The sequence below is a fragment of the Eptatretus burgeri genome, chromosome 5, assembly GCF_056783735.1.
Source record: "Eptatretus burgeri isolate ZD-2024b chromosome 5, Ebu_testis_v1, whole genome shotgun sequence".
Classification (NCBI taxonomy): Eukaryota; Metazoa; Chordata; class Myxini; order Myxiniformes; family Myxinidae; genus Eptatretus; species Eptatretus burgeri.
In genome coordinates, this window is record NC_140965.1 from 8,174,365 (window position 1) to 8,312,190 (window position 137,826).

General features: G+C 43.8%; 2 protein-coding genes across 14 annotated transcripts; both read right to left on the bottom strand.

The window, feature by feature from the left end:
- Positions 1 to 10,499: 10,499 nt before the first annotated feature.
- Positions 10,500 to 23,766, bottom strand: LOC147025802 (uncharacterized). The gene is made up of 4 exons (XM_085880344.1): positions 22,470 to 23,766; positions 22,179 to 22,373; positions 21,486 to 22,082; positions 10,500 to 10,562 (listed from the first exon to the last, which is right to left on the bottom strand). The coding sequence occupies exons 1-4, from the start codon at positions 22,560 to 22,562 to the stop codon at positions 10,500 to 10,502; spliced, it is 948 nt and encodes a 315-aa protein (XP_085736470.1). The 5' UTR covers positions 22,563 to 23,766.
- A 212-nt stretch (positions 23,767 to 23,978) lies between these two features.
- GAS2 (growth arrest specific 2) lies at positions 23,979 to 121,090 on the bottom strand. 13 transcript variants are annotated; one of them, XM_085880629.1, is made up of 11 exons: positions 120,938 to 121,090; positions 118,494 to 118,643; positions 80,314 to 80,391; positions 77,997 to 78,084; positions 76,530 to 76,711; positions 57,349 to 57,470; positions 52,340 to 52,481; positions 49,771 to 49,834; positions 35,595 to 35,823; positions 32,660 to 32,767; positions 23,979 to 27,339 (listed from the first exon to the last, which is right to left on the bottom strand). In XM_085880629.1, the coding sequence occupies exons 5-11, from the start codon at positions 76,681 to 76,683 to the stop codon at positions 27,070 to 27,072; spliced, it is 1,089 nt and encodes a 362-aa protein (XP_085736755.1). In that variant the 5' UTR covers positions 76,684 to 76,711; positions 77,997 to 78,084; positions 80,314 to 80,391; positions 118,494 to 118,643; positions 120,938 to 121,090; the 3' UTR covers positions 23,979 to 27,069. The 13 variants fall into 13 exon arrangements, with proteins under 13 accessions (XP_085736755.1, XP_085736754.1, XP_085736753.1 ...); XM_085880628.1 differs by lacking the exon at positions 77,997 to 78,084 and adding an exon at positions 109,620 to 109,649; XM_085880627.1 differs by lacking the exon at positions 77,997 to 78,084.
- Between the last annotated feature and the right edge of the window lie 16,736 nt (positions 121,091 to 137,826).

The window sequence follows — 137,826 nt, forward strand, 5'->3', positions numbered from 1 at the left end:
CTCCCGGTGCGATCGTGCTGCGGTGCCCCTCGTCCCGCACCGCCAGGCGCGCGTGCGACCTGCGGCACTTGAGCCACCGCTCGGACTGGCTGCGTGACTCGCGGCACTTGTGCGATTACCGCATTGACTTCGGGATTAGCTGCCATACTCCAGCTGGAGCTACTCATTGCGTCCTGGCCAGCAATGGCACGGACATCCGTGAGCGTCTGTTCGACAGACGAAGCAGTCACGACCGCCGAGTCGAATGTGATGTCGGTCAATCGCAGGATAGCCGCTACCATCTTTGCGTCTCGCAGACCAGAAATAAAACGATCTCTGAGCCTTGTTGGACGCTCCTCTGCCGTGAATTTGCAAGGCACAGCCGAATGCTTCACTCGTGCCACGAAGTCCGCAACGCGCTCCTCGCCACCCTTAGCGAGATGATCGAACTGGAACCGCGCGAGATGTAACGACTTCTCCGGCGCCAAGTGGGTCTTCATTTTCGTCACGATGTCCTGAAAGGATAGCATATCATCACTGGGTCTATTTGGAGCCACCAAATCACTCAGCAGGCGGTAGTGCTCCGTTGATAGCGAGGCGAGCAAGATCGCCTTGCGTTTCTCTTCATCCTCTACATCATTTGCCCGAAAGTAGCAACCCAACTGTTCAGAAAACAACTCGAACTCACTCCCGAACACGGGTACACGTCCGTGTGCCGTGCCGCGACCTTCCGCCATGTTCCGTGAGACACTTGGTTCCGTAGCTTGGAACCGCCCTTACACACGCCGATCCGCCGATCCTCGTCGCCACTGTACTGTACTGGGATGGGAGATGCTTAGCAGGCAGACACGAAGCGGAGAAACAGTCGAGCCGGGCTGTGTTGCACGAGTGCGAGCCAGAGCGTACTGTGCCCGCGGCTCTCCTTTATTCCGTATGCGGTACACTCACGAGCCGGCCGACTCCAGTATTACTACGACACCTCAGACGGCGTGCACACCTCATATCCCTCGCCGAACCCCACGGCCACACCTCCACCATCACGCCCATCATGCATCATCATCATGCCCCTCCCCGTGGGCCTGACTACACCACAGAAACATCTTTCATTTTTTCTTGGGAAGTTTTTAAAAGTGGTTTAAAAAATTTCTCTTGTTTTCTTTCAAATACTTCTTCGCCCGTTAGTTTCTGTCTGCGTTTCTTCTTTATGTCTTCCTGTTGTTTTACAACTTTTGAAACCAACTCTTGATGTTCCTTAAATCTTCTTGCTCTTTCTTTTGCATCCATTTATTTATTGTAAAATATAATTTAATGAATTGTAAAGATCAACAGGGAAATTTTCCTTTTCTTCATCATTCAAGTAGATGTGTTCAAATAAATCCTTTTCTTTAAATATTTCATCAAATTCTTTATTAACATTAATGCGAGTTGTAATTTCTTCTTCACTAATCCTTGCATCTCTGCTTTTCATATGTTTGCGTTGAGTTTCTTCATCAACATCAAAACCGAATGATAAAATCTTCACTCCGCTCAGATATTTAATAATTTGTCTCGTTCCTTCTGGATTAGTTTCTAACATCCCAACACCACCAGATTTTAGTTTCCTTAACTCACTCTTACAATGTGAATATTTTGTTGTACCAAGAGAAACCTCCTCAAATATTTGTCCTTCATTCCTCAATCGCATATGTTCCTCCACTGAAATATAGTGATAATCTTCACCTTTTACTTCTCCAGGTCTTATTGCTCTAGTTGTTGTTGATACAATGCGTATCACAGGGTGTTTTTTAAGTAAATTTACAATATTCTCATTTGTACTACACAAGAACCTTGATTTATGAAAGTTTTTTTCCAGAAGCAGATTTACCCACAAGATTTATAATAATAGTTGTCATTTATATATGTAATTGTTTATAAAACAAAAAATATATCCCTGAATATCTCATCTTGTTTCACAACAATATATTTATATTTTTCAGTCGTGTGCTTCATGTAATCCTCAAATTTCTTTTTACTACATAATGTAGAACAATTATCTCTCCAAAAATTATTGATATCTATTGAATTTAACTTGAATAAAATAAAAGTATTAGCATTGTTTCTGATGGAACGACGAGGAAGTTGAAAGTACGATTGACTAAGATAAATACAATTACAAGAAGAATGTCTCCCTCTTGTGTAGTAGCTGTCCATTACCGTTTGGTTTCTCTCATGAACACAATCATCAAAGATAACGAGGTTCTTTTTTGATTTATCCAAATCTTGGGGAGACGGTATATCATCCGTATTATCACTAAAAATACAAGCTATAGGATTTGATTTCTTTTTACATCTCTGTGTATCACAAAATAGTTGAATTATATCTTCAATGTTATAATCATTTAGGTTTTTTTGACGTTTAAATAAACCGATTATATCTTCTTTTTGAAGACCAGCATTAAAACCTTGTGAGAGTAGTTGATACTCTGGTTGAAAACTCGACTTTGTGAAAATTAATAAATTATCAAAATCTAAAAAGTTGGGAGTGAGGAGCATTTTAAAAAGTAAGCAGGTTTTTCCACATCCACTTGAACCAACTATGAGACATCTTAATGAATTTGGGAGATTTTTATGGTTGTTAAATTTTATCTTATTTTCCCAAATAGGTAAAAAATCATTCATTTATATATTTGGAAAAGAGGTTATTTAATTTATTATTAGCTTTTTTAGAAACTCTATATTTTATCCTAAGTTCAGGTTTAATTTCAAGATAATCCATTATTTTATTTATACAATATCTTGTGTTGATATTTCCCTGAAAATTACATCCATGAATAATATATAACAACAATCCTTTGAACATTTCTCTAATACGTTCAGTTTCTTCCCTTGTAAGGAAAGGTGTGTTATCACCCTCATACTTTACATTCATTTCTCTAATCAATCTTGTAAAGTAATTCATTTTTGGTGGAAATCTAAAATAATTATTTTCCTTTTTATATTTTTTATCATTAATTAGAAGATAATCACAGAATATACATTGTTTATAGGCTTTTGACTCTGTGTTTAATCCCCGTCTTTCACACGCAGGACAATTCTCAAATTTGTCATATGGAGAATCAGGAAAGTCTAGCATATTTATAAAGTAAAACTTTACTTAAACTGAAATTCATCTATACTTTCAGTTGTATATTGACTCATATTTAATAATATTACCATCGATATCGATATACTTTTTTTCATTATCAGATTCAACGACAACATTTTTTTATATTAAAGGTAATTTTAAAATGATCGTTAATTACTATTGAACGAAATGTCATTTCACCTGATATATTAACATCCTTTATTTCATCAGGATTTACATCTTTTGGGTTGTTGAAAAAAATACAAATTTCTCCTTGCATATTACAGATGGTCTTATCTTTTCTTTCTAAAGCTTCATCCATAAGGTTTTTGTTTTTTGATACTTTTTCTTGTTTCATTGCTTTTTCTAGTTTTGAATATATTACTAGAAGGAGAGGAGAAACTTTTGTTAGAGATACTTTAATTGATGTTCTACCAGGTATACTAAAAGCCCTTCCACTGAAGGAAATTGAAGAACTCATATTATTTACCATAATAGTTTTTATCCAATAGTTGTTATATTTATCTTTGTTCAATTTTGCATCCTTGACATATTTCTCAGTATCTTTAACAAATGAAGAGATTGATTGAAACTTGTCTTTTGTGTCTTGAAACATTGTATTTATTAAGTGAAAAAGTTGGAGAATAAAATGGTTTTAAGCACAGATTCACCTGTAAAATAAACGAAATTTTCATCAAGAAAATTTTAGTTTAAGCAAAGATTTATTATATAAATATGGTGAATACAACATACTGCGATGTTTGTAATCACAAATATAAACATTATAGAAAACACCTCCGAACCAACAAACACATTTAATCTGTTTCATAAAATATCTCCTCTTGAGTTGGAAAGAAAACATTGTGATATCTGCTCAAAGGATGTTTTGAAGAGTAGTTATAATAGACATCTTCAATCACAAAAACACAAGAAAAATGAGTTTAAAGTAAAGGGAGACTATTATATTGAAAACACTGATGGGGCATTTAAAGGGCATATAAAAATAAGGATTTTTCAATTTGGAGAACCCGGTCCATCATCAATAGCTGAATCAATTGAAATAGTGAAACCCGATGTTGAAAAATTTATTAAAAAGACATTAAAAGAAATGAAAACTTTAAAGTTTTATATGGGAGTGAAAATGAATATGAAAAGACAAGATGAAGAACATACTCCTTATACGAGAACAGATTTTCATTTTATAACATCATTTCAAGATTTTTTGAATAGTGGGGTTTATGAAGAACTATCAAGACAAGAGGAGGATGTTGATAATACAGTGGTAGGAAGTGGATTCAATATTTAAAAAAATCATCTTTTTAGATATACACATTCTAAAATCAAACCCTCTTAAAGCTTCTTCTTATATTGAATTACCAAAGAAATAAAACTAAAGATGGCAGTTGTTAATATTAAGAACAATGATAATAAATGTTTTCTCTGGTCTGTTCTTGCTCACTTTCATCCACCAAAATGTAATTCAGAAAGAGTAAAACAATATATGAAATATGAGAATACCTTGGACATTAAAGATTTTAAATTCCCAATGCCACTAACAGATATTCCTAAATTTGAGAAAAAGAATAATCTTTCCATTAATGTATATGGATTAACGGATACAAACAAAGTTCAAATATTAAAAATTTCAACCAACTATAAAAATGAAGAAACACACATTGATCTTTTATATTTTAGTGTTGGAAAGAATTCACATTACACATTCACATAAATAATTTATCAAGATTAATCTCTTCTCAGGTATTCAGATCAGCAAACAAAATATATCCTTGAAAGCGATGTCTTAATTCATTTCATACAAAAGAACGATTAGAACAACATTCAAAATATTGTAGTAATCATAAATCAGCTGTAATTACAATGCCTAAACCTGGTGAAAAGATTTCTTTTGAAGATTATAATAAATCTATCATGCACCCATTTGTGATATACGCTGATTTTGAGTGTATCCTTAAAAAGATTAATACTGCTTCTCCTAATCCAAAAGAATCATATACAAATAAATATCAAAAACATATTCCTTGTGGTTTCTGTTATTATATCAAATCATCTGTTGGAGAAAAGTATAACAAACTTGAACATTATCGTGGAAAAAAAGCTTCACAAGAGTTTGTAAAACGATTAGAAAAGGATTGTATAAGACTCACTAAATTAATGAAAGAAACAAATGAACCGATGAAATTAACCAAAGAAGAAAAATTAGAATTTAGAAAGAACAATATCTGTCATATTTGTGAGGGCCAAATTAAGGAGTCTAAAGTTAGGGATCATTGTCATGTTACTGGTAAATATAGAGGTCCCGCTCATTCCTGTTGTAATCTTAATTATAAATTACCTTCTTTTATTCCAGTCTTTCTTCACAACAGCGCCAATTATGATACACATCTATTTATAAATGAACTTTCAAAAACACCAGGGAATATTTCTGCCATAACAAACACAAGTCAAAAGTATATTTCATTTACAAAAATGATATTCACAAAACCTTTAACTCGTATTAGGTTTCTAGATTCTTTCAAGTTTATGGGAACACCACTAGCCTACCTCGCATCAAATCTAAGCTCCACGGACTCTTTTCCAAATCTTAATTCATTCTTTCCAAAAGAGGAAATTCTCACTAAAGAGGAAATTCAGATTAAAGAGAGAATTCAAAGTAAAGAGGAAATTCTAATTAATGAGGAAATTAATGAAGAAATTCTAACTGAAGATGAAATTCTAATTATAAAGAAAATTCGAACAATGAATGAAATTCTAACTAAAGAGGAAATTCTGATTAAAGATGAAATTCTGATTAAAGAAGGAATTCTTACGAGAGAGGAAATTCAAACAAGGAATGAAATTCAAAGTAAAGAGAAAATTCTTACAAGTAAGGGAATTTATCCTTATGATTATATGGATTCATTTCTGAGATTTAAAGAAACACAACTTCCATCAAAAGAAAGTTTCTATAATAACCTTTATGAAGAAGAGATAAGTGATAAGGAATATAAACACGCGCAAGAAATATGGAAAATATTTAAGATAAAGAACCTTGGAGAATATCATGATTTATATCTAAAAACAGATGTTTTATTGTTAGCTGATGTGTTTGAAGCTTTTAGATCACTCTGTCATAATAAAAATTGTTATGGATTAGATCCTGCCCACTATTTCACAGCTCCTGGTTTAGCTTGGAGTGCAATGTTGAAAATGACAAAACAAGATATAGATTTAATCAGTGAGGTTGATATGCTTTTGATGATTGAGAAGTCCAAGAGAGGTGGAATATCACAAGTATGTTCAAAAAGATATGCTGAAGCAAATAATAAATATCTTCCAAATTATGATAGTGAAAAAGATAGTAATTATTTGATGTATTTTGATGCTAATAATTTGTATGGATGGGCAATGTCTCAATCTCTGCCTTATGGTAAATTAGAGTGGGTGGAAGAAAAGGATTATGAAAAGGCTTTGATGAATATTGTTATTTCTTCTCAAGAGGAATTGAATGACGAAGAAGAAGGTTATTATTTTGAAGTTGATTTGAGGTACCCGAGTGATCTTCATAATAAGCATAAAGATCTTCCTTTTGCATGTGAGAAAGAAACCCCAAAGAAAGAATGGTTAAGTGATTATCATAAAAGTTTTAATATTAAAGGTAAATCAACAGAAAAGTTATTAACAACATTCTATGATAAAGAGGGATATGTTTTGCATCAGAGAAGCTTAAAACAGTTTTTGAGAGAAGGATTGAGAGTAGCTAAAATTCATAGAGTTTTAAAATTTAAACAAAGTCCTTGGGTGAAAAAGTATATTCAATTCAATACAGATATGAGAGCAAATACAAAAGTAAAATTTGAAGGGGACTTTTATAAATTAATGAATAATGCTGTATTTGGAAAGACTATGGAAAATGTTAGAAACAGGCAAAACATTAGATTCGCAACATCTTGGAAAGAAGCTTCGAGATTGATAAATAAACCAAATTTTGAGAGAGAAGAGGTTTTTTCAGAGAACTTTTCTGCAATTCATATGAAAAAGGAAAGTATTGTAATGGATAAACCAATTTATATTGGAACAGCAGTTCTTGATTTATCAAAGATATTGATGTATGATTATTTGTATAATGACTTAAAGAAAGAGTATGGTGAAAATGTTTCATTGTTGTATATGGACACTGATAGTTTTATCCCAGATATAAAAACTGATGATGTTTATGAAGATATGAAGAAAAATATTGGAGTATATGATACAAGTAATTTCAGCAAGAAGAGTGAGTTATTTTCCAAAAAGAATGAAAAGGTTTTTGGTAAGTTTAAGGATGAGTTGGGTGGAAAAGTAATGAGTGAGTTTATTGGATTGAGAGCAAAGGCTTATGCTTATAAGTATGGTGATCAGATTGATAAGAGGTTAAAGGGAATAAAGAAATATGTAATAAAGAAATCAATAACTTTTAGAAATTATTATAATTGTTTGATGACTAAGAAAGAAGAATATAGGAAAATGAATACAATAAGAAGTTATAAACATAAGATATATAGTGAAGAAGTAAATAAAAAGGCATTAGGAGCCTTTGATGACAAGAGATTTATTTTAGATAATGGAATAGATTGTGTTCCATATGGATATTGTATGATAGAATGTATCAAATAGATTGTGTTTTAACGATGGGAAGATGGGTTAGGGTTTTTTAAGGCTACCGCCGCGTTTTTTCGCAATATATAAATGGTCAAACCAAGTATTAATCAAACTAAAGAGTGGAGAAAATCTCAGTCTTGGTATATAAATGGAAAACATAATGAATGTGAAAAATATCAAATAAGTCTTATTGAAAAAATAACAAAAACAAAGGTAAATAAAACAAATAAGCGAATCAATTTAAAAACTAGTAAGTTAGAGGATGTAAAGAAAAAAATGAATATCCTTGAATGGACTGAAAACTTTGATGGTTATCAATTGAACAATGAAAAAACAATTTACTATAATCTCAAAATGATATGTGGCTCAAGAAGTGGTCAAACAAGAGCATTAAGAGAAGTTTATCATTTCGTAATAGCACAAAAGGGGTATCTTAAAAAAATATAAAGATTCAAATGTTTTGTTTTTCAATATTTTAGATGGGGATTATTGTACAAAGAAAATTAAACTATTGAAGGAATTTGAGAATGAACAAATCTTTGTAGGTTCAATGAGTGAGCTGTTCAACCCCCAGGTGTTCAATTCAATGAGGTTCAACCTCCAGGTTAAAAGGGGAGACAAATAAATATACCTTGGGATAAAAAGGGGGTTTATTTTTAGGGAAAAAAAATATGAATCGCTGAAAATCCCCCATTCATTTACATGGGGAAAAGTGAGCCAGAACCAGTATATTCACCCTACTCATACTTCGCAAGTTTCTGAGAGCAGAACGTACCGGAAACTGGGCACTGCACCTTGAGGCAATCTCAGAAATGCTTCCTTTTATGGCATCATCTGGGCACAATCTCAACACGAAATCGGCTCGGATCTATGTGCAGCGGATGTGCAAGCTCCAGGAGGAACATCCAGATGTCTACCAGAGATTTGAAGAGGGATTCCATGTGGTCAGAAGAAGTAATCGCCTATTGGCTGGCCTGTCCGTAGATCTCATCATTGAACAAGTGCTAATGAGAAGCATGAAGACCAGTGGTGGCCTCACAAAAGGGCGAGGGATGACAGAACAGCAGCATGTAACATGCCAGCTTGCGCTGAAGTCAACAATGCCATGCAAGAGCTAACAGGAGTCAATTACAACACTGGTGAGCAAACAAGGACATGACAGATACAAGGAAAGCACGTGACCTGAAGGACACACTCAGTTCTGAACTATCTCCATGAAAGAAACCCCTTCTGCCCTGATCCAAGCTTGCGCAGTGTCTTGACTGGGGTCCATGCACACACTACTGTGAATGTTGACAAGGCAAAGACCATTGGGAACACCATCTTGGTCAGCATGGATGGACACACCAATGCTGAGTCACATATTCATGAAAAGGGATCAGGCAATCACCTTGAGCACGCAATCATCAGTGAAGACTGGTGGCGAAGCAGTGCAGGTGGATCCTCAACTACTTTTCCAGCGACTCACAGTTGCTGCAAAAGCATCACGAGATTTGACGTCAGTATTCAAGTATGAGCTGTGCAGTCATCCACCAACACTGTTTGACACCTCCCTAATGTGTCAACATCCACAGAAGCCAGTGCTAGCAGATGCCATCTGGGCCCTCCTCACACCTGACTTTCCAGGGATCACAGGCCAGGTTCAGTACGTGCTGGATGGTGGAGCACTTGTTCAGCACATCCCATGGACACGAGAATCCACATACAATAACATCTGCAGGTTGTACACCGAGTATGTCACAAGAAAGTATAGGGAGGCAATTGTCCTTTTCGATGGTTATGAGGGTACATCCACCAAGGACATGACACACCAGAGACGAGCAGGTCGGAGGACTGGAGCAACCGTGACTTTTGATGAGGGCATGCCAGTTACAATGAAAAAAGACGAGTTCCTCGCAAACAACACAAACAAGCAACAGTTCATCTTCATGCTCAGTGGCCAACTGCAGAAGAAGAACTGTCAGACCCATCATGCTTCAGGTGATGCTGATCTCCTCATAGTGCAGAAAGCAGTGGAGTCTTCAACCACAACAAACACTGCGCTCATCGGCGATTATACAGATCTGCTCATGCTCCTTATCTACCATACCAAGCTCGAGTCACATGACCTCTTCTTCTAACCTGAGCCAAAGAGCACAAAGAACCCACATGTCTGGAACATCAAGGCTCTCAAGCAGCAACTGGGTCCTAGTGTGTGCAGTCACATTCTCTTCATGCACGCGATCCTCAGGTGTGATACTACATCCCGTCTCTATGGCATTGGTAAAGGAGCCACCCTCAAGAAATTCACAACCAGTGATGACTTCCGTGAGCAAGCTACAGTGTTTGACACACCGTCAGCTTCCACAGCAGATGTTGTGGCAGCAGGAGAGAATGCTTTGGTCTTCCTGTACAATGGTAAGCCTGGGGAGGGATTCAACTCACTACGACACAAGCACTTTTGTGAGAAGGTGGCTACTAGAACTTCTTATGTACAGACACAGAGCCTACCACCTACCTCTGCAGCAGCAAAGTACCACAGTCTCCACGTGTACTACCAGGTGCGGCAGTGGAAGGGAACCGTGGATGAACTCCTGCCGCCAGACTGGGGAGGGAAAGAAAGTGATGGGGGGCTCATCTCTGTCCAAACTGACTTACCACCAGCTCCCCAGGAACTCCTGCAGGTCATCAGATGCAGCTGCAAGACAGATTGCAGCAGCCTAAGGTGCACATGCAAGAAGCACGACATTGAGTGCTCTGTTGCATGAAGCAACTGCAAAGGATCAGGGTGTGCAAATTCATTTTAGACTGAACGTGATGACGATGACGATGATGATGATGATGATGAAACCAGTGGTTGAGTAACCTGACAACCAAAAATATTATGTTGCCTTATATAGTATAATAGTGCTGTTACTTTAAAATAATGTCTTCAGAAGCACATGACTTTTTATCGTTACACATCATTAGTTGCGTTGAACATCAGTGCATGCACTATTAAAGTATATATGTCAGGCCATAATAAATGGATTTAAATCATTTCAAGGTCTTATCTGAAGGCACGGGTCATCTCAATATTAAAACCAGACCATCTTCCTATGGAAATATGTGTTTAGTATTACATATATAGTTAGAGCGTTGCTTAATATCCCATTATAAAGTAGCAAAAAGTGGTACCAGAGTACGGTTAAGAAACATTTTGGAAAAATAAAATAAAATAAAAAATAATTTTAATAATTTTAATTTATTAAAAAAAAATTCCACCACTTGGATTCATTAGGACTTTTTTATATGTTATAGAGGACACATTTATGAGTAATGAACAGTTATCAGATTTTCTGTTGCAATTTGTGTGAGGTTCAGTCCTTATTTGTCATATAATGCCTGGACGAGTAATAGGAATCCCAACTTATCAAAATGAACGTTTTTAAATGCTGTTCTCATTTGGTGTAAAAGATGTGAAAGATAAAACACTCTTGTTATTCATCGACCTGAGGTCACGTGGATTCCAACCGAATAGATTATTCAGAACAAAAGAGATACAATTATACATGCGTTGACATATCAATATAAACGAGGGAAAGGGGGCGGGGCCACAGATCATTGTGACATCACAATGAGAATTCCAACAATTGGGAACACTTAGACAGAGTGGTGTCGTTAGATCTTTAAGTTCGTGGATTGCCGTGCATCGGCCATGTTGTTCCCCATCGCGGTATTCGTGCTCACCGTCCTCGGAAGTGGAGCGTCCCGACCATCACAGCAGGTAAGTGGGGATCGTGAGAAGTAACAACGTCCTGTACTCGGGGAAGGTAAACAACACGATCGACCGGTCTCTTTCTTTGTAGTTTTGGAAATCAGGCCTGAATGTGGGATTTACAATTGAAGCTGGGTTAGGGTGGGTTAGTGAGGAGTGGGTTAGTGAGGGGTGGGTTAGTGAGCAGTGCACAGCTTTAACAAGTTGGACCGTTGAGAGCATCATGGCACCGTACCATCAAATACCGATGGAAGTTCGAGTTTATGTTCAATTCTCCAAGGCAGGTGTAAACTTCCACTGGTATCTCATCAGGTCCCACTCATTTCCGATTTTTATTCCCTCTTAAATCGGCTATCTTGCCTAACGGTACTTTTCTTTCAAAGAAATCAAAGATTCGAGGAGTAGCCTTGAGAAAGGAGTTAGCCAGTGAGTGTTGGTGCACAGTTTAAATCCCATATTTAATCTTCCTTGTCGATCCTTTAAATCGTCGGTGATTCCTCTTTACCATGAGGAGGTGATGAGGAATATAAAGAGTTTATCTTTGGTTGGAAACTGCAGGTTAACTTTCCCCACCAAGCAAACTTGGAATTTCTCCCTTCAAGGCAAAATCTCCTTCATAGTCGCATCGATGGAGGAATCTTCACGGAATTACTTCCCAAATTCACAAATTACTTCCCAATCCCTCTTCCAAACCTGCACTCGGCCGGCGTCGTCCAAACGATAAACTCTCGATGAGTCATAGTGTTTGAACTCTAAAAAAATTTCAAGAACATGTTGTTCTTATTTTGACATGAACTTTTGGGGAAAAATAAATTTGAAAACATTGTTTCGTTTAATTGTAAATGAAATAAACATTCCTCCAACCCCTGCCATTGTTTGTTTCCATAGCTTTTCCAGAATGATGCTGTTCAGGATGGAGGGACGTCCTTGGTTCGCGACGTCGCGTTTTCCTTCCTTTTGTTTTTTGTTGCGATTACATTTGATCCATCACGTTGATTCAACAACAAGAGGCCCAAAAGAAAGCTCAGCGTTCACTGGTGAAGAACACAAGTGACTTTTCATCAACATTTATCATGTCTTCATCCACAAGGGAACAAGATATCTCAGAGATTTGAAACGAGTTTATCGTGTACGATGTTATGTCGGATAATAAGGAGTAGAATTTTACTAAATGTGGAATTTGTTGTTTTCCTGTTGGATTAATGTCTAAAATCCATTGGAAACATTAATTTTTCATCAAATTATTTTGGCGCCATCTTGTATTTCCAAATGGCCACCGTGTTACACCAAGTTTGCAAAAATCTCGGGCTGTCAATGTCATATATGCCTGGTGTTGGCTTCATGGCTCGAGTGGTGGGCTTGGGATCTGAGAGTCCTGAGTTCAAATCCCACTTAGCTGTTGAATTAATACCAGGTGGGGTTGACTCGGCCTGTCATCCTTCCGAGATCGGCAAAATGAGTGCCAGCATGCTGGTATACTGTGTCGGAGTGGCGACCCGTCCAGGATTGTGCCCAATAACCAAGGAGACCGTTTAAGCAGCACCAATGCTCTGGCCCATTGGCAATCTCCTCTCCTCATCTGCTGTGGTTGGTTGATAAAATACACATTTTGATTTGTCAAACACTGCACTGCTCAAACTGGTATGCTTAATAGATTCTGAAACATGACCAGAAGAAGCACTGGGTCATCCTCTGTCAGTAAAGCTGTGTCTTGTGAAGCAAAAATAAGTTTGCTTCTTCTTTCAACTCCATCCAGGTGATTCGGTTTTTTAATGTCGATCTTTGTGCCAAGCAGCTTTGTTGGCTTTAAGCTCATTTGCTGTAATTACGAGCAGCCTTTGTCCAACTGACACAAATTCTGTATTGTAATAATCTGTCTTTTTTTTTGTGGACACACTTTAGAAAAGTTTCAAATGTTGATTCCTTGAAGATTCTGCATTGAGTATCAACGAGCTTTTCACCGGTATCTATCTGGCAACACAAGCAGAGCTTGAAACCTGTTGTTGGTTTGTTCAACAGGGCCTCTTTGGGAGATGCCGTCATGTATCCCATAACACAATGTGAATCATGAGATGATAATTATTCAAGTGAAAGAACAACGAGCTTTTTGTTTTTGTAATAACAATCTTGCTGAAATAACGAAGGATGATCAGACATGGATATATTCCATATGATGATTTCCTTTCTATTCAGATTGATTTTATTCTTGAATGTCGATACATAACATTTTCCAATTCACCAAATTCTTGTTCCTTGTTGATCTCTATATTTGTTTTTAAATTTTGATTCACAATTTCCTCGTATCTCTTTCTATTGACTGAGTGACAGTTTTTCTTACATCTCTTTCTTTGATAATTTGATCCATGGTGAATATTCTAAAAAGTCCACATACCATTATCTTCATCCATGATGTATGAGTGAAGTAATTTAATTATTTATATATGCGATATGAATAACGTCCCACCCATGTGACACAAGTTGAAACCACTGACTAGATTATATATTCACACAAAGTGGCAACGATGTCTTCAGGAAGATTATTAAAGGTTACTTATTGAACATTTCTTGTGAAAATGAACGAAAACTCACCTCCCAAAGTGATGATTTCCAATGAATAGTTTTTTGCTCAACGTCAAAGTCATGAGCTAAAACAGTTCTGAAGATTTAAATCCAAGATTGGTGCCAAATGATGTAACAAAATATGTTGCCAGTGGAATTCCTGCTAAGTCAGACATCATTTGCAATAAAAGTCATAATTTCCTTCTTCAACCGAAACAAATAATCAAAAGTTCATAACATCCTCCATGATTACATTAAATTCTTCAAATAATCAAGTGTGATTCATCATTCCACGCCGACCCTTTGGACCGTGTTTAAGTTACATCTGCGTGCTCGGTATTCCGTATCTTCCAGAATTGTAAGACTCGTGGAACATGTTTGTTTATGTTTTACAAAACCATCTATTCAACACTTTCCATGTAATATAATGCTTCATTTTCACTTGAAATGAGAATGTTTGTTTGTTCGTTTTCTTGCAGTTTACGATGTCGATGCAAATAGAACGAGACAAATTATTAAATATCTGAGCGGGGTGAAGATTTTATCATTCGGTTTTGATGTTGATGAAGAAACTCAACGCAAACGTATGAAAAGCAGAGATGCAAGGATTAGTGAAGAAGAAATTACAACTCGCATTAATGTTAATAAAGAATTTGATGAAATATTTAAAGAAAAGGATTTATTTGAACACATCTACTTGAATGATGAAGAAAAGGAAAATTTCCCTGTTAATCTTTACAATTCATTAAATGATATTTTACAATAAATAAATGGATACAAAAGAAAGAAGAAGAAGATTTAAGGAACATCAAGAGTTGGTTTCAAAAGTTGTAAAACAGCAGGAAGACATAAAGAAGAAACGCAGACAGAAACTAACGGGCGAAGAAGTATTTGAAAGAAAACAAGAGAAATTTTTTAAACCACTTTTAAAAACTTCCCAAGAAAAAATGAAAGATGTTTCCACAGTTCCCACAGTAGAATATACTCCCAGAAAGCTCCAAATGTTAAAAGATTTCAGTCAAATGACGGAGGAAGAATTAGAGCATATTGGAGAATTAGAATATGATGAAGGTTTATTTCAACAACTGGAAGAGATTAATCAACCCCCTGATTATATTGTGAATGCTGTTCAAAACAATGAATATTCAGCGGATTCAAAAACCAAAGCAGGACTCATTCCAACAGAACAACCAGCAATATTTCATCTTGTTCAAGAAAAGGTATTGATATTTAATGATGAATTAAGGTTCTTAAGTTCTGCTCAACCCCCTGTTAAACTAACTCCGAGATTAATGTTTCTTCTCACAAAAGATGGAAGACAAGGTTCAACTGTGAGGGATGAATCAAAGTATATTGATAAACCATTGGATATGGAAAATAATGATGATAGAGTATATATTGATTTGCTGAACACTCTAAATTATAAGGTTATTCTTTCTGGTAAAAGTAGGAAGAATGAGAAGGAGAAACACATTATTCAGGCTTTAAGTATCCTTGGTTCAGGTATTAGTTTTCTTCCAAATGACCCATCGCAATTAGTTAATAGACTGTTATTGTTGTTAGGCAGTAAGAAGGCTGGAAATAACAATTGTTTTAATGAAGCATCAGCCATTTTAGACCAGTTGATAAACATGAAAATAATTAATAAATCTCAATATAAAGACATTTTATCTCATATTAAATAAGATGAGAAGCACAATCCTGAGTTTTAATTTCACAACAAGCGACCACACATCTTCATTCCCATACCCACTACAACTTGACACAACAAAAGAATATGAGGCATCTTTATTGTCCATGGAAACTTATAATACCTTATTTAATATAACCGAGAAAAATGACAAGTTTAGTTATAATCCGGGAAGTGGATACAAACCGATAACAGTCTCACCCGGAGCATACGAGATTTCTCAAATATCTTCCGAAATTGCTCGTCTTATGAAAGAACAGGGTGATGAACCAAAAAATATTGTTATAAACATTCAAAAACATACTTCAAAATCAACGATTAAAGTTAAAAATAACTACAAGGTTGATTTCACAATTGATAATTCATTTAGAGAGTTATTGGGTTTCTCCTCAAAAAAGATTGAAACTAATGGGACGTTTTACAGTGATAATGTCATTCAAATATCCTCAGGAATAAATTCGGTGTTAATTCACTGTGATTTGATTGATGGTGCTTATAATGATGGAAAAAAAACAAATACAATATTTTCATTCAGCGCATACTCAACCCCAATTGGTTATAAATTCAATATGGAACCTAAAATTTTGGTTTATCTACCTGTGTCAGGAAAAACCATACACAGAGTAAATTTTAGGAGAACCGACCAAGATAATCGTGTGATTTCTTTTAATGGAGAAGTTATATCCATCAGAATTCACCTACGTGAAGTTTTCCAATAAATAAATACGATGGTTATTGTGAGGAAACACGAGTTGGGAAAATATAAAATAATTACAGGGGATGGGATGTTCCTTTCCCCGTACTACAAGGGTGAAGGTATGTATCTTGGTAGAGGATACTATAAACCTAAGAGACAAAGGGGTGTCGGACATCAATTTAGAGGAGATGGGATAATTGATACTCTCATGGGTATTGGTTCAACTATTCTTAAACATAAAGACCTAATTGGTTCAACTGCTTCTGCTGTGGGAAATGTAGCAGGTGCTGTAAAGAGTATAAAAGATGCTCAGAAGGAATCTCATAAATTACAAGCAATAAAAGAAATTAAGAAAGGTAAAACTCAGTTGTCCCCCAAGAACGACAGAAAATAATTCAAATACTTGGATCAGGGTTTCAAAAGTTTTAACATCTTTTTTCCTAAATAAATACAAGTATGGAAGCAATTGATAGTATCTACGATTTGGATGATACTATTATTATCTCAAACTCCACCTAATAAGAAGATTACTTCAAGGTAAATGCAATAACTGGAACAGACTGGAATACAAATGGTACAAAAAGTTTTGAAATAAATAATCAACAAACCTATTTGAATCTCTCCGAAAGTTTCTTGTTGTGTAAATTTAAATTCACTAAGGCTGGGAATAACACAAACGCTACACTTGTAAATGATTTCTTCTGGAAAATGTTTGATAGTGTGCGATTGTATATTGGAACACAAGAAGTTGAAGCGGTTGATTATGTCTCTGCTGTATCTGAAATGATGAAATTTACACTCTATACATTCAGTGATAGAATGGGAAAGGGGTCTGTCGAAGGTTTTATTCCTGATATGTCAACGGGAACAAACACAGACCCTGGATATATTCAAAGGAAAGGAATGTATAATGATGATACAAAAGCAGGAAATAGTTTTACTGTGGCAGTTCCTCTTAAAGGTATATTTGGATTTTGTGATTATGATAAAGTTCTGTATGGTCTTAAAATTAGATTTCAACTACAAAGGAATGATAATGAAAATAGATTGCTTTTTGGTGTTGGTAGTGCTTTTGGTGAACAGAATAAATTTGTAATTGAGGAGATGAGTTGGTATATCAGTGAATATACTCCTAATCTTAAAACAGAAGAGATGTTGAATCGAAGACTTAACTCAAAGAAACCACTCAGTGTATCATACCTCAAAAGAAGATGTCAACAAGTTAAACTCAACCAAACTACTTACACGTGGAATTTGGGTGTTCTGGAAGGAAAGCCACGATATCTGTGGATGATTTTTAAAAAGCCAGATGGTGACACTGCGACTGATAAGAATAATGCATTGAGTGATAATGCTAAGGTGAAACAACTTCGCGTTTCTCCAGATGGAACATTTTATCCACGAGATAGATTGGAAATTAATTGGGAAAAAAATGATTTTGCTGAAGCATACAAGTCTTACCAAAAGGTGTGTGAAAGTAATGGAAATAAAGAACCTATTTTGGATATGACAGCATTTAAAAGTTTGTATACAATCTATGCGTTTGACCTGAGCGCTCAAAAGGAAACTATAAAGTCTAATCGAGTGGATACTTCCCTATACATTGAAAGAGGAGAGAGTGAAGAAGTTGATACATATTGTTTGCTTTTGGAAGAAACAGAATTGCAGATTAATACAGATAATGGTGTGATGATTAGTCTCACATAATTTTTTGTTAAATAAATGAGTGGCAAAGTACCAACTGGGGTATATGTTAATCAAATCAATCTTCATAAACTATCATCTTGTGTTCAAAATCAAAAGCCTTGTACGATTAACGTTAATACAATTCAGAGAAAAGGAGCAGTAAGAATTGATGTTTTGCTCACAAGAGAACAGGTTAAAATATTGAATGACACTGGCTCACTTAAAATTAAAATGACAAAACCAATGTTGAAAAAATATTCAATAAGAGAGACGAGTGGAGGATTTAAATTAACGAGTGGAGGTGGAGAGAGGTTAAAATTAACCTCGAAGACCTGGAACAATTAAATCAGTCTCGTAAGGAAGAATATTATGCACTTGGTATCGAGAATGAGTTTTGTGGAGCCACGATTAGTAAACAACAAATAAAAGAATTTAATAAGGGTAAATATAATAATGGTTTTGCCCTTGTTTATCTCATGAAAACAGAAAAAACAGGATTATATATAATAAGTAAGGAAATACAAAATGATTTAACTATGGGAAGATGGGGAGGTGTTTCGTGCCATAATATTATTCTAACATATATTTCTAATACATAAATGACAGCAAGAAGGCTTCAAGAAAATTATAATTTCTGTGTCCAAGCATACCTTCAAGAAAAGGGTATTCGTTATTTTAATAAATATGTTCTACAACATAAGAATGAGGTATTTTCAATAAAAGATTGGCATTATGCTGATGTTGATAAACCGACAACTTTAGATTTAATTAGAATGTTAAATAATGAAAAAATTATAAGGTTAAGAAAAGGTAAGGCTCTTTTAGATATTCAAAAGAAATTTTATTGGTTTCCTGTTGTAAAAAAAATTATTTTGGATACAGGAATAACAAGAAATCCTGATGAATATATGTATAATATTCTATGGGGTGTAAGCGATTCAAGGATAGTAAGGGATGAGGAAGGAGTTGAAGAAGAGAGGGAAGAGGAGGAAAAGGAGAAGGAGGAGAGGGAGAAGAAAGAGAAGGAGGAAAAGGAGAAGAGAGAGAAGGAGGAAAGAGAGAATAGAGAGAGGGAGGAAAGAGAGAAGAGAGAGAGAGAGGGAGAAGAAAGAGAAGGAGGAAAGAGAGAAGAGAGAGAGGGAGGAAAGAGAGAGAATGAATAAATATCAAAATATGGAAACCAGTGAGATTCAAAAAAGATTGGTGGTATTACAGAAAATAACTCAACCCACCGAGGAGGAAAACAAAGAATTGACAAGTCTATTTGCAATACTTTCGACAAGATTATTAGCATCGACAAGATATGGATTTTAATTCAAGTTTTTCATTTTTTTTTTCTTAAATAAATGGAGGAGAGAGTGAAGGCATTTCTAAGGATTCTTTATGTTTTAAAAATTAAGATTCAAATGTGCATGTTGGAAACTAAAAAGGTTTTTGCACTCTGCAGGAATTTTTCTCATAAATAAATGAGTTATTGTCTCAAATGTAAAAAGAAAACTAATACTAAAAATATTTCATATATTAAAAGTAAAAATAACAGGGTTATACAAAAAGGTATATGTTTGGTGTGTGGTTCAAAAAAAAAATCAATTTATCTCCAAACACAAACTCGGAGGAGATATACAAAAGTTTTTATCAGGAAGTAAATTTACAACTACTGGAATACCAGGGGAATTACATCTTCCAGGGTATTCTTTCTGTGGTCCAGGCACAAACTTGGATAAAAGATTAGATGAGGCAGACAATCCTAAATCCTGGAGTAAACCAATCAATAGAGTTGATGAAGTGTGCATGAGACACGATATTGATTATGGGAATACCACAACGTTGGAAGAAAAGCATGAAGCCGATAGAGAAATGTTGAATAATTTGTCTCTGATACAAAATCCAACCTTGAGAGAAAAAGTTGATAGGTTCATCGTGAAGAAGATGATTAGCGCTAAATTGAAACTTGGACTTGGAAATTCAAAAAACTTATAGGCTCTAATGATGCCATTAAGACTGAAGAGCAATTAGCTGATGAATTACATAAACCAATATTCACAAAGTTTCAGAGAAGGAAAGTTTATTCCAAGGAAGTTGATTATATCTGGTCTGCTGATTTGATTGAACTCAATAATGATAAGGGGTACAAGTATGCTTTAACCGTTATTGATTTGAGGAGTAGATATGCGTGGGTTGTCCCTTTAAAAAACAAAACAGGTAATACTCTTATGTTAGCTTTTCAACAGATATTTAATAAAAGTAAGAGAAAACCTAAAAAATTGTGGACTGATGAGGGTAGAGAGTTTTATAACAAGACATTTATGAATTTTCTAAAAAATAACAGTATTACATTATACAGTACCTTTAATGAAGGGAAGGCAGTTGTTGAACGTTTTAATCGTACCTTAAAAGAGACTATATAAAAAATTCACACAACTCGGTTCACAACAATGGTCATCTTTTATTCAGGATATTGTGGATAAGTATAATGACACAATTCACACGTCAACAAATATGAAACCATCAGAAACATTTACAAAATTAAAATATGAAAAAGAGATTAATGTCAGAAAACCTAAGTTCAAAGTTGGTGATATCGTAAGAATATATAGGTGGAAATCTCATTTTGAAAAGGGTTTTACTGAACGATGGACGAAAGAACTTTTTTAAATTGTTGATGTCATAGATACGGTTCCTTGGACTTATAAAATATATGATTTGGAAGGGGAAGAGATTTTAGGTTCATTTTATTCACAGGAATTACAAAAGACAAAACTAAGCAGATAATACACCTTTGTGGACACTAGAGGGACAAGTCCGAGGTGTATAACAGTATATAATGTGTGTCAAGGGGGACGTTCTTAGATCTGTGAACCCCAAACACAGAATCCTCAACTGAATAGTCAAGGTTTAACTTTTGTTTGTGTGTGTGTGTGTGTGTGTGTGTGTGTGTGTGTGTGTGCAATGGGAGCAATAGGTTGGCGCTTCACTCCCTCCTACTATACACCGTTGTGGACACTCGAGGGCCAAGTCCGAGGTGTATAACAGTATATAATGTGTGTCAAGGGGTGGACGTTCTTAGATCTGTGAACCCCAAACACAGAATCCTCAACTGAATAGTCAAGGCTTAACTTTTGTTTGTTGATGTGTATGTGTGTGTGTGTGTGTGTGTCCCAACCCTCACATTCAAAATCTCAACCCCAACCCTCACATTCAAAATCTCAACCCCAACTCAATCCTCACCCAACACAATGTCTTTTTCAAAATGAGATTTCCACATATATATATATATATATATATATATATATATATATATATATATATATATATATATATATATATATATATATATATATATATATATATATATATATATATATATATATATATATATATATATATATATATATTTTACATTTTTTTTTCTCTTCTTCCAATTCTGTCTTTTAAGGCTTTCAGGTTTGATGACATAGAAAGAGGGAGTAAGAACTTTCTTGATAGGTTTAAATCCCAAAGAGTGGTAGCATTTCAAGTCTTCAAAATAAACCCAACTTTCCAAGTCTCCAAGGTAGTTATTTAAACCATCAAGGCAGAACTCATTTACTGATTTTTTCAAAATTTGTGAGTCTCCAAGGTAGTTCCCATATTTAGAACCATCTTGGCAGAACCCTTTTCCTGAGTCTCCAAGGTAGTTATTTAAACCATCAAGGCAGAACTCATTTACTGATTTTTTCAAAATTTGTGAGTCTCCAAGGTAAAACTTGTATTCTGGCTCATCAACGTATAACTTGTTCAGTGGGTATTGTCTTGATAACTCACAATGAGTACTATTGCTGTAAAACTCTTTTTCAGGATTTTGCTGGTCTCCAAGGTATAACTCTTTGGTTGGGTCATCAAGGACGAACTCGTTCTGTGGGTCTTGGTCGCTCAAAAGGTCTTCAACCAAGCCAACAATTCCGCCCCAAGTTGTAGCAAAAGCAGTATTTTCATTTCGTATTTCAGACACAATTTCCTGTGAGAGAAAATAATAATGTATTAATTAAGTTATTTAATTATTAAATGAGTATGCTTCAATCAAAGTTTGAAAATAGGAAAATAAAAATCTTACCTCAACAGATAAGAGGTTTGAATCCAGTTCATCAACTTGAAGGTTTAGTTCCATACAAGTCAGAGAGTTCCAAGGAACCCCAAAGTCATCCCACTCAAGGTCTTGGTCGCTCATAAGGTCTTCAACCAAGCCAACAATTTCCCCCCAAGTTGTAGCAAAAGCAGTATTTTCATTTTGTATTTCAGATACAATTTCCTGTGAGAGAAAATAATAATGTATTAATTAAGTTATTTAATTATTAAATGAGTATGCTTCAATCAAAGTTTGAAAATAGGAAAATAAAAATCTTACCTCAACAGATAAGAGGTTTGAATCCAGTTCATCAACTTGAAGGTTTAGTTCCATACAAGACAGAGAGTTCCAGGCAAGCACACAGCACACCATTGCCAGCAAAAACAAATGTTTAAAATGGAGCCTGGGCTTGAAGCTTTTATAGGGAAAGACTGGTGGGTGTGGTTTCCTTTGGAAATTCCCTGGGCAAGCCTAGGCAAGCCTTCATTGGGAAATTTTTCAAAACCATAACATCCTGTAATTTTCTAGTGATTTCTTTGTGAGTCAGAGATGAACTGGAAATGATGTAAGAGTGGGCGGGGCTTAGCAAAAGTAAGCGGGGCTTAGGAAAAGTGGGCGTGGCTTAGGAAAATACCTCATGAAAAGTGGGCGGAGCTTAGCAAAGTGGGCGGGGCTTAGAAAAAGTGGGCGTGGCTTTAAAAAAACCTCACGAAAAGTGGGTGGAGCTTAGCAAAAGTGGGCGGGGCTCAAAGAAAAGTGGGCGGGGCTTATTGAATACCTTGTGCAAAGTGGGCGAGGCTTAACAAAAGTGGGCGGGGCTTAAAGAAAAGTGGGCGTGGCTTATTGAATACCTTGTGGAAAGTGGGCGGGGCTTAAAGAAAAGTGGGCGGGGCTTAACAAAAAAATAACCTGTGGCTCAGGAGGTGGTCAAACAAGAGCATTAAGAGAAGTTTATCATTTCGTAATGGCACAAAAGGGGTATCTTCAAAAATATAAAGATTCAAATGTTTTGTTTGTCAATATTTTAGATGGGGATTATTGTGCAAAGAAAATTAAACTATTGAAGGAATTTGAGAATGAACAAATCTTTATAGGTTCAATGAGTGAGCTGTTCAACCCCCAGGTGTTCAATTCAATGAGGTTCAACCTCCAGGTTAAAAGGGGAGACAAATAAATATACCTTGGGATAAAAAGGGGGTTTATTTTTAGGGAAAAAAAAAGGGAATCGCTGAAAATCCCCCATTCATTTACATGGGGAAAAGTGAGCCAGAATCAGTATTCTTACCCTACTAATGTTTCTTGTTACATTTTTTGTGTCAAATTCACCTTCTGAGGTAGTCAGCATGTGCAGAAGAGGGTTTTACATTGCATACGCTGTTTTCGAGTGGCATAACACCTCTCGGCAGTGATGGTCTGTCGACGACAGACGTAATGACGTCAGCGAATGACCGATGACGTCATGATGGAATTACGCCTCTCAGCGGTGACGCCATGTAAACGAATGTAAAAATCAGAAAATCACCCAAAATTCCCAAACCTGTCCGTCTGGCGTGATCTCACATAGCCCATGCTGTTCATTAGACCACAGAGCACCCGCATGCCGAAAGTGGCGACAATCCGTCTGGCAGTTTTGGAGGAGATACGTCAAATTACGCACAGACGTTAATAGAAATAATATAGAGATACTTAAACACTGTGCAGGGTATTGTGTTCTATGAACTCCAGTTACTTCCCTAATGAATTGATGGCCCCACAATGGTGCACAAGGCAAGCAATTTCAGCACATGGTAACTACAGCATATTGTTTATTTGCAAAACATTCAACCTTGCTAAAGTGCATTGCAAACCAGCTGTTTGCTACTCTTTCTGTATCAAGATAAAGACCAAATCATTTTAAGGCAGCTTCATAAGGGTACTCTGTAAAGGGTAGAACCATTGAGCAGAACAGTGTCAAAATGAAATATGTTGCTCCCACCCAATACATTTGCATTTTAAAATAAGAGAGCAATTTCAAAACTAACGAAGTACTGTATTACAATATGGCCAAAGTCATGACGAAAAGATGAAAGCTGTATCATTTTCCATGTTCAATCCAAAATAAAGCATTATTATTCACCTTCAAGTTAAAAAAAAAGCCCCCCCTGCAAAGCAACTAACAGCAATACCATGATTACAGATGATAAACACCGTGGACATTGTGGACTTGTTATTTGAATAAATGATTTGTATACTGCAAGCACAGATATAGATGAGAACAGGGATCGATGGAGCAAAAGTTCAAAAGGTATAATCCTACATCATGCCTGCTCAACTGAGGGAGTCACATCATTGAATGCATAAGATTGTTTTTAGCTGTTTTTTTTTTAATCTCAAGAAACCTTGCAATGACAAAAGGCAAATAAACAATACCTAGCGATTACCAACAATTATTGGCGATTCAAGCTATTGCACAAGGCAAGCTAGATTAGAAAATTAAGCCGTTATTAAAAAGAAACATTGGAAGGTTTGTCAGATTTTAAAAGATTGTAACCGTCAGATGTTTGAAGACTGAGTGGGACTTTAAACCCTGCTTGCATGAGCAAGCTGTCCCACATTTCCAAACCCTAACCTTCAACCACTTCCAAACCCCAACTCTCCCACATTCTTGATCCTAACTCCAAGTCTCCTCCATTCCAAACCCGAACTCTCCCACAGTCCTAACCCTCACTCTCCCACATTCCTAATCCTAACACTCCTACATTCCTAACATTAACTCTCCCACATTCCTGACGCTAACTCCAACTCTCCCACATTCCTAACCCTAACTCTCCCACATTCCGAACCCTAACACTCCTACATTAACTCTCTCACATGCCTAACCCAACCTCTCCCACATTCCTAATCCTAACATTAACTCTCCCACATTCCTAACCATAACTCTCCCACATTTCTGACCTGAACTGCAACTCTCCCCCATTCCTAACCCTAACTCGAACTCCCCCCCGCCATTCCCAACTCTAATTCCAACTCTCCCCCATTCCTAACCCTAACTCTCCCACAGTCCTAACCCTAACTCCTCACATTCCTAACCCTAACACTCCTACATTCCTAACATTAACTCTCCCACATTTCTGACCCTAACTGCAACTCTCCCCCATTCCTAACCCGAACTCCAACTCCCCCCCCCATTCCTAACTCTAATTCCAACTCTCCCACAGTCCTAACCCTAACTCTCCCACAGTCCTAACCCTAACTCTCCCACAGTCCTAATCCTAACTCTCCCACAGTCCTAACCCTAACTCTCCCACAGTCCTAACCCTAACTCTCCCACAGTCCTAACCCTAACACTCCTACATTCCTAACATTAACTCTCCCACATTCCTAATCCTAAATCTCCCACATTCCAAACTATAATTTCCCAACACCAACTTCACCCATTTCCTAACTTGAACACTTCCCACACTTCTTAACACTAACTCTCCCGCATTTACAAACCCTAACTTTCCTCTACTTTCGACAATCGCTGATTCATTGCACAGCATAAATGCGGTACATCAAGTTGTAATGGTTAATGTTAAGGCTTGAAAACTCAGATCACGTGACATCCAATTGGATGTACAAATTGGACGTACAAGCACCTGTCTCTTTCTTTGGCTAATATCATTGGTTTAAGGCTTTCCGATCACCATTTTCTGGCACAAGGAAATGTTTATTCCCCTGTAAGATCTCCATTTTCCCTACTCACTCCTCACCCGTCCTTACAAATGTAGGAGTGTTCATGACATCCCACATCACACACTGGGTGGAGGTATGCAACATGGCATCTGCTGTTTACAGTGCTTCAAGTGCTGGAAGTTCTATGTTGGTTATTCAGCTATTCTGGAGCAAATCAGAAGATACAAATAATCATTTAGAACAAGTTCCTGCGTGATAATGATCTGACTATACTAATTATTTCATAAAACCGTATAATAAACAATATATGCAAAGTGCACATTTACACGACACTCAATAAACCGAATCAAAAATTATGAGTGTTTGTGTCGACATTGGCTAGAGCGTTCCGTCTCAGCCATGGGGGAAGCGCCCGTAACAAACGCATTTCGTTTCAAGCCGTGCATCGCTTCGTGAAATGGAACATATTCAACTGCAATCCATTGCCAATTATTTTGGTTCACCACAAATATAATAATGTTCTATATTAATATTCAAGTCGATGTCCCTATTATAGCTAGAATAAACTTCCATACCGACCAACCCTCACCCTCTCCATTAATTATCAATCAAAATACCAATCAATTCGCTCTCCCCATGAAAGAACACGTCATCATGCCCTCCCCAATTAATGTTCCAAAAACGACTCAAAATCGATATCTCCACGATAGAAAACTCGGCCAACCCATCCCACTACCTCCCCATTAATGTTTGAAAAAAAATACTCAAATCAACTTCATCGTTGTGGAAAACTAAACCCCATGCCCTACTACCTCGTACCGCAACCTCCCCCCCAAAAAAACAAAATCGATCAGAGGTCTTCAACAGTATTAGCATTTCCATAGAAGATCAGTCATTATAACTAAAGTACTTTTAAATCACCAGATACAGAGGCACTAAAAGTTGGAATGTGAAAAACCAACGACGATTGCTGTAATAGAACAAAACAGACTTTTTAAAGGCAAATAAAAGGCAGTGAACCTGAAGAAGAAATTCTGGTAAAAAAAATAATCACAGAATAAATGCTTTACTGAACACCACGCGTGATCATTGTGAGCCCGCTCTCCGATTGTTGGGTAAACGGTTGAGATAAGAGGAAGCTGGGTCGGTCTTGAGGCATGCACGATGGTCGCGGTGGAAAAAGCTTCGATTCCAACCCGGCAACACAAATTGCTGCCTGGAGACCTCAGCTGGCTCCGCTTGCGGTCGCGCTGGAGTGTCCGGCTCCGATCTGCTTCTTACTCTTGTAATTCCCCGCCATGATCAGATAGGTGCCGGGTGAGCGCACCCGTGGACTCTGCTCGGTCGTGACCCTGTACGAGGACGGTAAGTGGGTGATCTTTCCATCCACGCGAGATACCTGGAGCAGCCGGCAGGGGTCACGCTTGTGCAGGTAATTTTCAAAGGTATCCCAGCCTCCGCCAACGCGCACCATCACGTGCTTGTTATGAAGCATCTGCAGGGTAAGACCATTAAGACAGGTGCAATTGATACTTGTGGCTTGGTCTTTTCATTCAATTAACATGTGCAACCAAATACAGCAATGCGTTGCTGGAACGGACGATGACATGCAGTTAGGCAGCAAGCGTGTTTCCGAAATTGTCAGAATCTGGACTTTATCCCCGACAGAAGAGGTTCCGACGATTAAACAGCTCGTTTTAAGGCAGGGACATCAGGAGGCACTGTATTGTGGAGAATAGGTCTTCGGCTGTGACACTATATTCTTTGCAGCAGGTTGAAGTTTCCGGGTGGTTATTTGACGAGTAAACAACACACTCGTGATTGCATTACGATTACTGTTGAAACCGAGACGTCCCTCGTTTATCCATCCTGTGTATTTATCGGTGAACAAAAGTTCGCTTATCAGCTGCCAATTTGTTGACCATTGCCACGGTTATGGTGAAACTGACCTGAAAGGCTAGTCTGTTGAGCACAGCAGTGTAATAATTTATCAACATGGCATCGCTCGAGGGACATAGACTTGGAGGGCTCAATCTTTGACCATAATGCATGAAAGCAGGGGACACCACACCTGCAGGATTTACAGTCGATGGTCGATGCCCACCTCATCCTTCACTGTAATGATGTTGGTATTCGTTTCACAATTCCGTTTCTCACACGCGGTGACACAGAACGGGCTGGAAACGAACATGAATATAGTGGAGCAAATCTGAATATTTGTGTTCGACCTCGATCCCAAACCCTTTATGGTGTCTGCTCTGGATTGAAGAAAGCCTTTAAAAATCCATTACTGGCAACTGAGGTTCCTTTTTCCAATTAGAACAAAACAGACTTTTTTTTTGTTTGTTTGATCTGACAATAGTAATTAATTGGTTGTTTGGCATAGTTTGGAGAATCGGTGCCAAATGCAGGCTTTTTATGAATGCTTTTCATCTCTCACTGAAGTCTTTAACCACAGTCCTACTTTACACTGCCCCTCATAGGTAACAGGGGGTGCTGGTGCTTTAGGCTGTTGTGAGATAGTGGTGGGGCTTCAGGCGTTGTGGTGGGCTCGAGACAGTGCTTCAGGCAGTGAAGTGAGCCAGCAGCAGTGCTTCAGGCAGTGTAGTGAGCCAGCAGCAGTGCTTCAGGCAGTGTAGTGAGCCAGCAGCAGTGCTTCAGGCAGTGCAGTGAGCCAGCAGCAGTGCTTCAGGCAGTGTAGTGAGCCAGCAGCAGTGATTCAGGCAGTGCAGTGAGCTCGTAGCAGTGCTTCAGGCAGTGTAGTGAGCCAGCAGCAGTGATTCAGGCAGTGTAGTGCAGCAGCAGTGCTTCAGGCAGTGTAGTGAGCCAGCAGCAGTGCATCAGGCAGTGTAGTGAGCCAGCAGCAGTGCTTCAGGCAGTGAAGTGAGCTTGCAGCAGTGCTTCAGGCAGTGAAGTGAGCCAGCAGCAGTGATTCAGGCAGTGTAGTGCAGCAGCAGTACTTCAGGCAGTGAAGTGAGCTTGCAGCAGTGCTTCAGGCAGTGAAGTGAGCCAGCAGCAGTGCTTCAGGCAGTGTAGTGAGCCAGCAGTAGTGCTTCAGGCAGTGTAGTGAGCCAGCAGCAGTGCTTCAGGCAGTGTAGTGAGCCAGCAGCAGTGCTTCAGGCAGTGTAGTGAGCCAGCAGCAGTGCTTCAGGCAGTGTAGTGAGCCAGCAGCAGTGCATCAGGCAGTGTAGTGAGCCAGCAGCAGTGCTTCAGGCAGTGAAGTGAGCTTGCAGCAGTGCTTCAGGCAGTGAAGTGAGCCAGCAGCAGTGCTTCAGGCAGTGTAGTGAGCCAGCAGCAGTGCTTCAGGCAGTGAAGTGAGCTTGCAGCAGTGCTTCAGGCAGTGAAGTGAGCCAGCAGCAGCGCTTCAGGCAGTGAAGTGAGCTAGCAGCAGCGCTTCAGGCAGTGTAGTGAGCCAGCAGCAGTGATTCAGGCAGTGTAGTGAGCCAGCAGCAGTGCTTCAGGCAGTGCAGTGAGCTAGCAGCAGTGCTTCAGGCAGTGTAGTGAGCCATCAGCAGCGCTTCAGGCAGTGTAGTGAGCCATCAGCAGCGCTTCAGGCAGTGTAGTGAGCTAGCAGCAGTGCTTCAGGCAGTGTAGTGAGCCAGCAGCAGTGATTCAGGCAGTGTAGTGCAGCAGCAGTGCTTCAGGCAGTGTAGTGAGCCAGCAGCAGTGCTTCAGGCAGTGGAGTGAGCCAGCAGCAGTGCTTCAGGCAGTGTCGTGAGCCAGCAGCAGTGCTTCAGGCAGTGTCGTGAGCCAGCAGCAGTGCTTCAGGCAGTGTAGTGAGCTAGTAGCAGTGCTTCAGGCAGTGGAGTGAGCTCGTAGCAGTGCTTCAGGCAGTGCAGTGAGCCAGCAGCAGTGCTTCAGGCAGTGTGGTGAGCCAGCAGCAGTGCTTTAGGCAGTGAAGTGAGCCAGATGCAGTGCTTCAGGCAGTGAAGTGAGCCAGCAGCAGTGCTTCAGGCAGTGTAGTGAGCCAGCAGCAGTGCTTCAGGCAGTGTAGTGAGCCAGCAGCAGTGCTTCAGGCAGTGTAGTGAGCCAGCAGCAGTGCTTCAGGCAGTGTAGTGAGCTAGTAGCAGTGCTTCAGGCAGTGGAGTGAGCTCGTAGCAGTGCTTCAGGCAGTGCGGTGAGCCAGCAGCAGTGCTTCAGGCAGTGTGGTGAGCCAGCAGCAGTGCTTCAGGCAGTGTAGTGAGCCAGCAGCAGTGCTTCAGGCAGTGTAGTGAGCCAGCAGCAGTGCTTCAGGCAGTGAAGTGAGCCAGCAGCAGTGCTTCAGGCAGTGTAGTGAGCCAGCAGCAGTGCTTCAGGCAGTGTAGTGAGCCAGCAGCAGTGCTTCAGGCAGTGTGGTGAGCCAGCAGCAGTGCTTTAGGCAGTGAAGTGAGCTACCAGCAGTGCTTCAGGCAGTGAAGTGAGCCAGCAGCAGTGCTTCAGGCAGTATAGTGAGCCAGCAGCAGTGCTTTAGGCAGTGAAGTGAGCCAACAGCAGTGCTTCAGGCAGTGTAGTGAGCCAGCAGCAGTGCTTCAGGCAGTGTAGTGAGCCAGCAGCAGTGCTTCAGGCAGTGTAGTGAGCCAGCAGCAGTGCTTCAGGCAGTGCTGTGAGCCAGCAGCAGTGCTTTCGGCAGTGAAGTGAGCTACCAACAGTGCTTCAGGCAGTGAAGTGAGCCAGCAGCAGTGCTTCAGGCAGTGTAGTGAGCCAGCAGCAGTGCTTCAGGCAGTGTAGTGAGCCAGCAGCAGTGCTTCAGGCAGTGAAGTGAGCCAGCAGCAGTGCTTCAGGCAGTGTCGTGAGCCAGCAGCAGTGCTTCAGGCAGTGTAGTGAGCCAGCAGCAGTGCTTCAGGCAGTGAAGTGAGCCAGCAGCAGTGCTTCAGGCAGTGTCGTGAGCCAGCAGCAGTGCTTCAGGCAGTGCAGTGAGCCAGCAGCAGTGCTTCAGGCAGTGTAGTGAGCTAGTAGCAGTGCTTCAGGCAGTGCAGTGAGCCAGCAGCAGTGCTTCAGGCAGTGCAGTGAGCCAGCAGCAGTGCTTCAGGCAGTGCAGTGAGCCAGCAGCAGTGCTTCAGGCAGTGTGGTGAGCCAGCAGCAGTGCTTCAGGCAGTGAAGTGAGCCAGCAGCAGTGCTTCAGGCAGTGAAGTGAGCCAGCAGCAGTGCTTCAGGCAGTGAAGTGAGCCAGCAGCAGTGCTTCAGGCAGTGTAGTGAGCCAGCAGCAGTGCTTCAGGCAGTGCAGTGAGCCAGCAGCAGTGCTTCAGGCAGTGTGGTGAGCCAGCAGCAGTGCTTTAGGCAGTGAAGTGAGCTAGCAGCAGTGCTTCAGGCAGTGAAGTGAGCCAGCAGCAGTGCTTCAGGCAGTGTAGTGAGCCAGCAGCAGTGCTTCAGGCAGTGTAGTGAGCCAGTAGCAGTGCTTCAGGCAGTGGATTGAGCTCGTAGCAGTGCTTCAGGCAGTGCGGTGAGCCAGCAGCAGTGCTTCAGGCAGTGTGGTGAGCCAGCAGCAGTGCTTTAGGCAGTGAAGTGAGCTAGCAGCAGTGCTTCAGGCAGTGTACTGAGCCAGCAGCAGTGCTTCAGGCAGTGCAGTGAGCCAGCAGCAGTGCTTCAGGCAGTGAAGTGAGCCAGCAGCAGTGCTTCAGGCAGTGTAGTGAGCCAGCAGCAGTGCTTCAGGCAGTGCAGTGAGCCAGCAGCAGTGCTTCAGGCAGTGTGGTGAGCCAGCAGCAGTGCTTTAGGCAGTGAAGTGAGCTAGCAGCAGTGCTTCAGGCAGTGAAGTGAGCCAGCAGCAGTGCTTCAGGCAGTGTAGTGAGCCAGCAGCAGTGCTTCAGGCAGTGTAGTGAGCCAGTAGCAGTGCTTCAGGCAGTGGATTGAGCTCGTAGCAGTGCTTCAGGCAGTGCGGTGAGCCAGCAGCAGTGCTTCAGGCAGTGTGGTGAGCCAGCAGCAGTGCTTTAGGCAGTGAAGTGAGCTAGCAGCAGTGCTTCAGGCAGTGTACTGAGCCAGCAGCAGTGCTTCAGGCAGTGCAGTGAGCCAGCAGCAGTGCTTCAGGCAGTGTAGTGAGCCAGCAGCAGTGATTTAGGCAGTGTAGTGAGCCAGCAGCAGTGCTTCAGGCAGTGTAGTGAGCCAGCAGCAATGCTTCAGGCAGTGTCGTGAACCAGCAGCAATGCTTCAGGCAGTGTAGTGAGCTAGCAGCAATGCTTCAGGCAGTGAAGTGAGCTTGCAGCAATGCTTCAGGCAGTGAAGTGAGCTTGCAGCAGTGCTTCAGGCAGTGTAGTGAGCTAGAAGCAGTGCTTCAGGCAGTGTAGTGAGCTCGCAGCAGTGCTTCAGGCAGTGTAGTAAGCTGGCGGAGGTGCTTCAGATGGTCTCGTTAGCTTGCAGGGGTTCTTCAGGCAGTATATTTAGACAGCGTAGTGGATACAGGTGGTGGAGCGAGCAAGCAGTGGCGCTTCAGGTGAGAGTCGTTTGCTAACTGCAGTGCAGCAAGTTTGCGGTGGTACTTCAGATGGTATAATTAGCTACAAGAGGTTATTGAGGCTGTAAAATTAGGTAGCGGCATTGCTTCAGGCGGTGCATTGAGCTGGTGGTGATGCTTCAGACAATGTAGTCAAAAGCAGTTTCACATAGTGTTCAAGTTAAATTAAAAAAAATATATATATTTTGGTGTAATTATCTGAAATGATGTAGTTGCAACTCTGAAAGTATGCTTTTTGGAAAGTTCAAATCAATTTGAGGGTCCTGTGATTCATTCAGCTATATCTACAAATACCTGCATCATGCTGTGTTAACATGAATATCAAGGTGGTAAAAAAAACAAACAAAGCATTTCATCTGAGGGGCTTACGGACCTTGGTTCATCCACTTACCCGCACAAAGACTATTTTATCTCCGAAACGGTAGCGGCCGGCAGAGCAGAATTCAATCTGAAACTTGTGCTGGCAACTGCAAGGGAGCTTTTCTGAAATCCGCCGGATCTGATGGGCAAAGCAAGACGAAGAACCGAGACAGAAGGGTCACACAAACAGATGCAAAACCATATGAAGGTCCACATTCAATGTACTCACCCATTGTAACACCACCACCCACAATACAAGACCCTTGCATTTAAAATACGGTGCTGAACCGACACCAGAGCACCGGTGCAATTAAGATGCTATTAACTATTTTCTCCCTAATTTCTCAGCTGGAATGAGTTTAACAGCCATGCAGCAAATTCTTGACAATACCAATGGCCGGCAGCTCTTTCTATCGATTTTCCTTTGCTGAAGGTCTCCGTAATGGTCGGCTCCAACCATGACTTATTCATGCCAGGCTTGGTCGATTATTCCAAAGCTTAAATGATAACCCACGGCAAAGGAGGAGCAGAAGCATTTCCACCAGAATCGCGGACGACCACACACAAGGTAAATTAAGTTTTCTGCAAAAACCACCAAAAGCAAGTTAAGGGTTGTAACAAGGTTGATAACATGGATGCAGACCGTCGGCAACTTGGTTTTCAACACTATTTCAGGAACATCAATAAACTTAAGCAATTCATCTTACAAAAGATCAATGCTAAGGAAGTTTATCTTTGGACAAATCAGTCTCCACAAACATACATCGAAACAGTTGGTTTGCTTCGCTTCGGCGTGACCGCAATATGCCTGGTGTCAGCTTCATGGATAGGGTGGTGGGCTTGAGATCCTGGGATCCTGAGTTCAAATCTCACTCGGCTGTTGAATTAATACCAGGTGGGGTTGACTCTGCCTTTCATCCTTCCGAGGTTGGCAAAATGAGCGCCAGCTTGCTGGCATCCTGTGTCGGAGTGGCGACCCGTCCAGGATTGTGCCCAAAAGCCAAGGAGGCTGCTTAGGCAGCACCAACGCTCTGCGCAGAGTATGGTCCCAATGGATGGATGGATGAACCTTAATGAATGACATTCAGAGCATTTTCATGGCGTTCTCATCACAAAGCTGGATTTTAAAAGGAATCTTGATTTGGGGCAGCATCCAGAAAACTTCCCTTTATCCTTATCGTCATCGAAGCCTCATGGATTATTGTGTGCAAATCACATGCGTCACATTCCAAATGTTCCAATAAGAGAGATACTCATTTGAGTGAAAGACACATCAAAGTTTGTTTTTTCAAACTAAGCTTAAAAACAGTCTCACCAAAAAGGGATTCCAAGAATATTGAAATGCCCCTGTATGTCTGTCTGCCTGTGTCTGTGTCCACATCTACATATTTTAGATTAAAAAAAAATAATAATCTGCAACCGCTTGTCCAATCGATATACAGTATTGGATTAAAGGAGAATGTTTGGACATCTTCTCCAAAACCGCTCATCAACAAAAAAAAATTTGAAACTTGGCATATGTCATCAACTCCCCATGGGGTATATAGGGTGATAGCAATGACATCATCGGTGAAGTGGTATTCCAGCCATAATTGGTTTAATGAAAATCTTCATCCGAAAAATCTGAAAAATAATGTGATCTACTACCTGATGTGAGTGAAGAATTAAATTTATGGTGTCATTGGTCACGTGGCTCGGTGGCCATTTTGGATTGAAAATAACAACGTTAAATAAATAAGTAAATATTTTCCAGAACCGCTGAACAGATCGATGCAAACCTTCATACATGTGATCGACGAGCCATGGGGAATATGGTTTCAAAAAAAAATTATATTCACCTTCATTGATGCAATTTCGCATTAATGTGTACAAAAGTGGTTGTTAAATGTCTTAATCAATAAATCAATAAATCAATAAATAAAGCTACGCAGATCATATATATGAACAACGTATGTGACATAATAGGGTGCATAGATGGATGATACAGGTATATGGGCCATAATAGCAGTGTGATCAGTTCATGATGGTATTATTGTTCAGAATGAGCGTGCGAGGCAAAACCGAGTGCCGTTCTAGTTTGTAAAGGAAAATGATTTCGTTTTACCTAATTATTATATTATATGGGGCGGGGCGGGCAGGATAGCTTTGAGGTATGCCCACTCGCTTTTGAGCCGTCTCGCCTGGGTTTGAACCTCAATCCAGTTCCAAGCCGTCCACCTGTTGTGTCGTGTGCAGGGTGAAGCATCAACGTGTGCGCCATTCATTGGAAGGACGTTCGGCCATAGGAGCCATTTGTCAGCACTCACGGTCGTTGGTGGACGTCAAAGATAATATGGTGTCTTACGTAAATAGGTGGCGAGTTATCGCCAGCACACTGAACAAAATACAATTTTCTGCGGCCTTCATTTGAATTTGAATCGCCTGCGATAGAGTAACGACATACACAAAATTGGTTCTCCCCTGAAATGTTTGTAGACTAGTCATGAATTTTAGCACAAAAGGAATCCTTTATATCGAGAGGATGAGTGGACATCTTCATTCACCTCCTGGAGGTCGTTCACATGAAAAATGAGTGCCAAACAAAGGACGATATACTCCAAGCTGTGGCACTGGCAAAAAGTAGAACATTGCAATGATCTGATCGTCATGTTGGGTTACATCCGTTTCCTCCTTGGCTGCAGTGGTGAATAATTAACGAAGAACTGAAATGAATGGACAAAGTTCATCTCACCAATATGGTCCATCACAAAAAGTTAATCGAAAAGGCATGATGATTACCCAATTCTTTGTCTACATAATTATGCTGAGGATGCAGAGCTTTCGGGCATTGTATATGGATCACACGCAGGACAGAGAAATCCGCCGACATCAGTGTACCTTTACTTAAATTACAATGACATTTGTTGACAATGGACAAACATGGTGAATGGTGCTTGAAAATGGTGAAGCTTCAGCAAAGAACTTACAGCGGTATCCAATGCTTTGTTCTGGCACTGCTTGCGGTCCTTGGCAGGTTTGGATGGAGTAGGTGTGCTAACCACCACTGGTACTGCTGTCTGTGCGATGGGTGATGGTGGTGGTGTGGGCTCAGAGGATGTCGTTGAGTCCTCGGAAGTGGGCAGCAACACCGTGCTTGCCTCTTCCTGCTCAATCTCTTTCTCGAGCTTCACGAGGCCCGGGGGTTCGATGCCATATCTGTCACGATGGCAGCATGTTGTAAAAATTTGCTTTCTTCAGATTTAGAAGGTACGATAATTATATAAATTACCCGATCTCATTGCCAAAGGAACAAATGGGCACCTAGTTTTGGTCAGAGTTTTCACGATTTATCAAGGTGGGGTGTTGCGACCGCGTAATACAAGAGGCATTCACTTACTGCCACGCAGTTATGCTCATCACATCTGACATGTCACTGCTATCATGTAGCCACAGTAATGAGGGAACTCTAGGTTAGCCTGTCTTGTGCCACTTACGTTGCCTCATTCCAGTGTCTGCAAGGTGTGTCCCTGTCCTGGAATTATTGCCAGCAATGTTGGGGTCAGCCAGCCACTTACAGAACTTGCTGATTTACTGTGGACACACAAATCAATCTCACCTCCTCGTGGTGCAGACCGGAAACTGGTTCGTTGAGGAACCACGCTAATGGGGCTCAGTATTTCTGGATGAACATCCGACAGAGTATTCATGGGAGACCAGGGTAAGGACATCCTCCCTTGAAGAAGGTGGCAGTCTCACCAGCCGACTATGCTTGTGCGCGTCTAGAAAGCCAGCCAGGCTTAGGCCATGCTAGTCACTGGAGCAGCTTCGCTCATGTCCAAGGAACTGGAATGACTATCAATCAGCATAGCTGGACTGACAGAAGTAAGAGGGACTGGAAGTGGCACACCAAGTGCCCACATAAGTATACATATATCTGCTTAGGACTTGATGAGCCACATGATGGAGTCACCATCGCGAGAGATCAAAAAGCCAAAAACCGATTTCATGGTCATCAACTAACAGCAGACTTATATCTGCTCCATTTGGGAACACAAATGGATATCTCATTCATTTACAGGGTATGCTCAGACTAATGTTGCCCAATTTGAGGACAAAGATGAAGTTATGTTCATCGAACATGTTCCCATCAACGAGGACAGCAGACTATCCTCAAAGGGAAGGAGTTTTCAGGACGATTGCATCAGATTTTTCAGGCCCAAAGAGTTATAAAACACCAGCTCTTCCAGTTTCATTATCACTGCACTGTATTGATAAGAACTCACTGCAGGTTTCAGAATATTGGTCGTGGTGTTAACAAGCCATTTGTTGTGCAGGGGTGTAACAGCATCTTTTGGGCAAGACGAAGCCTGACCGTTTCCCTGTTTGTGCAGGGATGCATGATTAAAATGCAAATAGTGCCAGTTTTTGCAATGCTGAACCCTCCAGGTTTTAAATTTATTTGAGACTTTGTGTCGACAGAGCAGCTGCTTCGAAACCAAACACTCGAACTCTCTTGATCTCCAAACTTGCCTAAACAGGAGAATGCGTCTTGGTGGAGATTTAGAGAATTTATAATGTTGTGTACACAATTTGAAAATCATGGCGGAACTTGAATTGAGGGAGAAGGAAACAAAGAAGGGTTTTACAGAAACACGTCCGATAAAAAGTTGTTAAAGTTTTTATAATGCAAACACATACACACGTGTGTGTGTATTATATATATATATATATATATATATATATATATATATATATATATATATATATATATATATATATACACATATACATATATATATATATATATATATACACATATACATATATATACACATATATATATATATACACATATACATATATATACACATACATACATATATTTGACCCCTCCCACACTCCTCCAGCCAAAGTAGCTGCATAAAGCAATCCAAGAAGCCTTACACAAGGTAAGTGGTAACGCTGTTTCGAACCCTCTCCAGTTTCTCATCAACTATAAAGACGTTCACACATGGTACACACAAGACAATCCCAATGCTATACACTCCGTCAGCTACCGGACCGGTTTCATCACTTATTGGCAAATCATCACCGATAGCGTCGACAGCAATGCATACCAATGCGGCTCTTAAGCATGGACCACGTGCAAACGTCAAAATACCACCAGTCAAGTTGACTCAGCCTGCCATCAGCCTTCCTATGTTGGCAAAATGAGTTCCAGCTTACTGGAAACGGGTGGGAAATATATATATATATATATATATATATATATATATATATATATATATATATATATATATATATATATATATATATATATATATATATATATATATATTTTGTTGCAGGCCGGCAGGGTCAGGTGAGAAGACCACAAGGTGGGGGAAGCTACGTCGATTCCCACCAGACTCCCCGGAATTGTAGGCCGCTGCTCACGGATAATTGCATGACACGGTGGGTCGCTTAACCGACCGTGGATGCCAATAAATCAATGGCGTGACCTAGGGTCCTCCCGTCTATGGAATCGGGTTACCTAATTAACCACGTGGTTTAACCACCGGGGAACCATGCCCTCGGTACGCCTTGTCCGAACCGGATCACTCTACTGGATTGGATCACCTTTCCGGATCGGATGCAGCCGAGCAACACTGCCAAGGACGTACCGGCCAGATGGAATGGACCATTGGGAATAAAGACCCGGCTAAACCTGGATCCGAACCATGCTGGACCAATGAGGGAAAAGACAAAGGCGAGCTGGGAACATTTCTCCAACAATTATTTATTTACAATAAGCGAGGAAAAGCATGTGGCAGAACAAAGGTTTATTGGGTGTATAACGCAGGGAAAGATGAGAGGGGTGTGGGGGGTGCGACAATTATACAAGCAACTTACCAAAGCAGACACAGTGCAGACTTGACGTGAGAATCTTCACAGTAAAAACAAAAGATCTTCTCCAGGCTTACTTGACAGACAGGTGCCAACATACTCAGACAAAGAAAACCCAATGAAAAGAAAAGGACTTTTGCAGCCAGGGAGGAAGGGAGTTGAGGTTATAGTTTTTCGGTACCTGAGCATTTCGGGGGAAGGGATGCTCCATGGTGCGGTACCCGGCAATGGTTGTGTAGTTCGGGCCACAGCCGCACGTGTCGAGATCGTGTCTGTCAGAGGAGCTTGAGTGGAGAAGAGTCAATAATCCCGCACTGCCAAGCACACTACATGACTCGCCGCACAGTGTGCAGCAGTTGTGTGTCTCTGTGCAGCAGTTCCCTCACAGCGGCACCACATGTGCAAGCCTCCATGATGCCCCACCTTACAGCGAAGGGGCACGTGGCTGATTTACCTCAGGAATAATCAGACGAAAAGAAGAGTAGAGATGAAGGAGAAAATGATTTAAGCAACCCCAGCTCTGAGATCATCGCAACGCACTCCTTGTTGTCCCACGAAACAAAAGGAAAGCAAGTATCGACACGTATAATAATGGAATAACTGTCTTGGGACCACTATCTGTTAGTCCAGAGGGCGAGGGTGGAGCAATAGGCAGGACGCTTGGTCGACGCCGTGTGGTCGGAGACAAGTAGCAGGAACACACACTTCACTCCTCCTTCAATTCCACAATTCTCCTCAATTCCTCCTCCATTCCTCCTTCTTCTACACGGAGGATTTCTCCATGCTTTAAAGATCCGAGGTTCAGGGAGCGACTCCGACATTATCATCCGAGTTGGGCATTCCGACTGGCTCTGACCCCTCGCTTGGTCCGCCTTCCTGGGCCGGGCATCGGCCAGACGCTGGTACACTCCGCCCACCTGGGTGCAAAGCGTACGTGACTCACCACCCACGTCTGCCTTCTTGCCCAGAAAACGAGACTGGGTAGATGGTGGTATGCTGTGGTAAGCGAGACCAGGGGAGCAAGCGAGGCAGAAGGCAACGTGGATCGTCACACTGTGGCCAGCGAGACCAGGGGAGCAAGCGAGGCAGAAGGCACCATGGATTGTCATGCTGTGGTAAGCGAGACGAGGGGTAAGCGAGGCAGATTTACCTCAGAAGTGAAAAGAGGAAGAGTGGGAAGTGGGATAGAGGGGAAAAATGATTTGATAACCTAACTAATAGCCCATCGCAACGCACTCCCTGCTGTCCTGCTAGACAAAAGGTTGGGAACTTTCTACACATACAATAATAGGATAACTATCTGAGGACACCTATCAGTTGTATGCATGCGGTTACGAGAACCGCAACAACATTGTTGCGGGCCGGGGGTCGGGTGAGAAGACCACGAGGTGGGGAAAGCTATCTCGGTTTCCACCAGACTCCCCGGAATTGTAGGCCGTCGCACACGGATAATTCCGTGACGCGGCGGGTCGCTCAACCGACCGTTGACGCCAATAACTCAACTGCGTGACCTGGGGTCCTCCCGTCTATGGGTTAATCGGGTTACCTAATTAATCACGTAGTTTAATTACCGGGGAACACGCCCTCGGTATGCCTTGTCCGAACCGGATCACTCTTCCGGACCGGATCACTTTACCGGATCAGATGCAGCCGAGCAACACTGCCAAGGACTTACTGGCTAAAAGGAACAGATTGTTGGGAATAAAGTCCTGGCTAAGCTCGGATTTGGACAATGCTGGATCAATGGAAGAAAAGACAAAAACGAGCAGGGAACATTCCTAATGATAATTTATTTACAGTGGGTGAGGAAAGGTATGTGGCACGATAAGGATTTATTGGGGTGTGTTGTGCAGAGATAGGGGAGAGAGGTGTGGTGCAGCAGATAAACAGGCAACTGACAAAATGGGACACAGAGCAGACTTAATGTGAAATTAATAAAAATAATAATGATAACGATCTTCTGCAGCCTTACTTAAGCAGACAGGCGCCAGGACACCACACACACACACACACACACACACACACACACACACACACACACACACACACACACACACACACACACACACACACACACACACACACACACACACACACACAACCCGATGAAGAGAAAGTTTTGCAACAGGAAGGGAAAGAAGTCGAGGCTATGATCTTGGTACCTTTGTGCTTGATAGCACGACGCGCCACCAATACGTTTCGGGGGGGGACGAGGGGGGGATTCTCTGTGGTGCAGTACCTGACAGTGGGCACGTCGTCCCTGGCTTTAGCCGCGCGTGTGGAGACCGTGTTCGTGAAGGAGGAGCTTGAGTGGAGAAGGGGAGGAGTCCAGAGTGCGAGGATGGACTGGTAGGCGGGACCAGGTTGGCGAGTGGGGTTGACGTCGTGTGGGCAGAGACGAGGTTGCGGAGTCTAGGCAGCAGGAGGAGGATCGTGGCGGTGTCGACGAGGCGAGGCGAGAGCGGGAGAGAGGCGGAGAAAGAGAAAGAGCAAGGCAGAGGGACTGCTACGACCTTTGTAGGACCTGCAGCGCAGGGGGAGGGGCCACCCCGAATCGAAACGTCATCACCTGAATCGGGCGCTCCGATTGGCCCCGATCCCTCACGTGGCCCGCTAACTTGGGCCGGAACACGCTTCACTTCGTTTCCAGCAAGGCCATCCCAGACAGCGAACATATTTCGCTCTGACCCCACGATATGACACAAATCGCCCACACCGAAATTGGCATGCGAACCGTCCCGCAAAAACCCCTGGACCGTGCCCGGGCGAACGGTCGAGGGTCCCGCCTGCCCGCTCTGGCGTTCAACCAGCGTCAATCAACACGCTCGTTCCGCGCGTGCCAATGTGACTCGCAATGTACATTCCCCGGCTCCATCGCAGCTTCGCTGGCCGGAGAGACGAGAAGACGTTCACCATCCGTGGAGAATCCACTGCAGCCAGCAGTTTACAATATACAAATTACAAATTACAAATACATAGATTGCTTTAAAATTATTTGGATCAGACTTCACTGCAATGCTTTATAAAAAATATTAATTATTAGACGAGTCTTTTAAAAACGATAAATGTATAAACAGGCGAGCATTGGGTGGCTTTGACACCAACTCTCTGGTTAATGCAACCGGCAATCCTCCCCAGACCATCGGAAGCCCGAGTAAATAATCCCGCACTGCCAAGCAGACTACACGACTCGTCGCACACGCCGGGCCCAGGGCTCGCCCGGGAATGAGGATCTCTGTGCAGCAGTTCCCTCACAGCGGCACCGCACATGCTGGCCTCCATGAAGCCCCACCTCACAGCGAAGGGGCACGTGGCTGATTTACCTCAGGAATAATTAGACGAAAAGAAAAGTAGGGATGAAGGAGAAAATGATTTAAGCAACCCTAGCTATGAGATCATCGCAACGCACTCCTTGTTGTCCCACTAAACAAAAGGAAACGGACTATCTACACGTGTAATCTATATATTAATAATGAAGGACCAATTTTGTGCTCCTCCTAGCGGTTGCATCACGTTTTTCTCGGTACTGTGACCTGGACTGAAAGAAACTTCGTACCTGTAAGAGTGCGTCGCACATAGTGACAATAGTCAAACTTCAACTCTGAAGTAGAATAAACACTTTCCGTTTTACATTCGTTTACATGGCAACGTGTGATGTCACCGCTGAGAGGCATAAGGACGTCATGACATCATTACGTCTGTCGTCGACAGACCGTCACCGCTGAGAGGTGCAATTCCACTCCTCAAAAATAGCGTCTGCAATGTAAAACCCTCTTCTGCACATGCTGACTACCTCAGAATGTGAATTTGACACAAAAAAATGCAACACAAAACATGTATCTTCTCTATATTTATACTGAAGGACCAATTTTGTGCTCCTCCTTGCGGTCGCATCACGTTTTTCTCGGTACTGTGACCTGAGAAGTTTTGATACGGTGTTTGTACGTCAAAGTAGACACGTGCACAAATCAGGGGACTTCTTCACAAGGAGTAGTGTACACCAAAAATGTCGTGTAAAAGGACGTTTTGTAGGCCTCATTAGGTAAGTTCATGGAGTACATCGACTGGGATCCAGCTCTTACAACAGCCGCCACTGGTTGTCATATTGGACTCATGGAACGGAATTCGTCTGCGACGGGGTTTCGGCTAGTAATGGAATGACTGTCTTGGGACCACTATCTGTTGGATGCATGCGGTTCCGAGAATAGCAATATATATGTGTGTGTATATGTATGTATATATATATATATATAGATATGTATATATATATATGTATATATATATATATATATGTATATATATATATATATATATATATATATATATATATATATATATATATATATATATATATATATATATATATATATATATATATATATATTGTCGCGGATTCGCGCCCGCCGGCGTGCGAACGGCCACGTAACTCGAATCGCGGCACGTCGCCCACCGGACGGACAATCCAGTCGTGACCCTCTCGGACTAACGCCGGGAACCAGTCACGGGTGGACCTTTCGGTCTCACCGCGATCGAGCCAATCGGCCCCCGCGTGGGATAGGGTTGCTCGCCAAATTCGACCTACCTAAGTACCCACACGGAGGGTAGACCGGGCGATCGCACCTCGCCGCAGGTTGACTTCGGACACGGGCCACTGAAGCGACCCGTTCCGTACTATCGGGATAACCGAGCGGTGTTATTCGTCGGCCTCGACGGTTCGATTAATTATCGGGCGTCTTTGCCCAGGACCAACCCTTTACGTGAAGCAAGATGGGGATTCAATGAAAGAAATGACGAAGCGAAGCGGGAAAACAGTTCAATAATAAGCACATTTATTTCGCGATGAACGGAAAGCACACATATACAATTCCACCAAAAGCACATTTATTTCGCGGCACACGGGAAGCACACATATACAATTCCACCAAACGCACATAGAAAAGAAGAAGACAAAAAGCAAATGCGACAATGCAGATCTAATACCGACTACGCAAGCACACGGCAACACTTATACAATTTTACTTCACAGACGGCGCCGACAACACATATTCCCAAAGCAAAAGAAAAGAGAACCACCCTCCAGGATGAGGAGGTAGGCGGGCCTGGGGCCGAGACCGTGTCGGGCCTACCCGTCTGATGATGAGACGCGGAGCGGCGGTGGTGCCTCAACTCCGCGGGCCTCGCGGACAGTGTCTGGTAGGGGGTGGGAAGGGGGCCCCCTTTTGTCGCACTATCTCAGCGCGGGGGGAAACAGGAGGGGGTTGCTGATGCTCGGGGAAAGGAGGATTTCACCAAAATCGCAGGTCCCGCGACGAGCGTCTCCACCACGACCTCGGTCGCGCCGCCGGCCTTTCTCTCTCCTCAGTTCCCCGAATCCGACACGAGCACCCCTCGTCCGCCTTCGCCGCCGCCGCCTCTCCACAGCTCCGTCCTCTTCATTCTGACTCCGCGAACTCCCAACTGCACTGAACTCTTCCTCCGCTTCCAACTCAACTCTTCCTCCTGCGAACTGAACTCCTCTCAACTTCCACTGGACTCCACTCGACTGACGAACGCAGTCGTTTTTATAAGCCCCGTGGCTTCGCTCCCTCATCTTTGACCCTCTGCCTCCGACCTTTCACCTCGCTCCCCATTGGCCTGAGAAAAAGTGGGCGTGAATGCTTTTTGATCCATGAATTTGCATATAGCGACCGCCCTCCAACGCCCTGGAGGCGGGGCCAAATCGCCCCTCGCTCACCGATTGGACGGAACAAAAGTGGGCGTGAGTCGTTTTTGATCCGTTTTTCTGCGGAAAGTCCGCGATGCTTTTGAACACGCTGCTCGGTGCGCGTTCTACACGAGTCCAGCATCGGTGCCCACGAGTGGCGCGAGATGACGGTGATGCGATGGTGGCGAGTTGTGACGGTAAAGGTCGTGGCGGTTGTGGTGAAGCGGCGTTGTGGTTGGTGGTTGTTGTTGTGATGGCTGTTGAGACGTGGTTGGTGGTGGTAATAATGGCGGTTGGTCCAAAATAAAGATAGTAAAAGAAAAACGGCTATCCTGAAGAGTCGCAGCACGCATGAATGACATTTATTCCCTCTAGACAACGGGTTTGGGCCTAACTACACATATACTTACCGAGATATCTCACCTAAGGGACCTGAATGGTGGTTTGCGAATTTGGTCAACCACAACGATATATATATATATATATATATATATATATATATATATATATATATATATATATATATATATATATATATATATATATGTATATATATATATATATATATATATATATATATATATATATATATATATATATATATATATATATATATATATATATATATACATACATATACACCTCAGATGATGATAGTGAGCAAAAGAAACTCACTGGGCAGCCATATTGAAGGTCAATATTATTATTTTGTATGCAGCCTATGGCTGCTGGTTGCCTTATTGTTGGGAGCACAGCTGTGCCACTGAATCAGTGTCCCATTTCCAGTAAGCTGGAACTCATTTTTCCAACCTCGGAAGGCCAATGGCAGGCTGAGTCAACTCATCTGATGGTATTTAACATTATGACAGGGGCTCAAAATCAAGACCCTCTTGGCTTTTTTCACAAGATCTTGGCTATTCGTTGTTCACCTTGGCGTTTTGGTTTTCGACAGGTTTTCTTGGCGTATAGGTTTTCTATTATCATCGCTTTTCCGAAACCTTGTGAATTCTTGGCTTTTTTCATTGGCTCACCTTGGCATTTATGAAAATGAGGAGTGGTCACACTGACCCTAAGGTCTTCAGCCAGCCACCTTAACTGTTAAGGCAGCCCCCAGATAGCATGCTCCACATTGTGGGTTGTACACATTACTCCCTTATAAAACTCCTCCATTATGCAGTATTCCGTTACGCCAAAGTCCGTAACCAAAGTGATGGACAACGCTCTGAACTTGCAGACATTTCCTCATGTATTTCTAAAGGCCCGGTCACACCTTGACGTTTTAGCCAACGTATGCCGATTTTTGAATTTTTTTTCTAAAATGCTGGCACACGTTGAATACGTTATGGGTAAAGGCCCGGTCACACCTTGACGTTTTAGCCAGCGATGGCAACGTATTAAAATGTATGTAAAACGCTGGCTTATGTTGAACTTTTGATGTTTTTTTTAAAGATTCGGACGTATTCATAGCGACTTGGTCTTATGTATAACGCATTGGTAACGGACACAGAATGTTTCGTTGTGTTATAGATAACTTATACCAACGAATGCTGAACCTGTTGTCGGCCTACACAACCGATGCCCAACGATAGTCTAACTTAGGCATAGCGCGTTGCACGCATCGCCGACGATGTCGTGACGTAGCCTATTAAAAGGCTGACGCACAACGATTCGAATCATAACTGCCGTAGAAATGGAAGTGTCAACATCGTGGTCACACCTTGGCGATCTTGCCAGCGTATGCCGACCTAAGAAAAATGTGTCTAAAACGTTGGGGGCACGTCAAATACGGTATGAGTAAGTTTGGTATACGTGAGTAGAATGCTAAAGTACGCTATCATACGTCGTAGTAAGTAGAGTACGTCAAGAAATTTTAAACATGTTCAAAATTTTACGACGTACTCGGCGTATGACACACGCTCCGCATGCGATGGGGATAAGTTTTACACACGATATGTGGACGCTTACACACGTCCACAAACGCTACTTATAAGCTACTCAGAAGTCGAAACACGTCGTGGTAATGTATTTTTTACGCGAAACCTATTTCTAACTTATGTTTGACGTGCTTTGAACCAATTCTTTACGTAGTCCCAACACACATCGACGTATGTAGACGTATTCCAATGACGTCTTCCGGTCGACAAAAAAAATAAATGAACGTGTTTCTAGCTTACAACTGCCATATAAAGACGTGTTCCCAGCGGTTTTGGGAATTGGTATATAAAAATGGTGTTCATAAAAGGGGAACCCAACAGTGTTTTCGAGTCCTATTTGAGTCGATGTCCATGTCAGCAGTAACAGTATCAGTATCAGTATCAGTATCAGTATCAGTATTAGTATCAGTATTAGTAGTAGTTTGTTCATGTTGGCAGTAGTAGGTGAGTGTGAGGGGGAGGGTGTGGGTTATGATGGATCGTCCTTGCGTCCGCGTGTCCACGGGTAGGAGACATCTTTTCACCATTGTTCAAAGTTCTTCGCGGCTAATATTTTATGGGGCTTTTTCAACAATGAGCTATGGCTTGTTTTTACGATTTAGGTCTATTCATAACGGGTTGGACAAATGCACAATGAACTAATAATGTGCATACAGCGCTTTGATTACTTATAGATACGATATACCAACGAATAATTATCGTGAAGCCGGCGTTCACAAACTATGCCCAACGATAGCCTAACTTATCCATATCGTGCGGCAGTTTATCTTTGCCGGTGACGTGGGGTTTGCTCTTCATAGGCTGCCACTCAACGATTTAAATGGCTGCATCTCCACTATTGAAAGTAGACGCTTGCGCTCAACAATTGGATTTTTTTTTACACTCAACGACTTTTAAACAGTACCACTCAGCTATTTTCATTGTTTACAATGAACGATTTAAATTGCTGTCACTCGCCTTTGTTTTTTGACGCTGGGGTTTGGAAATTTGAAGCGTTTCTTCTGAACGTGTTAAAACGCTCAAACTCGACTATTTTAAATAGACGCTGCCGATGGACAATTAGAATCATAGCCAAGCTAGACATCGAAGTGCGAACATCCTCGTCATGCCGAAGAAAAGTTTGAAGAATGCTGCAAATAAGTGTCCTGGCCGTGGCCGTGGACGCTAAAGCAAGGACGATCCATTATACCGACGTCTTTCAGCCCATGAGCAACTTAAAAGTAACGTCTGTCGACGTGTGGCATTGAACGCGTAACGTGCCAACAACACGTTGATCACAGGTTAGAAATAAGTTTCGGGTACGCTAAACATTACCTCGGCGTGTCTCAACTCATGATTAACTTTCAAGTAGCATGTGTTGACATCTGTCAACGATCGCAGACCGTGCATACAACTTGTGGCCAGCATAGCGGAATGTGTGAGTCATACGCCGGCATACGTCGTGAAATTTCAAGCATGAAAATACATCACCCAAAGAACACCATCCCAACTGTGAAGCATGGTGGTGGCAGCATCATGTTATGGGGATGTTTTTCATCAGCAAGGACTGGGGCACTTGTCAAGATAGAAGGGAAAATGGATGGAGCAAAATGCAGAAAAATCCCAGAGGAAAACCTTCTGCCCTCTGCAAGAAAGCTGAAATTTTGACGGAAGTTCACCTTTCAGCATGACAACGACCCGAAGCACACAGCCAAAGCTCCACTGGAGTGACAAAGGAACAGGAAAATAAATGTCCTTGAGTGGTCCAGTCAGAGCTTTGACCTAAATGCAATCGAAAATCTGTGGAATGACTTGAAGATTGCTGTCCACCAACGGTCTCCATGCAACTTGACTGAGCTTGAACAGTTTTGTATAGAAGAATGGACAAATATTGCCCAATCAAGGTGTGCAAAGTTGGTAGAGACCTATCATCCCAACAGATTCACAGCTATAATTTCTGTCACTGTGTGTTTCCACCAAGTATTATCTCGGGGGGGGGGGGGTGGGGGGACACATATCCAACCAAGATATTCTAGCTTTGTATTTTGAATGAATTTTCTGAAATTCGTCAAATTTGTTTTTCACTTGAAAGTTGTGGGTTACGATGTGCAAATAAAGGCGTAAAAAGTCTGATTTAATGCAATTTAATTCCAGGCTACAAGGCAACAAAAGGTGAAAGATTTGAAAGCGGGTGTAGATTTTCTTCGGCACTGCACAATGTCTTTATGTATCATGTATATGTGCATGTATTGTGGACAGGACAAAACTTTCCGAAAATGGTTCATTTTAGATTTAGACAGGCAAAGGGTATGTGAGGTTAAGATAGAGAGTAGTGTAGGTGTTTGTGAAAGTGAATATGCGCATCGATGATAAAAGCACGCAAAAAAAAAGCATTCATGCAATGCCTAACTATTTTGTTATGAAGAAACAGTTGTTCAAAATTGAATCAAACGGAAGACCAAAAGGAACCCAAAGAAGTAAAGAGCAAAGATGGAGTCATCAGGAGGAACCTGGATAGGATTCGGGGTTTGAGCCGCTACTCCACAACCCTCAAACCCATCCAGAAAATTTTTTGCAAGAATTCACTTCTCCTTCGAGAGATGGATAACAAAAGACAGAAAAGAGAGTAAAAGAGATGAAAGAGAAGAAAAGGCAAGAATTAGAATGAATTTTTTTTTTTATCGGCCTACTAAAAACTTTTTTGCAAAGAAAATAAATCAATATATATCTTCTTCTTCTTTCGGCTGCTCCCGTTAGGGGTCGCCACAGCGGATCATCCGTATGATCAGCATTGTGATTTGGCACACGTTTTATGCCAGATGCCCTTCCTGACGCAACCCTGGTCGCCTCTTACGACACAGGGATATGGTACACCGATTTTAACCGGGGTATACACCGGCCCAGTACACTGGTACTCATTTCGCCGACCTCGGAAGGATGACAGGCTGAGTCAACCCCCTGGTGTATTTATTCAGTGGCCCAACGGGGCTTGAACTCAGGACCTTTTGGATCCCAAGCCGCTGCCCTAACCACTGCGCCAACACCAGGCTCCAAATAAATCAATATATATATATATATATATATATATATATATATATATATATATATATATATATATATATATATATATATATATATATATATATATATATATATATATATATATATATATGTTTTTTTTTTAGGTAGATATGCACTTTCTGAACATTTATGTCTTCAAATTTTAAAGCGAGCACCTATACTTTCAGTTACAGGTGAACACGTTTTGTTGGTCAGTGATACATTTGAATGTGGTTTTGGCGGCAATTTTGTTTTTCAATTTTGGTCAAAATTTGGTGGAGAGTTTGGGTGTGTGACAAGAACAAGCCATTTAGATTTTGGTTCAGGTCAGCAGATCTGGCCTATCAGTGGGATATAAAACGTAAACTGTTCAGCCTGGCGGAGGTATGCGCTCTACCGAATGCCGTTCATGTTCATTTTAATGCATCACACCAGTTGAGCTTTCACCAATCATCATAAATTAAGTAAGGCACCAAGTGAACTTCTTACAAATAACGGTTCAGCATCATCATTTCAGAACAAACACCACTTCAACTTCGAATCAACAACTCGAGAAAGTGGGGTACAAACAATATGTCCCTTGCGTCGATCACACCTTACCTGGATGCTATCCTGCCAATCTCCATGAGGCAAAGGCATACCTGTCTGGGCTGCTTGTGCAGAACTGCAAGAAAATAGAGCACAGAGAAATGGCTGATATAAATAATGCAACTGACTGATTTAAAAAAAAAGTCACAGTACAAATGAGGTGCAGTTGGGAAAGGTTTGGATGAGCAACATTCATGGGCAGAAGAGTGAGAAACCACAACGGACTTCTTTCATTTTGCCTTTGCGTATTTGATCCCCATGGGCGTTACATGACAAAATGCGCCATTCCTGGAATTGAGATTATGCTGGGTGTTCCGTCTGCTCGCATTACTTGGTGAATAGTACAGACCCAATGGGCTTTTCAGGAAGAGTAGGGAACCAATTCGCAGCACACTTAACAAATTACAAATCCCCGTCTCAACTACGAATAGTGAGCACTCTGGTCTCATTGGGGATTCCTTGACACGGTGTTGCACTGCTTACAAGTACCACACACGTGGTTGCTGTGCTTTCACCAGCTCGAACAACGAAACAAATTCATGTACCCAAGTGTTTGCATATAATACGTGAATGGCCATCTTCGCCCACAAAGAGGGAACATCACAGCTTGGTCCTTGTTCAAGGTCATTTAGTTACCAAAATAACGAATCTGAGCCTCGTCAGGTCTTGGTCCTGGTAAATAGGGTTTCTTGGCTGGTTGTGTTGGGGAGCTCAACCAAACATTTGAACTGAATTTCAACTCAATCTCATATCAATTAGACATGTTGGTTTGAGGAAAAATAAAAAAATAAAAAACCTCTTACTTTTGTTCAAAGTATCACCAACACCAACAACAACAACAACAACAACAACAACAACAACAACAGAAAAGAGTATATGGATCCAACCAAAAGACTTGCATTTCAGAGCACATTTGTCTTGCTGGTGAGGCTACCTAATGCCAGCAGACGGGATACCCAGGTTATAATCCATCCGAGGGAGGGCACACACATCGATGCCTCGTCCTGCCAGTGAAACACCGGGGAAATAGTTTATAGCCGGTCGGAGATTCAAACATGCCTGGTGTTGGCTTAATGGTTTCGGGTGGTGGGCTTGGGATCCTAGGGTCCTGAGTTTGAATCCCGCTTGGCCGTTGAATTAATACCAGGTAGGGTTGACTGTCATCCTTCTGAGGTCGGCAAAATGGATACCAGCTTGCCGGTATCCTGCGTCGGAATGGCAACCCATCCAGGATTGTGCCCAATAGCCAAGGAGACTGCTTGGGCAGCACCAACGCTCTGCATGGATGGTCAGGAATTTGAAATTTGTTCAGGGTGGAGCCAATAACTTGCCTCTTCTTTCATAAAAGACGCCATGGGATGTTTAACCTCCATCAACTAATCCCAAAACATTTTGGAATGCAACGCACTTCCTGTGAAGCACCAGTCCGACAGTTTACAGTCAGTTCGGGAATCAAAACCAACATTAAACAGCTCAATCATCCTGTCAGGCCCACGTGTCCGAGACTGAAACTTCAAAATACTGCCTTGAACAATGCCAGCCCACAGAGTTGTTCCTCAGACAGGGTTGGAGACTAGGGGTATTAAAATGAGTTCCGACCGACCGACCGGTCCATTTTAGTTTGGTGTACGCAATATTTCAAAAAAAAAAAACGTTGAACATTTAGCTTTCATATTTCAGATATAGATTCCTCATGACATCTTCTCAACCTGATTAGAGCACAGCTGTGATTGGCTGAATTATGTTGCCATGGCAACCATCGAAGTAACTTGGCTTGTGCACGTGATATTTAAAATTAAAAAAAAAAAACGTTGAACATTTACCTTTCATACTGCACAGATCTATCCCTCACATCACCAAAAAAGCGGGGTACCTCGAGTATCAGTTCCTCATTTATTAATTTGTTTTTCCTCATTTTTTCCCAGGATAAACATACCTGCCTGAATGTATTCATCTCATCTGACAAGTCCATGTGCCTATTTGTTTTGAAGTTTAGCTTTTTTTTCCCCCCCCTTGATATCTATACATCGAACAGGGTGTTACACCATAACACTGCAAAGGCAATTACATCACAACAGAGCTTTTTGAGTATACACCACCCTAATCACACGTTCAATGGATTGCACGTCTTTGGATTGGATTGTGATCTTTGTGCAAAAGTAAACAAATAACACCTCGTGGTCAACAACCAACGACGATGAAAGAATGCCAACGACAATGGCACTCGGTAGAGCGCATAGCTCCGCCAAGCTGCAGTTTAAGAGGTAATTATGGTGAAAATATAAAAGAATAATTTTTAGAAGCTGTTCCACTGCGACACTGCCTGTGGTCCCACACCTATTAGGTCACTTCTAAAAAATAAAAACAAACTACCCAGCAACCACTCAGATGCGAGGAGGAGAGATTAAAAAGGAGGAAGACGAAGAAGACAATAAAGAAGCACGTCACAGCACATTAAAACATGAACGACAATCATATCCTACGAACCACCTCCTCCATTCCCTCCCCTGACAACCCACCCTCAAAAGCACAAGTGGAAAAAAAAAATAAAATAAAATAAACTTGGAATGCAATATTTTACCAAGGCCTTCAGATTCAAACATGAAGGAGTCATCAACGCCCGCCTCACGGCACCACGCCAGGAAGTTGGCAGTGTTGTCTCGAGCAAAGAACGTTCCAGAGGGAGCATTGCTGCGGAAGGGAATCTTCTTCCTTGGGATGCGCTTTGGAGAGAATGAGAATGCAATGTGCAGGTTAATTGTGAAAACTTCCAATGCAATTTAAAAAAAAAGAAAAAAAATAAATAAATAAAATTTTAAAAGGCACAAGAATGTTTGAATCGCAAACATTAACCCTGAGCTACATAGATGGAGAACTCAGGTGCCGTTCTATCCACACGCAGAGAGCCAACCTTCCAATTCTCAAATACAGAAGCCAACGATTGCAGGTATGCAAGGTGAAATCAAATGAGCTGTTCGGCACATAATTTCAACAATATATATATATATATATATATATATATATATATATATATATATATATATATATATATTTTTTTTTTTAAAGCACATCATTCCCATCAAAGAAAAACAGCCCAATAAAGATGGATGGAGCCATGAACATCGAACGAATCATGAATTTGAAATATCCTGTGCACGGCCTGGTTGCCACCATTTGAAACGACAGGGGCCACGATGGGCGTGGGTGTGGGGGAAACGCTGTTGAACACGTCGTATTGCATCATAGAGGTTTGAGGAGCGAGGTGGAGGTGGATTGGTAAAGCGGTGCACAGATGTTGGGAAAATAAACAGAAGTGTTGTGCCGTGGTCTTCGTGTCCGTGGAGTCATCATTAACGACGATGGAAAGAAGTGCCTGCGGGTAAAAATCCAGCCTCATTTGCAACGTCCGCATCGGAATATGATGCCGAATACAAACGATGGTGTAAAATACAAATCCGAACACTCACGATCGGGTTATGGAATAAGGCCGACCATATTAATCGCACGCGCACGAATATTGTAAATGCTTACAGATTTACAACATTAGCATCAGGGTGCTGACTGAATGTAAACAGGACCAACTGGAATACAATGCAACTTGGTGGAATACCTAAGGAATGCTCTTCAGCAGCAAAATTAAGCCGGCTGTCCGGATCGCCCAAGTTCATTTTGCAAACAATCTTTTAATACAAGAAAATGGAGCGTTATGGACGCCAAATTATGAGCTGTTGTAAAAGGTTAATCAAAACCCATAGGAGCATTTTTCCCGGGGATCACCGACATATTTATGTGTTCAATGCAAGCGGAATTGGATCCCCATTCTCTTACCCCACCCCTTCCACCGTCAAACACACTGCTCACAACACAGTTCTTCAAACCACAGCAACTGAAGAATAAAATTTAAAAGTTACATTGATATATAATCACAATTAGTAGATGGCTAAGATAGGTTGGTAGATAGATAAGTCAGTTTAAAGTAGTTAGATAGACATAGCTAGATTAATAGGTAAGTGGTGTTGCATGAGAAGGAGGAGGGAATGATTAGGTGTTAAGAAAAGCTTGGTCCATGTGGTTGAGTGGCTTAGATAAGGGATCTGTCAGAGGTAAGTTCCATGTTAAAACGTGCACCGAGGAGGCGGTGTTTGTGAACCTCAGAACAGAACAGAGTAATATTGTGTCATGTAAAACCACCTACACAGACGAGGACAGGTGGAGGACTTGGGCATAAAGGCACCAGTAGAGTGCTATGTGGTTAAATGAAAGTCATCACAGGTGAATGGCCAAAGAAAAGCAGGCCATGGCGGTGTAGAAAGCTACAGAGGGCCCTAGTTGAGGGCGGAACACTTTAACGAGGGGCCGCCTGGCAGGGCTACCCACCTGAAAGACGGCGACATCCACAGGCAGCGGAGGCCAATGAATGGGATCAGCCTCATACTGGAAAGATGGTCCTTGGGGCTCAAAAGTCACGTGCGTGTATACACACCGATAGATGACTGGTGGGCTTCGTATTTGAGATTGTGGAGACGTCTCTCTCTCTGCTTTGTCGTTCCCCATAAAGAACCGATTCCTCAGTCGCCGTTGCAGTCCTGGTGATGACTCTTTCATTTCCCGAGAAGAACAACAAGGCCCCTCTCCCAGTCAGTTGGGATGATGCCACTGTTCCAGAAAGAGCACAGAACTGCAGACGACGACGCGAGTACAGCATTTCCACCAGCCTTGATAAGTTCAGCATGGACGCCACAGCTCACACGAGCTTTATCCCCTTTCGACTGGTTCGCCGCAGCCTGTGCTTCCACAAACAAAGGTGGTTCACAGTTGATTGGAGGGTCAGAAATAGGTATATTTACACCCCTGATGTCGAACTCAACAGCTGAGTGGATCAGCCTGGTACAGCTGCTCAAAGGAACCAGCCCAGCAGGCGTTCACTTCAGACTCCTCTGTCAAGAGTCCACCACCCTTCACTCTAACTGCAGTACATTAAGGGACGAGCTTGGAGGATCGCAATGCACAAACTCCTCTAAGCCGGACAAGAATCACTTGACCACAGGTGATGCTCTACCCCTTCACAGATTCCTCACACATCGACCTCCTGTGTCTGCCCTTAGCGCACGTACAGTTTTACACATCAACTCACTGAACAGCTCAGCTCTGCCATCAAGATTGGCTCTGCCACTCTGGTCAATGATATCCAGTGTCCCTTGTGAGACAAAGTTCTTCTTCACCTGATGGTGGGTTCCAAGACATCCACCGGCAACATCAAGGATGGTAGTCTTGAAGTGCAAGAAAAAAAGTGCACCGATCTCTATCCCTACAGGTTAAAGTGCACCAATCTCTACCTCTCCATGTAAAAGTGCACCGATCTCTACCAAGGTCTTTGTCCTGCATGTGATTTACATGTCAGCTTCATCATTGTGCTTCATGTGAAATGTAAATAAATAAATAAACAGTTGAGGGAGGAGAGGGGCTTAAAAGTAGTGGATGCTTCAGAAGCACTAATGAGGCCAATACAGTTAAAATATTTTCCACATTTCAGCCTTTTATGGTCTCTCATAAAAGGCTTTGGCAATAACTCAACAACCAACTATTGATCCTCTTTGTGACGTCATGGTGGTTAGTACTGGAAAAGTTGGAAGTAGATTTATATTTGTCCATCACAGCCTCGGGCTACATCTCATTTGTGGCCGCTGCCCAAGCATTTGGTGGTCAGACATAGAATACAAGTGATCACAATGCGGAAAATGTGGAGACACTCGTATGGTGCAGTCTTCAATTGACTAAAAAGAATAAAAAAATAATAAAAACGATCCAAAGCTGATGGCTTCGATAATTCGGTCATGCACTCTAACTACAGAGGATGAACATATTAGGAAGATTGTAGGTTTTCAGACAAATGTTAAAAGATTACGAGGCAGACCCAATAAGAAAATAAAATGGCAGGAAGGTGTGAACAATGACGTGAAAAATCATCGCTTTAAAGAAAGATGTTAACGTAATAACAAAATGAAGGCGTGCCATCCATCGATCAACACTCTAAAATAAGGGCAACGGTCGTTAAGACGCCGAAGACGACATAATTTGCTTCGTGTCAACAGAAGTGAAAAACAAAATGCATTCAGGCTGTAACTGGACCTCATAAGTTTACGGGTCATTTATAATCATAGCCGAGTAAATAAAAAACAAAATAAACGTGGAATTACTTTTGACCCAAAACCCGTCTTCCAGCCCCTCCCAACGACTACCCAACTCCCCTTTCTCTCAACCCTCTCCGTTTCCCCCATCTCCTCTTCTTTCATCTCAAATTTCCTTCTCTCCGTTAATATCCCTCACATTCACACACTCATACAGACGGCCCTCGTTCGAAGGAGGCATGGGTAAAGAGCTGCCAGAGAAAAACCTTTCCGGCACCTTTGTTGATGTAGGAACTAAAATTGAAATGTAGGCAATGCTCAACAACATGAGACCTTCATGAACCGACGTACTGTACGGGATAGACCATTGTAACTGGCACTGAAGAAATTACCGAATCGATGCTCTTAAAGATAGAAAGCCAAGAGTGGCTTCATGGTCTTAAAGAACGTGAACACCATACATTGTCAGATTATACCGGATACACTGTGAAGCGATGCCTGATGTTATTCACTGGAATCTCCATCATCTATACCTGGTGTTGGCTTAATGGTTCGGGTGGAGGGCATTGGGATCCTCGGGTCCCGAGTTCAAATCCCACTCAGCTGTTGAATTAATACCCGGCGGGGTTGACTCTGCCTGTCATCCTTCCGAGGTCGGCAAAACGAGTGCCAGCTTGCTGGTATACTGTGTCGGAGTGGCGACCCGTCCAGGATTGTGCCCAATAGCCAAGGAGACTCCTTATGCAGCACCAACGCTCTGCACAGAGTATGGTCCCAATCTCCTCTCCTCCTCCATCGTCTGGAGAGCAGCAAGTCAAATGATTTTGCTCAACAATGAGAATAGAAAAGCAAATATATCAGCGTATTTAACTTATTTCCCATCATTCATGAACCGATTCCCAATTTGTACCTTGGCAATGTGAAAAACTCAAAGGCCCTTTCATAAAACTACTTGGAGGTACAACAACACCTACTACTACCCTAATTATTTCCAACCGCTTGTGGGGGTCGGCACGGGAACGTTTTTTGGTCCAAACCTTTCACAAAACAGTTGGCCAAGCCCGACGTTCGACTTTGTTCAGAGTGTGGCAATAATTACCCTACTCTTCAGAAAAAAAAAAAAAAAAAACACCGTGGGATATTCAACATCCATCAACCAATGTTAGAAGATGTAGCACCAGACTCGACGTCCATCCGAAGGACGGTGGACTTTGTGAAGCAGCAAACCGACGGTTTATCGTCAGGTCAGAAATCGAACCTGGACCCGACGACTCAAAGGCAATCATTCCCTCATTACATTTGCCCCATCCTGTTGAACATAAAAGGATCAACATGCTCTCAATGAGGACAAAAAACAAAAAAAACAGCGTGGTCAAGCGAATGCGATCGTAAAGGCAGCGTACAAGGTGATGGCAGTCTTTGAATGTCTTCAAGATCTTGAGAAGTGCGAGTGTTGAGGTACCTTGGTGACATTATCAACATTGTTGTATTGCTTGGCCTTTGCCTGAAGAAATGCCCCGAGACGGCAGAGAATCACACCATTGTCGAGACTCTCCATCAGGGTGTCAACGTGCAGCTCCATCCCTGAAGAAAAGCCATAGAACAAGTTTAGACAATGATTGGCACAACACACGTTCGATGATTCTTCTTCTTTTCTTCTTTCAAGTTTGCACAATTACTTTCACACAAGAAAGATTTGCACAAATTTACATACGAGAAGATCAGACGAAATGTAACATCATAAAAAAAACAAAACAAAAACAATCAATATTTCAATCAACCAATCAATCAAAATAAATAAATAAATAAATAAATAAAACACTTTTGAAGGTCTAATTGTTTGAATCTCAAACATTTCTCTTTCTGTGAAAAATGAGAATGGTGGAAATTTTCATTGTGAGTTAATCTATGGATTAGGTTGGCTTGTTTGTCATTTCCATCTGAGTGGCAGTTACATTGTTATGCTCGGAATAGAATCCCAAGTTCAAATCCCACGTAAAGTTGTGATTTGACAATTCTCCATTAATGTCATTGCAATTCACGTTCGGGCTTGCAGGATAGCCGAGAGGTATGCAAGCTCGCCTCCGAGCTGTCTAGCCTGGATTTGACTCTCAAACCAGCTATAAACTTCCGTCCTGGAGTTTCACAGGCAGGGTGAGGTGGATGCCATTGGATGGACATCAAGCTGGGCTCCTGTCTGTCAGCATTAGTTGCTGGATGTTAAAGATCCCGTGGCGCTCTTTGTGAATAGAAGGCAAGCTATATCGGGCAACCTGAAAAAAATTACAAATCCCTACCCTGACTGCTGGGAAGGTAATGGTAAACCACCTTGCACAACGCATCCGAGGAAACTGCGTTGGCAACACCGGTCTGTAAAGTGTATGCTGGAGCTCATCATCAATTCACATTCAAGACCAATGATGTTGCCCAATTGTCTGGCACTACAAGTGACTTGTATACAAGCTCCTCCGTGTAAGCCGTATATTAATGGAAAAAAGGAATCTCTGAAGACCAAGTGAGACGGCCGCGATCATTTCAACGTGTCAACTGACGGAGCAAGAAACAATATGCAAGCACGAAAGTTCAAAGCCAAAAGCAGCATGTAAGAACCACATCCTGGTTGCACCAAGGCGACAAAAATGGAATAAAACATCGATCTGTTTGGCATCTGAGTCTGAAGTATCCTGCACATTGTCAAAGCCATGAGCTTCAGCTCGGTGAAACGTCATTGCGATGCATCTTGAAGGAAGATCTGAACAAAATCCAGGCAGACCAAGTGCTAACCAGAGTTGACGAGGGATTATGATTACAAATGTTACGATGAATCGGATGACCGATTCCCCTTCCTGTAATCTAGGCACTCCAGACTTATCCTTGTGGGAATTCAGGGAATATCTGACATACCTAAACACAACAAGAGATTGTTGAAAGGGGAAATCGGAGCATCGTGGGTTACTTGTGGAATTCCTGCTATTGTTTACAGGAATGTCATACTGGAGCGATTGTGATGTTTGTGAGAGGAGTGATAGAGTTAAAGTTCTGTCAATGTTTGTTCATTAATCACCCTACAACTCCTCCATCCCTAAACAATTTAATTAAATAAATAAGAAAATAGTGTATATGTATGTATTGTTACGGATTTCAGAATCCGATCCGACGAATGCATACAAACATCTAGGTCCTCAGACAGTTAGTTCCCCAAATGCATGTCCAGGATAGACCCATCCCCATGTCTGGTGGGATTCTAACTGTGATGCGTTGAGAAGGGTAAAGAATACATTCCCTCTCTTATGGAAAGCTCCTTTTCCTCTTTACGACAGACACATTCATGCACGTGAGATAGCTGTTAGCCCAACCGAGGCTCGACACCCGCCTTTTTTCATCGATGTTCGACACCCACCTCTTTCATCGACGTTGACACCCGCCTTTTTCCATCGATGTTCGACACCCCGTTCAGCAGCTCTATGGATGCTAACTGACTATTTCTAATCGGGCTGAACATTGAGGTGATAATTGTTGACGTTTTATGAGCGGTTCACGTTATCGCTCGGTAATTCTGGCAAATGGCTGCTTCATGCCGTTCGTCCAGCACCACAAACATGGCATCACAGGCCAGGAATGATCGTGAGACTGGCAGTTTGTCACGTGCAACGATGTGCCAATAGGCAAGGTGGATTTTGATGAAGTCTGCTTGAGGCTCCGCCCAGACGGGCCGCCGACAAAAAGGACGGGAGGACTGTTTTTTTTCCCAGAAAGTGCGAGTTGGCGTCAGCGAGTTGGCGTCAGCTGGGTGTGATTCTGATGGCTTTGAGGGTCGGTTGGTGGTGGCTGGTTGCAGTTCTAGCAGCTTTGGGAGACAGTTGTTTCGTCGGTTCCAGTCAGACAGTCGTTTTGTCAGTTTTTTTTTTTTTGTATACCTTGGTCGAGGCTCGTATGAGAGCTAACACACAACTCACAGCAAGGAGGCATGACACAAGAGGGGTGGGAGTGGAAGGGACAAAACAGTGGGGAACAGACACATTAGGTGAACTGTGGAAGGGAGAGGGATGGGGATGGGACGGGGAACATGGCGAAGAGAAGATGGACATTACAGGGACTTTCAGGAAGGAAAGCAGGGGAATTGTCAGTTCCAGTCAGACGGCTGTTTTGTCGGTTCTAGTCAGACGGCCGGTGAGCTGGCGACAGTTGGTGACGGCCTTGCGGCCTTAATAGTTTCTCACAGCGCCTCAGCTTCTCACAGCTCCAAACAGCTGTCCGTCGGCTGTGGCTCCTGGTGGCTCCTGACAGTGGATGACGCTCGGACCGTTAATGCTGGTTCTGCTCGAGACCTGTTCTTGGCGTAACTGATTCTTGGGGGTGATGTCGAAAGGCGTTCAAGCCTGTTTGCGAGTGGGCGCACGGCAAGGCTGGGCCCTGGTAAGGGACATGGCATGCTCACACATTTCAGGACGTTATATTTGGCGGACGACGACTTCTATTTGGTGAGCGAGACTGGATTTCTCTTCCCCCTGAATGATATGCTGGGTATCCTTGTCTCATGTTTAATTGTCAAGGCATAGTGATAAGCATCTGCTCTTTGTCTCTTTTTCTACCAGTGCCTGATTAATTCTTTATTTGCTAGTGATTATTTTGATTGATTTGAATTTCCTTATTTTTACCGCACGGAAATAAAAAGTTCTTTTTATTTATATATTTTCCTTATTAATAAATTCCTTTGTTGACGTTCCAACCTGTCCGTGCTTGTCCTTTCCTTCCATTGATCCAGCATTGTCCGAACCGAGATAGACTGGGAGGTAATTACCAAACTAATTGACCTGTCATAGTCGGCACGCACCAGCGGTTAAATGCTTGGCCGCCCTAATTAAGATCTAATCAAGATAAGATTGGTGCTTTGTTGAGGGCACGCTTCCCGTTCAGGAAACCAGGTGACCTCTAAACAGCAAAATTAGACGGTGGACACTGGAACTCGTGGTTAACTGAGTGGCGTTCGTGGTTCGAAAGTAACCCACCATATCAGGAAGTTAATTGTAAACGCTGGCCCCAGGTACGGCTCTTCCGAGGACTAACGGGGCTTAAACCCCCTCATAACGCACTCGGTACCCGTGGCCGTAACTGTGTGTGTGTGTGTGTGTGTGTGTCTCCCTCCATCACTCCAAAACCATGAACCTCAGCAGCCTGAAACTTTGCATACATATGAAGGGAACTCCAAGCATTTGTGGCTTTATTTCATTTCTGCACATGCTATAACCTCAAGAATCTCTGTATCCGAGACGAATTTCAAAAATTGCAATTCTTAAATTGACTTGAGCACCAGTTGTGACTGCTAAAAAGTGTGTTCATTTGTCCAATTTGAACATTCTGGGCATCTCCAGGTGCATGGTGTTATGACCGATCGGTGATCGCTAATCACTTGCAAAGCCTGCCATTGCTAATCAACCGTTTCATTGGAATGCTTTCTTGAATGCTTAAGCCACTTGGTGAGCTGCTTAGTTGTTCGTTTCTAAGCCATGGCCATACACGAAAAAGATATTTGCACCGTGTCTGAATATATCGATCAGCTTGAAGAAAGTTCAGCCCCTCACTCGTTTAAAATGTGCAATGGTTCACTGGCTGAAAATGTGAAATTTTATTTTACACCACATTTCCCCATTTTGTACAATCCTCTTTCATTATACGACACGTCACTGACATATATAGATAAATATATATTTTAAAGTAAACGTTTCGTTTTCAAATGTTTTTTCAACCGATTCGTCAGAAATCTTGCTTGGAGAGCTCTTCAAGCTTAAATCTCTACGAGCTTCCATGGCGATACCGCGGCACGGTTCGTCATGGGGACATCTCCGGAGTTAGGAAGGCAAAATAACTGATGATTAAAATGAGTAACAAAATATTTTCAGTTGTTACAAAGCAATGAAATTGCCACATCATGGCAGGATAGCCGAGAGGAACGCAGGCTCACTCCAAGCTGTCTAGCCTGGGTTTGAATCTCGACCAAGCAAGAAACTGCCATCACAGGCAGGAAGATTAATCGATGTGTGTGCCATCTCTTGGATGGATATTAAAGAGCAGGCTTTGGGTCACTGATGACTTCGCGTGATTCGAAGGTTGTAAGCACATTAATAATCGTTGGCCAATTATTTTCTTACATGTGAAACTCAAAATATGCTAAAATTAACTTTTAAGTCAAAACTTTTGTCAGTGATCGAAAAACAGTCCGGAAGTTACCAAAGATGCTATGACGTCACGTTCTCGGAAAACTTCGTGAACATTCGGAAACAGCGTGTGAACAATGGCGAGATGCGAATCAGAGAGTGATTTCAGCGGCGATGAAATTGAGTGTTTTCATTCTGATATTTCCGAGGACGAGTCGGAGGATGATGGAAATTTATACTATGGAGTTTCTGGCCCTGAGCCATATAAATTTGAGCCACTTGCAAGTGCAAGAAAACGGCCTATTTCGTGTACCAGTGGCAGGACTGACTGCCAGCAAAGAGAGGACGGAAACCTCCCGTGGAGCAGAAGGGCAAAAGCTCGCTTGATCTTGATTTTCAGTACGAATACAGACCGTGAAAGCATGGCCTCACGATCCTTTTGACTTTTTGGGTTTTAAGCAAGAGGTGTCAGAAAAGTTACCGCAGGGATAACTGGCTTGTGACAGCCAAGCGCCAATAGCGACATCGCATTTTGATCCTTCGATGTCGGCTCTTCCTATCATTGCGAAGCAGAATTTGCCAAGCGTTGGATTGTTCACCCACTAACAGGGAACGTGAGCTTGCAAGAATAAGGTAAGTTTGGTGCAATTTGAGCTTTTATTCGTCGAGTTATGAATGTTTGAAGTTGAGGGCACCTGGCGCATATGGACGCGGGCACCTTGGCTAGATCGAGGCCGTGGCGCTTTTTCCACAAAGATGAGGTTTAAAATCATTTTTCATCCCAATAAAGGTGATCATTACATGCCTGACTTGTAAAGCTGTCGGATTATGTAAAGATTGTTCGTGGATGGCTGAATATTACGGTTTTATGACTTTGACAAAATAATCTATCTATAATTCCAGCAATCTCTGTGTGTGTGTGTGTGTGTGTGTGTGTGTGTGTGTGTGTGTGTGTGTGTGTGTGTGTGTGTGTGTGTGTGTGTGTGTGACCGCTGTTTCTCGCCAACCACTGGTCCGATCTAATTGAAACTTGCCAGGTATATTGCTGGGGACCTGAGGATATGCCTTTTCAAGATTTGATATTAATCGGACAAGTGCTTCCCAAGTTATGGCCATTTATTTACCAAACCAATGGCAAGACACGTCATTGCGTGGGTGTGGCCGATGGGGAAGGGAAGCTCAGCCACGTTCCCCATTACGGGTTACAACGTACGGGCTTCCGGAGAGTGATGACTTCGTGTATTCTAATAATTTCTCGATTTCTGATGCGCATTTATAGATAAACACAATGGCCCAAGTTATGATCGTTTTCATATTAGACGGTGTATAAATTTCGGGAACATCAGAGTGCTGGTATGCTCCGAACCAGGAAGTAATTTTTTTCTCTCTCTTCTCTTCTCTTTTTGTTTTTCCTTGCCACGACATTGCGAAAAGGTAAAATACGTTGGCGCTAATTGAATAATTGGGTATTAAAAATAAATTGCGAATAATCGGAACTGCGAATAATATCGAACTTCGGGGTCAAGCACGTACGGGCACGTGAGAGCGAAGAAACGGCCTGTGTGGTTTATTTATTTATTTATTTATATTATTATTATTATTATTTTTTTTTTTTACGGGAACATACTAGTTTTAAATAATGCTGTGAATTCCTGTGGTGAATGAGGATTTTTGCTTCGATCGGCGTTGCGGGTTCATTTTAAAGTCAATTCAAATTCTGTTTTCGGTTTTTGCAGTCGCTTAGGATGCTTAACACTCGGTAGTTGTGAAGTTTGTAAAATTCCGATATTTTATAAGGTTTATGTTCGTTGGTGCGCAGGGCCTAGGGTGGCTTGACTAGATGTTAGGCCGCAGCACTTTTTCCACAAAGATATTGTTTAAAAGGCAGGGAAAATTCGCCCGTTTTGTTTGTACAAATCTTATCCACTGCCAGCGAATGTTTGATTCCTTCGGGAATCGATGGGAGCGATTACCCGTTTTCCAGACATTTTCGCAAAACATGACGACACACGTACGAGGCATGATGTACAAATATCCAAATAACTTTGTTCTACAATAATTCAAAATAAAAAAAGGATAATATAGACAGTTGCAAGCTCAAAAAAAAGCGAAAGAACGGCCCGCTCAACTGGACACTTCTTCAATGAAAGAGTGAGCTTCCGTCCACTTTGTTTTGGAGAACGTGACGTCACCATCCATATATGGCACACACCTGTTTTTTTCAACAGCCTCGAGAAATAATAATTTCGGAGTTAAATTCATTAATTCTCCCAATAGTTAGGCAACCACAATAGTTTGCATCGAACTATTTAATGCACATACAATCATATTGATAAATTTTCAGAACATGTTTGGTGACCCGCAACGTGCTCTTTAAATTGGACATCACATCTGCCGGAATCCCACCCTTTATTCCTCCTCTCTCCCCTCCCTCCTCTCCCCCTCCCAAGAACGACACTCGGTAGAGCGCATACCTCCACCTGCCTGAACAGTTTACCTTTTGTATCACAGTGATAGACCAGATCTGCAACCGGACCTGAACCAAAATCGAATTGGCTTATTAATGTCACTGGCCCAACTCATCCACCAAGTTTTGTCATAATCTATCCACAACATTTTGAAATATCAACCCGATATATCGTTTTGGGTCCCATCTTTCAATGGTGAAGAGATCACTTAAAAAAAACATTAAAAACTCTCGAATCTACATCCAGATCCGGATCTTCACCAAAGTCAAATCAATTCGCTCTTGTCACACACCCAATTTCGTCTGAATCCGTCCATAACTTTTTGACATATCCTGCTCACAGACAGTCAAAAAAAAAAAGAGATGACTCCTCATTGCTTCGCTGACTTCAGAGAGAAAAACAACGTCACAAGATGGTGTCACCGGTACCCAGAGTACCCGAGGAAGAGCTGTCACTTCCGCAAAGGTCAGCAGCCGTCATATATGCGCACAATTAGTGCTGCAGCTCCTCCGTGAGTCTTAGACCATGTAAAAACTATTAAAAGTAGAAGGGCACTCGGTCGAGCGCATACCTCCGCCACGCAATGCCTGATCCAATCGAACATATCAGTGTCGTACCCAATAAAATTTTGAGATATCATGCTCTCGATCACGTTTAGCCCAATCTTTAAATGGTGAAGAATCGCTATAAAAATTAAAAAAATTCTCGTATCCGGATCTTCACCAAAATAAAATCAATTTCTCCTTCTCAAACACCCAAACTGTCAACAAACTGCCATCCAAATCCGTGCACAACTTTTTGAGATATCCTGCACACAAACAAACAAACAGACAAACAGACAGGGTGAAAACATAATCTACTTATATCTTCGGTGGCGGAGGTAATAAGGACTTCACAGAACGTACATCCACAAACTCACCCAGCAATGGGAAGAATGTTTGACACTGGCTGGAATCTACATCAAAAAGGACGGACATCTGTGCAGACTTTCGCTGGTCCAGGACCAATCGCTCATGGTTTGGGGAGAAAACCTTTTGACCCCCTCATGTATCATTTCTTGCAAAGCACTTCTCTCTAAGCCTGTGGAAGATTTTAGTTTCCCTTTAATTGCACGCTGCTATGTATCCATGTGTAATAACCACCATTATCCAGCAAACTTCAACATCTGTACTGTCATGGAGTTCAGTGTTTGTTATCTCCTAGACGAAGCATCAACGGTCCACGAAACTCATCTATATTGTACTTGGTATATATACATATATGACTCTGGATCGCTATACTTTTTAGCTCGCCATCACGAGCGAATGAACAAAAATTAGGGGGGGGGGGTTAAAAAGTGAAGCCGAGGCCGAGGTAAAGGTGTAACTTCATGCAGCTCAAATGTGTTCAGGTTAAAATAAGACAAAAATAATAATAATAATAATAATAATAATAATAATAATAATGGTAACACCAAGGTAGCTGTTCATATGCAAACCCAATACAGCAAAGACAGACAGACAGGTAGACAGACAAACTGTCATGCTAATAGACGGAATAACTTCTGAACCCGTAAGGGGACGGAGAGGGGGATTCACATTCCACACCTGCTCGACCCCTTCTAATACAAGAGCCGTTTTGTGCGGGGAAGCTACGTGCTCAGGGTAGTGTTATGGGTCTGACATGAAGCTCGCTTGGGGATGAGAAATAGCACACTGCAGCCTCAGGCCGAAGAGATTACATTTCCTTAACCCAAACGCACATTCTATCATGTCCCAAAGCGAAACCCGAGCATAACGTTAAAACTCTGCAAAACGACGATGCGTGCTTTACCCAAGAAAACCTCCGTTGCATTGCATTCGAAGTCTACACCGACTTGCTCGGCTTTCAGGCACATTGATGCCGGGAATTTTTTTTTTAATCAGCCGAAGGCAAATCATGTCACAAGCCATAAAATTAACGTACCTCAATTCCTCAGGGTCCAAAATGCGCACACGTACACGTTGTCGAGAAGTTTCTCGAGTTAACGATTTTCGTTGTCAAGTCGTCACAACATGTTGTCCTTGTTAATTTACCTGCCTTCAGGAAAGTTTGAAATCGAAAATTACAAAAAAGTTTTTGCACTTTTGGGAAAAAAACATTAAAACATGACAAGTCTGGAGACGGCGATGGTTCACGAGCAATATACACGGTTCGCCTTTTTTATTTTTTTGACCTTCGAGGGGACGCCACCGGCAAACTGGCGGGAATCGGGAAAAACGTAAATGATGAAAGTTGTAGAAATGGAAGAGCACTACAAATCGACCACGAATTGCGAAATCCTAAACGTAGTTCGCTTTCTTAATTTTTTTATGGCGGGAATCGGGAAAAACGTAAATGATGAAAGTTGTAGTACTCGAAAAGCACAACTTGCACACCAACTTTCATTCGAAATAGTTGAAAACCCGAGGAGCTCGATGCCCAATTTATTGATTTTTTTGACATTTTCTAAGTTCATGACATTGTGACCTTGACCTTGGGACGAAAATGAAAAATTGAGCTCCGTGGGACTATGCAGGTGCCATTGGGCAAATCAAATACCGAAACCCCTGCCAGATTCGACAAACCCCCTCGGAGAAGATGTAACTTGAAACCGGCTACCGCCTAAAAACACGTATTTTGGGCGTGCAGGTCAGGTCAGGTATGGGAACATGTGCCAGAACAGCGCGTCGCTGCGTCCACTTTCCGCCGGTACTCCAGGGGCCTCCATCTGGCCATCCCCCAGGCAGATGCCAGGCCCATCCCCATCTCCTTGAGATGATGGTCAACCTGCTGCAACCACGAGGCACGTGGTCGAACCCACTGGCCTCCTCCACTCATGAGACTCCCTCGCTGAGAGAATCTGGTGAGCAGGATCAGCGTCAGGAAAACGAGCCACATGTCCATACAGCCGCAACTGACGCTCACGGACTATGCAGGTAACAAATCTCATCCGAGTCTCTCTCAGCAACCGCTCGTTGGACACAAAATCCGACCAGCGAGAGCCAAGGATTCTCCGAAGAGACCTGGTACCAAAGGAATTAAGTCTCCGTCTCAGATCCTTGGTCAGAGTCCAAGTCTCGCATCCATAGAGCAAGACTGGAAGTACCAAGGACCTGAAGACTCGGACTTTTGTCCTCCCACACAAGTACCGGCAGCGCCACACCCCATGATCCAGTGAATCCATGACTCCCCAGGCCCGACCCAGACGTCTATTGACCTCTGACTCACAGCCAGCAGAGACATGAATATCACTGCCAAGGTAAGTGAATCTCTCCATGACCTCAACATCCTCACCACAAACAGACACAGAAAGGACAGCAGCATCCAAGATGTCACCAAAAGCCTGGATCTTAGTTTTGACCCAAGAAACCCGTTATCCCAGCGGCTCCGACTCCTCATTCAGCACCTCGAGGGCCCCCAAAAGGATATCTAAAGTCTCCGCAAAGATGACTGCATAATCTGCAAAATCAAGGTCCGAGATCTTGACATTCCCAAACGATGCACCACAGCTTGATCTCTCTGACATCCTCCCTATAATCCAGTCCATACAAGTGCTGAAAAGTGTGGGGGCAAGTACACATCCCTGACGAACTCCAGTAACAACTGGAAATAAGTCAGAGATGGTACCACCACACTTCACAGCACTCTCAGTACCAGAGTAGAGTTCAGACATCAGATCGATCAGTTTTGGTGGCACCCCACGAAGACCAAGAATCCTCCAGAGGACATCCCGATTCACTGAATCGAACGCTTTACAGAGATCAACATAGGCTGCAGGCAGCCCCTGCCGAAACTCTCGTCTGCGTTCGGTGAGGACACGAAGTGCAAGGATACGGTCAATCATTGACCTCTTTGGTGTAAAGCCTGACTGCTCTGGACGCTGGTGCTCAAGCAGATGGTGGCGAACCCTATCAAGAATTATCCGAGCAAAGACCTTGCCCGGCACTGAGAGCAGCGTCACCCCTCGGTAGTTGTTGCAGTCTTGGCGATCACCCTTCCCTTTCCAGAGAGAAACAACAAGGCCCCTCTTCCAATCAGTTGGGATGATGGCTGTGTTCCAGGCAGAGCACAAAACTGCATGCAACGACACGAGTGCAGCATTTCCACCAGCCTTGAGAAGTTCAGCATGGATGCCACAGATCCCTGGAGCTTTGCCCTGTTTCAACTGGTTCACCGCAGCCCGTGTTTCCACAAGCGAAGCTGGACCACTGTTGATTGGAGGGTCAGCAACAGGGATTGTAACACCCTTGACGTCCAACTCGACAGCTGGGGGATCAGCCCGGTACAACCACTCAAAGTAACCGGCCCAGCGGGCCTTCACTTCAGACTCCTCTGTCAAGAGCCTACCACTCTCTGCTCTCACTGCAGTGCTCCGAGGGATGGGCTTGGATGAACGCAATGCGCAAATTCCCCTGTAAGCGGGACGAGAATCACATGTCCACAGGTGATGCTCTAACCCCTCACAGATTCCTCGCACATAGGCCTCCTTGTCCACCCTCAGTGCACGTACAGTTTTACGCCTCAGCTCCCTGAACAGGTCAGCTCTGCCATTCAGCCCAGCCCTGCGACTCTGTTCAATGGTATCCAGTGTCCCTTGAGAGACAAAATTATTCTTTGCCCTGCAGTGAGTTCCAAGACATCCTGCGGCCACATCAAGGACGGTGGTCTTGAAGGCACTCCACAACTCTTCAGGACCCCCCAAAGCACCCAGACCCCCCCACGTGTCCACTCAGCCTGTTCGCAAACTCCTCAGCTACTCTCTCATCCCTGAGCTTGGCAACATCCAGCCTCGGCTGGGATGGTACCATTCTCCAGGATTTAAGGTGCAGCTTTAGAGTTGCTACAACAAGCCTGTGGTCATTATTGAGGAACTGAGCACTCCGGTAGACCCTGCAGTTCTGGATCATCATCCAAGGACCGTCAATGAGGACATGGTCAATCTCCTTTGCCACATCGTCAGCGTTGGAATACCAAGTCCAGCGATGAGCTTGTGGGCGCTGAAACCATGAACAAGCACCCTAAGTCCATGACTTCTTGCAAAGTCAAGGAATTCAGTGCCATTCTGGTTCACAGTTCCAGAACCATGGGGACCAACACATGTCTCATAACCATCCCTATCAGTTCCAGTCGATGCATTGAAATCCCCCAAGACTAGAAGTGTATCTCGTCTGGGGCACTGATCAACCACAGACTCGAGCATGGCGTAGAATGTGTCCTTCACGGTGAGATCACTCGCCTCAGTCGGAGCATAAACAGAGACCAGAGAAATGACACCTAAGGAGTGACAAATCCTTAATCTCATAATACGCTCGTTGACCGGTGTTACCTCAATTATCATTGGGTCAGCTTATTGGACACAGCTACAGCAACTCCTTGGGTATGGTAACCATCAGAGCGACCAGACCAATAGTAGGTGTAACCACCCACCATTATCTTGCCGCAATCCGGTCTCCAAACCTCAGAGAGAGCTGCAATCCCGATGTCTAAACGTTTGAGCTCAGATGATAACAGAGACAGGTGATCATCCTCTCTTAGTGATAGGACATTCCAGGCACCCACCCAAATGGACCGCTTAAGGTTAACCCAAGGAGACCGCCGTCTGGTGGACGACATCTCAGCACCACTCCGACACACTCTCCCTCAATCTGACCCAGGGATGTTACCCCATGGTTTCCCTCCTTTCATCAAAGATTGGGGGTCCCGAAGGCTTTGCCCCAATCCCGTCATCCGGTGAGCTGCCCTGCGAAGGGAAGCTGCACAGGAGGTACTCCCACGGAGTGGGTTTTCACTTTTTTTTTTGCGTTTTTGTGTTTTGCGGAATGAAGGGTTTTACGGTGGCCGGAGTGCAAATACTGCCACCAACCTCCTAATAAGAAGTAACCCAACTGCAGGAGGACGTCCGCAGACAAAGTTGGGCACTAGATATGGACGGCCGTTGGCTCACAAGGAGCTCCTCCGCCCCTTGACGTCCTCCGCCCTTTGGGCGTGCCTCCGCCCATAATGGGCGCACCACGCCCATTCTCAGCAAAACACAACTTGATCATGATATAAACCTCCCACCCAAATGTTATCAGGATCGGATTAAAACCCACGGAGCTATGCTCGGGACAGACAGACAGACAGACAGACAAGTAACGAATATAGTGGTCACTTACTGACTCGTGAACCAATATGAATGAGAGTATTCATGGTTCTTCAATCAAATATGAAAATGAGGTTTCATTGTCAGTCAGTTTCCCGCTGTGCCAAGGAAAATCGAGACAAATATTGCACCACATCGAATCTTCTTCTTCCTCCTCTTTAAATGTCCAAAGTATTCAAACCTTGTGGGGTCACCTGGGGGGTGGGGGGGGGCTGAGGCGAAGACTGTCTTGACCAGTGTTTCAGTAACTGGCTGGTTAGGCCGAATGGATGACTGAAGATGATTTTGGCAATAAGCTTGGTGTTTGCTTAACGGTTTAGTTGGCTCGATCAAGATCTCAGGGCATTAAGTTCAAGACCCTATCAAGCCGTTGAAGCAACACCAGGCGGGTTGACTCAGCCTGTCACCTTCCCGAGGTCAGCAAAATGAGTGCCAGCTTACTGGAAACAGGGGCCATTGCATCAACGGCACAGTCAGACCACCAGAAAATGATGCAGCCAAGCAGCCACAGGCTGCATAAGAACAAATAAATAACTCCGGCAGAAATCTCTGATGTATTCAAGGCGCTGGTGATAACTTGTCTGCTCTTTGCGAACGAAAGACACCGTGGGATCGTTAGCATCGACAAACAAGAACGGTAGAACACATACCTCCGCTGGGCTGAGCAGTTTACGCTTCGTATTCCGCCGATAGGCCGGATCTGGATCCAGACCTTAATAAAAATCTAATCGGCTTGTTCTCGTCGCCTACCCAACTCATCCACCAAGTTTTTTCACAAGTCGTCAACAACTTTTTGACATGTCATGCTATATATAGTTTTTCTTGGCCCCATTTCTCAATGATGAAGAATCATTTAAAAAAAAATTTAAGAAATATCATATCCAGATCTTTACCAAAAGCTGTCCACCAAGTTATGTTCGAATCCTTCCAGAACTTTTTGAAATATTGTACTTTACAGTATATCGTTTTTTGGGACTCATCACTCAACGGTGAAGAATCACTTAAAATTCTCCTATCCCATATCCGGATCCGGATTATTCACCAAAATAGAATGAATCCGTCCAAAACCTTTTGAGATATCCTGCTCGCACACAAAGACTGGGGTGAAAACATAACCCCGGTCCACCTTTGGTGGTGGAGGTTACAACCAATTCTAGCAGACGAGTCCTCTGACTTGTGGTCCTTCCAAAACATGGCACACACCTTGATGCATCAGCCTGCATGTGAAACACCAGGGTGACAGGTTGAGATTCAAACCCAGGCGAGACAGCTCATGAGCGAGTGCACATACCCCCAGGCTATCCTGCCATCTCCTACAAATTTTTTTTTTTAATAAATAGACAATAAGCATTGACACACCCGGATAAATGTAAGCTACATGGTAAAATCATTAAATTAGCTTTCATGAGCCTACATCAAAGCTTGGAACAAGTGACAAGTCTGGCATTTCCATTGCAACGTTTGAAATAAGCTCGGAGGAATTCTGACTTCATGGACCGAAGCAGCATGCCTTCCTTAAAGCCGTTTAGCGAATCAAAGCACAGAGGCAGCTTGCCAGTATCACATCAACTTTATCCTTAAAAGTTAGAAGGTATTATCGAGATCGTCTTTGAAGACCGGATGTTGAGGCTCGTCAAATAGAGTCTTGCAGCTGCCTAGCCATGCTGCAATTTCAGGAAGAACAAAAAGAGATGCTTCGGAGATGCCCCCGGTTGGGGGTGACGGTCATCTCTGAAGCTCTGTAGATGTGGATCTCTGATCGGCTTAGAATGGCTTCGATGTCGTCTTGTCTTTTGGTTCAACGTACAGACGAAAGTCCGGGAGTAAAAAGGATAGAAAACCTCAGAAATCAAACTACATTTCTGAGTTATCCGGAGATAGATTTTGAAAATGGACTATTTTGCAACTTTGGAGTGGCCTTGACCTTTCCCTTGACCTTCAATCGTGTCTAAAGTCATACCGTCGTGCATCACTCATTCGACCCTGACCTACATACTGCTGCTGCTCTTCCTTCGCTCCAATCGGTTCTTCTGACCACGTCCTTATTAAAGTGGACATCTCTCTGGCTGTTATCAGAGAACCACCTCACCGCCGTCAAGTCTGGCATTTCACTCAAGCCGACTGGCAGGGTCTCCGAGCAGCCATCAAACTTACAGACTGGTCTCCTATCGCTACTTTCTCAAACATCAACTCATCCTGGGAATTCTTTCAAAGAAACTTGCTCTCCCTCATGCACAGATTTATCCCCTCTCGTGTTCAGTTGTCTTACCCTTCCTCCCGCCCTTGGTTCACTGAAGCTTGTGGCGAGGCAGTTGTCCTGAAACAACTTGCCTTTGCCTCATGGAAAGCAAACCCAACTGAGGGCAATCTCAGTTCTTTCCACAACGCTCGGAACAAGTGTGTTTCTACCCTCAGGAGAGCCAGAAAACAACATCTTTCTCATCTCAAGTCTGAACTCTCAAACCTCTCTCCCTCCTCAAAATCCTGGTGGCGTTTAATCAAATCTGTTTCTGGTGTATGTTCCCCCTCCATCCCCTCCCTTACCTCAAATGGCCGCACTGCTGATTCCACACGTGATAAAGCTGAATGTCTAAACTCGGTGTTTGCAGCTAAATCTTGTGTCCTAAACCCATCACTATCTCTACCCACCTTACCCAGTCGCACCCAACTGTCCCTGGACTCTGTATCCTTTTCTCCTGACAATGTGGAGAGCTTGCTTTCAAACCTCGAGTCAGATTCTGCAACCGGTCCAGACGGCATCAGCCCACGTGTCCTCAAAGCCTGCTCTTCTGCTCTTGCTCACCCTCTCTCTGTTCTATTCACCCACTCATTTTCCCAAGGTCATCTGCCATCTGCTTGGAAATCTGCTAACATCACTGCCCTGCATAAAAAAGGTGCAAAAACAGATCCCTGTAACTACAGACCAATCAGCCTTCTCCCAATCATCAGCAAGGTGATGGAATCCATCATCGCCTCAGATATGAAATCCTTCCTCTTCTCCAATGGCTTGATTTCCAATCATCAATTTGGTTTCAGACCAGGTCACTCTACCCTGGATATGCTGCTACTGCTCTCCCATCAATGGATGGAGGTCCTCAATGCCAGACAGGAAATCCGAGCCGTATCCCTGGACATATCACGTGCTTTTGACACAGTCTGGCACCCTGCCCTACTCACCAAACTCTCTTCCCATGGTATTCAAGGCCATCTCCACTCATGGCTCGCAGACTTCCTCTCCTGTCGCAGTCAACGTGTGGCCCTAAAGGGAGTTCTTTCATCCCCTCTTCCTGTGCAGGCTGGAGTTCCTCAAGGTAGCGTTCTGGGCCCTGTTCTTTTTCTGGTTTTCATCAATGATCTCTCGGACTCTCTGGCAAATCCTCTATTTCTCTTTGCCGATGACTCCACCCTCTGCCGTACCATCTGTCATCCCTCAGACCGGCAAGCAGCAGCTTCTTCGCTCACTGCAGATCTGGATAAAATCACAAACTGGTCCAACAAGTGGAACATGTCTTTCAATCCAGACAAATCTCACACTCTCACTATGTCTCTTCGAAAGGACCGTTTACAAAACCCCCCCATCCACTTTCTCAACAATCCTCTGGAAGAAGTCTTTTCTTTCAAGCTTCTGGGTCTCACTATCTGCCATGACCTTTCCTGGGAAAGTCACATTTCCAACCTTGCCTCAAAAGCCAGTCGCCGACTGGGAATCCTCCGTCGTGCAAAGTCCTTCCTCGGCCCTTTTGAGCTCCTGACCACTTACAAAGCTTTTGTCCATAGCCTGATGGAGTACTGCTCTCCCCTCTGGGCTGGTGCTCCTGCCTCCCACCTTTCTCGACTTCACGCTGTCGAAACCAGGGCTTTTAGGATCATTGGCATCTCCCGCAATGAAGCTGAGTCTTTGGGCCTCTCACTCAATCACCGCAGGTTGGTCGGTGGTCTTTCTGTCTTCTACCGACTCCTCTCCAGCCTTGCCCCCCCTGCTCTCTCTGCGATTTGTCCCAACCACATTTCCACAGGGCGCTCAAGGTCCGCCAACAACCCTCTTCTGGTAAAACTACCAAAATCACGAATCAGTGCTCATGTTCACTCTTTCATTCCTCTTTTTCCCGCCTTTGGAATAAACTTCCTCACTCTATTCTTTCCCATTCTTCCCTCCAGGCTTTCAAAACAGCTGTTCACCACCACCTCTTATCTTCCCCCATCCAAATCCTCGATCTTTTCTACCCCCGATAATCCACCCAAGCCCACTTCCTTCAATTCTCCTGCTTTCCTTCCTGAAAGTCCCTGTAATGTCCATCTTCTCCCCGCCATGTTCCCCGTCCCATCCCCATCCCTCTCCCTTCCACAGTTCACCTGTGTCTGTTCCCCAATGTTTTGTCCCTTCCACTCCCGCCCCTCTTGTCTCATGCCTCCTTGCTGTGAGTTGTGTGTTCGCTCTCATACGAGCCTCGACCAAGGTATACAAAAAAAAAAAAAAAAAAAAAAAAATACCAAGTTTCATCAAGATCGGGCAAATTTTTTTTGACCGTATCACATCGACGATTTTTCCAACTTTGAAGACACGTGACTCGATAACCAGGAGGAATTTCAAACAACCGGCCCGACCAAATTTAGATATTCTTCCATATTGTCAGAATCCGAAGGAATTTCGAAGATCATAAACAGCGGAGGAGATAGATTTTGAAAATGGACGATTTTGCAACTTTGGAGTGACCTTGACGTTGACCTTGACCTTCAATCGGGTCAAAGGTCATACCGTCGTGCATCCCTCATCAACATCCACCCACATACCAAATACAAAGAAAATCGGAAGGAAAAAAATGGGGACGTACGTACGGACAGACATCAAAACTGGTTTTATTAGGTCATCTCGAACGAGATGACCTAAAAAGAGCAATCAGAGATTGCAGACCCTCGCCAGGACTTCTTTTTTTATGGGTTTGAGGGTAAATACAATATGGCTGCCAAACCACGTGTCCGATCAAGTTGAAATTTAAAACATGTATTCCCCATCTCTACCGGATCACAAATATGAAGTTTCATATCGATTGATTAAGCGGTTCCAGAGAAAACATTATTTAATATTTTTCTTCAATCCAATATGGCTGCCAAACCATGTTACCAATGACGTCATATGTGTGAACTTTTTCTTCCTCATGGACAGGCGGTCATACGTGTAAAGTTTCGCCTCGATCAGTTCAGCCACTTCAGAGAAGAAGATTTTGGAAGTTTTTTATTTTTTTTTTTCAAACAATACCGCTGCCGAATCATGTAACCAATGACGTCATTAATTTATTTCTGTGGACCATTTCATCCGTCGATGACCCTGAAAATTTTTCATACTGATCGAATGTGGCGTTCTACGTATGCAATTATGACGTCATAAAGAAGGCACCTATGACGTCATAAAAAAATCACTTTTTCCCAAAGAGTACTTGTTCTGTGCCAACTTTCAATTGTTAACTTGGTGCGGTTTCAGAGATACAGAGGTCCAAAGTTTTTCCATTTTTCCAATACGGCTGCGACACTACGTGACCTATGACGTCACAATTATCATTCAAACATTCTACAAGAGTAGTCGCACCAATGGTGATAATTTTGTCTCAATCCGACAAGCGGTTGCGGAGAAAAACACGAAAGTTCTGTGCGGACAAACAGACAGAGACAGACCCAAATGCAATACCCTCTCCTTTGGCGAGGGTAAAAACAGCCAAAAGTACTTCAATAAAAACTCCACCATGGCAAAAACTGCAAGGCAGTGATAAATCAGGTAAAAGGCTCAAACGGTGTGTTCAACAACGTAATGTGACCGATGTCTATTTTTCGGGTGACCTGCACAATGACCAGCAGAAATAAACGGAGCTGGATCCATGCTCACCGAGTGTTTCGTTAAGCCACATAGCCAAGTCTTCTTTCATGGGCAGCAAGCTCGCTTCGTGACGGCTCTCGAGCCACTGCTGGTAGACCGCCAGGTCGGTAAGTCCCGGGCTTCCTAGCTCCAAGCCACCCCGCGAGCCGCCCAAACCATTCATGGTGGTGAGCTGCAGGTTGTGTGTGATCCTGCCGCACAGACGTTCATGAAAAAAATAAATAAATAAATAAGAGACCGCTTGGCTGCTCGAGGAAAAGATCAGCTGGCGCGCAGTTTTTTGTTACACGAGTAAAAGATGTCTAAACAAACCTGACCCGGCCTACGATGGGTTCGATTTCAGGCACATTTGCGTGACGTCGTGCTCCGAACCGGCTTCAGACACTTGCCGAGAACAGGCCAGACAGTTTTCACTGGCACGGAACATCATGATATATTTGCATTCCAAAACGCTAAGCATCCCGTTCTCAATTGCACGACTCATCCGAAGATGACTTCCCCACCTGCCAAGCATCCTCAAATACCTGGGATCGGCCTTTGACAACCATAAAACCTTCGCTTGAAGATCGAGGCACGTTTTGAAATACCTACACTGTTGCAAATCAGAACAGATTGCAAATCCTACAACGCACAGCATTATTAATGATGATCATCAAAATAGCTTTCTTGCTCTTTGTGCCTAAACAAGCAATACAAGTACACAGGTTGTGGGGTGCAACAGCAACAAAATCAACAAAAAGAGTGAAAAAAAAGGGAGCTGCACTGGGCAGGATGCAAAATATAATTCCACCAGCCAAGGAAGACAAAGAAGACGAGGAATGCAGGTAGCTGTGAAGCCACTACCACTGATTCTTCTTATTTCATGGCCCCAAATATTCCCCCCTTCTTGTAAGTTCGGTCGGGGAAAGTTTTTAGCGCAAAACCTTCATGAATGGGCTGGCCAGTCCAGAGGTTTGATGAAAGGTGGGAGGAATTTGTTCAAAGTGCCAGCGATAACTCGCCTACTCTTAATGAAAGACAGTCAGAGCTTCAAACAGCATTCACTACCTAATGCCAGTAGACGGGATACCCAGTTTATAATCCATCCGAGGGAGGGCACACACATCGATGCCTCGTCCTGCCAGTGAAACACCGGGGAAATAGTTTATTGCCGGTCGGAGATTCTAACATGCCTGGTGTTGGCTTAATGGTTTCGGGTGGTGAGCTTGGAATCCGTGGATCCTGAGTTCAAATCCCACTCGGCTATTGAATTAATACCAGGTGGGGTTGACTCTGCCCGTCATCCTTCTGAGGTCGGCAAAATGAGTGCCAGCATGCCGGTATCCTGTGGCGGAGTGGCGACCCGTCCAGAATTGTGCCAAATTGCCAAGGAAGCTGCTTAGGCAGCACCAACGCTCTGCACAGAGTGTGGTCCCAATGGAAGGGAAGGAAGGAGATTCAAACTCAAATCGACAGGTGAAAGGTGAGTGAGCATACCTCGAGGCTATCCTGACGGCTGAAGTGGCTGAAAAGCTAGTTCAACCACATTTCAACTTGAAGCCCATCAAGCACTTGGATTCATCCTCTGTGCATAAAAAAAATTTCACAAAAAGGAACAAAAAAACAAAACCACTCAAACTTGAAGCCCAAATGTTTGCACTCGTAAAAAAAAAAAAAAAAAAAAAAAAATAATAATAATAATAATAATAATAATAATAATAATAATAATAAAAAGCCATGTACTCGGTAGATAACCAAAGTACTTCAAATTTTATTTCACGACATGCATCCTGTACTGGTTAGTTTCAGGTGAATGTTGCCCTTCACCAAACCAGGCATTTCATTTACCGGCAGAAAAGATGTCCGGTCATGCAAATATATCTTGTTTTTTGTTTTTTCGCCGAATAGTCAATGAAAATTTGTGGTGCCAACATCTTTACTATAATTCACCATATGTCTGTATGTCTGTCTGTCTGTCTGTCTGTCTGTTCCCAGGTACTGCAAAAATGGCTGAACCTTGATGGCTCCTGTCGGGAGCGGATGCTTCTAGTATATTTAATACTTCAGGAAGACCATAAAGTTAAACACATCCGAGCTTGTAAAATAGGAATGAGAAAAAGAAATAAAGCAAGGCTTTGTATCATTCCATGAAGATTGCATGATTGGCAAATTGCTATGAAATGGAGGATGTTTAGAGGTCTCACAGTTGGATGCAAGTTAATTACATTTGGATAGAGTTAAAGTTTAGCGAATAAGAAAGGGCCTTGCAGCAAAGCAGAGGTTAACCGAACAGGAAGACAAAGATACGAATGGATGGTATTTTGAAGGAGGAAAAAAAAAAAAAAAATCAAGATGTCAATTTGCTGTTGAACCTGCTGCTGGCAGTTTAAAATAAATAAATAAATAAAGTTTCCAAAGCCAATGTGAGTACAGATAATAAAAAAATAAAAAAAGGTTTCTGGTGTAAAGTAGCAGGAAACAATACTGCCTAAAAACAAGGCAGAAAGTGAGCGTCTGGTTGAACACAGAATATTACAAAATGTCAAAGGACTCGGACAAATCATCACCCTAAATGGCCATCGCGAACTGTTCCGGTAAACAACATGCTGTGCACGAATCAAACGAGTATTTTCACGTCAATCATTTGTCCAAACACCAAAGAAAAGTTATACTTAGAACGGCACTCGGTAGAGCGCGTACCTCCGCCAGGCTGAACAGTTTACATTTTCTACCCCCACTGATAGGCCGGGTCTAGATTCGGACCTGAACCAAAATCAAACCAGCTTGATATTGTCACCTAACCAACTCATCTACCAAGTTTCGTCCAAAACCGTCAACAACTTTTTGACGTCTCATGCTATATATCATTTTTGGCCCCTTCTCTCAATGGTGAAGAATCACTTATAAAATTCTCATATTTGGACGGGGATCCAGATCTTCACCAGAATCAAATCAATTCTTCCTTGTCACACACACTCCCTTCCTTTCCACCAAATTTTGTCCGAATCCGTCCACAACCTTTCTGAGATATCCTGCTCACAAAGACAGACAGACAGAGACAGGGGTGAAAACATAACCTCCATCCACCTTTGGTGGCGGCGGTAACAAGGACTCTATAGTCTCAAAGGATTGATCTCAGGTCTTGTCTCCAGTCCCACGTGATGAGATCTGAAAGCGACTGATAATGGTTTGATGAGTTTGTGAGTTATTATACGTTTTTTGGGGGGGGTATAAAAGTGGGGGGGGGGGTTTAAAAAGATAACAATACCTTAAAACTTCAAGGACAATTGAGGACCTGCAGTTATTAAAACATTACTCGATTGGCTCAAAAATTAGAATGGGATGATCGAGATACAGTTGAAAATTAAAAAAAATATATCTAAAAACTTCCAAGTAGTACAATACTGTTTACGTCTCGAGACAAATTAGTTCATTTTTGAACAAAACAATACCAAACCCCTGACAAGCATGAAACGCCACAAATATTCCAAGCACTACAGATGTTCAACATTACCAGCCAGGCAAGCAGAAGGTGTACGAGCTCTCTTAAACTCAGCCACGCTGGTCTCCCTATCTGGCGGATTGGGCAATTCCTAAACAATTTCCTTAAATTGAAGGAGCTGTGCAAGTCTGTCTGAGTTTTCCAAAGTGCATGGTTTGTCCCTTCTGTATTGTCCACTGTCCAGGCTCGACTTATCGGTCTCTCCCTTTAATTCCAGAGCTCGACACTAAAAAAAAAAAAAAGCACGTGCGTGCACACAGACACGGGCACACACACGGTAGATATCCATAGTGCACACAAGAAGGAACATACCGTGAAGCAAGAGCGTCTTCCGAGCAGTCGACTTCTTCAGTTGAAAACACGCGATGCCCTCAAAGTCACCATCGCCATCTGCAAAACGTCTGAACTCAAAAATCTGATTTTTTTTTTTTTTTTTTTTACAAGTTTGTTTTGTAACACTGGATCGACAAGCATGCTGAAGCAGCGGATACCCGTGAAAAAGGAAGAATTGTTATTTCCACAGAGTCTTGAACGAGTCACAAGGAAACGGCAAACAAATCAAAAAAAAATGGAATACATTTCAACCGAAATGCCGTTTACGGCTGTTTAATAGGATTCAAGCTGAGATTATCGGAGAGCACGTAAACGCCTGCCTTTTCCGAACGAGAAAAAAAAAAACCACTACCTATGACTGATACAGCAAAACAGAAAAACTTGAACACTTCAGCAAGGCGACGATCGACTCAATATGACATGTTCCCCAAAAATGCTCGGGCGGAGGTCGACAAGATAAGAGTCGGAGCCCTTAAAGCTCTGCTGTGGTGAGCTAGTTCCAGCAGTCATATGGTCACCGTCAAAGCCACAGTCAGAAAGTCAGGAAAGCTTTCCACCAGCCCTTTAACTCTCCGCCGGAACAAATCACCAGCACACTGCACATTTGTCCAACCCCCCCCCCCCCAACCCAAACGCTGTCGAGAACGCGTGACCAGAACTGCAGCTCTTTCAAGAAAACACGGCTGTGTCTGGCCACAGGATTTCTCAAATAGTTTTGCTGAAGGAGGGTTTGTGGAGGGGGGAAGGGGGTCAGGTGTGAAACTGGAGTACAGCAATGAAGCACTCTCAATTGGTCATCGTGTCCACCAACTTCGTATTAGTATTCTTTGCGGGAAGTAATAAATAACAAAAAGCCCCACCACACTGTGATATTCGCAAAAATACATGCTGTGTGCACAGGGACTCAAACACAATATAGATTTCCATCCATCCATCCATCCATCCAGACCATACTCTGTGCAGAGCGTTGGCGCTGCCCAAGCAGTTTCCTTGGCTATCGGACACAATCCTGGACGGGTCGCCACTCCGACACAGTATACCAAGCATGCTGGCACTCATTGTGCCGACCTCGGAAGGATGACAGGCAGAGTCAACCCCACCTGGTATTAATTCAACAGCCGAACAGGATTCGAACTCAGGATCCTCGGATTCCAAGCCAACCACCCTAACCATTGAGCAAACACCAGGCATAAAATAGATTTCAGTGAATCACAAAAGTACCCTTGCACAAAAATGACGAGGCCACACTTTCTCTCCAATCTTAAAAGTTCTTCTCGTGGGTCACAAACCATACCATACTGCTTATACTTACTGCATGGGGAAATACGAGAGCAAAAGAAATTCTGTGTTTAAACTTTGCCCGAGCTTGCCTCGATGTCACTAACTGGCATCTGCGGTGCATCGAAATGTAACACAACAAACACAGCAAGCACGTCTGACATGCAAGCAACATCAAAAAATAAATTAATTAAAAAAAAAAGAAAAAAAAGAGAGAACACATTCAACTTAAAATATGAAAAAAAGTGACAAATAAAAGGGAAATTGGGAACTTTTTAAAAATTAAAAGGTCAAAATAATTGCAAGCGATTCAAGATAATCCAACCTACGGTGGGTGATCACATCACGGGTGTTCTAAAACTATAAAATAAAATAAAATAAATGAAAGGAATTAAAGAAAAGGCAGATCGGGGGAGGGTTTGCCAGATGGTCCAATCACAGCATCCTGCAGCAAAATGCATGTGTTGACAGACTTGTCCTCTAAAGAAAACTGTCTGTTTGTTCACCGTCCAATTCACCACCTATGTACAAAGAGACTCAAAGAAGAGCTCGCGTGCTATAGTGGCTGCAAGTTTGACCAATGGATGATGGAGAGGATGGGGAACAGGCAGACACCCTCCAAGTCACGATGATTTTCAACAGACATGATCGGCGTTTACATAATTACTGCATCGCAGAAGCTGAGCTTACACATTCATGTACTTGCCACCCAACAAAAGTGCAACGCCGATTTTCAACCCAGCATGCTGTCTGGAAGGAAATAAAAAACTGCAGGAGAAACATTTTATGTACAAGTGAGACATGGTGAACAGGAAATGGAAAAATAAGACTACAAACATGTTACATATTCAGGTACTTTGGATGGAGAGCATGGAAAAGGTGTTGCTGTGACGTCAGACGTGCTCAAAGCAACGTCATTAACGGAATGGACACGTGTGAACGAAAGACCGATTGTGGCTAGATTTGATGCGAGGCCCCAACTGAAGATGCAGAAGAGGTAAAGAAAGACAAATTTTATGAACAGGTCGTTGGTAGCTGTTTGGAAAGTAAAGAAACATGATACGTTCTTGGTGTTGGGAGATACGAATACAAAAGATGGAAGTGATCGCACGGGAAGAGGAAAAGTTATGGGGAAAATGTGGTGCTGGTGAAATGAATGATAATGGGGGAGAAATGTGATGATTTCTGCGGTGAAAATGCTTTACAGTGATTGGCAGAACAGATTTCCGACGTAAAGAAATTCACAAGTTCACCTGGACGTCTCCAGATGGTAGTGCAAAACAATAAATAAATAAATAAATAAATAAATAAATAAATAAAAATCACATAGACCTCGTGGCTGTAAATAGGAAATGGAAAACGTCATTGATTGATGTAACAACGAGGAGAGGAGCCGACAGGCAGCGATCACCAACTAGTTGTTGCCAAGGTAAAAAAATAAAATAAAGCTTAAAAAGCAGACAAGAGCAGATATGAAGAGGAGGAGGAGGAGGAGGAGGAGGAGGAGGAGGAGGATAGACATAGAGAAACTGAAGTACAATGTATAAAAGTATAATGTTGAAGTCTATATAGTCCGGGAGCCAAGCTGTGTACGAGGCTGTTTTAGGGTTGGACCTTAGTCTCTGCTTTAAAATTTTACACCCCCAGGATGTTTACATATATATGTTTGCAGTTCATGAAAACCAATGTTGGCAATTCATAAGCTCTTGCGAAAAATTTTGGCTGACGTTTTTGTTTGAGGAAGATTTGAAAAATTTGATAAAACAGCAATTGTCAATAAAATTTCTAAAAAAATTTAAAAAATCACATTCATTAAAAATATATGCGAACTAAATGTAAGAATTCAATCAGTGCATTGTAAAATGACAAAAAAAATTGCCTTTGTGGAAGTAAACCTCGTAAAAGTACATAATTTTGTGAAAAATGCCTTCAAAAAATAATGGTTTTTGAAGATGGCCTTTAGAACTTTTCTTATCATAGGCAGATGCTGCATTATAATAATAGATTTAAAGTACTGATGGACAAAGAAGTAATGGAGATCGAAGAGCAATGGGAAGGATTGAAAAATGCGGTAGTGGAAGTAAGCAAAGGATTCTTCAGATGAGCAAAAAAAGGAAAAAAGAAGAACGGATCTCCGAGGAGTTACAGAAAGTGACTGAGGAAAGAAAATAACTCAAAAATAAAACAATTTCAGCAAAAGAAGACGTTGGGGATAGAAAGACATAAAGATAGAGATAATGACCAATGAACCGAAGTGGGAGATAAACACCAATCGCTGTGTGAAAAAGGCTCAGCAACTGTTGTTCTTTCTTAGAAGGTTGAAAAGTTTCAGTGTTGGCCATTCTGTGTTGCTGAAGTTCTATCGGGCAGTGATAGAGAGATCTCTGACATTGTCTTTTGCTGTTTGGTAATGGCAGCTCCATGCGGAACGACCCTTCCCAACTCAACAGGATAGTGAAAAGCTGCTTGTAAAATTATTGGGTGTGATCTGCCTTCCACCAAGAGCCTGTACTCCAGTCGAGCGTCAAAAAGGGCGAAAGCTATCATCCGAGATGAGTTCCACCCTGCACACAGCGTTTTCAGCTCGCCTGTTCGAAGAACAGAGAGCTATAGCGATACCCCCAGCGTGAGCGTCAGCGTGAAAATGTTAAAGTTTTTGGTGCAAGTTATGTAGAAGCTTGCCATTCATTTAATATGTGTACAAGGATGCTGATATTTGGCATGGAGGTTCCTGTGGGGTATACTATTGATGAAGTGAAGTTGAAATTAAAAAATAATTTCAAATTTAAAAAAATTTTGACCTGTTTTGAACTTAACTTTTTTGGTGCACATTAACGTTAAAGTTTTTTCTTTTCTCATGTTTTTATCTGCCACACTATTTTTTACTGATTACAATATGCAAATACATAATATATTGCTTCAAAATTATTTGGATCAGACTTCACTGCAATGCTTTATAAAAAATATTATTAGACTAGTCTTTTAAAAACGATAAATGTATAAACAGGTGAGCATTGGGTGGCTTTGACAACAACTCTCTGGTTGAAGTTATCCGTTCAGGTAAAAGTTATCGTTCCATCAAGACCAACTGTATATCGCTTTCACAACCGCGTTTACCCAACTGCAATCCGCATCCTCAATGAATTTGTGTCTAATGTTTTGTGAGGTTGCGGATATTTAAAACCTTTCCACACCAAAATGTTGTTTAAGGCTCTCTATTCACAATTAATCGATCTATATTTCTGATTCAATGTACCGAGACATGACAGAAGTAAATAGACACCGTGGTTTTTAAATATAATTTATGTGTTTAACATTTGAAGGATATTTGATCCATTTTAATACATACACCAACTCGTATTTTGTAGACATGTCATTTTCAGATTTCAATGCTTTTACTCTTTCAGGGAAAGAACTATCGAGTTCTGAAATTTTCTCATGTGGGATTTCTGCCCAGGCTTCTCGCAAAAGGTTTAGCAATTCTGCCCATGATGTTGGTTTCCTGGACTTTTTCCGCACAGCTCGATCCAATATGGCCCAGAGGTGTTCAATGGGATTCATGTCAGGAGACTGACTTGGCCATGGAAGTCGCTTGATCCCATTTCTGTCCTGCCATTCTTTGGTCTTTTTGCAGTGTGGCATGGAGCTCCATCTTTCATGAACAGAGTGTTGTTTTTGACCCTCTGACGAGTGGAGAAGACGGAGAGACGTCCATCCTCAAGGATATAAATGTGTGCCGTAGTGTTGATGTTGCCAACACACTCCACAAGCTCTGACCGACCAGTGCTCCAGATTGCTCCCCACACCATCACTGAAAAACCACCGTGTTTGACAGTTGGGTGCAATCAGTTCAAAGAAAACTCTTGACTGCGAAGTCTCCAGACACATACGCGTCCACTGTTAGAAAATTGAGCAAATTCGCACTCATCTGAAAAAAATTACAGTTTGCCAAAATTCCAAGGGTCTGCTGGCCATCTCATCAGCCCACTTCTTTCTCCTTTGAATGCCGGCTGGTTGAAGAAGAGGTTTTGTACTCACTGCTCTCTCATAATAGCCCAGTTAATTAAGGTACAGTTCTTGAGATAACTTGGACCTCTGAAACATCTGCTGCCTTGCAATAGGGGGTTTTCTTAATGGACCGCTTGGCAGCTCGAAGACACCTTTCTGAGGGCCCAGATCGAAATTTAAGGTGTCTATTACTTCCGTCATGTCTCTGTAATGTTTGAGCCTGCACTGTCAAAGTACTTCTCATGTTATGCACAATATACGCCATCGGTGAAAAGTTTTAGAACACTCCCATTTTTCAGTTTGTACTGAAATTTAAGCAGTTCAAGTCCAGTGAATAACCTGAAATAGTACAAAGCCAAAAGCAGTAAACTGCCAGAGGTTAAAAAAAAAAAAAGAAAAGTTTAGTTTACCAAAAATTGAAAAATGTCAATTTCAGAGTTGTTAAAAAGGCCCTTTTCAGGGAACAAGTAATGAGTTAGCAACTGCAGCTGTTCTGCAGCAATGGAAGTAAATTAAGCCTTGAAAGTTGATGCAAACAATTCCTACAGATGTCCCAACTTTTGTTGATAATTAGTTACAAACCCTCTGTCTGTTTAAAAGCAGTGTTGGAACAGACAGTTGCTACACCCTCTGAAGCATTATTTGGACAATATTGCACTGCAGGAAGTAGTATATTACTATCATAATGGCAAGAAAAAAAACAATTAACAAATGAAGACAGACATACCATTATAACCCTTAAAATTGTAGGTCTTTCCTTTAGAGAAATTGCAAAACAAGCCAAGGTGTCAGTAAATACAGTTTCCTACACCATCAAAAGGCACTTGGAAACTGGAGAAAACTCTGACAGGAAGAGTTCTGGCAGACCCAAAGCCACAACACAAACAGAAGACAAGTTTCTGAGAGTCAACAGCTTGTGTGATAGGCGGCTCACAGGACAGCAGCTTCAAGCACAGTTTAACACTGGTCGAAGTAAGGAAGTCTCAGTTTCAACTGTGAAGAGAAGACTTCAAGCTGCAGGTTTGACAGGTCGAGTGGCAGTAAGAAAGCCATGGCTAAAGGCCCAGTCACACCTTGACGTTTTAGCCAGCAATGGCAACGTATCAAAATGTATGTAAAACGCTGGCTTACGCTGAACTTTTGATGTTATTTTTTTAAAGAATCGGACATATTCATAACGAATTGGTCGTATGGATAACATATGAGTAACAGACACAGAACGTTTTGTTGTCTTATAGATAACTTATACCAACGAATGCTGAGCGTGTTGTCAGCGTTCACAACCTATGCCCAACGATAGTCTAACTTATGCATAGCGCGCTGCACGTATCGCCGACGATCACGTGGCGTTGCCTATTAAAAGGATGCCGCACAATGATTCAAATCATAACCGCCGCAGAAATGGAAGTGTCAACATCACAGTCACACCTTGGCGATCTTGCCAGCGTATGCCGACCTCTGAAAAATGCGTTTAAAACGCTGGCGCACGTCGAATACGGTATGGGTAAGTTTGGTATACGTGAATAGAACGCTAAAGTACGCTATCATACGTCGTAGTAAGTCTTTAAATTTTAAACGTGTTAAACATTTTACGACGTACTTGCCGTATGCCTCACACGTTCCGCATGCGATGGGAATAAGTTGTACGCACGATATGCGATCATTGACACACGTCGACAAAAGTTACTTGTAAGTTACACATAAGTCGAAACACGTCGAGGTAATGGTTAGCGTCAGTGTTCCAGACTCCCTGGTTATTATTTTTTTTCTTCGGTATGACGGTGATGTTGAGACTTCGATTTCTAGTGCGGTTATACTATAATATAATTCATAGGCTTCCGCTCAATGATTTAAATCATAACCGCACTAGAAATCGAAGTGTCAACATCACTGTCATACCGAAGAAAAAAAAAAACCAAAAAAAAACCAGGGAGTCTGGAACAGACACTAACCATTACCTTGACGTGTTTCGACTTATGAGTACCTTACAAGTAACGTGTGTGAACGTGTGTCAACGATCGCATAACGTGCCTACAACTTATGGCCAACATTATGCGGAACGTGTGTCATATGCTGGCATAAGTCGTAAAATTTCAAGCATGGAAAATTTGAGGACAACCGCAAAGTACAACGATGAAAGCCAGCGTACTACGACGTATGGCAGTGTTTTTCAGCGTGCTCTCAATGTTTCCAAAACTTACCCATAACGTATTCGACGTGTGCTAGCGTTTTAGACAATTTTTTCAAACATCGGCAGAAGCTGGCTAAAACGTCAAGGTGTGACTGGGCCTTAAGATGGCAAAATAAGAAAAAGAGGCTTGCCTGGGCCATGAAGCAGTGTCAGTGGACGACTGAAAACTGGAAGAAGGTCTTATGGACCGATGAATCAAAATTTGAAATCTTCAGTTCATCACGCGGGGGTCTTGTATGCCGTCGGGAAGGGGAAAGGATGGTTCCTCAGTGTGTGACACCAACTGTCAAACATGGAGGAGGAAGCGTGATGATCTGCGGCTCTTTTTCTGGATCCAGAGTCGGCGACTTGCACAGAGTGACTGGCCCCCTGAACCAAAAGGGCTACCACAGCATTTTACAGCATAATGCAATACCCTCTGGTCTACGCCGAGTTGGTCAGGGGTTCATCCAACAGCAAGATAACGACACAAGACATACCATCAGGCTATGCCAGAACTACCTTGGAAGAAAAGAACAAGACGGTAGGCTTCAAATCATGGAATGGCCAGCACGGTCTCCAGACTTGAACCCGATCGAGCTGGTTTGGGATGAACTGAATAGAAGGGTAAAAGCAAAGCAACCTACAAGTGCAGCACATTTGTGGGAACTTCTGCAACAGTGTTGGGAAGAACTTTCCGAGCAACATTTGATTTCCATTATGGAAAGAATCCCACGAGTATGTTCGGCTGTTATATCTGCAAAAGGTGGCTACTTTGACGAGTCAAAATTTTAAATTAAATTTGGTTACTCTTCAGCTGCAGACAGACATTCACAAGTAGCTAAATGCTTGAGAATCCCAATGCTATCAGGCTAAAAATACATGTTGGGTTTTCTCCAGAAAACAATAGAGTCACGATGACATCACATCTTGCCATTTATGGAGTTGCAAATTTAGAAAAAAAAACAAAGAACATTATGTATTGTGACAGTGATACCCATTTACTACATTCAATAACAATATTAATTGAAAATTTCTCGAAGCACCACCTTAACTTGGTACAACAGCAAATTTAATGGACTGTACTCAACATGAACTCAACAAAACCAAAAGTCAACAGAAATATTTACAATCAGAGTATGGTTGGCTGCCTTGTCTCGCCTGTACAAAACACAACCAACCAACATCAACAATATACAAACCGAATATTAAAGGTTTGCATCAAGTGTGCACAGAATGTGAAGTTATTGAAACAGTTATGGTTTAGTTCCCAATTAACAGAGCCAAATGAGATTTCTTTTAATGGAATCCCTCTCTCGTATCCTTCATGTGGACAAAAAAAAAAAGGACAGAGACACAGAGAGAGAGACAGAGACAGAGACAGAGACAGAGACAGAGACAGAGTTGTTGCTCTGAAATGTTGCCAAGTTTCTGCACATCAATGAGATGTGCAAGCAAGAAAGATGCTCCACATGACTACCTCTGTGGTTTATTGTTTATCTACAACAGGTATCGAGTCAAATCTGACTGTGACGTTGGGGTTGCTGGTAGCGTCATAAAATTTGTGGCAGTCAAACAACTGATGCAGTGTCCCACTGTTGTGTACACACAAGGAAAGCAGATATTCAAAAACATAGGCACCACCAACTAATAAGTACAGCTGCCTGGCAGGCAAGGCAGAGATCTTTAAAAAAAAAAAAAAAAAAAAATTAAGTGTTTTTCCACCGGGAATGTGTCGGCACAATCGCTTTTTTTTTTTTTTTTTTTTTTTTTTTTTTGTATACCTTGGTCGAGGCTCGTATGAGAGCTAACACACAACTCACAGCAAGGAGGCATGAGACAAGAGGGGCGGGAGTGGAAGGGACAAAACATTGGGGAACAGACACAGGTGAACTGTGGAAGGGAGAGGGATGGGGATGGGACGGGGAACATGGCGAGGGGAAGATGGACATTAAAGGGACTTTCAGGAAGGAAAGCAGGAGAATTGAAGGAAGTGGGCTTGGGTGGATTATCGCGGGTAGAAAAGATCGAGGATTTGGATGGGGGAAGATAAGAGGTGGTGGTGAACAGCTGTTTTGAAAGCCTGAAGGGAAGAATGGGAAAGAATAGAGTGAGGAAGTTTATTCCAAAGGCGGGAAAAAAGAGGAATGAAAGAGTGAAGATGAGCAGTGATTCGTGATTTTGGTAGTTTTACCAGAAGGGGGTTGTTGGTGGACCTTGAGCGCCCTGTGGAAATGTGGTTGGGACAAATCGCAGAGAGAGCAGGGGGGGCAAGGCTGGAGAGGAGTCGGTAGAAGACAGAAAGACCACCGACCAACCTGCGGTGATTGAGTGAGAGGCCCAAAGACTCAGCTTCATTGCGGGAGATGCCAATGATCTTAAAGGCCCTGGTTTCGACAGCGTGAAGTCGAGAAAGGTGGGAGGCAGGAGCACCAGCCCAGAGGGGAGAGCAGTACTCCATCAGGCTACGGACAAAAGCTTTGTAAGTGGTCAGGAGCTCAAGAGGGCCGAGGAAGGACTTTGCACGACGGAGGATTCCCATTCGGCGACTGGCTTTTGAGGCAAGGTTGGAAATGTGACTTTCCCAGGAAAGGTCATGGCAGATAGTGAGACCCAGAAGCTTGAAAGAAAAGACTTCTTCCAGAGGATTGTTGAGAAAGTGGATGGGGGGTTTTTGTAAACGGTCCTTTCGAAGAGACATAGTGAGAGTGTGAGATTTGTCTGGATTGAAAGACATGTTCCACGTGTTGGACCAGTTTGTGATTTTATCCAGATCTGCAGTGAGCGAAGAAGCTGCTGCTTGCCGGTCTGAGGGATGACAGATGGTACGGCAGAGGGTTGAGTCATCGGCAAAGAGAAATAGAGGATTTTCCAGAGAGTCCGAGAGATCATTGATGAAAACCAGAAAAAGAACAGGGCCCAGAACGCTACCTTGAGGAACTCCAGCCTGCACAGGAAGAGGGGATGAAAGAACTCCATTTAGGGCCACACGTTGACTGCGACAGGAGAGGAAGTCTGCGAGCCATGAGTGGAGATGGCCTTGAATACCATGGGCAGAGAGTTTGGTGAGTAGGGCAGGGTGCCAGACTGTGTCAAAAGCACGTGATATGTCCAGGGATACGGCTCGGATTTCCTGTCTGGCATTGGAGGACCTCCATCCATTGATGGGAGAGCAGTAGCAGCATATCTAGGGTAGAGTGACCTGGTCTAAAACCAAATTGATGATTGGAAATCAAGCCATTGGAGAAGAGGAAGGATTTCATGTCTGAAGCGATGATGGATTCCATAACCTTGCTGATGATTGGGAGAAGGCTGATTGGTCTATAGTTACAGGGATCTGTTTTTGCACCTTTTTTATGCAGGGCAGTGATGTTAGCAGATTTCCAAGCAGATGGCAGATGACCTTGGGAAAATGAGAGGGTGAATAGAACAGAGAGAGGGTGAGCAAGAGCAGAAGAGCAGGCTTTGAGGACACGTGTAGGCTGATGCCGTCCTGGACCGGTTGCAGAATCTGACTCGAGGTTTGAAAGCAAGCTCTCCACCTTGTCAGGAGAAAAGGATACAGAGTCCAGGGACAGTTGGGTGCGACTGGGTAAAGTGGGTAGAGATAGTGATGGGTTTGGGACACAAGATTTAGCTGCAAACACCGAGTTTAGACATTCAGCTTTATCACGTGTGGAATCAGCAGTGCGGCCATTTGAGGTAAGGGAGGGGATGGAGGGGGAACATACACCAGAAACAGATTTGATTAAACGCCACCAGGATTTTGAGGAGGGAGAGAGGTTTGAGAGTTCAGACTTGAGATGAGAAAGATGTTGTTTTCTGGCTCTCCTGAGGGTAGATACACACTTGTTCCGAGCTTTGTGGAAAGAACTGAGATTGCTCCTCAGTTGGGTTTGCTTTCCATGAGGCAAAGGCAAGTTGTTTCAGGACAACTGCCTCGCCACAAGCTTCAGTAAACCAAGGGCGGGAGGAAGGGTAAGACAACTGAACACGAGAGGGGATAAATCTGTGCATGAGGGAGAGCAAGTTTCTTTGAAAGAATTCCCAGGATGAGTTGATGTTTGAGAAAGTAGTGATAGGAGACCAGTCTGTAAGTTTGATGGCTGCTCGGAGACCCTGCCAGTCGGCTTGAGTGAAATGCCAGACTCGACGGCGGTGAGGTGGTTCTCTGATAACAGCCAGAGAGATGTCCACTTTAATAAGGACGTGGTCAGAAGAACCAATTGGAGCGAAGGAAGAGCAGCAGATATTGTCAGGGAAATTTGTCAAAATCAGATCCAGAAGAGATGGAGTACCATTGGTTGAGATCCGGGTCGGGAAGTTGACCGATTGAGTCAGTCCCAATGAGTCACAGAAAGCTTTTGCTGATGTCCCATGGCAGGTGAGAGAGGTACCCACACCTAGCCAACTGGCGTGATGACAATTGAAGTCGCCACATAAGAGGAAGAGAGAGTTTGGATGAGAAGATAGAAGATGGTCCATGTTTTCGGAAAACATGGACCATTCGGAAAACATTTCGGCTTAACTCTTCTTGAAAGGCATCATCCGATGATCTTTTACATCCACCGGCGAATTATGCAAAAGGGACACCTGGCTAAACTCACCAACCAACATGGGGTACACTCATTGATGAAACGCCCTGCACGCAAAGCACCAACATAAGATTTTTATAGTCGAGCCAGGAATCAAACCCAGACCATGAAGCCCAAATAAGAGTGAGCCAGCTCCAAATTATTCTGCCAGCCGATTTACACTGTGAACTTTTGGTACGTAGAAGGTTCAGCTCCAGAGGGACACACACCACAAGGTAAACCTGATCAAACATCAAATATTATCTTGGGATGAAAATTCACGTGAAATAATCAGGAAACTGACCGAAGCAAAGTCCAAGTGCTTGTATTTTTTTTTTTTTTTTAGTATACCTTGTCGAGGCTCGTATGAGAGCTAACATACAACGCACATCAAGGAGGGCATGAGACAAGAGGGGAGGGAAGGACAAAACAGTGGGGAACAGAGACATTAGGAGATCAATGGAAGGGAGAGGGTTGGGGTGGGGAACATGGGGAATACAAGATGGACATGACAGGGACTTTCAGGAAGGAAAGCAGGCAGTTTGAAGGAGGTGGGTTTGCGGTGGATGAGTGGGGGCAGAAAAGATCGAGGATTTGGATGGGGGACGATAAGAGGTGGTGGTGAACAACTGTTTTGAAGACCTGGAGGGAAAAATGGGATTGAACAGAGTGAGAGAGTATATTCCGAAGGCGGGAAAAAAGAGGAATGAAAGAGTGAAGGTGAGCAGTGATTCGTGATTTTGTCAGAGAGAGGCCCAAAGACTCAGCCTCACTGCGGGAGATGCCAATGATCCGAAATGCCTTGGTTTCCACAGCGTGAAGTCGAGAAAGGTGGGAGGCAAGAGCACCAGCCCAGAGGGGAGAGCAGTTCTCCATCAGGCTGCGGACAAAGGCTTTGTATGTGGTCAGGAGCTCAGGTGGGCTGAGGAAAGACTTTGCATGACGGAGGATTCCCAGTCGGCGACTGGCTTTGGAGAGCAGGTTGGAAATGTGGTTTTCCCATGAAAGGTCATGGCAGATAGTGAGACCCAGAAGCTTGAAAGAAAGGACTCCTTCCAGAGGATTGTTGAGAAAGTGGATGGAGGGGGGGGGGGGTTCCAAACGGTCCTTTCGGAGAGACATCGTGAGAGTGTGAGATTTGTCAGCATTGAAAGACATGTTCGACGTGTTGGACCAGTTTGTGATTTTATCCAGATCAGCAGTGAGTGAAGAAGCTGCTGCTTGCCGGTCTGAGGGATGACTGATGGTACAGCAGAGGAGGGGGAGTCATCAGCAAAGAGATAAAGAGGATTTTCCAGAGAGCCGGAGAGATCATTGATGAAAACCAGAAAAAGAACAGGGCCCAGAACGCTACCTTGAGGAACTCCAGCCTGGACAGGAAGGGGGGATGAAAGAACTCCATTTAGGGCCACACGTTGACTGCGACAGGAGAGGAAGTGTGTGAGCCATGAGTGGAGATGGCCTTGCATACCAGATGGAGATGGAAGAGAGTTTGGTGAGCAGGGCAGGGTGCCAGACCGTGTCAAAAGCACGTGATATGTCGGGGGATATGGCTCTGATTTCATGTCCGGCATTGAGTCTCTCCATCCATTGTTGGGAGAGCAGAAGCAGCATATCCAGGATAGAGTGACCTGGTCTGAAACCAAATTGATGATCGGAAATCAAGCCATTTGAGAAGAGGAAGGATTTAATGTCTGAAGCGATGATGGATGCCATAACCTTGCTGATGATTGGGAGAAGGCCGATTGGTCTGTTGTTGCAGGGATCTGTTTTAGCACCTTTTTTATGCAGGGTGGTAATGTTTGCTCTTGCTCACCCTCACATTTGCTCAAGGTCGGCTACCATCTACTTGGAAATCAGCAGAGGAGCAGGTTTTTAGGACAGGTGGGCTGATGCCGTCTGGACCGGTTGCAGAATCTGAGTCGAGGTTTGACAGGAAACTCTCCACTTTGTCAGAAGAAAAGGACACAGAGTCCAGGGACAGTTGGGTGCGACTGGGGAAGGTGGGTAGAGAAAGTGATGGGTTTCGGACACAAGATTTCGATGCAAACACCGAGTTTAGGCATTCAGCCTTTTCACGTGTGGTGTCAGCAGTGCGGCCATTTGAGGTAAGTGAGGGGATGGAGGGGGAACATACACCAGAAACAGATTTGATTAGACGCCACCAGGATTTGGAGGAGGAAGAGAGGTTTGAGAGTTCAGACTTGAAATGAGAAAGATGTTGTTTTCTGGCTCTCCTGAGGGTAGATACACACTTGCTCCGAGCTTTATGGAAGGAACTGAGATTGCCCTCGGTTGGGTTTGCTTTCCATGAGGCAAAGGCAAGTTGTTTCAGGACAACTGCCTCACCACAACCGTCAGTAAACCAAGGGCGGGAGGAAGGGTAGGACACCTGAAGATGAGAGGGGATAAATCTGTGCACGAGTGAGAGCAAGTTTCTTTGAAAGAATTCCCAGGATGAGTTGATGTTGGAGAAAGTAGCAAAAGGAGACCAGTCTATAAGTTTGCGGGCTGCTTGGAGATCCTGCCAGTCGGCTTGAGTGAAATGCCAGACTCGACGGTGCTGAGGTGGTTCTCTGATAATAGCCAGAGATGTCCACTTTGACAAGCACATGATCAGAAGAACCGATTGGAGAGGAGGAAGAACAGCAGATATTTTCAGGGAAATTTGTCAAAATTAGATCCAGAAGAGATGGAGTACCATTGGTTGAGATCCGGGTTGGGAAATTGACCGATTGAGTCACTCCCAATGAGTCGCAGAAAGCTTTTGCTGAGGTGCCATGACAGGTGAGAGAAGCACCTACACCTGGCCAAATGGCATGATGACAATTTAAGTCACCACCTGTGAGGAAGAGAGAGTTTGGATGAGAAGATAGAAATTGGTCCATGTTTTCGGATAGTGAGGTGTAGATGGAGTCATCACCGTTAGGTGGACGGTACAGTACACATATAAACATGAGGTGGGAGTGGAGGAAAAGCCGTAGCCAGAGGTATTCCTGGGGATATGGCGGAGTGAGGGCAGTGCACGGAGAGTGAAGAATAGAGTCTTTGATGAAGAGAGCAACTCCTCCACCAGGATGAAGCTCAGTATTGTTTGGACACATTCATTTACAAAACTTCTGGCACCAAAAAAAATAAACAAATATTGTGTTCCTTGAGTGCTAATTTGGAACCGTTTTTTCCCCACTCAATTTTCAAATCAGTAACATAGATGGAAAAGCATTGTATGTTACATATGCTTTCACACAAAACTAATTTCATTCATAACCCCGGCTCAATAAAGTACACAAACAGATCTGAAAGTTGGTGCTCGAGACTGTTCAACTCAAGTTGCCAAAAATGACTTTTTGTACCACCCCAAAAGGGATGGAATCTGGCACCGTGTGTGTGTGTGTGTGTGTGTGTGTGTCTATATTTCCGTTATTTATTATTTTCTGTGCAACCGCTCGTCCGATCGATGCGAAACTTTAAATGAAGGAGGGACTCCCCATGGAGAATATTTTCATGATAGGTCACATGGTATTGGCAGCCATATGAGATTTAATGTTATTAAAATGGACACCTTCTCCAAAACAGCTCAACACAAAAAAATTGCAACTTAGAATAGGTCATAAACTCCCCATTTGGGTATATAGGGCAATATTAATGACATCATCGGTGAAGTAGTATTCCAGCCATAATTGGTCGAATCAAAATCCTTATTCAAAAAAAATCTGAAACTTCATATAATCTGATCTACAACCTGATGCGAGTGAAGAATTAAATTGATGGCATTTTTGATCACGTGGTCTGGTGGCCATATTGGATTGAAAATAAAAAAGCAACAAAAAAAAAAAAAAAACCTTCATCCCCAGAACTGCTTAGCAGATCGATGCGAAACTTCACACATATGATCGACTCGACATGGGGAAAATAGTTTGAAAATTAAAATTTAAATGTCGCAGGACACATGGTCTGGCAGACTTTGGATTTAAGCTAAAACCTTTAAAAAAAAACTCAAACCGCTGAACTAATGGATCTGAAACTTTAAGTATATCATGAACTAACCATGGGGATACAAAATGATAACAAAAACGTCATTGGTCAAATGGTTTGGCAGCCTTCATGGATTAAACGAAAACCTTGAAAAAAAATTAAAATCTTATTCTCTCAAACCACTGAACGAGTCGATGTGAAACTTTAAATCGTTATGCCTCCGATAAAAGCAGGATTGCATCAAAGTTGGACAGCTTTGGCCTCGGACATAACTGCTTGCAATTATAAAGCACGCTTCCAGTTGTTTTGGGATCAATAGGTCAAAGGTCAAGGTCACTGACATCGCAAATGTGAAATATACCATCAGAGATGGGGAATCCCCCACCATTGAAAAAGGTCATACATATTCCAGATAATGAGGGAGGTGAATTGGAAACAAGACACCATTTGGTCATCATCTCGAAAAAGTTCCCCAGGGGTGAGGAACGTAGTAACCAAAAATAATTGAAATCAGATAAGCAGTTTTCCCATTTATTACAAAAAACATTTTTTCAAGATGGCCGCCCCAGTCGGCCATCTTGGATCCGGCCACGCCCAAAATCAATAGGGTTCTTCCTTTTCAGGTGGTACATGCGTGACCCAAATTTCAAATCGATATGGCGAACAGTTTATGAGTTATCGCACTCATAGCTATAAATGTTGACGCCCAGCCAGCCGGACGGACGACCCGGGTGATAACAATACCCCCCTTCCGCCACGCGGCGGGGGATAAAAACATTTGTAGCCATTACTTTTGAACGGACAATCGTAGAGACTTGAAACAGGGGCCAAAATGGTCCTCATCTTATTATCTTTCAAAACTGTGTTCTCAGACTTGACGTGTGACCTCCAGTTTCATAGTCATTGATGCAATTTTGCCTTAATATGCACAACAAGTTGTCTTCAAATATCCTAATAATCAATCAATCAATAAAACTAGGACAATGGCGAATATATGTGACAGAATAAGAGTGCACGGATGATACGGGTATATGGACGATAATAACAGTGGCCAGAATCGTGGGATGTTCAGTTAACGATGGTATTGTTGTGCAGACTGAGCATGCGAGGCGAGACTGTGCGTTCCATGAATGAAGGTGGACGGAGGTTATATTTTTAACCCTGTCTGTTGGTGTGTGAGCACGATAATTTATATCAAAAGGTTGTGACAAAATTTGGTGAACAGGTTGGGTGTGTGACAAGGACGACTTGCTTAGATTTTGGTGAAGATCTGGATCCGGATACTCATTTTTTTTTTAAGTGATTAGAACTTCACCTGGAGAGGTAGACGCCAAATAAATGATCTATACCTGGGTCGGGATTCAAGTCCAAGCTCGACAGCTTAGAGGCAAGCATACATACCTCTAGGCGGCCATCCTGTCAGACACGAGCACCAACTGATGCTGGCAGATGCTGGTTAGTAGGAAGAATACAAGCAGCAAAATGTTGGTGCCAGAAAATACCATACCAAGCAAAAGGAACATCAATGTGAATTGCCAAATTCGATGAGAAAACGAGAAGGGCACTCTACCTCCGCCCCGTAATGCCTGATCCACGAGAACACATCGGGCCCAATAAATTTTTGAAATATTGTGCTATATATATCGTTTTTATGCCTGGCGTTGGCTTAATGGTTAGGGTGGTGGACTTGGGATCCGAAGATCCTGAGTTCAAATCCCCCTTGGCTGTTGAATTAATACCAGGTGGTGTTGACTCTGTCTGTCATCCTTCCGAGGTCGACAAAAACGAGTGCCAGCTTGGTGGTATCCTGTGTCGGAGTGACGACCCATCCAGGATTGTACCCAATAGCCAAGGAGCCTGCTTAAGCCGCACCAACGCTCTGCACAGAGTATGGTCCCATGGATGGATGGATGCATGGATGGATGGATATCGTTGTTGAGCCCAATCTCTCAATGGTGAAGAATCACTTTAAAAATTCTAGTAGTCGGATCCGGATCCGGATCATCACCAAAATCTAATCAGTTCGTCCTTGTCGCACACCCAAACTGTCCACAAAATTTCATCCGGATCCGGCTGTAACTTTTTGAGATATCCTGTACACAAACAAACAGACAGAAAGGGGGTGAAAACATAACCTCTTTCACCTTTGGTGGCGGAGGTAACAATGAGAGAAAGAAAGGCAATGACCTACCATGCAGCATGTGGCAAAATGGCAACAACTGTAGAAAGAAAGAGAAGATGCTTTGAAGGAGAAAGCTACCTTTTTCAACAGTGCCCATGCCCATGCCAAAGCTACATAGCATGAGCCCGTCGAATGATGAACGTTGCGCTTCCTCAAACCCCTCGTTGAGAAAAAGGTTTTTGTAAGAACTATTTGGAGCAAGATCAAATCAACTTCCACTCAGCCCAGAAACGTAACCTCAGAATCAGTAAAGATAGGGTGAAGGTGGTCCAAGACTTCTCCGAGTGGGACATTAGTCGGCAAGCTCCTCGCCCGAAGGATGTCATGCCGATCCAAGGAAAGAGAAAGGTAAACGGAAAGTTCAAACGCCACACCTGACATCCTTTACGGAAACATTTGCATTTTTTTCCATGAGGTGTGTCCTGACATCAAAATTAGGAACACCAAATATGCTGAGCTGCTGCGCTGAAACATGTCGTGCCGAGGAGCAAGCCTGTGCGTCGTTGTAAATCCCATGAAAACATAATTCACACAATTAGCATACTACACAAAGCATGTCCAGACTTCCCTGTTAATTCTCACAACGTCCCAGAAACATTTTTTTTTTTGCAAACAACCAACAAGGGAGTGCTGGATGAATGACTGCCCATCGTGCCAAAATGCTGCAGGTTTCAAGAGCGAAAGCTTTGATGAATTAGCTGATGCTTCCTCGTTCATCTGGAAAGCTGATCAAGATGACAGAATGCTCACAACAGTTGAAGAGGGCACTACATATGACATGGTGGAATATATGAGAGATGCTGCCTGAGAATTTGAGGATTGCTTCATAAACCGTGAGCAGACCATGATGTACAGCATGTCATCAGGAAGCCACTTCTGAGTCCCATGTGAAGGAAATAGTTCAGCTCCAGGTTTACGTCTCAGAAAATTATATAAATGCATCTCACAAGATGAGATTCAGATTTAGGTTGGTCTCTTCGTTGCTGCTTATTGCACTCTGGATTTCTTCACTCAAGTGCACATCACATCAACTGATTAACATTAAAACATTAAAATTTTCACGTTGCTGGTTAAGATTATCGAGGGCCTACCAGAAGATGTGTGTGATAATAAAGTGCCATACTGTAATTGGCGGCAACGGTAATTGGGCGGATGTGGCAGCACTGTATATGAAGGTCAATGGCTGGTGTTGACACGTATACCACGTACTCCGTGGAAAGTCATGCTGGAACAGTAATGGTATGTTATATACTATATTAGGAATAATGTACTCTGAGGAATGTAATTGGGATTAGAGTATGGAGTTTAACTTCGTTATTATGTGATGCGTATGTGATATTTGCCTTCAGTATTATGTGTACAAGTTATTGTATTTTGTTATTCTTACCCTATGTATATTTATGTTGTTGTAGATATGCGTATGGGTTTTGTGAGAATAAAGCCGATCGAAAAGGTCTATTGTTGATTACTACAACAATAATTTATTCTCACAAAACTTACCCGGTTGGATTGGACCAGAAGAGCGCCGAGGCCTACACTGGAATGGAGCGTTTGCTGAGACCAGAGAGGCTGGATTCGGATCCCAGTTCACCCATGGCGGCACAAAAATGGAAACACTGGTTGAAGACGTTCGAAAACTTCCTGGGAGCTCTACCACAGGATAATCTGGATAAGATGAGTCTGCTTTCAAATTTTGTCTCACCAAGACTATACGAAACTATATCAGAGTGTACCATTTATGATGAGGCTATCCGTACTTTACAGTCACAGTACGTAAAGCCCACTAATGAAGTGTTTGCACGCCATAGTCTTGCAACTCGCCGCCAGCAGGTCGGAGAGTCCTTAGATGAATACCTTCTGACTCTGAAAACGTTAAGTAAAGAGTGTAACTTTGGGGCTGTAACAGCAACTCAACATTGCGAAGAATCCATCAGGGATGCCTTCATTAGCGGCCTGCAGTCACCACTGATCAGACAACGTTTATTAGAGAATAAGACTTTAGATTTAGCTACCATGTTTGATCAGGCGAGATCTCTAGATTCAGCCCAAAGAAATTCAGAATCTTATTGTGTTATTCAGCCCTCCCGTTCATTGGGTGCTGCCTCATCCAATCAGAATACCGGTGAAGTGGAACCCACAACTGTAATGGCTGCGACGGGTGTTAAATGTTTTTTTTGTGGTTTTTTAAAACACCCACGTGTAAAATGTCCGGCACAAGAGGCTGTGTGTCATAAGTGCCAGAAAAAGGGTCATTTTGCTAAGGTGTGCCGTAGTACTTCATCAGTAGCTACTGGTGCTTGTGCAACTTCTTCTGATCAGGCAACGCTAGCGGCTGTGTCTTCTGCCGCTGCCCCAGGGGTGTTATCAAAGGCGGTTGTGAGGGTCACGCTCAATGGAGTGGAATTGGATGGCCTTATGGATAGTGGTAGTTCAGAAAGTTTTATCCATCCCGACCTCGTTAAGTGCCATTCCTTAAGTGTACATCACACCCAAGGCAATGTTTCCATGGCATCCACTTCCTTCACCGCTCATACATCAGGGTTCTGTCAAGTCAATATCAAAGTAAACGGTCGGTGCTTCCAAGATGTGCGTCTGTCCATACTCCCTCAGCTGTGTTCAGATATAGTTTTGGGCCAGGATTTTCAGGGACTGCATGATAGTGTTACACTGACATATGGAGGTAGTTTGCCTCCTCTTGTTATCTGTGGACTCAGTACACTGTGTGTTGACCCTCCAGAACTGTTTGCCAACTTGACAGCTGATTGTTATCCTGTTGCTGCTCGATCACGCCGGTACTCTCCCGATGATCGTAAATTCATTGAAAAGGAAATTCAAAGGATGTTGAAGGAAGGTATTATAGAGCCCAGTAACTCCTCTTGGCGTGCACAGGTTGTTGTCGTTAAGAACGAAACTCACAAGAAACACTTAGCCGTGGACTATTCAGAAACTATCAACAAATTTACACTTCTTGATGGGTATCCTCTGCCTCGTATAGATGACACTGTTAACAAGATTGCTCAATACAGTGTTTTTAGTACGATTGACCTCCGTAGTGCGTATCATCAAATCCCCATCAGAAATGAAGATAAGCCATACACCGCGTTTGAGGCCTGTGGACGCCTTTATCAGTTTGCTCGGGTTCCCTTTGGCGTCACCAACGGAGTGGCTTGCTTCCAACGTATCGTGGATTCATTAATCCAAGAAGAAGAACTGGTTGGAACATTTGCTTACTTAGACAACATTACTATTTGCGGCATGACTCAGGAAGAGCATGATGCTAATCTCACGAAATTTCTTGAGGCTGCTAAGAGAAAGAATATAAAACTTACAATGAAGACAAATGCATCTTTTCAACTAACAGGCTCAGTATTCTCGGATATGTGGTGGAAGGAGGGGAAATGCGCCCGGATCCGGAACGACTCCGACCCTTGCAGGACTTGCCTGTGCCTCGGGACATGAAATCGCTCCGACTCCGACCCTTGCAGGACTTGCCTGTGCCTCGGGACATGAAATCGCTCCGACGCATCCTTGGCTTCTTTGCCTATTATTCACAGTGGATATATGACTACTCAAGCAAGATCCGCCCACTGTGTGCCACTACTACATTTCCCATGACAAGGGAAGCAGAAGCGGCTTTCCATCAACTTAAGCAAGACATTGAAGGTTCAGTGGTGAGGGCAATTGACGAATCCGTACCCTTCGAAGTTGAGACCGATGCTTCAGATGTAGCAATTGCTGCAGTCCTCACCCAGGCAAGACGTCCGGTAGCCTTCTTTTCCCGAACCCTTCAGGGACCCGAATGTCGTCATGCTTCTATTGAGTAGGAGGCCCAGGCTATTATTGAAACAGTTCGCCACTGGAGACAGTATTTGACAGGCAGACATTTTACTATAAAGACAGATCAACGATCAGTGAGCTATACGTTTGATAAGCAGCATAAAAATAAGATAAAGAATGATAAGTTCATGCGTTGGAGGATGGAATTATCTTGCTATGATTTTGACATTGTGTATCGTCCTGGTCGAGAAAACATTCCCTCTGATACATTCTCCAGGTCTTATTGTGGGATGGTATGCCACGATCGACATTCACTGTTTAACCTCCACGAAGCCTTGTGCCACCCAGGGGTTACCCGCTTATACCATTTTGTGAAATCTAAGAATATGCCATACTCTGTGGAGGATGTCCGGCAGGTTGTTGGATCTTGTAGAATATGCGCAGAATGCAAGCCCAAGTTTCACCAACCAGATAAGACTCGACTCATAAAAGCTACTCAGCCATTTGAGCGTCTCAATATAGATTTCAAGGGGCCTCTTCCGAGTACAGATAAGAATCAGTATTTTCTTAACATTGTGGACGAATATTCACGGTTTCCTTTTGTATTTCCTTGTGCCGACATGACCACTTCCACGGTTATCAAGTGCCTCTGTCAGCTGTTCGCTATTTTCGGAATGCCGGCTTACATTCATTCGGACCGGGGACCCTCCTTCATGAGCAAGGAATTACAAGACTTCCTTGCCAGTAGGGGGATCGCTGGTAGCAGAACTACTAGCTATAATCCTCAAGGGAATGGCCAAGTGGAGAGGTTCAATGGTACCATTTGGAAGGCAATCACAACGGCTCTAAAATCCCGTAATCGACCCATCAAATGCTGGCAGACTGTTCTGCCTGATGCTCTCCACTCAATTCGTTCACTGTTGTCGACAGCAACCAATGCTACCCTTCATGAAAGACTTCTGAACTATTCTCGTCGTTCTTCCTCGGGAGCCTCGGTGCCTACTTGGCTCTGCAATCCTGGGCCAGTCCTGCTGAAGCGTCACGTACGCACGAATAAAACTGATCCCCTTGTGGATGAAGTCGACCTCCTCCAAGCAGGACCCCACTATGCCCATATTCGCTACCCGGATGGCAGGGAAACTACGGTCTCTGTTAGACACTTAGCCCCAATTGGAACCCCATCCAAGAGTGAACCCCAAATTCTACCTCAGGCTTCTGAAGAAAATGTAATTCCCCAGGGTAGTCCCCAAGACACACCCTGCTGAGAGGGGGATGATCTCGTTCCTGATATGGTTCCTGCAACTCCACAGCAATCAGATGCTGTGGATAACCCTCCAGTGCCAAGAAGATCCGGTCGCACCATTCGTCCTCCTATTAGACTAGATTTATAGAGATAGATATCTCGGAAGGGGGTGAATGTTGTGATAATAAAGTGCCATACTGTAATTGGCGGCAACGGTAATTGGGCGGATGTGGCAGCACTGTATATGAAGGTCAATGGCTGGTGTTGACACGTATACCACGCACTCCATGGAAAGTCATGCTGGAACAGTAATGGTATGTTATATACTATATTAGGAATAATGTACTCTGAGGAATGTAATTGGTGTTAGAGTATGGAGTTTAACTTCGTTATTATGTGATGCGTATGTGGTATTTGCCTTCAGTATTATGTGTACAAGTAATTGTATTTTGTTATTCTTACCCTATGTATATTTATGTTGTTGTAGATATGCGTATGGGTTTTGTGAGAATAAAGCCAATCGAAAAGGTCTATTATTGATTACTACAACAAGATGCAAAGCTGCTGTCAGTGTGGTCGGATGAGCCAGCATCCAAGTTCAAGAACTGGCTTATCGCAGCAGCCGTTCCTCATCTTCAGACAAAGCACAGAGTGAATGTGGAACGACACTTTTTCTACACCTCCCATGGTAAATGGGACAGTGAGGAGCATTGGTGAATCTATCAAGCACGACATCTGACAGATTGATAGGCTACGGAAGACCATCGTGACAGATGCTGCAAAATTCCTAGTAGCCACTTCTGGTACAAGCAAAATGTGACTGTTGCCCCCATCAGACATCTAACAAGGAACGAGGCATTGCATCTAGAAATTATCATCAACGAGGTTGCAACAATAACAGGAAATGCCAGATATCACTTCATCTCTGTTAGACACTTTAGTTAATAGGAAACTGACAGATTTCATCACCTCCACCACTGAAGGTGGGCGAGCGTTATGTTTTCAGCTGTTTGTCTGTCTGTCTGTGAAAGGTTGTGGACGGATTCGGCCCAAACTCGGTGGGCAGGTTGGGTCTGTGACAAGGAAGAATGGTGAAGACTTTGGTGAAGTCTTCACTGTTAGTGAAGATCAGGTTGCAGATCCAGATTTAAAAATAAAAAAATAAAAAAATCCTTATAAGCGATTCTTCACCATTGAGAGATGGAGGCAATAAACGATAGTTCAAAAAGTTGTGGACCGATTTGCATGAAACAAGGTAGATGAGTTGGACAGGTGATGAGAACAAGCAGATTCAATTTCGGTTCAGGTCCGGATCCAGATCCAGCCCATCAGTGGGATAGAAAACATAAAGTGTTCAGCCTGGCGTAGGAATACGCTCTACAGAGTGCAGTGCTGGTTACCTCCACCACCTAAGGTGGGCGGAGGTTATGTTTTCACCCCTGTCCATTTGTGTGTCTGTGAGCAGGATATCTCAAAAAGTTGTGAACGGATCTGGACTGAATTTGTTGGAGAGCTTGGGTGCATGCCATGGACAAAATGATTATATTTTGGTGAAGATCCAGATCTGGCTATAATTATTTTGAAGCAATTCTTCACCATTGGGAGATGGCGACAAAACAATATATAGCAAGAAAGTTCAAAAAGTTGTGGACAGATTCCGTTGAGGCAAGGTGGATGAGTTGGTGAGATGACAAGAAGAAGAAGCCGATTAGATTTTGGTTCAGATCTGGATCCAGATCCGGCCTATCAGTGGGATACAAAACGTAAACTGTTCAGCCTGGCGGAGGTATTGTTACGAATCTGGAAACCATTCGCATTCACACATACAGTTGACCCAAAGTTTAGTTATTTCGTTAAGTACATGTGGATAGTTAGAATCTCTCCCCTATGTCTAATGGGAATTTAATGTGTGCGCTGCGAGTTTCTTTCTCGTTAGTCTTCTGCATTAAATCCCCCTCCACTCCTTCAGCGCCATTACACACGTGTTCGAGGTCACGGACATAGGCAGGAGTGAGATCACCTCAGGGCCGACTCCTCCCCAGCAAGATGGAATGTTCCCCTCGTCCAATCGGGGGTGAGATCACCTCAGGGCCGACTCCGCCCAAGCAAGATGGAATGTTCCCCCCGTCCAATCGGGAGTGAGATCACCTCAGAGCCGACCCCACCCCAGCCAGATGGAATGTTCACCTCCACCAATGAGTAGAGGACACCGATCGCCCGACGCCCCCCGACCAATCCGGAGGCAAGTTACCTCAGAGCGGATCCCTCCACCCGTCCAGGGGAGGGATGCGAAGGGTGGCGAGCTGTCTCAGCAGCGGTCTTTTTTGGGGTTCCTTGGTGGTCGGTGGTCGTGTTGGTGGTCGTGGTGGTGGTGGTCGTGGTGGAGGTGTTTCGTGGTGCTCGTGTCGTCGATCGTCGTTCGTGGCAGCCAGGATCGTGGGCTCGTTGGATTCTGGATCGTGGGTTCGAGTCCCACCCTGGTGGGTTGTGTTGGAGCGTTCGAGTTGGGGAACCCCATTCCCGTCCACGGACTCCGAGCTCCACAAGTGCGAGTCGGTAAAACTGCACGAGGCGGCCAAGTACCCGGCCAGACTCTGACCCCCAGCTCGCCTTCCATCCGAGCTGAGGGGCCGAAGAAAGACCCACGAGGTCCATTCCTTTTTGGGTGTTTATGTCTGCCTGTGGCCAGTCTGATAAGTAGAAATCATTTCAATGATTGCCATTGTACATTTGCCTACATCTATATTCGTGATTAAGTCTGCTCTGTGTTTCCCTCCCTATTACCTTGTAAATAAATAACTGTTAAATGTTCCATTTCGTTGTCTGTGTTTTCTTTCATTGACCCAGTATGGTTCGGGCTTGAGAATTAGGGAGGCCGATTGTGCCGTAAATTGTTATTTGGGCCGGCGCGGCTTTGGTAACGCCGGATCCGAGTCGGAAACCGACTTGGTTCGGACAAAGCCGGCCGAGGGTGTGGCTTCCCCGGTAGCTAGATCGCGCGGCTAATTAGGTAATATGGAATTAGACAAAAAGACCCTAACCGTGCGGTTGGAATATTGGCGACCACGGTCCATTAAGCGACCCATTGACTTCGGAGTTATCCGGAGTGACAACCTTCAATTCCGGTGTTCGGTGGGAGCCAGCCCTACTGCTCCATCTAGTGGTCGTTCCTCGCTACCGAACCCTGGCACCACAACAGTATGTGCTCTACCGAGTGTCGTTCTAGTTCCCACAGGAAATTGGTTTCAACTATCGTGGTTTTGAATATCGTGGCATTTTCCAGGATGGTACCCCCTGCAATATTTAAAGTTTACTGTAAATCATGAGGAATCAGTTTGAATTTTTTTTTTAATACATGTATTCTCGGAGGCGTATCCAGATCTTCACCAAAATCGAATCAATTCGTCCTCGTCACACACCCAACCTGTCCATCAAGTGTCATCCGAATCCATCCATCACTTTCTGAGATACGGTGCTCACAGACAGACTCAGACAAACAGGGATTATAATATAACCTCCTTTGAAATATTAAAAGGTGAAAAAAGAAGTGAGGGTGGGGGCAAAATAAATAAATAAATTAATAACCCTCAGCTCACGTTTCACAGCATGGTGAAGGATGGTTGTGGGCACCTATTACGAGTAACAAAATTTGAAAAATTTAAAAGTTTGCCTTCAAAAGGCTTCGGAATTGGCTTTAAAATGAGCAGCCCGACAAAGCACTCAAAAACCAAGAAATGACCGAGGAACACACATTGAACAGATCTTTGCAAACTGCATGTTTCTCGGGTCACGGAGCCAATCATTCTGGAGTTTGGTTGTAAATAAGGGTTGCCCCTACTCCAAGCCACAGAAGGCCCCTACGGTTCATAGATGATGGTGCGAACAGAAGCTCAAGTGTTTGCCATGAATCGAGCACCCACCCAAAACCCACGACATTTATAAAAAAAAATAACAAAATATTGACTCTTCTGGCTTTGGATGAGGCAACAAAGACTGCATTGAGTAACAAGACAAAATAATAACCAGAGCAAGGAAAAACCAGAGACGGTCAAAGTGATCAGTTCGAACGTGCTACAAGACAAGAGAGTGAGAGTGAGGGGTCTAAAAGCTCAAAGGCTGCTCGTTCTCCAACTTTCCAGCAGGTCGAGGGTCAAATCTGATGCAACGTTCAGCAAAGTGAAGGTGATGGAGACTTCTGGAAATGTCGTGCAGCATTACTTTGTCAGTAAAAGTGGACATGAATTACGCAAGATGCGACGCAATTTCGACGATAGGTCAGAGAGTCGAAATAACAAAATTATGAGAGCGCTTGTGAAATGTCCAACAGTGTGTAACAGCATCAAACATTTGTGCAACAAAAATAAATAATTGAAGAGAACCAGACTCCATCGAAATGATGCAAGGCCCATGAAGGAGCTTGCGCACACATCACATTCAGGAGAAAACCCATTAGAAGACATTGGTGTGCTTTTACGCGAATTACTCGGGCATTCGTAGACGACGGACAAACACATATGGTACATGAGATTTGAACCTTGCTCCCAGGCATCATGAGCCAGGGCTACAGGCCTGAAACATCCAAGGATATCCGGAATATAGCGTGGCAGTGTTTTCACCATTCGGTGAAAACATCTCCCTGCAAAGAAAAACAAAACCCTCACAAAGTTTTGGGAGATTTTTTTTTTTTTAACACCGTCCATGTCCACGACAGCGGGCACAGAAACAACCACTGAAAGAGGCGACTCTTGCACCGTGAAGAGCAACATTAACAAGATGTTGAGGCATCAGTACAAGACGAGCGGTGCGTCGCTCGCATCCAGCAAAACAAGATTAAAAGGACTAGCTGTCAACAAGGTGGCTTCGGTGCCATGAAGGGCAGCCTTGACAGGCATGAATTGAGGGGTTGTGTGAAGGAAAGGGCCTGGGCCAGGGTCCCCCACTTCGCAATCTCTGTTGCTTCCTTTGGCAAGAGGCTGCTTGGGAATTAAAGGGAAGGGGGAGGTGGATTGGTTTACACTAGAATACCAGATGAACAGGAAGGCCGATTACCATTAATATTTGATTTTAGAAATTATGGTACGTGGACAGTCAATAATGCATTTTAGTACAAAAAAAATTAAATTTTAATCTCAAAAACTGCAGCTAATAGTATTAAAAGTTATTTATTTGATAGTATTAGCATGACAAAACAAGCCTGGTGTTGGCTTAGCTGTTCAGGTGGCTGGCTTGGGACATTAGGGTCCTGAGTTTGAGCCCCTGTCGGTTGTCCAATTAGCACCAGGTGGGGTTGACTCAGCCTGTCATTCTTCCAAGGTCGGCGAAATGAGGACCTAGCGTACTGGGGCAATAACCGTTCAGGGTAACCTGAGTCGGAGTGACGACCCGTCCAGGACTGTACCCCTTGCCAATGAAACTGCTTCGGCAATCCTACGGGTCTTCATGGTGTGAAAGGAATGGGATTATTATTATGACAAAACAGTTGGACAGCACGAGGCCAGCAAACGGCTTGGGTCGGTCTTTTTGGCGTTTCCCATCTGAGCACGTTAGCGTACGGGATGCTGGCACGCATTTGCAAACCCCATAATCCTGTGTTCATTTATCCACTGCCCACAAGTGTCCTTACAATTCAGGCAAACCTACATTCATGTCTCCCAATTTATTGTGCTGTAATGAACGTGCATCTTTTGTTGTCTAATAATTATTGGATACAGAGTCTAGGCTCGTAGAAGATATAATAATACTGCTATCAACTCGGGGGATCTTCTCCTTCTTTCACATGAAGCACATGGCTGCGAGTAGCATCATTTGCTGGGGCCACAGCTGTGCAGCTGATACAATGCCCCCTGTCGGTGAGGGAAAGAATTTGGAATTTGGCCAGGGGTGCCGGAGATGACTCACCGACTCTTCAAGGACACCGTGGGATCTTTAACTTCCACAAACTAATGCCGGTATATAGGACGTCCGGTTTAACGTCCATCCGATGGAGGGCACGGACATTGATCAATCACCCTGCCTGCGAAACACCAGAATGACAGCTTATAGTTCGGCAGATATTCAAATCCAGGCAATTGTCCATACCTCTGGAGTCTGGATTATCCTGCCAGCGAGCTAGGGGGAGGAGGGGGGGGGATGCAACATTATGGAGTGCCCATCATGTGCACAATTTTCTTTTTTCTGTCCATAAATTATAAACTCATCAATTTAAAAAAAAAAAAAATCACGTGATAGATAGTGGAAGGGGAAATAAAGTCACAGTGGGGTGGTGGGGAAAAAAAAAACCAGATACAAACAAGAAAGCACATGCATGAAAAGTGGAGAGAACAGGAGAGGAATTTTTTTATGTTTGAAGGATTGCAGCCTGAAGGTCAGAGGGGTGTTTGGGGGCTGGAGAGGGTCAACAGTGGTAGAAAAGATCTTGAAAAGGAATGGATGACTAGGCAAGACGACGGTGTACTGAAACAATTTTTTATTTTTGAAATTCACCCGAAACAAGGCTGAGAGCCGCCATTTGTAAAGGGCGACAAAGAAAAAGGAAGAAGAGGAAAAAACTGGCAAAATAGTCACCAAATCCTGAAACAGGGAAACCTCTTCACAGGACCACTGTGCAGTGGTCTGGAGAGGATTTTCGAGAGCATCAGATCGGTTATTGAAGTATACTAGTACGTGCCCATAAACTTCCCAGTATGGGAAGTATACTAGTACGTTCAGAGCATACCAGCTCACTCTGATGTTATCGAAATTTATGCACCGTCTAATATGAAAACGATCATAACTTGGGGCATTGTGTTTATCTATAAATGCGCATAAGAAATCGAGATATTATTAGAATACACAAAGTCATCACTCTCCGGAAGCCCGTACGTTGTAACCCGTAACGGGGAACGCGGCTGAGCTTCCCTTCCCCCATCGGCCACGCCCACGCAACAACGTGTCTCGTCATTGGTTTGGTAAATAAATGGCCATAACTTGGGAAGCACTTGTCCGATTAATATCAAACCTTGAAAAGGCACATCCTCAGGTGCCCAGCAATATACCTGGCAAGTTTCAATTAGATCGTACCAGCGGTTGTCGAGAAACAGCGGTCACACACACGCGCACACACACACACACACACACACACACACACACACACACACACACGGAATTATAGATAGATGACGATCAAAACTGGGCCTGAACTGTGCTTTGAGGTAATTCAGCCTCTATTGGGAGAGGAGGTGAAAGCATACAGCTGAGAGCTGCTGTGTGTACTGGTTGCATGTGTGGAGCCAGTTGGTAAGTTTTGGATACCACAGGCAAAATCCTTGATGACTAGAGCGGGTGCGCACAAGGGTGTTATAATGGAGGTGTGTGGTGAGGTTGAGGACATCGAGTCGCATTCAAACCTTCTTGGTGGCTTCCCAAAGTGGACCATCAGATTTTAGCTTAGCCATGCAACTGAGGTCTTCAAGAAAGCATAACAGCTCGGCAAGTTCGTCCGACTCGTTCATATCGAGTCCTGGTCCATCGAGGTTTCGGCAAGTGGTGGAAAACCGCAACCTTGTCTCAATCGAGGCACAGAACCAGGAAATAAATGTGCAGCCCCTTACTTGAACATCAAGTCCACTGTACAAATTATAATAATAATAATGATAAATTATTTTTAAGAAAGGATAGAAGACAGGTATCATTGTGTTCCAAGTCACTCTTGCCCCTTCCATAACAAAAGGTTCACATCATGTCTTATGACCCTCATAGAAATCCAAGGAAAGGAAAGGAGCTTTTGCTTTTGTGTGCAAGGTCAAGGCTCATGGAAGCGCGAGAACACTGAACGGATCAGGCCACAACAGAATAAAAGGACCAGCAGAAAGAGGAGGGAACACCAAGAGCAGAGTTGAAGGACAAAATAGAGGGAGACTTGGAAAAATAAGGGAAATTGGGTTAAAGAGGGGTAGGGGAGGATGCATGGGGTGGACAAGATGGATACAAAAGCAGACTCAGGAAGGAAAGACTGGAAATTTGGAAGGCGGTGAGCTTGGGATTGTGGGGTTAGCAGGGGTAGAAAAAGATCATGGTTTTGGGTGGGCAATGATCTGAGATGGTAGTGAGCAGCTGGCTTGAACACATTGAGTGAAGAATGAGATTGAAGAGAATGTGGAAGTTGGTTCCACAGGCAGGTAAATAGAGGAACAAATGAGAGAAGGTGAGCAGGGATTCTGTATTTTGGGAATTTCACCAGAATTGGATTTATGGTAGAGTGTGTACGCCCTGCAGAAACCTGGGAGACAAAGCACGGAAAGCGCAGGGGGGGGGGGGGCAAGACCATAAAGTTGGCCGTAGAAGGCAAAGACCACCGGCCGTAGAAGATAGAGACAACTGACTGCAATGGTAATGCGATAGGCCCGTAGACTCAGCTTCAGCGAGGGAGATTCCAATGATCTTGAAAGCTTTGGTTTCCATGGCATCAAGAGAAGCAAGCCCTGATACAGGGGAGCCAGCCGAGATGGGAGAGTAGTACTCCATGAAGATGCGGATGAAGGCCTTGTAGGTGGGGACAGGAGTTCAGGTGTGCCAAGGAATGGCTTTGTGCAAAGGAGGATGCCAAGACGGCAAATGGCTTTGGAGGCCAATTTTGAAATGTGGATCGCCCAAGAAAGATCATGGCTGAACTTCTTCAAGAGGATTGTTTACAAAGTAGACAGAAGGGATTGCCAGACGGTCCTTTTGGAGAGAGCTAGTGAGTGTGTGAGATTTGGCAGGATTGAAAGATTATACCGTTTTTTTTTCTGGTGTATAAAACCACGGCCGTGTATTAACCGCTACCCTGTTTTTCCACCCTCAAAAGAAATTAATATATTCATCATTTTATTTTCTGATCGAGATCGACTGAAAATACGTTTGTACATTAACTTTGTATGGAACAAAGTAATGGAGGTATCAACATGCTTACTCACATGTCCGCTCAATTTCGTCTAACAGTCTTATTCTCATTTTCAAGAAGTTGAAGAAAGAGGAGAGGGTACCTAGAAGTTAGTATTTTTCAATATCCCAAAGAGGATTTTTTTTTTGTTACTCAAACAAGGAAGAAAAGGGATTCATACCAGTGTCACAAATATTTATTGTGGATTTGTGGCTCTGAAAAGAGCCGTTTGGGTTGGATGAAGCTTTTCAGCTAAACACGAGGAAATCCTAGTCAATGCTTTCCTCTTCGAAGACGGCACGTAACTCCTTGTCCGAATCAGGGTGGAGCAAGTCCCCATCGGTGTCACCATCATTTGCAGCCTTCTCCTCCCAAATTATGTCGTCCTCTGTACCGTCAAAGTTGTTAGAGATGCAGCATTTCAGAAATGCTCGTTTGATGATATCAGATTGCATCTCCTCCCACATCTTGACGATCGAGAAGGTCGACCTTTCTCATCTTCCCACTCTTGATGTCTCGGTCTTCTCCCCACTCATTATCCAGTCGAAGCAGCAGCGATGTAGACCGTCTTTAAACGGCTTGTTGATGGACACCGAGGGACTGCAGGAGTGATGTCATCCCACCTGGGAAGATGAGATCGGTGTTGGTCCGACGGAGCAGAGCTTTGGTGCCATCGGTCTTGTGACAAATGAACGCATTCAGGCCGAGCTTGCTCGGTCGTCAGGAGAGACCGCCATCCGGCCTACTACTCCAGACCGTGCGCACCCAGTCCTGGACCAGCCCTCGTCTATCCACCCCTTCTGCTGCGCGCAAACAATGATGCCAGCTGGAAACTTATCTTTGGGCATTATCTTCCTCTTCAACATGACAAACACGGGAAGTTTGCCACCGTCTGTGGTGCAGGAGAGCACGGCAGTGAATCGGTCCTTCTTGGGACCAGTCATGTTTATCCTCACATTGCGCGCAAGCATATTTGAGGTGGATGCTCTGTTATTAGACGTATAGCGGTCCTTTCCCTGCAGAGACCGGATAGCATCCGTCCGCTCGTCGAACGTAACCGGTGTGTTTTCCCTCCAACGGAGGCGGGACAAAAATGGTTGGAGCTGAGAGCGACTTACGAGAGGTTCGGTGGATGGCTTAATGTGAAGGACGCTCTCGCTGTTGTTTTTCTTGTTTGCTATATTTGGAGTGTTAATAAAGTTCTTTCCACTCGATCTGCAAGTGTCCTCACCAAAGACTCTTGCTGTTGTGAATAATTCTATTCCGATATATCTGGAGGACGATGAATGTCACGGCAGAGATGGGAGTCATCAGCAAATAGATGGAGGATTTTCCAGAGTAAGAGAGATCGTCGATGAGGATTACAAACAGGACTGGGCCCAGAACATCGCCTTGTAAGACTCCAGCCTTGACAGGGAGGAGATGAAAGGATTCCCTTGAGTGCCACACGTTGGCTACGTGAGTGGAGGAAGCCAGGAAGCCATGTGTGGAATTGGCCTTGGTTGCCAAAGGCAGAGAGTTTGGAGAGCAACACGGGGTGCCAGACTGTTTCGAAAGCTGAAGATACGTCAAGAGAGATGGTCCTGATCTCATGTCTGACATTGAGGGCCTCCATCCATTGTTGGGAGAGTAGAAGCAGCATGTCAAAAGGTGGAGTAACCTGGTCCGATTCCAAATTGGTGATCTGTGATTAGGCCATTGGAGAAAAGGAAGGATTTCATATCAACTGTGATGATGGATTCCATTACCTTGCTTATGATGAAAGAAAGATAATAGGTTTGTATTTAAGGGAATTTGTTTTGCACCTTTTTCCCTCTGCCAGCAAAGGTGGATTGAGGTTATGTTTTCACTCCTGTCTGTTAGCAAGATATCTCAAAAGGTTATGGACGGATTTGGATAAAACTTTCTTTTTTGAACATATTGTCGAGGCTTGTATTCGGGATAACACACAGAATGTATAACAAAGGTAGCAGGAGACAAGAGGGGCGGGAGAGGGAAGCACAAAACAGATGGGAGCAGAGACATTAGGGCATCTGTGGAACGGAGAGAGATGGGGCGGGGTACACAGGGTAAACAAGATGGACACTGCAGGAACTTTCAGGAAGGAAAGCAAGGAATTTGAAGGTGGTGAGTATGGGGTGGATTAATGGGGGTAGAAAAGATCAGGTTTGGATGGGGGAAGATAAGAGATGGTGGTAAACAGCTGTTTTGGAGACCTGAAGGGAGGAATGGGATTCAAGAGAGTGTGGGAGTTTGTTCCAGAGGCAGGAAAAAAAAAAAAAGAGGAATGAAAGAGTGAAGGTGAGCAGGGATTCTTGATTTTTGTAGTTTCACCAGAAGGGAGTTGCTGGCGGACCTCGAGTGCGCTGTGGATATATGTGGGGGGGGGGGGACAGATCACAGACAGGGCAGGTGAGTGGGAGGGTGTGAGGCCAGAGAGGAGACGGTCGAAGACAGAAAGACCACCGACCTGCCTGCGGTGAGAGAGTGAGAGACCCAACGACTCAGCTTCATCGCAGGAGATACCAATGATCCTAAAAGCCTTGATTTCCACAGCATGAAGTCAAGAAAGGTGTGAGGCAGGAGCACCAGCTCCGAGGGGAGAGCAGTGCTCTGCCAGGCTGCGGATTAATTCTTTGTTTGAGGTTAAGAGCTAAGGTGTGCCAAGGAAGGATTTTGCATGACGGAGGATGCCCAGTCAGCGACTGGCTTTTGAGGCCAACTTGGAGATGTGGTTTTAGCATGAAGGATAATGGCAGACAGTGAGACCCAAAAGCTTGAATGAAAGGACTTCTTCAAGAGGATGCTTGAGAAAGTAGGTGGGGGTGGGGTTACAAATGGTCCTTTCAGAGAGAAAAAGTGAGTGTGAGATTTGTCAGGATTGAGAGATGTGTTCCAAGTGTTGGACCAGATTGTGATTTTATCCAGGTCTGCAGAGAGTGAAGAGGAGACCAATCTGAGGGGTGACAGATGGTATGGCAGAGGGTAGAGTAATCAGCAAAGAGATAAATAGGATTTTCCAGAGTTGGAGAGATTATATTCCTGGCATTGGCTTAATGGTTAGGGTGGTCGGCTTGGGATGCAAGGATGCTGAGTTTAAATCCCACTCGGCTGTTGAATTCATACAAGGTGGGGTTGACTGTGCCTGTCATCCTTCAGAGGTTGGCAAAATGAGTGCCAGCTTGCTGGTATCCTGTGTGGGAATGGCGACCTGTCCAGGATTGTGCCCAATAGCCAAGGAGACTGCTTAGGCAGCACCAACAATTAGCACAGAGTTAGGTCCCAATGGATTTAGATTTTTTTTTTTGGAGAGATCATTGATGAAAACCAGAATCGGCCCAGAACATTGCTTTAAGGAACTCCAGCCTGGACAGGAAGAGGAGATGAGACAGAGAAAGACAGAGACAGAGAGACACACAAAGAGACAGAGAGAGAGACACACAAAGAGAGACAGAGACAGAGACGAGACAGAGACGAGACAGAGACGAGACAGAGACGAGACAGAGACGAGACAGAGACGAGACAGAGACGAGACAGAGACGAGACAGAGACGAGACAGAGACGAGACAGAGACGAGACAGAGACGAGACAGAGACATTAAGAGCCACACCTTGACTGCAACAGGAGAGGATGTCTGAGAGCCATGAGTGGAGATTGCCTTGGATACCATAGGAAGAGTGTTTGGTGAGCAGTGCGTTACGCCAGACCACATCAAAATCTACCGATATGTCAAGAGAGATGGCTCTGATCTCATGTGTGGCACTGAGGACCTGTTCTGAATCCAAATTGATGATCGGAAATCAAGCCATTGGAGAAGAGGAAGAATTTGATGTCAGAAGAGATGATGAATTCAATCACCTTGATGATGATTGGGAGAAGGCTGATTGGTCTGGAGTTGCAGGGATCTGTTTTTGCACCTTTTAATGCTCATCGGTAATGTTTGCAGATTTCCAAGCAGACGGCAGTTGACCTGGAGCAAATGAGAGGGTGAATAGAACAAAGAGAGGGTGAGCAAGAGCAGAAGAGCAGGTTTTTTAGTACATGTGGGCTGATGCCGTCTGGACCGGTTGCAAAATGTGAGTCGAGGTTTGACAGCAAAATCTACACCTTGTCGGGAGATAAGGACACAGAGTCCAGGATCAGCTGGGTATGACTGGGTCGGGTGGGTGCAGAAAGTGATGTATTTTGGACACAAGATTTAGAAGCAAACACAGAGTTTAGGCATTCAGCCTTTTCATGTGCAGCATCAGCTGCATAGCCAGTTTAAGTAAGGGAGGGAAATGGAGGGGAAGCATACACCAGAAACAGGCTTAACCAGATGCTACCAGGATTTGAAGGAGGGAGACAGGTTTGAGAGTTCAGAATTGATATGAGAAAGATGTTGTTTTCTGGCTCTCCTGAGGGTAGACACACACTTGTTCCGAGCTTTGTGGAAGGAACTGAGATTGCCCTCAGTTGGGTTAACCTTCCATGAGGCAAAGACAATACAAGTTGTTTCAGGACAACTGCTCCATCACAAGCTTCAGTGTAGAGAGAGAGAGGGTGATAGGGTGAGAGGGTGATAGGGTGATAGGGTGATAGGGTGATAGGGTGATAGGGTGATAGGGTGATAGGGTGATAGGGTGAGAGGGTGAGAGGGTGAGAGGGTGAGAGGGTGAGAGGGTGAGAGGGTGAGAGGGTGAGAGGGTGAGAGGGTGAGAGGGTGAGAGGGTGAGAGGGTGAGAGGGTGAGAGGGTGAGAGGGTGATTCTTTGAAAGAATTCCCAGGATGAGTTGATGTCAGTGAAAGTAGAAATGGGAGACAAGTCGAGAAGTTTGATGGTTGCTTGAAGACCCTGCCAGTCAGTCCGAGTGAAATGCCAGACTCAATGGTGCTGAGGTGGTTCTCCAATAACAGCCAGGGAGATGTCTACTTTGACGAGTATATGGTGAGATTAACAGATTGGAGCAAAAGAAGAACTGCAGACATTTTCTGGGATATTGGTCAAAATCAAATCCAGAAGAGATGGAGTACCGTTGGCTGAGATCCGGGTCAGCAAGTTCACAGACTGTCAGTCCCAATGAGTCACAGAAGTCCTTTGCTGAAGTGCCATGACAGGTGAGGGAGGTGCCCACACCTAGCCAACTGGCATGATGACAATTGAAGTCACCACATATGAAGAAGAGATAGTTGGGATGAGAGGATAGAAGTTGGTCCATGTTTTTGAACTTGGTGGACAGACTGGGCTATATTGATGTTTTTCATTCGTATGCAGCCTATGGCTGCTGGCTGCATCATTTTCTGAGGGTGCAGCCGTGCCGCCGATGCAATGCCCCGTGTCCAGCAAGCTGGTACTCATTTCCAAAATAAATGCAAATCCATTGGGACCATACTCGATGCAGAGCGCTGGTACTGCCTGAGCAGTCTCCTGGGCTATTGGGCACAATCCTGGACGGGTCGCCAATCCGACGCAGGATACTCGAATGGCTCAATCACTACACCAACACCAGAAGGATAACCTGCTGAGTTAACCTACCTGGTGTTAATTCAACGACATGAAATGGGCTTGAACTCAAGTCCCTAAGTTCTTCAGCCAGCCACCCTAACCATTGAGCCACTACCAGGCTGACAAATTTGGTGTGTGACAGAATTATTGAATAGATTTTGGTGAAGATCAACATCCCGATTGTAGAATTTTTTTTAAATGATTTTTCACCATCGAGAGTTATGGCCAAAAACGATTTTTAGCTTCATGTTTCAAAAAGTGATAGACGAGTTATGACAAAACTCATGGATGATTTTGGTAGGTGACAAGAACAAGCCGATTAGATTTTGGTTCAGGTCGGAATCCAGATCCGGCATATCAGTGAGATACAAAACGTAAACTGTTCAGTCTGGCGGAGGTACGTGCTCTATCGGGGGCCATTCTTGATTTTTTGGGGTTTTTTTCAATGTTAAAGGTTCCAGTCATGGACTGGTGCAGTCAGCTGTGGAACATGATCCATAATGTACACGTAACGTGTATGCATACATGTATAACAAACACGTGCGTTACGTATACATACTGTACATACGTGTAAGCCTGCTGTTGACTTAGGGGTTCGGGTGGCTGGCTTGGGACCTTAGGATCCTGAGTTCGAGTCCCGTAGCCATTGAATTAACACCGGGCGGGGTTGACTCAGCCCGTCATCCTTCTGAGGTTGGCGAAATGAGTTGCAAGAGGACTGGTATGGGGCACAGCATTAGAGGGCACAGCATTAGGGGGCACAGCCACACTTCCAAGAAACAACAGCGACCCACCAGCCAATCTGCCATTTCGCAAGAACATTACTGTACATGATGTGTGTACATTATGCAAGAACATTACTGTACATGTGTGTACATTATGTAAGAACATTACTGTATATGTACATGCAAGAACATTACTGTACATGATGTGTGTACATTATGCAAGAACATTACTGTATATGTACATGCAAGAACATTACTGTACATGATGTGTGTACATTATGTAAGAACATTACTGTACATGTGTGTACATTATGCAAGAACATTACTGTATATGTACATGCAAGAACATTACTGTACATGATGTGTGTACATTATGCTACAACATTACTGTATATGTGTACATTATGCAAGAATATTACTGTATATGTACATGCAAAAACATTACTGTACATGGTGTGTACATTATGCAAGAACATTACTGTACATGGTGTGCACATTATGCAAGAACATTACTGTATATGTGTACATTATGCAAAAACATTACTGTACATGGTGTGTACATTATGCAAGAACATTACTGTACATTATGCAAGAACATTACTGTATATGTGTACATTATGCAAGAAAATTACTGTACATGATGTGTGTACATTATGCAAGAACATTACTGTACATGTGTGTGTACATTATGCAAGAACATTACTGTATATGTGTGTACATTATGTAAGAACATTACTGTACATGTGTGTGTACATTATGTAAGAACATTACTGTGCATTACTGTATATGTACATGCAAGAACATTACTGTACATGTGTGTGTGTACATTATGTAAGAACATTACTGTATATGTGTGTACATTATGTAAGAACATTACTGTACATGGTGTGTACATTATGTAAGAACATTACTGTGCATTACTGTATATGTACATGCAAGAACATTACTGTATATGTGTGTACATTATGTAAGAACATTACTGTGCATTACTGTATATGTACATGCAAGAACATTACTGTACATGTGTGTGTGTGTGTACATTATGTAAGAACATTACTGTATATGTGTACATTATGTAAGAGCATTACTGTACATGGTGTGTACATTATGTAAGAGCATTACTGTACATGGTGTGTACATTATGTAAGAGCATTACTGTACATGGTGTGTACATTATGTAAGAACATTACTGTGCATTACTGTATATGTACATGCAAGAACATTACTGTACATGTGTGTGTGTGTACATTATGTAAGAACATTACTGTATATGTGTACATTATGTAAGAGCATTACTGTACATGGTGTGTACATTATGTAAGAACATTACTGTACATGGTGTGTACATTATGTAAGAACATTACTGTACATGGTGTGTACATTATGTAAGAACATTACTGTACATGGTGTGTACATTATGTAAGAACATTACTGTACATGGTGTGCACATTATGCAAGAACATTACTGTATATGTGTACATTATGCAAGAACATTACTGTACATGATGTGTGTACATTATGCAAGAACATTACTGTACATGTGTGTGTACATTATGTAAGAACATTACTGTGCATTACTGTATATGTACATGCAAGAACATTACTGTACATGTGTGTGTGTACATTATGCAAGAACATTACTGTATATGTGTGTACATTATGTAAGAACATTACTGTACATGGTGTGTACATTATGTAAGAACATTACTGTGCATTACTGTATATGTACATGCAAGAACATTACTGTACATGTGTGTGTGTGTACATTATGCAAGAACATTACTGTATATGTGTACATTATGTAAGAGCATTACTGTACATGGTGTGTACATTATGTAAGAGCATTACTGTACATGGTGTGTACATTATGTAAGAACATTACTGTACATGGTGTGTACATTATGTAAGAACATTACTGTACATGGTGTGCACATTATGCAAGAACATTACTGTATATGTGTACATTATGCAAGAACATTACTGTATATGTGTACATTATGCAAGAACATTACTGTACATGATGTGTGTACATTATGCAAGAACATTACTGTACATGATGTGTTCACGTGCATAATACTGTATATAGAGTACACGTGCATAATACTGTCCACGTGTACAACACATCGGTCCACGTATTCATATTGGACACGTACGTACACGTAGACACATCTGAGACATTTCCCAGGACAAGCCCGAGAATCACAATGTTCCTCGTTGAGTGCGTCTGGTGCAACGTCCGACGGACCACGTGGTCCCGCTCTCGCACAACACGCACTCATTAACTCACCCTGAGTGTTGATAGAGTGTTGCGGGTCCCGGGAACTCCCGAACCAGGAGTTGTTGTCTTTTCTTGTCCCTCACAAAATGTACAACGATTCACGCAGGAAGATAACGAAATTCAAACAACGGCGCCAACAGGAGAAGCAAACAATAAACTTTTGTTCATAAATAATGCTCTCAGGGAATTAATCTGATGTAACCTTCCGACAACTCGTCATGAATTTTGCCCTCAAGGCGTTTTGTACGTACTAAAACTTTGTGGGTTCAAACAATCAGATAAAACCGTTGTGAGTCGTGATTTATAATATTACAAATCTTTGAAATCTTTTTCTCATATAGTTTTATCCGAAGATAAATCTCCTTCATTCACAGTTATTGCCAATTTTCTGTATTCCTGTCAAACTTGTGGTAATTGAACGTTCCGGCGACTCCCACGTTTGTTAACGTCAACGATCGGTTGAACATTTGTAACTCAATTCGGTCTGTAAGTTTAACGTCCTGAGGTGTGTCTCAGAATGGCGAATTTATCCCGAAAGGACAATCAATGACCGGTCCTTCAACGTCGAGCGATGTTTCGAACGGTGTGTTGTCTCGAGTTGAATCCACGGAGCTGGTATGTCTGCGTGGGGAATCTCGTTTTATTAAACATTACGAGTGCGTGGCAATTCGTGCAAAAAAATAAAAAGAGGAAGAAGAATTGTGACGTCAATTGTGACGTCATAGCACCGTGTCCTGTCATTGGTTTGGTAAATAAATGGCCATAACTTGGGAACCACTTGTCCGATTAATATCAAACCTTGAAAAGGCACATCCTCAGGTCCCCAGCAATATACCTGGCAAGTTTCAATTAGATCGGACCAGTGGTTGTCGAGAAACAGCGGACACACACACACACACACACACACACACACACACACACACACACACACACACACACACACACACACACACACATTGCTGGAATTATAGATAGATGGTGGAAAAGATGAGCAGTCCTGTTTTTAGAAAGGCAGCAAAATAACTTTCATGGGATGCGAGATGTCCATTGGTCAGGATCCATTTATTTGAACAGATTTATGAAGAGCAAATGACGTGGGGGAAGGAAACAAGAACGAAGCAATGCATGGAAATGATGCATCCAGCAATAAACGAAACCCTTAATCCCGACCGATACCGATACGCACCCATGATGCCAACGAACAAACGGAGATCCTTCATTAATTGTTCGCCTGGAACAACCTTCCGGTTCCGGGGAGCTCATCGGATGGCACGTTGTCCGTCGATCCATCAGTCTATCTACAAACACATACAGCAACTTCTCTGAAACTACACACGTGATGTCGATGAAACGACCCCAACCGTCATCACCCGTGATGTGCCAAAGTTTGTTCACACCATTAAAAAAAAAACCTATAGACATTTACTTTCTTCTCCGTTACATATTTGTGGGTCATACATGCCTACCAGTGGTTCAGGTCAGGTCAGGTCAGGTATGGGAGCATGCACCAGAGCAACACATCACTGCGTCCACTTTCCGCCGGTACTCCAGGGGCCTCCGTCTGGCCATTCCCTAGACAGATGCCTTGCCTATCCCCATCTCCTAGAGATGCAGATAAACCTGCTGCAACCATGAGGCATGTGGTCGGCCCACTGGCCTCCTCCACTCACGAGAATCCCTCACTGAGAGAATATGGTGAGCAGGATCAGCATCAGGAAAACGAGCCACATGTCCATACAGCCGCAACTGACGCTCACGGACTCTGCAGGTAACAAATCTCATTTGAGTCTCTCTCAGCAACCGCTCGTTGGACACAAAGTCCGACCAGCGATAGCCAAGGATTCTCCGAAGAGACCTGGTACCAAAGGAATTAAGTCTCCATCTCAGATCCTTGGTCAGAGTCCAAGTCTCGCATCCATAGAGCACCAAGGACCTGAAGACTCGGACTTTCATCCTCCCGCACAGGTACCGGCAGCGCCACACCCCATTATCCAGTGAATCCATGACTCCCCAGGCCCCACCCAGACGTCTATTGACCTCGAGCTCACAGACAGCAGAGACGTGAATATCACTGCCAAGGTAAGTGAATCTCTCCACGACCTCAACATCCTCACCACAAACAGTCACAGACAGGACAGCAGCATCCAAGATGTCATTGAAATCCTGGATCTTAGTTTTGACCCAGGAAACCCGTAATCCCAGCGGCTCCGACTCCTCATTCAGCACCTCGAGGGCCCCCAAAAGGATATCTAAAGTCTCTGCAAAGATAGTCGACTGCATCATCTGCAAAATCAAGGTCCGAGATCTTGACATTCCCAAACGATGCACCACAGCTTGATCTCTCCGACATCCTCCCTATAATCCAGTCCATACAAGTGCTGAAAATGTCGGGGCCAGTTCACACCCCTGACGGACTCCAGTACCGAATGGAAATAAGTCAGAGATGGTACCACCACATCTCACAGCACTCTCAGTCCCAGAGTAGAGTTCAGACATCAGATTGATCAGTTTTGGTGGCACCCCACGAAGACCAGGAATCCTCCAGAGGGAATCCCGATTCACTGAATCAATCACTTTACAGAGATCAACATAAGCTGCAAGCAGCCCCTGCCAAAATTCTCGCCTGCGTTCAGTGAGGACCCGAAGAGCAAGGATACGGTCAATCATTGACCTCTTTGGTGTAAAGCCTGACTGCTCTGGACGCTGGTGCTCAAGCAGATGGTGGAGAACCCTGTCAAGAATTATCCAAGCAAAGACCTTGCCCAGCACTGAAAGCAGCGTCACCCCTCGGTAGTTGTTGCAGTCTTGGCGACCACCCTTCCCTTTCCAGAGAAGGGCAACAAGGCCCCTCTTCCAGTCAGTTGGGATGATGCCTGTGTTACAGGGAGAGCACAGAACTGCATACAATGACACGAGTGCAGCATTTCCACCAGCCTTGAGTAGTTCAGCATGGATGCCACAGAACCCTGGAGGTTTACCCCATTTTAACCGGTTCACCGCAGCTGGTGTTTCCACAAGCGAAGGTGGACTACAGTTGAGTAGAGGGTCAGCAAGAGTTATCGTAACACCCCTGACGTCCAACTCGACAGCTGGTGGATCAGCCTGGGGCAACCGCTCAAACCGGGCTTTCACTTCGGACTCCTCTGTCAAGAGCCTACCACCCTCTGCTCTAACTGCAGTACACTGAGGGATGGGCTTGGACGAACGCAATGCGCGAATTCCCTTGTAAGCAGGATGATAATCACTTGACCACAGGTGATGCTCTACCTCCTCACAGATTCCTCCCTCATTGGCCTCCTTCTCCACCCCTAGCGCACGTACAGTTGTACGCCTCAGATCCCTGAACAGCTCAGCTCTGCCATTCAGCCTGGCCCTGCAACTCTGGTCAATGGAATCCAGTGTCCCTTGAGAGACAAAATTCTTATTTGCCCTCCGGTGAGTTCCAAGACATCCACTGGCAACAGCAAGGACGGTGGACTTCAAGGCACTCCACAACTCTTGAGGACCACCCAAAGCACCCAGACCCCCCAAATCTCCACTTAGCTTGTTCGCAAATTCCTCAGATACCTTCTCATCCTTGAGCTTCCCAACATCCAGCCAAGGCTGGGATGGTACCATTCTCCTGGATTTAAGGTGCAAATTTAGAGTTGCTTCAACAAGCCGGTGGTCAGTATGGAGTAACTGAGCACTCCGGTAGACCCTTCAGTTCTGGATCATCCTCCAGTGACCATCAACGAGGACATGGTCAATCTCCTTTGCCACACCGCCAGTGTTGGGATACCAAGTCCAGCGATGAGCTTGTGCGCGCTGAAACCATGAACCAGTCACCGTAAGTCCATGACTTCTTGCAGTGTCAAGGAACTTAGTGCTATTCAGGTTCATAGTTCCTGACCCATGGGGACCAACACACATCTCATAACCATCCTTATCAGTTCCAGTCGATGCAATGAAATCTCCCAAGACGAGAAGTATATCTTGCCTGGGGCACTGATCAACCACAGACGTGAGCGTGGTGTAGAATGAGATCACTCGCCTCAGTCAGAACATAAACAGAGACCAGGGAAATGACCCTGAAGGAGTGACAAATCCTTTGCCTCATAATACACTCGTTGACCGGTGTAACCTCAATTATCATTGGGGTCAGCTTATTGGCCACAGCTGCATAACTCCTTGGGCATGGTAACCATCAGACCAGACCAGACCAATAGTAGGTGTGACCACCACCATGATCTCGCCGCAATCCGGTTTCTGAACCTCAGAGAGAGCTGCAATCCCGATGTCCAAACGCTTGAGCTCAGATGATAACAGAAACAGGTGATCATCCTCTTTTAGGGATAGGTCATTCTAGGCACCCACCTGAAGGGACCACCTCAGATTAACCGAAGGAGACCGCCGTCTGGTGGATGACACCTCAGCACCACTCCGACACACTCCACCACAATCTGACCCAGGGATGTTACCCCGTGGTTTCCCTCCTATCATCAAAGATTGGGGGTCCTGAAGGCTTTGCCCCAATCCCGTCATTCGGTGAGCTGCCCTGCGAAGGGAAGCTGCACAGGAGGTACTCCCACGGAGTGGGTTTTCAGATTTTTTTGCGTTTTTGTATTTTGCGGAATGAAGGGTTTTACGGTGGCCGGAGTGCAAATCCTGCCACCAACCTCCTAATAAGAAGTGACCCAACTGCACGAGGACGTCCGCAGACACAGTTGGGCACCGGATATGGATGGTTGTTGGTTCACAAGGAGCTCCTCCGCCCTTTGACAGGTTTTGTTTTTAATCCTGCTGGGTGTCCATATCCAAACACCCTCCTCACCAAAAAACCTGGTGGGGGAGACGGTTTAGTCGTCAACAACCTGGAACAGGTTAGTACAGTTTTACATGATACCTGTAGCAAGTCACAGATCTAATGTGGCCTGACCTGACATAAACCAGTGGTTCCCTGGTTATCTTATCCCACTGCGACCATGTGAGCGCCCAGGGGTATTGCCCCAATTTTTTTTTGTTAAATCTTATCTGGGCTCATCAGACACACCACAGGAGATAGACATCTTAAAATTCACAAGATAATGAAGTTTGTCAGCATACCGAGGCAGAGCCTGACAAGATGTCCCAATCCTGGAGTGGGCTGAACGATCCTCCAGGATTGGAAAGGGGTGGACGAGGAAAGTTAGAAAGACGTGTCTGGTTTAGTGAGGTGTGACACAGGCTTTTTCTCCCCCAGGCTTTGATGCAGTGAGTAGTGCCAATGACAAGACAAAACTCTTCTTTCTCCTGGCACGCCTGCATTTTATTACTTCGGGCACGTGCGTCTCTGGTGAGGCAGATGCCCCTCCCCTCGCACTGGCCATTGGTCATTGATTGGCACACAAACACAAACACACAAAGAGTGGCACACAAACTCATTAAAAAAAACGGAAAGAAAACTGAAACCCCACTCTGTAGGAGAACCTCCTGTGCTGCTGCCCTTCACGGGGCAGCTCACCGGATGGCCGGATTGGGGCAAAGTCTTCGGGATCTGCATTCTTTGATCAAAGGAGGAAAAACACGGGGTAACTTTCCTGGGTCGGTTTGCGGTGGTGCGTGTCGGAGTGGTGCTGAGGTGTAGTCCACCAGACGGCACCCTCCTTGGTTTAACTTGAGGTGGTCCCTTGGAGTGGGTGCCTGGAATGTCCTATCCCTAAGAGAGGATGACCTGTCTCTGCTATCATTTGAGCTCAAACGTAATAACATCAGTATTGCAGCTCTCTCTGAGGTTCGGAGACCAGATAGTGGTGAGATCATGACGGGTGGTTACACCTACTTGTGTTCAGGTCGCTCTAATGGTTGGCATTGCAAAGGGATTGCTGGAGCTGTTAGTCCAATCATCCAATCAAACAAATCGTCCAATAAGCTGACTCCCATGATAATTGAGGTAACACCGGTCAACCAGCATATTATGAGACTGACGATTCGTCACTCATTGGGTGTCGTTTCCTTGGTCTCTGTTTATGCTCCGATTGAGGCGAGTGATCTCACCATGAAGGACACATTCTACACCACACTCGAGTCTGTGGAGATCGGTGCACCAGGCGAGATACTCTTCCGGTCTTGAGGGATTTCAATGCATCGACTGGCACTGATAAGGATGGTTATGAGATGTGTGATGGTCCGCATGAGTCTGGAACTGTGAACCAGAATAACACTAAGTTCCTTGACTTTGCAAGAAGTCATGGACTTAGGGTGAGTGTTTCACGGCTTCAGCACCAACAGGTTCATCGCTGGACTTGGTATTCCAACGCTGGTGGTGTTACAAAGGAAATTGACCATGTGCTCGTTGATGGGCAATGGAGGACGATGCAAAATTGCAGGATCTACCCGAGTGCTCAGTTCCTCAATAACAACCACCGGCTTGTTGTAGCAACTCCGAAGTTGCAGCTTAAATGCAAGAGAATGGTACCATCCCAGCCGAGGTTGGATGTAAGCAAGCTCAATGATGACAGGGTAGCTGATAAGTTTGCGAAAAGGCTGAGTGGGGATTTGGGGTGTCTGGGTGTTTGACGGTATCCTGAAGAGTTGTGGAATTCCTTCAAAACGACGATCCTTGATGTTGCTGGCTGATGTCTCAGAACCCACTGTCAGATGAAGAAGAACTTTGTCTCCCAAGGGACACAGGATTCCATTGACAAGAGTCACACACCAGGCTTAATGGAAGAGCTGAGCTGTACAGGGGGTTGAGGCATCAAACTGTATGTGCACCGAGGGCACACAAGGACGCCTATGTGCCAAGAACCTGTGAAGGAGTCGAGCATCACCTGTGGTCAAGTGATTCTCGTCCGGCTTACAGAGGAAATTTTGCATTGCGGTCCTCCAAGCCCATCCCTCATTGGATTGCACTGAGAGTGGAGGGTGGTGGGCGATTGACTGAATAGTCAGAAGTGAAGGCCCGCTAGGCAGGTTACTTTGAGCAACTGTACCAGACTGATCCACCAGTTGTTGAGTTGGACATCAGGGATGTTACTATCCCTATTGTTGTCCCTCCAATCAACCATGGTCCACCTTCATTTGTGGAAATGCAGTCTGTGGTGAACCATTTGAAAAGAGGTAAAGCTCCAGGATCTGTGGCATCTATGCTGAACTTCTCAAGGCTGGTGGAAATGCTGCACTCGTGTCATTGCATGCAGTTCTGTGCTCTGCCTGGAACACAGGCATCATCCCAACTGTCTGGAAGAGGGGCCTTGTTATCCCTCTCTGGAAAGGGAAGGGTGATCACCAAGACTGCAACAACTATGGAGGGTGATGCTGCGCTCAGTGCGGGGTAAGGTCTTTGCTCGGATATTACTTGATAGGGTTCGCCACCATCTCCTTGAGCACCAGTGCACAGAGCAGTCAGGCTTTACACCAAAGAGGTCAATTATTGACCATATCCTTGCTCTTCAGGTCCTCACTGAATGCAGACGAGAGTTTAGGCAGGGGCTGCTTGCAGCCTTTGTTGATCTCTGCAAAGCGTTCGATTCAGTGAATCGGGATGCCCTCTGGAAGATTCTCAGTCTTCGTGGGGTACCACCAAAACTGATCAATGTGATTTCTGAACAATCCTCTGGTACTGAGAGTACTGTGAGGTGTTCCATCTCTGACATTTCCAGTTGATACTGGAGTTCGTCAGGGTTGTGTACTGGCCCCCACACTTTTCAGCACTTGTATGGACTGGATTCTGAGAAGGATGTTGGAGAGATCAAGTTGCGGTGCTTCGTTTGGGAATGTTAAGTTCTCTGATATTGATTTCGCAGATGATGCAGTCATCTTTGCGGGTACTTAAGAAATCGTTTTGGGGGCCCTCGAGGTGCTGAATGAGGAGTCGGAGCTGCTGATGCTAAACGTTTCCTGGGTCAAAACTAAGATCCAGGCTTTCAATGACATCTTCGATGCTGCTGTCTTGTCTGTACCTGTTTCTGGTGAGGATGTTGAGGTCACGGAGAGATTCACTTCCCTTGGCAGTGATATTCATGTCTCCGGATGTTGTGAGCCAGAGGTCAATATACGTCTGGGTCAGGCCTGGGGAATCATGGATTCACTGGATCATGGTGTGTGGCTCCGTCTGTACCTATGCAGGAGGACGAAAGTCTGAGTCTTCAGGTCCTTGGTGCTTCCAATCTTGCTCTACAGATGTGACTTGGACTCTGACCAGGGATCTGAGATGGACACTTAACTTCTTCAGTCGCAGGTCTCTTCAGAGAATCCTTGGCTATTCCTGGTCAGACTTTCTGTCCATCCCAATTTACCTGTTCCCAATTTCCATAAGCCTTGTCTCTCTGGTTCAGGTTAGTGACGTGGATTCAGTGAACATTCCTTCACACACTCATACATAAACCCAATATCAATCTTTCATTCCAATCCTGCAAGACCATGGTTTAAATGTTACAATACACATGTGTGATCCACAACTGGGCAGTGGGGAGGTACCGTACAACAAAAATGGTGGGGCACTTCCCCTTGTGGTACCCACAGTCTAAAAACAAGTTGGCCAACTTTTTTCTTCTCGTTTTAGCTCAAATTCCGTCTCCAATTTTGTCTCCATTTCATTCCTTTGTTCATCAATTTCGCCCTCCATTCTACCAATCTGTCCTTATGCCATTTCTTTCTCCGTTTTCCACATTTTACTCCTTTGTTCATCAATTTCTCTTTCCCATCGTTCATTCATTTTTTTACATATTTCCATCCATTATCACTTTTATCATTTTCAACATCTCATTCATCTCAGATGGCATTGGCCAGGCCAATCTGCTACTATTGGGTGTGGATCCTAGGGGAATCGCCATGTCCTCTGGGGGGAATTTGGTGGTGGGGTCCCCGGTCGAGACAGGGGAATCTTTTACCCGATGCTTATCAACCAGCTCCACCCTCGGCTCGCTTCGTCCATTCCTACTACCTCCCCTCCTAACCGCCATTTTTGCATGTCCACCATTTCCCACATGCATTTAATACCCTCCGAAAAAAATTATTTCTTTCCATTATATTTCCAAGCATTCTTTTCTCCCGACACCAATTATCGTGATCAACAATTTTATGTCTCCTGTGAAATGCAGTTCAGAGTTCAAAACCTGCACTTCCAAGGGAGTCAGGTGGGTTCATATCCCACTCCTGATCAACAAATGTTGATCAGGGTTCGAATCCCACTCTAATGAAACCAAATATCGGGGCCATGGCCGGTTAGTTTAACCCCCCCTGACCCAATTGTCGTGTACGGTCGGTTAACACCGATCAGGCCGGAACGCCGAGCGGTTTTCCTTTGAGGCGAACATGTTATCCTCGGAGATTATGGTGAGCGCGGGAGGGGAAGGGTGGCAAGAATGGAGTAGATGGATGTACAGTACAGGGGGTTTATAATCGAACTCACGACAGATACACCGACACCAGCAACTTCAAATAAACATGGGTATTCAATGAAAATATATCAAACAAGTCTGAAGACGACAATGGTTCACGAGCGGTATTTGACGATGTAGATTGTTTCAGAAGTCAAGGATGAGACAATGTGATAATGTTTGACCAAGTTATAAAAATGATCAACATGATGTGGTACGAGTGACAGGTTATTAGCTGCAAAATGTTGAAAACCCGGTTTCGTTCAACAACTTTAAAAATTTCACCTTTGCATAACCTTTAAAGGTCACAAAACAATGTTGTGGACATTAAAATAAGGAAACAGGATATGTGCTCTAGCTTATTGGAGTTAGTTCGTCGAAGAAGGTCGAAAACCCGGTTCGATTCCCACAACTTTGAAAATTTGACCTTTGCGAACTTTAAAGGTCAAAGGTCAAGGATTATGACCTTTGGTACAAAACTTCCTCTGGAACATTCCAGGAACAATATAACGTCATATAGGCTACATGGCATTTCGCACTCCTCGGATTATATTATCCATACTTTGATGAAATCAGCATAAAAACAAACTTGAAGGGGGCACCACAGGCAAGGTGTTCGAGATAGAGCAAAATGGTTTCAAGACTTTAGGTGGGGCATGACCTCAAGATTATGTATAAAAAATATTGTCATCCGAGCTCTCAAAGTTTGGGCGGTCGTATGATTTTTATGTCAAAATTTGCTAAGTTCGTGACCTTCTGACCTTGTGACCTTGGGCCGAAAATGAAAAATCGAGCTCCGTGGGGCTATGCAGGTGCCATTGGGCGAACCAAATACCGAAACCCCTGCCAGATTCAACAAACCCCTCGGAGAAGATGGATTTTTATGTCAAAATCGCAATTTTCTAAGTTAGTGACCTTGAGACCTTGACCTTGGAACAAAAATGAAAAATCGAGCTCCGTGGGGCTATGCAGGTACCATTGGGCTAACCAAATACCGAAACCCCTGCCAGATTCGACAAACCCCTCCGAGAAGATGAATTTTTATGTCAAAATCGCAATTTTCTAAGTTAGTGACCTTGAGACCTTGACCTTGGGACGAAAATGAAAAATCGAGCTCCGTGGGGCTATGCAGGTACCATTGGGCTAACCAAATACCGAAACCCTGCCAAATTCGACAAAACCCTCAGAGAAGATGGATTTTTATGTCAAAATTCACAATTTTCTAAGTTCGTGACCTTGTGGCCTTGACCTTGGGATGAAAATGAAAAAAATCGAGCTCTGTGGGGCTATGCAGTTGCCACTGAGCTAACCAAATACCGAAACCCCTGTCAGATTCGACAAACCCCCTTGGAGAAGATGCAAATTGAGTTCGGCTACCCCCTAAAAACACATGTTTTTTGGGCGTGGCTCCGCCCATAATAGGCGCACCATGCCCATTCTCAGGAAAACACAACTCGATCATGATATAAACCTCCTACCAAAATTTTATCAGGATCGGATCAAAACCCACGGAGCTATGCTCGGGAGACAGACAGACAGACAAACAAACAGAGAGACAGACAGACAGACAGACATACACCAATAACTAATATAGTGGTCACTTATTTTTTCGTGGAAATATTTTTTCGTGAACCAATTATTTTTTCGTGAAAATATTTTTTCGTGAACCAATAAAGATGGAACGTTAAATTCACAATCACTTCCCCCCTTCTTCTCTTATCTTCGCTATAATTCACGGACCGGTGTTTGTTTGTTTATCGCACTACGACTCCAACAGTTGTGGGCCATTTCCATCCAGACTTGCTACATAGGATCAGCACGACCCCATTAAATGTATAGGGGTGTTTCTATCTTTGCCGGTGGTCTTAGGTTGCGAGGGGGGAGGGACGCAAATTCTCTATGTAAACGTGTATCGTGTAGTGCGACTTCCAGGTGGAGGAGGGTACTACAAGTCTCCACCATTTACAGTGTAGTATTGCTGTCCCCACGTGTTCCAGTGTCATGAAGTGTTTCAAATTATAAGCAGCGGGTATGTTTTTGCTTCATGCACATAACTTCATGGGGTTTGTTGTTGTTTTTCCTACACAGAGCTGTCAGTTGCCTATCACCGCCCAAATAAAGGTATGCGTCAGAAAAACGTGTTGCATGCTTGGAACAAGATCGTCCATAGGGTGGGAACTCTGCTCGGAAATATATATATATATATATATATATATATATATATATATATATATATATATATATATATATATATAAATATATATACATATACATATATATATATATACATATACATATATATATATATACATATACATATATATATATATATATATATATATATATATATACATATATATATATATATATATATATATATATATATATAAAGTATTTACAAAAATCAAGGTGAGGCGGTGAAGCTGTTGAAGCTGTGAAGCCATCAGCCAGTCAGTCTGTCAAGACTATATTCCCATTAATCATGTCTTGTTTGAACGATAATTCCCCAAGACACTTTAGACTCCGAAGACCCAAAAGTCCCTGAAGACCCAAAAAATCCTGAAGACGCAAGTCAAAGACTTCACAAGACCCTGAAAATGCCAAAGACCCAAAAGTCTCTGAGGACCCAAAAGACCCTGAAGACCCAAAAATCAATGAAAACCCCAAATGACCCCGAAGACCAAAAAGTCACCGAATACCCAAAAAGACCATGAAGATACAAAAGTTCCCGAGGACACAAAAGACCCTGAAGATGCAAAAGTCACGAAAGACCCTGAAAACGCAGAAGACCCAGTAGTCCCCGAGGACCCAAAAGACCATGAAGACCCAAAAGTCATGGAATACCTAAAAAGACTCTGGAGATACTTAAGACCCAAAAGTCAATGAATACCCCAAAAGAACCCGAAGATCAAAAAGTCACCAAATACCAAAAAAAGGCCATGAAGACCCAAAAGCCCCCAAAGACCCAAAAGTCTTTGCCTCATGGAAAGCAAACCCAACTGAGGGCAATCTCAGTTCTTTCCACAAAGCTCGGAACAAGTGTGTATCTACCCTCAGGAGAGCCAGAAAACAACATCTTTCTCATCTCAAGTCTGAACTCTCAAACCTCTCTCCCTCCTCAAAATCCTGGTGGCGTCTAATCAAATCTGTTTCTGGTGTATGTTCCCCTTCCATCCCCTCCCTTACCTCAAATGGCCGCACTGCTGATTCCACACGTGAAAAGGCTGAATGCCTAAACTTGGTGTTTGCATCGAAATCTTGTGTCCAAAACTCATCGCTTTCTGTACCCACTTTACCCAGTCGCACCCAACTGTCCCTGGACTCTGTATCCTCTTCTCCTGACAAGGTGGAGAGCTTGCTTTCAAACCTCGAGTCAGATTCTGCAACCGGTCCAGACGGCATCAGCCCACGTGTCCTCAAAACCTGCTCTTCTGTTCTTGCTCACCCTCTCTCTGTTCTATTCACCCTCTCATTTGCCCAAGGTCATCTGCCATCTGCTTGGAAATCTGCTAACATCACTGCCCTGCATAAAAAAGGTGCAAAAACAGATCCCTGTAACTACAGACCAATCAGCCTTCTCCCAATCATCAGCAAGGTGATGGAATCCATCATCGCTTCAGACATGAAATCCTTCCTCTTCTCCAATGGCTTGATTTCCAATCATCAATTTGGTTTCAGACCAGGTCACTCTACCCTGGATATGCTGCTTCTGCTCTCCCATCAATGGATGGAGGTCCTCAATGCCAGACAGGAAATCCGAGCCGTATCCCTGGACATATCACGTGCTTTTGACACAGTCTGGCACCCTGCCTTACTCACCAAACTCTCTTCCCATGGTATTCAAGGCCATCTCCACTCATGGCTCGCAGACTTCCTCTCCTGTCGCAGTCAACGTGTGGCCCTAAATGGAGTTCTTTCATCCCCTCTTCTTGTGCAGGCTGGAGTTCCTCAAGGTAGCGTTCTGGGCCCTGTTCTTTTTCTGGTTTTCATCAATGATCTCTCGGACTCTCTGGAAAATCCTCTATTTCTCTTTGCCGACGACTCCACCCTCTGCCGTACCATTTGTCATCCCTCAGACCGGCAAGCAGCAGCTTCTTCGCTCACTGCAGATCTGGATAAAATCACAAACTGGTCCAACACGTGGAACATGTCTTTCAATCCAGACAAATCTCACACTCTCACTATGTCTCTTCGAAAGGACCGTTTAGAAAACCCCCCATCCACTTTCTCAACAATCCTCTGGAAGAAGTCTTTTCTTTCAAGCTTCTAGGTCTCACTATCTGCCATGACCTTTCCTGGGAAAGTCACATTTCCAACCTCGCCTCAAAAGCCAGTCGCCGACTGGGAATCCTCCGTCGTGCTAAGTCCTTCCTCGGCCCTCTTGAGCTCCTGACCACTTACAAAGCTTTTGTCCGTAGCCTGATGGAGTACTGCTCTCCCCTCTGGGCTGGTGCTCCTGCCTCCCACCTTTCTCGGCTTCACGCTGTCGAAACCAGGGCATTTAAGATCATCGGCATCTCCCGCAATGAAGCTGAGTCTTTGGGCCTCTCACTCAATCACCGCAGGTTGGTCGGTGGTCTTTCTCTCTTCTACCGACTCCTCTCCAGCCTTGCCCCACCTGCTCTCTCTGCAATTTGTCCCCACCACATTTCCACAGGGCGCTCAAGGTCCGCCAACAACCCCCTTCTGGTAAAACTACCAAAATCACGAATCACTGCTCATCTTCACTCTTTCATTCCTCTTTTTTCCCGCCTTTGGAATAAACTTCCTCACTCTATTCTTTCCCATTCTTCCCTCCAGGCTTTCAAAACAGCTGTTCACCACCACCTCTTATCATCCCCCATCCAAATCCTCGATCTTTTCCACCCCCGATAATCCACCCAAGCCCACTTCCTTCAATTCTCCTGCTTTCCTTCCTGAAAGTCCCTGAAATGTCCATCTTCTCTTCGCCATGTTCCCCGTCCCATCCCCATCCCTCTCCCTTCCACAGTTCACCTAATGTGTCTGTTCCCCACTGTTTTGTCCCTTCCACTCCCGCCCCTCTTGTCTCATGCCTCCTTGCTGTGAGTTGTGTGTTAGCTCTCATACGAGCCTCGACCAAGGTATACAAAAAAAAAAAAAAGTCACCAAAGACCCCAAAGTCACCGAATACACTAAAATACTCTGAAGACCCTGAACACCCCAAAGTCACCGAAGACTCCAAAAGACCGAGAAAACCCCAAAGACTCCAAAGACCCCAAAACTCCAAAAGACTCCAAAGACCGCAAAGACCCAAAGTCTCTGAAGACCCAAAAGTCCCCAAAGACCCCAAAAGACCTTGAAGACCCAAAAGTCCCCTAAATCCCCAAAGACTCAAAAGTCCCTGAAGACCAGAAAGATCTTGAAGACCCAAAGTCCCTGATAGTTTCAAAGACCCCAAAGACCCCAAAAACACAGAAGTCCCCAAAAATCCAAAAAGACCCTGAAGACCCTTTAGACCCCTTCGACCTCAACACCATTTAGAGCCCTCTGACCTTTAGACAGATTAGACAGCTTGGACCATCTTATATCACAAGTAAGTTTCAAATAAACAAATCACCAACATGACAAATAAATTTGCAGAAATAAAATGTTTGGATTATGATTTGTGTAAACAATGCCAACACAGCAAATGTATGACATCAAATGTATATACACAGTACATTGTTGCGAATTCGTGCCCGCCGGCATGCGAACGGCCACGAAACTCGAATCGCGGCACGTTGCCCACCGGATGGACAATTCTGTCGTGACCCTCCGGGAACTATCGCCCGGAACCAGTCACGGGTGGGCCTTTCGACCTCACCACGATCGTGCCAATCGGCCACCCGCGTAGGATAGGGTTGTTCGCCAAACTCGACCTACCTAAGTACCCACGCGGATGGTAAACCGGGAGATCGTACCTCGCCGCAGGTCGACTCCGGACACGAGCTGTTTGGGCGGCCCGTTCCGTACTATCGGGATAACCGAGCGGTGTTATCGTCGACCAGGACGGTTCAGATTCATTACCGGGATGTTGCACCCACTACGAACCCCTTACGTGAAGTAGGATGGAGAGTCAATTAAAAGGAAGGAGACGAAGCAGAGCGGGAACAGTTCAACAAGCAAGCATTTTATTCACACGCACACACAGACAAGCACGGAAGGCACGTATTTACAGCCATACAATTATGCACAAAAAGCAAATGTAATACAACCGACTAACGCGTACACACGGCAACACTGACACAGTTTTACTACACAGACGGCGCCAACACACATTTACACAAAAGCAAAAGAAAGAAGCCACCCTCTCAAACAAGGAGGCAGACAGGCCCGTGGGCCAAATGTGCGCGGGGCCTGGATGAGCGGCCAGGTCCGCGAGACCGGGGAGGTCTTACCCGCGTCCTCGTGATGCATTGGCTGGCAAGCCGCAAATGTCCGCGCCGCTGTACCCCGACTCTGTGCCCCTTGGCGGGTTTCGTTGGCACCACGTTTGGGATGGGGAGGAACGGGCCCCCCCTTGCACTATCTCAGCGTGGATGGGGGGGGGGAAAGGGGAAATTGTTGATGCCCTGAGGGAGGGGAGTGGCTGGCTGAATTGGGTCCCGCAACGAGACAAGCGATCCCCACACCGCAGCCTCATCGCCGACTGCCGTCCTCCTGGCCTCGGACCCAAGCTCCCCTGCCCCGACCAGCCGCCCGCAGCTCGACCGCGCGCAGTCGACTCAACTCCACCAACGCGATGCTCCTTGTCTCCAAAAGCAACTCCTCGACGACACACTCTCCTCGTTCCACACTCTTCTCCTTCCACACTCTCCTCCTTCCACACTCTCTTCCTCTTCCACACTCTCTTCTCTCGAGTCGCCTTGCGCTTGTCATTTTATAGCTCTCAGGAGGTGCCGATATGCAAATTCTTGGATCAGGACACGAATGGAGGCGGGGCCACCCCCCCCCCCCGGTCAGCCATTGGTCGGGCAAAAATGAGCGTGAACCTCCCCTGATCCTAAAATTTGCATAGACGGACCGAGACGGACTTCGCCTACACGCGCCTGGAGGCGGGCCAAGCCGCCTCGCGCTTGCCCATTGGACGGAGGAGAAGTGGGCGTGAAGCATTCCTGATCCGCGGATCGACGCGTTCGGCCTCTATGGCCGAACGGCTCCGGGAACACAACGTTTGGTGTTGACTGGTGGTGTTTGGGAATGGCCGTAGAAGTGATGATGTGTGATGAAGTTGTGAAGGTAAAGGCGAAGGTGGTGGTGTTTGTGAATGGTTGTAGAAGCGATGATGTGGTAGTGTCGGTGGTGGAGGTGGGGTCGTTGTCGTGTGGTTGGCGCTGTGGTGGGGATGGCGTGGTTGTTCAGATGCTGTTTGTTTGAAATAAAAGATAGAAGAGAAAAATGGCTAACTCAAAGCGTCGCAGCCCGGAGGAATCACATAAATTCCCTCTATACAACGGGTTTGGACTAACTACACATGTACCTATGGAGATATCTCTCACCTGAGGGCCCTTTATGGTGTAATGCGAATTTCCACAGCCGTAACAATATATATATATA

Bases quoted from the DNA above. Each gene is read 5' to 3' on its own strand.
- LOC147025802 (XM_085880344.1), bottom strand. From the start codon at position 22,562: ATGGTGTGCTGTGTGCTTGCCTGGAACTCTCTGTCTTGTATGGAACTA. The intron at 22,374-22,469 runs GTAAGATTTTTA...TTTCTCTCACAG, and splicing joins CAAACCTCTTATCTGTTGAG to GAAATTGTATCTGAAATACA. The intron at 22,083-22,178 runs GTAAGATTTTTA...TTTCTCTCACAG, and splicing joins CAAACCTCTTATCTGTTGAG to GAAATTGTGTCTGAAATACG.
- GAS2 (XM_085880633.1), bottom strand. From the start codon at position 76,683: ATGAATGGTTTGGGCGGCTCGCGGGGTGGCTTGGAGCTAGGAAGCCCG. The intron at 57,471-76,529 runs GTGAGCATGGAT...GCTTTTCTTCAG, and splicing joins GTGGCTTAACGAAACACTCG to GGATGGAGCTGCACGTTGAC. The intron at 27,340-32,659 runs GTAAGTGGATGA...CTTACCCTGCAG, and splicing joins ATAAAATAGTCTTTGTGCGG to ATGCTTCATAACAAGCACGT.